The 144179-nt window shown below is 43.1% G+C and overlaps 3 protein-coding genes across 3 annotated transcripts; all 3 read right to left on the reverse strand.

Annotated features, from left to right (window-relative positions):
- Positions 1-14359: 14359 nt before the first annotated feature.
- CUNH11orf91 (chromosome unknown C11orf91 homolog) lies at positions 14360-16324 on the reverse strand. The gene is made up of 2 exons (XM_029208287.1): positions 15827-16324; positions 14360-14629 (listed from the first exon to the last, which is right to left on the reverse strand). Exons 1-2 carry the CDS (start codon positions 16320-16322, stop codon positions 14544-14546), a joined length of 582 nt encoding a protein of 193 aa, XP_029064120.1. The 5' UTR covers positions 16323-16324; the 3' UTR covers positions 14360-14543.
- A 17699-nt stretch (positions 16325-34023) lies between these two features.
- CD59 (CD59 molecule (CD59 blood group)) lies at positions 34024-54893 on the reverse strand. Its single transcript, XM_029208288.1, has 4 exons — positions 54811-54893; positions 45548-45632; positions 41696-41797; positions 34024-35564 (listed from the first exon to the last, which is right to left on the reverse strand). Exons 2-4 carry the CDS (start codon positions 45612-45614, stop codon positions 35362-35364), a joined length of 372 nt encoding a protein of 123 aa, XP_029064121.1. The 5' UTR covers positions 45615-45632; positions 54811-54893; the 3' UTR covers positions 34024-35361.
- Positions 54894-58172: 3279 nt separating this feature from the next.
- On the reverse strand, positions 58173-90653 carry FBXO3 (F-box protein 3). The gene is made up of 11 exons (XM_029207962.1): positions 90528-90653; positions 86066-86155; positions 83964-84127; positions 75179-75293; positions 73438-73642; positions 71824-71869; positions 68877-68961; positions 67909-68031; positions 66493-66608; positions 64456-64646; positions 58173-59307 (listed from the first exon to the last, which is right to left on the reverse strand). Exons 1-11 carry the CDS (start codon positions 90629-90631, stop codon positions 59131-59133), a joined length of 1416 nt encoding a protein of 471 aa, XP_029063795.1. The 5' UTR covers positions 90632-90653; the 3' UTR covers positions 58173-59130.
- Positions 90654-144179: the final 53526 nt, after the last annotated feature.

The raw sequence follows: 144179 nt of genomic DNA on the forward strand, positions 1-144179 counted from the left end.
GGAAGGGATATTTAGGAAGTATCAATAGAATTAGTGCCAGAAACAAAATTCTTTTAGAGGATATTAAGTTGCTTTGATTATGCAGGTTTCAAAAACAGAGAAATTTGTGACGGGGCAGAATTTGTCTTCATAGGACAGATCCACACTTTAATGAAAGTCGTTATATAATGAAATCTTGAAATTGATTAGCTTCATTCTCTGACTTTGGCCAGACTTTTGTGAATTATGGAGGGAGGCCATCAATGTATTTTACATAAATTAACTGTGGCTTCACTTTATTTTCCCCCATCTCTACCTTATGACTAAACTGGCTCCCTCCAAACCCACACACAAACTGAGTCGAGAGATGGTTTGACCGAATAGAATCAGAGGAATATCTTTGGTCTGGAAGTTTTGAGAAAAGCAGAAATAATCAAGGCCTTGACAATTCACATTAAACCAGTCTCTGGTTCCTCATCTGTGAAATGGGTATAAGAACTTTTGCATTTCCTACCTCCCGTGGTGGTTGTAAGGAGCACGTGGCATAATGTATCTGAAAATGCTTTCAAAAGTATATTTGAGGGGCTTCCCTGGTGGCACAGTGGTTGAGAGTCCGCCTGCCGATGCAGGGGACACGGATTCGTGCCCCGGTCCGGGAAGGTCCCACGTGCCGCGGAGCGGCTGGGCCCGTGAGCCGTGGCCGCTGAGCCTGCGCGTCCGGAGCCTGTGCTCTGCAACGGGAGAGGCCGCAACAGTGAGAGGCCCGCATACCGCAAAAAAAAAAAAAAAAAAGTATATTTGAAGATGTTCTTACTAAAGTATTAGCTTCATAATTCAGTTTCATCCAGCAAAATGTTTTAGCTCCTTCCATCTACTGAGCTAATTGGTCACATGTTCTATAAAATTTTTAAAGTAGTTATATTCTGTAAAATAAAAATACAAAGATGATCCTAAGTTTGGAACTGCCCGTAAAAGCCAGCCTCACCTGGAGCTGTGTTTTGCTGTTGCTGCCTGTGATTTGGAGGACATGTAAGTACTTGTGCCTGCGCTTTCGCTCTGGGGGGTAAACCCAGGCCAGGAATTCTCACCAAACATGTTAGACGTGCTGGGCAAAGGCAAGTACCGAACAGGAGCTTGACTGTACCTGTTGTAATGTGATGCTCTGCTTCCTAATTAACTTTGTACGTCCTTGGCCTCTGCCAGGAAGTGTTTCATATGCTATTAGAATTTTTTATGGTAAAATAAAATGGCAAAGGCTTTCACGCCCCAAAACCTGCCTGCGCCTCATTTTGCCTACTCCAGATGGTGAGATGGACTCACAAATCAGTTGTACAGCAGTGCCCGCTGGGGGTTGTTAAAGGACAGTTGTGGGTCTGGTAGACCCCCTGTGGTCTCAACCTGGGGCATGAGCTCATCAGCCAAAAAGAGCTCACCCCTGGCCATCCACAGGCCCCTGAGAAGCAGTTCCAGCCCATCCACGACTGTATTCTTGGGGCAGATGGTGTCCAGGGGCAGAATAAGCCAATGTTTGCTTACATGCCCTTCTCAGAACATAAAGAAGTCCCATCCGGTGCTCCCAAGGAGTCCAGGGATGATGTTAGTCTGGGACATAAACTCCCAAGTCCACCTATTTCCTCATTGCTAGTCCCAGCAATCATGATGCCAGCCTTATGTTTAGACCTAACCAGAGACTATGTGTTATACTCCATGCTCTGCCCTTTGATCCAAGCTGGTTGGACAGGAGGCATATCTGACCCAGGAGCCACAGATTCATAGGCTGACCAGCCACCAAAAAAATGTGGCTTAGCACATGGGGCTAGGCCAACCAGATTCTTTCTCTAGGAAACACCAAGAAACAGAGCCTGTTAGCAGCAGGTGTTGAAACTAAGTGGTCAAGACTCAGAGGCCATGATGGACTGTATTCAAAACAAAGATCTAAGAAATCAGAACATTGACTAAGAAGTAACCTTGAAGCCAAGGAGATTAGAAATAAGAAAGCCTATCTCCTGTAATAAAAATAGACCAAAACCCCAACTCTGAATGTTTCAGAGGAGTCCCTATGCCCTAATGGAGAGACATGACCCTGGGCTTTTGCGGCTCCAGTGAGATTTGGGCGGCAACACAGTGATGTTCCTCACTTCGGCCTAACTGCTGAAGCTTTCTGCAAACATTCAGAAAGTACCTAGAGACTGAGGGAGCGATTCTTCACTCCACTCTGCCCCTCTGTAAAGAAAGGTCAACTATGTACAAAAGACTCCCCCGAAGCTGCTGTCTTGCTTCAGTGACGAGGAATAAACTTAGAGCCTCTGCAAAATGCTGTTGCAGGGCTCGCCATGGGGTGGAGAGCATGGCATAGGAGAGGACCAGTGGGCCCAGGAACAGAGGGCTTCCCTGCTCCCGCATTTGCTTTTTCTTTCCTCCTGGACCCTGGCTGCTCCTAGCTCTCAGGACCAATGACATGATCAAATGGAAGGAAGTGGCTGGTGCCTACTTCCGTCCCAGGAATGGCTGACAGACACAGCCCCAGGGAGCTGGAAAAGGCACATGACAAAGCCAGCCCCTCCTTGCTGGTCCCCATTAGAAATAGGAGAGCAAACTTATTCCAAAGGATGATCTCCAGACATCTTTTAGGAAATGTCATGCATCCAACTCAAGAGCTCTGCTGGCCACTGGAAGCCAGAAAGGATGTGTCTAGGAAGGAGTATGGAACAAAGTAATGAAAACATTAGTGAAAGTGATGGTCAATTAACTGTAAAATGTACACGGATGGTTAGATGGAAACACAATTGCTTTGAGTCCCTCTATGACCTTTTGGAGGTACAGTTATGACAAATACTGGTTGGCACAGTTGGGTACTTCATTTTAACAACATTCCAGTGTTCATATTTGCACATAGACAAACCCACATTTAGGGAGAGGTCATCTGACTCCTCAGAACTGAAATCAAGTTTTGTTAGCATAACAGTTTCACCATCTACCCCTCCTCCAAGCCAAAGAGCTCTGGCTAACTCTTGAAGGGAAAACACTGCAGGTTACCTGGTCTCTGATATGGGCTCTGTGTGCTTGCTCTGGACTCTGCCAGGCCTTCACAGAACATATAAAAGGGCTTGCTTTTGCCCCCAGTGCCCACTCTGTCACCCAGCTCCTGGTGGCTGAGGCCTATGGGAGCCCCACAGGGCCTGTGGAAGCCACACCTCTTGAAGCCATATTCCCAGTGATGCCGACATAACCTAATGAAATGTCAGGCTACCACCCAGATGTCTTACCTATGGGACGTTTAGAAACTATTGGACTGGGGACATAGGGTCGACCAATAAGTCATCTGTTGGACTGGATTTCTCATGCTTCAGCTGGTGGCAAGGCCAGAAACTGTTTGCATGCTCCTGGAGGAGTCCATTTTCTAGATCAAATTTGACAGCATCAAGAGAAAGGGCATGGATAGTCTTAAGACCGTGAAAACAAAGGGTTGCCAAATTGCCCGAGTTGCTTCATGATTAATGCTCAGGTGCTTTGGGAACTAAAAGTTTGCTTCTCTCGAATTTAAGGTTTTGTCCCTAAAATTGGAAGGTCCCAGACAAGCTTTCTGTGTCCCAGGGACCAACTCTTTTAATGGTCCAGGTAAAAGAGAACCAAAGGCTGAGACCAGAAGCCGTGACTTGAGCAGATACAAGGCCCGGAGAAGGGCTGCAGGGCTGTCTTTCTGCCAGGGATGTGCATGTCTGTTGATTGTTAATCTTTCATTTAACTGGAACTGTACAGGAAGCACTGATAGAAGCTTCCACATAGCCATCCATTCAGTCCCTCATTGGCTGAGCAAACTTTCCTGAATGCTTACTATGCATCAGATGCCGTGCTAGGTGATCGGGATTCAGCGGTGAGCGAGACACAGCGCCTCCCCGCACAGAGCTCACGGTCAAGGGAGACGGATCCTTGAGACGCAAAGCCCAACATATGAAGGACTCACCATGCATTCAATGATTTTTCTACCTCGTAAGAGCCAGCCGAATGAAAACTGAAGTCCCCTTCTTTCTGGAAACATTTAGGTTTAGAAAATAACAGACTCTGCAATTGCATCTTCTGGTTAGGCTACACACAGCTTTCCTTCCCAAGGATCTCTAACCGATTAGTAAGGCACCCACAATATACCAGTGGGGATAGAGAACAAGTTGCCAACTGCCAAGAATCAACAAGTATTTGTTGATTTCAGGAACCATATATTCAGTACTTTACGAGTGAAACCACGGTGCACCGAACACTCACTTTGCATTGTTCATATCAGTACACTGCCATTCAGAACGTACTGGATTATTAATGAATGGGCTTGGGTTTTCATTCAGCCTCTGAAATATAGCGCTCTGTGGAGCAAATCTAAACAGGTGAACCAGGTAGAGCTCTGCAGTGATACCATTTCTTTTTCTTTCTTTGTGATACCATTTCTCTGCTGCATTAGCCTGTTTTCCTTCGTTGAAATTGTGTTTGTTTACTCCTGGAAATTTTGCATATGAAATAAAGCACATCGTCTTGCTGGTAATTTTCTTTCCAAGGTGTTAGTGGATCTATGTGTTCACATTTTGTCTTTTCTCTTGCGTACTAGTTCTTTCTCCATTCCCCATAAGGAAAAGATTTCAACAAGCGTTTACAAATTCTCATAATATTAGAAATCACCATGTGATGAACTGATGTCTCAACTGTTTTTGAAATTATAGGATCCTAGACTCTTTTAGTTGGAAGAGAATTTACTGGGGAAATGATCCAGGTTTCTACCCTGCAATCCACCCCATGACCTGTGGACACTATAGAGGCCTACCTGGTCAAAGATTAAGCAGAATTAGGACTTCAGCCGGGCAGGTACTCAAAATGAGGGAGAGGGGAAAGAATGGGGAGGAGATGGAGGGTTTTAAATATAATTTAATATTTAGGGGGAAAAAAGCAATATAGTCACCATTGAGTGGGAGTGGAAGAATTTCCTTGATTTTAAATCACGCATGGAGTGAGAGGACACCAAAATATTTTCAGTTTGGGGTCTGAAAAGTTTTACTCTAGCTCTGAATCTATGTCAAGGCCGCTGTTATCACAATTTAAAGGGATGCCCATGTTAGGATTTGGGGTCATCCAGGCCTAGATTGGAACCTCACCTTTACCACATTCTAGCTGTGCTCCTCTGGGCAAGTCATGTCCCCTCTCTGAGCCTTATCTGTGAAATGAAGCTGGGATCTAGTCAGTGAAGTGACTATAGAGCTGGAAGGAGAGAACACAGAGTTTCCTACTGCAGGGCACTCTACGAGCATGATGGACTATTGTTATTGATTAGCCTCTGCTTGAATACTTCTAGCGTTGGGAAACTCACTATCTTGCCAGAGCCGAAGCATTACCCATTGATCCACCAGGAGTGACTCCTGTGCTCAGCCCCTTCCAGCCCCAACTGTGGACAGCCTCCCTTTTCAACAGCTCAGGACACCAATAAGCGCCCCCCAAAAGAGGGTGAGCTCAGGACACCTAGGGAGAGGTGGCTGATGCTATGATAGGAAAGGCTCTTCATCACCTGGCTGAGGTGAGACTAGCTAGAACCGGCTGGAGATCTCCCACAGATTCCACGGTCCCATCACTCCCAGGAGTCATTCTTCTGAGCACCCAAAAGACTCAACTCACCCAGGGCATACCATCCTGGTCCTAGCAAGCAACTTGCAAAACACCTGAGCTTGGTGCATTTAAAGGTCTGGCAGCAAAGACGATCGGCTCTGTAAGAATGACATGGAACTCATTACCAGAATCATATGGTAAGCCAGAGGAAAATAAGATTCTATTTAGTAAAACTCCATGAGACTGCTCATGTCACTGCTCAGGGACAGCGTTGCTAAAGTGAAGTTCTCCTGTGCTGGATTCAGGAGAAAACTTGCCTGTCCTTATCTTGGAGTCCAGACTCTTGTCAGTTACGACATTTGCCCACACACTCTCCATAGCAGCTGGCTGAGGTGGGCTGGAGGGGAACAGGGAAAATATAATAAACTGAAGCCAGTCAAGAAACAATGAGCTAAGGGTTTAAGTGTTTGGGCTTTAGAGCAGCTTGGCCACATCCTAGCTGTACACTTCTTTGTGCCTCTGTAAGTGGGGATGAGGACATATTCCTCATAGGTTCAGACTATAAACATTAATGAGATGCTATAAGTAGCATGTTGAGCCCAGGACCTGGCACAGAGAAATCCCTTGATAACTAGTGCTTGATAGTTGGTATCATGTGATATTGTGGCAGGGCTGGGGAGAAACTCCCAGAGTGTCACTAACCCCCAGTGGTCTCTCTTGTACTCAGACCCCAAGACACCTCTTCTGGTGCTAGAACTGGTCTCGTCAGAGCATCTTTGCTCTGTTCGTAAAACAAACTATAAAATGACATCAGTTCTTGAAACGCACCTGTAGTAAACTGTTTCTTTGGGATGGATGGGGAAGGATGCAGTGAGCAATTCAGATTTGGACACCACCCTCTTTCCCGTGCAGAGGGTCACACAACCTTTATCTGCAAGAGGCCTGATTGTGTACATGCCCGCGCGCGCACGTGCACAAACACTCCACATCTTGGACAAGCGAGCCTTTTCCTGATTGTCCTGTGACTCTTCCCAAATCTCTTCCAGGAGGGATAAAAAGGGAGCCTAGCTTCCTGGAGGCTTACACAGAGAGGAGCTGCTACTTGGAGGGAGCGGGTGGGCTCAGCTGACAACCCACTGTGTCACCATAGGCAGTGGCTTCACTTCACTGGTTTGTAAAGAGATACCACTTTGACCTGCTCCCATATCACTTAATGCTGGAAACCAAGCCTATATTAAACCCCAAACTTCCCTCTTTCCAAACTCAACATGATCTAATCAATTAAATAAGGGGGAAAAAAATATATATATATAGACCTAAGCTGTCCAGTATGGTAGCCACTAACCCCATGTGTCTATTTAAACTGAAATTTAAATAATTAAAATGAAATAAAATTTAAAATTCAGTTGCTCAGGTGTACTAGCCACATGTCAAGTCTCAATAGCCATGTGTGGCTAGTGACTTCCATATTAAACAGCACAGATACAAAACAGTTCTGTCACTGCAGATGCTTCTATTAGACAACATAGATCTGCTATGGATGGAAACGTGTCCCCCCACCCCACCCCACCCCGCCCCACATACATACGTTGAAGCCTTAATCCCCAGTGTGTTGGTATTTGGAGATGGAGCCTCCGGAGGTAATTAGGTTTACATGAGGTCCTGAAGGTAGGGCCTTCATGGTGGTATGAATGTCCTTATGAGAAGAGGGAGACACACCAGAGCTCTCTCTCTCTCTCTCTGCCATGTGAGAACACAGCAAGAAGGTGGCCAACTGCAAGCCAGGAAGAGAGCCCTCACCAGGAACTGAACTGGCCAGCACCTTGATCTTGGACTTCCAAGCCTCCAGAACTGTGAGAAATAAACATCTGTTGTTCAAGCCACCCCGTCTGTGGTACTTTGTGATAGCAGCCAGAGCAGACCAGTGCAGATAATTAAGTATTAATGAGTTCAGTCCAGCTTCTTTTATTCATGTGAACTGGGTTTTTCACCTTGAAACTGGTTCTGGAAAAATATTTTCCCTGTGCAAGTAAAACGTGGCTCCCAGCAGGTGGCCACCTGCAGCTTCTGAGAAGGGCCTAATGTTGCACCTGTGTTTATTTTTGCAATGAATGCCTGCAATGGCCACAGTGTCTCCTCCTCCCTAAAGATTTCCAAATGGCATTTTCTTCTAGATAATAAGGAACAAGCTTGTAAATATCAGCCCTGGATGTGAGGGGATGGGGGCTGTTTCATCCCAAGTCTAAATCCATGCTGTCACCTAGTGGATTCCCCCCGCCCCACATGAGAGGAACAAGGACTTTGTGTTAATGACCAGAAGCCTTGATGCAAATTTGCCTGGCAAACCCTAGGAAGGTGAGCATTAGCTGTGTGTCAGGTGGTGAGCTGAGCAGTTCACACACATTATCTCAGTTAATTCGCAACACCAATTATCATGCACATTTTCCATGAGGAAAAGGGCTCAGAGAAGTGAAGAACCTGCTTCACTGACAGAGCCATTGGATGAATAAATGAATGAACAAATCAGTAAAGGCATGCAGGCTTAGTTTATGTGCACTGCATTCAGATAAACTCTGCAGAGATTAATAATCCTGGGGGAGTTTGGGAATGGATAGATGGAATAGCTAACATTCCTCTGGAGGAATCCTCCCTCAGCCTCCTGTAGAATCATCCCTTGATTATAGGACCTTTGCTGCTCTGTCTCTCCTGGCACCTGACTTGCGACCTAAGCTCAAAGCCAGCTGGCAAGCCGCTCCCATTCTGCTCTTAGGAACTGGAACTAGGAAAGGTTCCTGTGAATGGGGAACCCGAGTGACTCTCTAGGAGGAAGCTGACCAGAAAGGCAGGAGGTGCACAGGTGTGTGGAGTGAGAATGAGTTAGGAGGGCAACTGCCTGGGCTCCTGGTGGCTTCCAAGCCCTGGTGCCAATTGGCGTGAGGCTTGTGATGGGACATGTGGTGTGTCTGCAGATGCTCCCCAGCTCCAAGGGCTTCTGGTGGGGCTGCGATCACAGGACCCTGGCCACCCCACCCCAACATGGACAGAGATGGACATGCAGCCCAGACGAGCCGATCACATTTGCTCTCCGAGGAATGTGGTTGGAGCTGTGTGTCCAGTGGCAGCAGCTCATTCCTTTCCTCCTAAAGCCTGGATGCCTCCTTTGTTTACTTCTCTTGAGTAAGTTTCTACTGTTTGTAACCAAACAAGCCTACTGGCATCTGCTCTTGTTATTTAAGTAAACTAGTTTGAGTGGCCTCTTTCCTCTCAAACCAGAAAAGCCCCTAGAATACGTGAATCTCCAGCTGTGCGTCACTGATGCATCTTCCGATTCCTCTCCAGTCACTTTCCCTCCAGTTGCCACACAGATGGCTTCTTGGATGTGCTGATGCTCTGCTATGGACGGGATAGAAGGCCTGGGCGATGGCCAAAGCTCTCCCTTTGGGGCACCACCTCCAGAGGGGCCAAGCCCTTGACCTCACCTGAGGTGGCAGATGTGATGCTACCTGGGAGAAATGTGGCTGGCCCTCTCTAGAAAAGAATCACCCTCTTCCCCAAACTGCCTTCCAGCCATGCTCACCCACCTGCTACTTTTTGTGGGTGGAGCTCTAGGGCCCTGCAAATTCAACGTTTCTCCCTCCCTGCTGGTCAGGCCAACCTCCAACTCAAACCCCGAGGCCACCACCACTCCCTGTACTAGTAGCTCAGCAGTGTGGGCTGAGTCCTAAACTGGGTGGATAACAGTAATGATGACTCCCAGCTGGGGGCAGTTCCCCATCTATCACCTTGTTTGTTGTCCCCACCCAACCATCCCATGAGAGCAATGTCTCCATTTCCCAGATGAGGAGACAGGCTCAGAGAGGTTAAGTAACGTCCCAGATATAACGTCCCAACATATCTGGTTGGGGACAGAATCTAGATGCCGTTGAAAGGAAAAGGCCAGTGTGCATGAGGTACCAACACGGCCTTCATCTCCAGTGAGAGGGAAGTCTTTAAAGCGGTGATTACATCTCTTCTACTCCTGCTCCGAGAAGCAAGGCCCCGCGGGCGCTGGATCCGGCCTGACCCCTTTGGCCCTAGAGTGGAGCACAGGTTACTTGGCTGAGGGGGTGGCAGGTTTTCCCATCACACTTGAACTCTCTACTTCCCTCAGGACTGACAGATCCTTTGATGAAGCCGTCATGATCTAAAGTCGGTTTCACACTCTATCAGATTTCCTGCTCCACCTTGCTCAAACCAGTTACCATTGGAGAGGATGTACTTCAGTCCCTCACCCACAGGCTGTTCCCTCTGCGCGCCCTCTACCCTGATGTCCTGAGAGTACAAGTTGCTAATCTGATTGGTCAGAGTCCAGGACATTCCCTGGGCCCTGCATCACCAGTGGCCAAGCTTACTCCATCTTAAACGTCAGTGCACCTGTGCTCCCTGAGCGCCTGTTACAAGGTAAAGCCTGCCTTCGTGAGCAGGCATGACTAGGTTCTTCTTTCCTAGCTCTTCCATGTTGGTAACTAAGTGGGCAATCAAGCTGGAGGCAGCAGGGAGCTCCAATCATAACTTCAGCCCAACTTTGAATGCTCCAAAGCAGCTTTCCCTTTAGCTCAGCTATACATTTTTTTTCCTGTTTATCTGGTGGTGTACCGGTAAATGTTTGACAATCAAGTCTTTATGGAGGTTGGGAAGGGTGGAGAGGACAGGAACAACCCTGATTTGTACATTTGCCAGTTTCCATAGTGTAAATACTCTCATTGTGGCCAGTTTCAAGACATCAAGTGGCATTATTAGGAAGGAATGTAACATTAGCACATCGTTCTATAGTATTTCTGCTCTACAGACCCAAGAGCCATAAATAACTTCGAGTGTAGGTAATTGTAAAATGTAGCAAAATAATTAGGGAGTGCTGAATTTTGAATATTTATTACCTTAGTTTTAAATATAGTTTAATTGTAAGTTGATATAGTTTAATTTTTAACAATGGCTGTATTTAACAACCAGCTCACAAAATTCCTGAAAATTTAATCACTGGCTCTCATGAGCTGTTCAAGCTGGCTCCAGCACTCTATTATTCCTCTACATAGGGTGTTCGCTCAACTGGGACCCCATCCTGTTTTCATCTGCCAAGCAACCTTCTCTTTGGGGAACAGCCTCTTCCATTGCATTTCATTCTGGAGGGGCTGACAATCACAGGACCTGCCTCCCTCACCATCCTGATAACAGGACCTGTGACCAAAGCCATGGGATGAAGGGATAGGTGACAGGGCTGGGTGTGGGCATTCCTAGGACCTTGGCTGTGACACCATAATACCGTCAACCCCATTCTCACTTGGGAAATTGTGGGAAACAACTCAGCCGACCCCAAAACTATGTCTTGCCAGTATTGAGCCTAATGTTTCCTTCTGATAGTTCACTAGGGCTTCCCCTGTACCTGTGCCCCATGCTGCGGGACAGCCTGGGTGAACCTTGACAGGCCTGAGTTCCAGTCCTGGCTCTGCCATTCCCTAGCTCTGTGCCCAGGAACAGCAGGGGTGGCGGAGGGGGGTGGGTGTAAGCTACTTCACCTTTCAGAGCCCCTGTTCCCTCATCTGTAAAACATGCCAAGAGCGGTTCCTATTTCACAAGGTGCTAGTGAGAATTAGATTGTTCACGTCAACTGCCTCCCTCTGTGCCCAGTATGCACTTAACTGGCGGCCAATTTTCGAGCCTGGAGGGATGGGGGCGGGGGCTATTGGGCCTCTGGAGAGGGAATGGGAAACAGGGTCCCACTGGACAGCCCTGTCTCCACCTGAGCTCTGCGCTGGGTTTTCTTGATGCCTAGTTTATTCTCATTTATTCTCATTAAGAGTCTCTAGCTCCCCTCACTGCACTTGCCAGCCTGCAGTTTTCTAGAACAAGGGAGCCTCTCTTGTAACAACCAGCCTGGGGCAATGGGAATCTGGCTTCTTCCTGGAGAGGGGAGAGGGGAGACGGGGCCTGGAATGCCCAGGGTGGGCAGACTCCCGTGGGTAGAACAGAGGTTGCAAACTCTGGGGGACCGTCCAGCCTTTATATGTCCCGCATTGGGTTTTGGAAACACTGGAATTCATTGCTAAGATTTACAACCCAAGAGCTTTTGCCAGACACTGGGCCCACACTCCTGGCTGGGCGGCAGTGGCTGGAACTGACCCCACTGTCAGGCAGGAGCTCTGGGGCTTGCCAGCCTCCCCCTGGCTCCCGGCACCACACCCAGGGTGTCCAGCTGGGCCTCACAGGCGTGCACATTTGCATCCTCAAGCTAGAGGTCGCTGCACAAACTTAGGGGCAAGTGTATGTAACATCCAGGGCTCCCACCACCCCATCTACCCATCTATCAGCGTCTGCACCCTTACACCGCAAATACAACCTCCTGCTATTACAGATAAACCATCTCTGCTTCCATCTAAAGCCAATCCCTCTACTGTAAACTAGACCCAACCCCGCTGTTTCACTCACGGATACCATTCCAGCAATTCCTCATCTCTCTGAAACCGTGGGTTAAATCCATTTCACCTGCCTTCACTAATCAAGGTCGTTTTAAGACTTGCATGTCCTCCAAGCAGCACAAAGCCTAAACAGTAAGATTTTTGCCTGAGTTTTTGTCCAGAAACTTGGAATCAGCTGTGTCTAATTCGATCTGAGTGGGTTAAGACTGGATAGGACCACTGACCCTCTAACTGGGCCTGTGCCAGTGTCCGCTCAGTGACTTTTTTTTTTTTTGCGGTACGCGAGCCTCTCACTGTTGTGGTCTCTCCCGTTGTGGAGCACAGGCTCCAGACGCGCAGGTTCAGCGGCCATGGCTCACGGGCCTAGCTGCTCCGCGGCATGTGGGATCTTCCCGGACCAGGGCACGAACCCGTGTCCCCTGCATTGGCAGGCGGACTCTCAACCACTGTGCCACCAGGGAAGCCCCCGCTCAGTGACTTTTTGACATCAGAGGGCTAAAACCTCCACCCTCAGAACACGCAGAGGCCTGTAGCCGAGTTACACCCGAGCAGAAGGACAATTACCGCACCTTTTCCCAACCACCTCCCCATGCTCCCCACGCCTCCGGCCACCCTGAGTCTTTATTCACTACCCCATAAATACCCCAGCCCCTTGCCTTAGGGGGCAGACCATACCTGACCTGCGGCTTGTTCGCACAGCTTCTCATCTGGCTGCCTCGCAAATCAGCCCTCTCTTCGCTGCAAACCTTGGCGTGTCAGCAGTTGGCTTGCTGTGCGTCAAAGGAGCCTCTTCTACCTCATCAGTTTTTCTCTACTGGGTCATTCTCCATCAGACCACAAACGTCTGGTCATTTATTCCTTCTTAAAAAACCATTCTGTCAACCCCGCTTACCCTGCCGGCTCCTGCTCAGATCTCAGCTTTCCTTGAAGCTAAGCTCCATAAAAAGTCATCTACACCTGCTGTCTCTAGCGCGTCTGCTCCCGTTCTCTCCCCCAAACTACTCCACTCAGGTGTTAACCCCCATCGCTCAACCAAAACTGCTCTGGGCAAGATCGCCGGTACTAAATCCAAGTTGCTGAATCCAAAAGCGAATGTTCAGGCTCCTCTCACTTGGCCGAGCAGCATTATTTGTCAGAGCCGACGGCTTCCCCCCGTTACACCCCTTCTTAACCTGTTTTCTAAAATACCCTGCTAACTCCTATTAATTCTCCAAACTTGATGGACTCTTTGCCTATGTTCTACTGTGCTGCTGGCACAGTGAGGGCACAAGGGAGTCTAGATGCCAAGCACCACAACGTTACATTTGATGGAATATTTTTTTCTATCAACTACGTTACCCTTTGCATACTCCTGCGCTGAGCTGTTGCTCCTCCTGGCCGTAGAGGCAGCACCTGGCAGAGGGACGGCGGCCGCAGCGGGTGCCCCATAGCGGGACCCAGCAAGGGGGAAAGGGCAGAAATGCTGTACCATCGCTTCTTGCTTAGCTGGATTATTAATTCCCACAGCCTCCTAACTGCTTTCTCTGCGTCCCTCCTTACCCTGTTCTCAACATAGAGCAAGTCAGATCCTGTTACTCGTCAGCTGAAAACACTCTTAACTACTTCCCATCCCACTCGGAGTAAAACCCCAAGTCCTTGCTATGGTTTTTAAGGTCCCGCTCGAATGGACCCTCTCTGTACTCATCCCTACCACTCTCCCCCCACTCCTGCTCCAGCCAGCTGGGCTCTCTGCTGACCCTCAAGCATCCCACCTTCAGCCTTCGCACCTGCCCTTCACCCTGAAACATGCCCCCAGGTTGTCACCTGGCTGTCGCCCTTAACCTTTGTCAAACCTTGTTTAGATGTTGCCTCTTCAAGAAACCCTGCTTTCCTCCTACCCTCAGGACCATCCTCATCCCTACTCTTTTTGTTTTCCCCTTAGCCTGTCATCTTCTGATACCATATTATGGTTTACTTATATTTATTGTCTGCATCCCCCAGCCCCAAGAGCCTAGGAGGGCGCCTAGCACATAATATGCACTCAAATATTTCTTGACTACATGAATTTCTAGGAACGACCGTGTCTTTGATCAGATTATCAAAGAGTTTTGTGCTCCAAAAACCATTTAAAAACTAAAAACATTTCCAAGGGCTAAAGCTGTTTGAAACAAACTAAGCCCTTGTTCCAGTCCTCAAAGATCCTTTCCGAGCAGGGTCACAGCAACAGATCCAAATATATGTTGCCCTTGGCTTTTCCCAGTCCCCCCACCCCAACTTGGCAGTGTTGGGGATCCCCTCCTCCCTTGAATGCCAGCTGGGCAGCAGCTTCCAGCCCCCATGAGAGTGCTTCCCCAGCAGCAGCACAGACAGGAGAGAGACCATGAGCTTTACCACTCAAGTGGGCACTGTATGTAGAGTATGTGCTGGGATCAACGAGAACAGCAGTAAATACAGAACAAAAAATAACGATCTTTGAAATGACAACAAACGGGGCACATTATCTAAGCACTAACACCTAAGGAGGCCACTGCTTAGGCTCTGGTGGGCAGCTCCTCAGGAGAGAGAGGCCGACTTCTTTCCAGGCTGCCTCGTCTTCAGGCCTCGTAACTTTTCATCTTTCAGCGCCTTCAAGAATTTATCTGCAGGAAAGCAAAACAAACTTAGCTGTAGGAGACATAAGGGCTTTTTCTAACACTTCCAAAGCAAGCTTCTGGGAAGCAATTGTGTGCTCCCTACATGAGCCCCAAACCCATTATGACCCAAGGTGGGTGAGGGGGAAAAAACCCTAACAGCCAAAACACGTCAAAGTGGAGAATAGGTGGTTGAGAAATCCAGGACTCAGAAAAGCCCAAGTATTCCTGGAGTTTTCTTCCCGAGGATGTGAGGAAGGAGACATTACAGGGTGCCTGATGAATTGGGGACCATTCCTATGGCCATATGGACCTAAACATGTCTGTTATTTCACAATAATGGGGATGGTGTTTCTACAACCATCTACCCTTTTCCAGTGGTCAGGGGCTAGCCTTAGCCAGACAAGGTGTTGGGAAAAACAAAATCTGTGGAACAGCCTATGGCTGTTTGGTCCCTCTGGGAGTAGAATTGGGTTTAACAAATTTACTCTCTAACATCAAGGACTCAGTCTGCGCAGTAGAGGAATCCTGCCCACATCAGCACAGCTGGTCTGCTCTGGTCTGCCCAAGACTTCAGACCTTAGACCAGACGGCAGAGGCAAGGACCCTGGTGAAAGGGCGGCCAGGGGTCACAGGAGGCTACCTTCCAGCACTGAGAAATTGAGGATCCCAAAGCTCCTCAGTGAACATCCTTGGGCCTTCTGGGTCTTACACCTCCCCCTACAGATCAACTGACCCTCACCTACTTCCCCCTCCTCCCATTGAGGACCCCAGTTTAAGATAAACACTAAAAGTCAGGTCTCTAGAGACAGGGGCTGTGTGTCCCGGGCGGGGGGGTGGTGGTGGTGTGTGAAACTCCAGGGTGTTAGTATCACTGTGCAGGAGGCTTAAAGTTCAACTTGGGGGTTGTGATGGACAGTTCCAGGTTTAGAGGCTCAGAGTCCAGACTAACAAAAGGGCTCAGGACGGAGGGAGGTTGGAATTTGGGGCAAAAGGGGCCGTGAAGCCCAGATTTATGGTGGGCAAAGGAATCGGTTGAAATCCAGGATGGAGTGTCTGGGTTCTGAGGGGATCGGTTTGGGATCAGGGATTCCTGGAAGCTGGAGTCTGAGCCCAAGGCCACACTGAGGGTGAGGGGCTCAGGGGGCATGGAGCCAAGGAGGGAGCAGAGGCAGGCTAAGGGTGGGCTCGGCCGAGGTTACACACAGCGCTGGGAGTCGAAGCCGTCCCCAGTGATGGTGAGCAGCTCCAGCTCCTTAATCCGGATCTCCAGCTCGCACAACTCCTCGGGATGGGAGGCAGAGGCTAGCCGGGGGGTCGTGGGGCCGGGGGCCAGGGGCGAGACAGCCACCTCGGGCCCCGGCTGTGGTGAGTAGAAGAAGCGCAGAGGCTCGTAGGGGATGGAGGCCAGGCCGGAGGGCCAGGGCGGGGGACAGGGGCGCTCACTGGGGGAACCCAGGCCAGGCGGCGGTGGCGGCAGGGGCGCTGGGGCCGGGAGTGCCTGGGGCAGAGGCTGGCTCCCAGCCGCTCCGCCCGCCGGCGCCCCTCCCGCCTTCAGCGGCACGAAGAGCTTCTTCCAGATGTTGAAGTCGCTGAGCGGGGACGAGGAGATACCGCGGTCATAGAGGGACGGGAAGTAGAGGGGTGGGGCCGGCCGCTGGCTCCTCGTGGGGCTCTGGCTGCCGCGCCGCCCCTTCGGCATCTTTTGAACGGGAGGGTGAGTGGGAGGAACCCCGTGCCGGGAGACGCGAGCCCTGGCCCCGAGTCACCCTGGTTCTGAGGTTCCACAGGCCACGCCCCGAGGGAGAGCGGCCCCCACCCTTTCGCCCGGCCCCGCCCCAAACAATCGAGATTCTAAAGCCCCGCTGGCCACGCCCAGAATATGACCCCGCCCACCGACGCGCCCCTAGAGCGAGAAAGGCCAGCGGAGTAGCTGGAAAGGGAAATCCCGCACGTACGCCCTGATGTGCGGCCCGTCCCCTCCGGGCGCTCCGCCAACATCCTCGACGACAGGTCCGGGTCCTCCAGATCCCGCCCCACGACCCCCTCCTACCGCCCCTAAATTCCGCAAGCCTCACAACCGAGCTATTGCACCCCTGGCGCCTGCTCTCGCATCCCGCCATAACTTCGTGCAAAAGTAGGAAGCTGGGAGCTGGTCAGAACTCCGAGAGAAAACTTTCTTCAGTCTTCCTCTCCTTCTATAGGGAGAAAAAAAATTCCTAGAAACTTGCCCCCTGCCCCAGCAGACTTCCCTTACCACTCCTCATTGCAAAGAAGTTTAGGGACAGGAGTGTCTGACTTTTCCTCCTTTACAACGGAAGAAGAGGGTAGATGGGAATGGCTGTTAGAGCCAACCCATGTTTCTACCAAATTTCCCAATGTTGTGGACGATTCTGGAAGAAAGGGACCCTGGTATGGATTTGGAATAGGTCTGAACTAGGTGTCTTCAATGAAATGTAGTTTAGTTCTCTTCCGAACATTCATTATCAGGAGCTAATAGGCAGTAAACGAACCACCAAAAGGAAATCCTGCAGAATGGCCCTCGAACAGCTCAGCTATTCTTTACGGTGTCTTGGACATACTGTCCAAGGGACATGCCCAGCTCATATAGATGAGTAGCCTGTACTAATCATAGACTGAGGGTGAGTAAATTTCCTTGAAAACGTCTGCCTAATGATATTGATGTAAATGAACAAAGATGGGTGGGGGCCAGTTTAGACTGTTGGCCAGTCAAGATCTGAGTCAGTACCAGCTCCACTAGCAAATGCTGTGTGTGTGTGTGTGTGTGTGTGTGTGTGTGTGTGTGTGTGTGTGTGGCAGCAAAGCAGAGAGTCAGATATCCAAGATGGACAAGTTGCTTGACTTCTAAGATGGATTTCTGTAAAATAAAAATAAGAGAACCAGGCTGCCTCATAGGGTTGTTTGTGATAATCAGATGGAAGACAGAATAGTGTGTGTGAAGCACTTGTAAACTTAGAAACTCTGTCCAAATATAAGGAGCAGCAACATCCACTGAGGGGCTTGTCTGAAGCCGAGAAGATTTTCCTCCCCACACTTACCTGTAAGCTCCCTGAGGGCAAGGGTCCAGCCCAAGGATCCTATAATGCTGAGCATATAATAGGACTCAGTAAATATTTGGACACTTTTAAAAGTGTTATGTGTTGTGGGAACTGAAGGGGATCACAATATACCACCCCCAAATATGCCACTTTGGCATAAGAATTATTTTAAGTTGGCAATTGAAAAAAGCAGACACAGGAGGAACTTCCTCCTCTCCTTTTATGGCCTAAAAGCAGGCCATAAGTTTCCCTTTGTAAAGGTAACAAAATTTCCTTTGTAAAGAAAATAAATTTCCCTTAGTGAAGGTGTCCCCAACTCCCTCTCCTGTGCCAGGAGGAAGAGATGACTCTTATTACTGGAGATGGCACTAACTTGAGACTGCATAACAGACCTTACCAAACAACCCTTATCTTCCATAAGTTTCCCCCATATACTTACCTTCCCATTATTTACCTAGAAATTAAAAGGCCTAGAAATCCAAACCCCTTTCCCTTTGTCTTATCATTTGTTCGCAATTTAACACCCTTTGTTGAAATGGTTTCTGAGCTCTCAAGCCCAAACACTTCTTTGGGTTTTCATTACTTTTCTGTAAGGCCCACATATGCATACATAATAAATCTTTTCTCCTGTTAATCTGTCTTTTGCTACTTTAATTCTCATGACCCAGCTACTGAACCTAAGGGAGTCGAGGAAAAGTTTTTTTTTCCATTCCTACAGTAGTAGGAACCATAGTAGTGGTAAGAACCAGGGTTTGGGACTCAGACCTGGGACTGAGCCCTGGATCCACTATGTATTTGGCTGTGTAGGTTGAACCTTTCTGAACCTGTTTTTCATCTATATAATGGGACTAGTAATGGTACCTAATTGCTTGGATTGGCAAGATTAAATGAGACAATCTAAGTACCTGGCCGTAATACCTACTCAGTAAATGTTAGCACTTATTACCTATTGAAGATCCTTAGAATGGAAAGAGATTTTGCATTATGTTTTTTATAGTTTATTTTTATTAAACTATATTATTTACTACTACTAATATTATTAAATAATAAAATAATATGATTAAATAATATGATTAAACTATTATTTTTAATTAATTAATTTATTTTTGGCTGCGTTGGGTCTCTGTTGCTGCACACGGGCTTTCTAGTTGCAGTGAGCGGGGGGCTGCTCTTTGTTGCGGTGTGCAGGCTTCTCATTGCGTTGGCTTCTCTTGTTGCGGAGCATGAGCTCTAGAGCACGGGCTCAGTAGTTGTGGTGCACGGGTTGCTCCGCGGCATGTGGGATCTTCCCGGATCAGGGCTCGAACCCGTGTCCCCTGCATTGGCACACGGATTCTTAACTACTGCGCCACCAGGGAAGCCCGCATTATGTTTTTTTAATGATGTGATATAATCACATGTTTTTACTTGTATTTATCCATTCAAAGAGAAAAGGCTTCCAGATGTTTTTTCTTAACCCCAAGATAATCTAAACAGATTTGATACTGGATGTCTTGCTTATAACACAGTTGTATGAGACAATGGGTTAAAAAGGCTGTTTCCTCTAACAACCACACTACAAGAAAACTCAGGCGCCACAATGAACAAACACTGAGATAAACCCCAGTTTGGAGGTGAAGTCCATATGGGGTCATAACAAACCATGGTAGTTAAGGCAGAACCCTACCGATTATTTCTGCAAACAAAGGTCCGGGAAATTCAAGTTGCTAATGAAAAGATGAGCAGGCTTGCATCCATTTTAAACAGAACTTTTCTCTCCCTGGGGTCTAAAGCTCTTGTATCACCTGCCTCTTCCCCAAAATCTCCATGAAGTGCCATCCTGTTGGGACTTGAGGGATACAATTCCTAACACCCCTGCCCCCTGCCTGCATTTGGAACCAACTGAGAAAGACACACACGAGTCCTTTTTTGCTGATAAAGTTCAGCTGGAGGATGCTGTGATTGGTCTGGCAGCCAGGTGGGCTTACTGATACTTGACCTCTCAGGTGAGCTCACCCACGCAGCGCAAGGCCCTCTGGGAAAACCACAGGCCTCCTGTGCAGGGAAAGGGCCTTTACCGGCACAGTGAAGAGCTGGCCAAGAACTGACCTGGTCCTTTCTCCAAACTCACTAAGCAGGGCAGTCCTTCCTCCACTCTCTGGAGAAGAGGGGCCAGGAGGGTCACTCTTAAGAATCATGACGCTGCGGGATGTAAGTTCCTCCCAACACTCCGATTTAAATTTTCTATTTAACCCAGGCTGCCTCGCTGCAGTTGGGGTTTGTAATTTTCCATTGCCACAGCCCTCTCCAGAAGGTCCTGGGAGTACCTGGGGTGCTGTTCACCTGGTTCTCTCCGTCATGGGACTGCTGGAGATGGTACAGAAAGCCTCCCCTGGGAGTCCCCTTCCCCTCCATCACTCTAACTCTGCATCTAGACACACTGCTGGCCGTCACATCTTCACTAGGGTCTCCGCCTCTTGAGGGGTGTGTCACGATTTGCCATGCCTGCCTTGGTCCCGGGTGGCTTTTAGGGACATGCAGTGTTTGTGGCTTGGAATACAACAAGAGTTTTTTATGAAGAGAATGTTTGTGTCCCACCCAAATTCATATGCTGAACTCCTAACTCCCAGTGGGAGGGTATTAGGAAGTGGTTAGGGCATGAAGAAAGAGCCCTCCTGAATGGGATGAGTGACCCTAGAAAAGAGAGCTCCCTTGCCCCTTCCGCCACATGAGGGCACAGGAGACAGCCACCTATGAACCAGGAAGTGGGGTCTCACCAGACACCAAATACACTGGAGCTGTGATCTTGGACTTCCCAGCCTCCAGAACTATGAGAAATAAATGTTTGTTGTTTAAGCCACCCAGTCTATGGTATTTTTGTTATAGCAGCCTGAACCGACTGAGACAAGAGTCGTGTCTGAGTCAGGACCCCTTGTGACTCTGCGAAAGTCATGCCACCTCCCTGATCCTCCATTTTCTGACCTATAAGATGAAGATAATATCTACATCACAAGGTTGGTGTATTTGATGAAAATACGTGTAAGCAGTACCGGGGACACATCACGGGTCAATGAGGTGTGACTATGATTAGCATTCAGTTACACATGGATTTCTTAATTCACCATTAGGTCCTGGTAAATTGATGAGAAAAATGGAGCAGGGGATTCCTCCTCGAAAATCAAACCCACTCCAGATTGAAAAGCCCTACACCCTAGAAGCTGATTCCCTGTTGTCCTGCTGAAGACAGTGGTAGTGAAACCGCAGAATGCGTTTCGGGACTTAGTAGAGCATAGGTTCTCTTGTCTTGGCACAGAGCTCAGTGAGAGGCAGAGTGACAGGTAAGGAAAGAGTTTATTAGTGAAGGATGCTTGTGAGAAATACAAGCTGGCGGGCAAGGGAGTGACACCCTGAGAACTTAGTGGGCTACAGTTTTATAATCAAAGGAAGAGTGGAGAGGGGGAGAAGAACACCTTCTTCCTCATTCTTGAGTAGACATCAAGCTTCCATCATTAGCTCCTCCTCCACAGCAGGGCGGGGGGGCGGGGTTTCTTGTCCTACATAGTCAACCCAGAACTGTCATGGTGCTGTGGAAGTGAGCAAAAAGGTGGTAACATATAGTAAGATATGGTAAATCATCTCAGGTTTCAGTATAATGTCACCTTTCTCCTATATTTCTGCTCTTAGTACAAGCAGAAAAATCCCCTTCTCAAGGACCATTAACTTGCTGACTTCAATGGGCGTGATGTAGGACTCATTCCACAATTCTTTTATTGTTTGGGGGCATGTCTCATGCTTCTGTGGTATGGTTTTTTTGCCAAGCAAGTCTGTGTGGTTTTGTTGCTAGGCAAGCCTGCTTGGTTTTGTCGCTAAGCAAGCCTGCATTCTTAAGTGATCGTGAACTTACAGGGGTCTTCCATACTGTTCTATTTAAGATCCCCTTTGGGATGAACTATTTAATCCCTACTTTGTCTCTTTACTCTGTCCCTATAGTAGTAAACACATAAAGAGAGGCTACTGCGTGCCAGGTACTTGTCTTCACTAATTTCGTCTTTCTAACAACCCCTAGAAGTAGGTGTTGTTATCCCCATTTTCCAGATGAGGAAACTGAGGCACACAAGGTTAAGTAACTTACCTGAGGTCCTGTGGTCGGGTAGCGTCAGAGCTAGTGTTCCACACAGGCAGGCTGGCTCCAGTGCTCAGTCTCTTCACCACTCCCTGCTACAGCCTCCCAACTGTTCTCTCAGCCCGCAGCCAAGGCCACCTTCCTGCCCTCTGGCTTCCTGTCCTCTTCCTGGCAGGGGGCTGGCTCTAACTGGAAGTTGTTTGTGCCACAGTTCAAGGGCCCAGCTATTCTGGGAAGCATGGAACAGTCTTTTCTTTATTACTCATTTGAAGTAACCATTGTGTTGGTCTGGACCTGGGCGTGGGTAGGGAGCAGGCATTCCCACCTCCCTTCCCAGCATCCACGATTTCAAGAAAGTTTCTAAAAAATGCAGCCCAGCCCTTATTCTTGTTTCTCTTGGTGGATGTGTTCCTCTGCATTTTCAGAGTAAGTACAGTTTTTAATAAACTGAAGCCTGGGAGGTAGATTCCCTGGCATGGAGAGTACAGGGGTTTGGAAGGTAAGAGCTGAGTCTAAGTCCCATCAACCAGCATGAACCAGCTATGCAAGCTTGGGTGAAATAATTGTCACTAACACTTATTGTCCACTTACTGTGTTTTCATGTATCCTGACAGTAACACTTACAGGGGTAGGTCTGTCAGAATTTTCTGTTCACAAGCAACAGAGGTTGATACTGAGGATTTACACAGAGGTCTGTGAGACAGCTCATGGAATTAAAAGCTTAAGAATTAGGTTTAGGGCTTCCCTGGTGGTGCAGTGGTTGGGAATCTGCCTGCCAGTGCAGGGGACATGGGTTCAAGCCCTGTTCCGGGAAGATTCCACATGCCCCGGAGCAACTAAGCCCGGGTGCCTCAACTACTGAGCCTGCGCTCTAGAGCTTGCAAGCCACAACTACTGAGCCCACAAGCCACAACTACTACAGCCCATGCGCCTAGAGCCCGTGCTCCACAACAAGAGAAACCACCGCAATGAGAAGCCCTCGCACCGCAACGAAGAGTAGCCCCCGCTCACCTCAACTAGAGAAAGCCCGCACACAGCAATAAAGACCCAACACAGCCAAATATAAAAATAAATAAATAAATCAATTTATTAAAAAAAAAAAAAAAAAAGAATTAGGTTTAGAAGGTGCAGAGACCAGGGCAGCTTTTGGGATCCAGGTAGGAGGAAGGAATCAGTAGCCTGTTCAGTGTGGCCAATAGGGTGGTAGATGCTATTCGCTGGCTATTCTCAATGACTGTTTTTAACCCTTTTCCCTTGCTGCCTTGCCCTACAGAGGCTGGAAACTGTGCCAGCCCCCGTGCAGCTAGGAGTAGCCATGAGACACAGTTCTAGTCAGAAGACATGAAGAAGGTACCTGGGAGCTTTCTGGGAAAGATTGCACTTTCCTGATAAAAGGGACAGAAACAACTGAAGCTTTCGCCTCATCTCCTTTGCCTGCCTAGAACCCAGATGCAATGCTGGCACTTCTGCAGTCACTTTGTGATCAGGAGGGAAAGACCAAAAATAGCACAAATATCCCAGCCCAGACATCACTGAGCAGCTAAAACAACGCTAGTGGCTGCCCACCTCCAGATTGTTTATGCAAGGAAACCAGACTCTATCTGATTAAACTACTCTAAATTGGGTTTTCTGTTACTTGTACCTTTCCTGAGACTCACAGCTTCAACCAAAAAATTTTTATCAACCCTTGCATAATTCAAGACTCAAATTCCCGGAGAGAACATGCCTGTCTTTTGGCTAGAGGAGGCGCAGTGGTTGGGACCAGTGGTTAGACCAACTTTATTAACAGTTCCACCAAGACTGCACTTAAAGGGTGAAAGTAATTCCCCAAAAGGTAATTATGGCTCTGTTACAAGAGGGGAGGAGGAGAGATGCCGAGTGGCTAAAAATCAAATGTCCTTTACTGTAGGTACCACTGTTACAACTGATGACGATACAGAGGCTCAGAGTGGTGAGGTAGTATGCTCAAGACCTCAGAGCTAGCCAGTGATAGAGGCATAAAAAGGACTCTTTACAACTATGCTGCATATGTACGGCTTTTAAGTAAAGGTCTGTTGCAGCGGGGTTTTACTGTAAACCTAAACTAAAAAAAAAAAATCTCAAAGCTACTTTATCCACATAATATACGCATTATTTCCATTCCAATTTTTAGTGTACTCTTAACTGCTGCCTATAGCTCAGGGAGGAAGGGGTTTAGTTAGCAACTGTCAGTTAACCCTTCTCACTCGTAGTTGTCTTCATCAGGGATGTCTGGTTGCAAAGAACAGAAACTTTCTCAAACTAGTTCAAGCAATCTTACTGAATCCAAGGGCGAGTCACCTGGGCCCCACTGTCCCACTCAGTGAAATGGGCACGGACTGTAGTTTGTAAACACTCTGATGGGTTTGGGTATAGGCAATACTATTGCATAGTTACTGAAAAAATTTAAATGAACTCATATAAATACAGTGCCTAGACTAGTGCTGGCACACGGTTAAGCCCTCAAGTTGTGACCCACTATGCTCCCTGTTCAAAAATTTGGAGCCGGTCCCATTTTGTCTACCCTAGTAGAGTTTACAAATTACAGTGCTAAGTTCCAGTTCTGGTCATAGCACCGTAAGCCAACACTGCTCACATACAGGATCAGCATGCTGGGGTTGGCTAACTTGCATATGGCTGATAATAGCAAGGGTGGGAAAAGCAGCACCCCCAGGGAAGCTGATCACAGGAAGGAAGCTCCCTACTCCACAATCAGAGTCTTGAGTTTCCCAGGCAGGTGCACTCGCCCCCTGTAGGGTTCATGCTGTCCCGCCCCCTCTCCCAGAGGCTCTGGACTCCCCAGCTGCCAGGTGGGAAAAGAACATCCTTACCTACAAGGGATCCTTGTACACACTGACCTGGAAGTTAAGTACTGTGGTCATTTATTTTTTTCCAAAATAACATGTGCCTATGAATAGGAAGCTTTACATTTATTTAGATAAATAAACAGTTTATGGTGAATAATCCTCTAAGAAAATGTTAAAGATCATCTCTGGTCAGCTTCTACTTTGGTCAAAGCCAGAGGTTAGTAAACACACTGTGGTTCCCTGTAGATTCTGAGACCCCTGTAGCTTCAACAACCCTGTGCTCCAGGTAACCTACATTTTTATTATAGTCCACTTCCCACCTGCTGGACACTACAGATGCATGACCTCAAGCCTCACAACAATTCTCTGAGGTAGGTGCAGGAAGCCAGAGCTCAGAGGTGTTCAGAAAACTTGTCCAGGGACTTCCTTGGCAGTCCAGTGGTTAAGACTTCACCTTCCAATGCAGGGGGTGTGGGTTCGATCCCTGGTCCGGGAGCTAAGATCCCACATGCCTCACGGCCAAAAAACCAAAACATGAAACAGAAGCAGTATTGTAACAAATTCAATAAAGACTTTAAAGATGGTACACATCAAAAAAAGAAAAATCCTAAAAATAAATAAATAAAATAAACAAAAACTTGTCCAGAGACATAGCCAATTAGTGGAAGAGACAGGATCCGAATTGAGGTTCCCAAAGGCAAACTCCATGCACTTAACAGCTACTATCCTGAAACAAAATATTTACAAGAATCAGTGGGCCTTTTGAAACAGACTGGCAAACACAGTGTTTTGAAATTACCTCCTGTTTCTGGAAAGGTCTAACTAGGTATGTAAAGCTCACACCATTGGGTAATCTAACTGTCAGTAAAAGACAACTGTACTTAATATTTTCCTTTCTAAGAAAAGGCAGGAATTGATTCCTTCAAAGCACAAAGGCACGAGGGTCCCATTCCAGGTTTCTTTCCAGAGTCAGACTGGAGTACATTTAGAGCAGTACATTTAGGGCAGCTGAGTGGCTGACCTGGGGAATTGAGTGGGCATCCTAAACTTACCAACATATTAACTTGGTGACCTTGAGCAATTCAGCTAACATCCCCAGATGAAGTTCCCTCTTAAGCAAAGTGAGATGATGACAGTACAGATAAAAATACTGTGTAATGACCTATAAGGGAAAAGAATCTAAAAGAGTGGATATATGTATATGTATAACTGATTCGCTTTGCTGTACAGCAGAAACTAACACAACATTGTAAATCAACTATACTCTAATAAAAATTAATTAAAAAAACTACATGTAAAACATGCCGCATAGAACCTCACACTAGAAAGCACCCTTCATCTCAGTGCTCGGCATGTCAGTACAACCTCCAGTCAGCTCTGCACCTTCTCAGCACATCAGCATCCCTTAGAGGGAACTGTTAGCATTAGTCAAGATCTGTTTGGAAGCAGCAAGACCAATGTGAGCTAGTAGACTTTCAATATTGATGAGGGACTTACAATGTGCAGATAAACAATCTGGCCCTGATGAGGGTTCAAACTCTCAAGGGGCCCAAAGTCCAAAACATGTGGGCTGGCAGGCTCTTATTTTATCAGGACACACACTGCATGATGTTAAGTCATGGGGCCGACTGCAAGGACACAGAAGTAGATCTGTACCTCAAAGCTCAGTACTTCCCAAAGTTGGACACTGGGCCAGTATCCATCAGGACATACTACAGTCCCACTTATCTACCCACTGGGTGTACCTTGCATCTATCTATAGCTCATCCCCCAAAAGAGACGATCCAATGGGATTGTCACCGCCCAATACTGAACACGAGACTATTGACTCTCCAACTCATCTGGCCTTTACAGTATTGCCTCCGGGTCCAGACATCTAGCCCTTTGTCTGTGGTATCAGTCATAGCAACCATCTGTAGAAAGAAACCTCGAAGCTTAAGGCCATTTATATGGCCCTTGCTGATTGACTCCCAGCAGCCCTCTCCCCAGCTCCCCATGTAGCAACACCCAGATTCTGCCTTAGAGAATTACCCCCTTCTCAATGTACTCTGGCCCCAAAGTGGGCACGAGACCCAGGAAGGCAGTCAGACAGTCTCACCCTGGCGTCTGAATCTTGAAAGAGATTTCTGGAACTGCCCAGCTCCTGTTTGTTTTTTTTTTAATCTCTCTGACTGACTCTTCTGCTCTCCTCTTCCACTTTTAAGGGTGCGTGTCATTACATTTGTTTCACCTTCTCCCTATTTTATTTTATTTTTATTAGTTTTTAATAGCTCTTTATTGGAGTATAATTGCTTCACAATACCGTGTTAGTTTCTGTTGCACAACAAAGCAAATCAGCCATATGCATACACATGTCCCCATATCCCCTCCCTCTTGCGTCTCCCTCCCACCCTCCCTATCCCACCCCTCTAGGTCATCCCAAAGCACCGAGCCGATCTCCCTGTGCTATACTGCTGCTTCCCACCAGCCATTTTACATTTGGTAGTGTATGTACGTCGATGCTACTTTCACTTCGCCTCAGCTTCCCCCTCCCACCCCATGTCAACAATTCCATTCTCTATGTCTAACTCTTTATTCCTGCCCTGCAACTAGGTTGATCAGTACCCACCTTTTTTTTTTTTAGATTCCATATATATGCGTTAGCATACGGTATTTGTTTTTCTCTTTCTGACTTACTTCACTCTGTATGACAGACTCTAGTTCCATCCACCTCACTACAAATAACTCAATTTCGTTTCCTTTTATGGCTGAGTAATATTCCGTTGTATATATATGTGCCACATCTTCTCCATCCATCCATCTGATGATGGACATCTAGGTTGCTTCCATGTCCTGGCTATTGTAAATAGAGCTGCAGTGAACATTGTGGTGCACGCCTCTTTTCTTTAAATTTATTTTATTTATTTATTTTTGGCTGCTTTGGGTCTTCATTGCTGCACACACACGGGCTTTCTCTAGTCGTGGGGAGTGGGGGCTACTCTTCATTGTGGTGCGCAGGCTTCTCATTGCGGTGGCTTCTCTTGTTGAGGAGCATGGACTTTAGGTGCGTCGGCTTCAGTAGTTGTGGCATGTGGGCTCCAGAGTGCAGGCTGAGTAGTTGTGGTGCACGGGCTCAGTTGTTCCGCAGCATGTGGGATCCTCCCGGACCAGGGCTCTAACCCATGTGCCCTGGATTGGCAGGCGGATTCTTAACCACTGCGCCACCAGGGAAGCCCCATGTCTCTTTTTAAATTATGGTTTTCTCAGGGTATACACCCAACAGTGGGATTGCTGGGTCATATGGTAGTTCTAGTTTTAGTTTTCTAAGGACGCTCCATACTGTTTTCCATAGTGGCTGTATCAATTTACATTCCCACCAACAGTGTAGGAAGGTTCCCTTTTCACCACACCCTTTCCAGAATTTATTGTTTCTAGCTTTTTTGATAATGCCATTCTGACCGCATGAGGTGATTACCTCATTGTAGTTTTGATTTGCATTTCTCTAATAATTAGTGATGTTGAGCATCTTTTCATGTGCCTCTTGGCCATCTATATGTCTTCCTCGGTGAAATGTCTATTTAGGTCTTCTGCCCATTTTTAAACTGGATTGTTTGTTTTTTTGATATTGAGCTCCATGAGCTGTTTGTATATTTTGGAGATTAATCCTTTGTCTGTTGTTTCATTTGCAAATATTTTCTCCCATTCTGAGGGTTGTCTTTTTGTCTTGTTTATGGTTTCCTATGCTGTGCAAAAGCTTTTAAGTTTAATTAAGTCCCATTTGTTTATTTTTGTTTTTATTTCTGTTACTCTAGGAGGTGGGTCAAAAAAAGGATCTTGCTGTGGTTTATGTCAGAGTGTTTTTCCTATGTTTTCTTCTAAAAATTTTATAGTGTCTCATCTTACATTTAAGTCTTTAATCCATTTGGAGTTTATTTTTGTGTACGGTGTTAGGTAGTGTTCTAATTTCATTCTTTTACATGTAGCTGTCCAGTTTTCCCAGCACCACTTATTGAAGAGGCTGTCTTTTCTCCATTGTATGTTCTTGCCTCCTTTGTCGTAAATTAGGTGCCCATATGTGTGTGGGTTTATCTCTGGGCATTCTATCCTGTACCATTGATCTATATTTCTGTTTTTGTGTCAGTACCATATGTCTTGATTACTGTAGCTTTGTGGTATAGTTTGAAGTCAGGGAGCCTGATACCTCCAGCTCCGTTTTTCTTTCTGAAGATTGCTTTGGCTATTCGGGGTCTTTTGCATTTCCATACGAATTGTGAGATTTTTTGTTCTAATTCTGTGAAGAATGCCATTGGTGGTTTGATAGGGATTGCATTGAATCTGTAGATTGCTTTGGGTAGTATAGTCATTTTCACAATGTTGATTCTTCCAATCCAAGAACATGGTATATCTCTCCATCTGTTTGTATCATCTTTAATTTCTTTCATCAGTGTTTTATAGTTTTCTGAGTACAAGTCTTTCACCTCCTTAGGCAGGTTTATTCCTAGGTATTTTATTCTTTTTGTTGCAATGGTAAATGGGAGTGTTTCCTTAATTTCTCTTTCAGATTTTTCATTGTTGGTGTATAGGAATGCAAGACATTTCTGAGCATTGATTTTGTATCCTACTACTTTACCAAACTCATTGATTAGTTCTAGTAGTTTTCTGGTAGCATCTTTAGGATTCTCTGTGTATAGTATCATGTCATCTGCAAACAGTGACAGTTTTACTTCTTCTTTTATGATCTGGATTCCTTTCATTTCTTTTTCTTCTCTGATTGTTGTGGCTAAAACCTCCAAAACTATGTTGAATAATAGTGGTGAGAGTGGGCAACCTTGTCTTGTTCCTGATCTTAGAGGAAATGGTTTCAGTTTTTCACCATTGAGAATGATGTTGGCTCTGGGTTTGTCATATATAGCCTTTATCATGTTGAGGTAAGTTCCCTCTATGCCTACTTTCTGGAGGGTTTTTATCATAAATGGGTGTTGAATTTTGTTGAAAGCTTTTTCTGCATCTACTGAGATGATCATATGGTTTTTATTCTTCAATTTGTTAATATGGTTTATAATATTGATTGATTTGTGTATATTGAAGAATCCTTGTGTTCCTGGGATAAACCCCACTTGATCATGATGTATGATCCTTTTAATGTGCTGTTGGATTCTGTTTGCTAGTATTTTGTTGAGGATTTTTACATCTATGTTCATCAGTGATATTGGCCTGTAGTTTTATTTTTTTGTGACATCTTCGTCTGGTTTTGGTATCTGGGTGATGGTGGCCTCATAGAATGAGTTTGGGAGTATTCCTCCCTCTGCTATATTTTGGAAGAGTTTGAGAAGGGTAGGTGTTAGCTCTTCTCTAAATGTTTGATAGAATTCACCTGTGAAGCCATCTGGTCCTGAACTTTTGTTTGCTTGAAGATTTTTAATTACCGTTTCTTACTTGTGATAGGTCTGTTTATATCTTCTAATTCTTTGTGGTTCGGTCTTGGAAAATTGTACCTTTCCAAGAATATGTCCATTTCTTCGTGGTTGTCCATTTTATTGGCATATAGTTTTTTGTATTAGTCTCTTATAAGCCTTTGTATTTCTGCAGTGTCAGTTGTGATTTTTCCTTTTTCATTTCTAATTTTATTGATTTGCACCCTCCCTCTCCCTTTTATTCTTGATGAGTCTGGCTAAGGGTTTATCAATTTTGTTTATCTTCTCAAAGAATCAGCTTTTAGTTTTATTGATCTTTGCTATTGTTTTCTTCATTTCTATTTCATTTATTTTTGCTCTGATATTCATGATTTCTTTCCTTCTACTGACTTTGGGTTTTCTTTGTTCTTCTTTCTCTAGTTGTTTTAAGTGTAGGGTTAGATTGTTTATTTGAGATTTTTCTTGTTTCTTGAGGTGAGACTGAATTGTTATAAACTTCCCTCTTAGAACTGTTTTTGCTGCATCCCATAGGTTTTGGTTCATTGTGTTTTCATTGCCATTTGTTTCTATGTATTTTTTAATTTCTTCTTTAATTTCTTCAATGATCTCTTTGTTATTTAGTAGTGCACTGTTTAGCCTCCATGTATTTGTGTGTTTTTTTTACAGTTTTTTTCCTGTAACTGATTGCCAATCTTATAGCGTTGTGGTCAGAAAAGATGCTTGATATGATTTCAATTTTCTTAAATTTTCTGAGGCTTGATTTGTGACCCAAGATGTGATCTATCCTGGAGAATGTTCCATGTGCACTTGAGAAGAAAGTGTATTCTGCCACTTTTCAGTGGAATGTTGTATAAATATCTATTAGATCTATCTGCTCTATTGTGTCATTTAAACTTTTGTTTCATTATTTATTTCCAGTTTGGATGATCTGTAGATTGTGAAAGTGGGGTGTTAAAGTCTCCTACTATTATTGTGTTACTGTCAGTTTCCCCTTTTATGGCTGTTAGCATTTGCCTTATGTATTGAGGTGCTCCTATGTTGCGTGCATATTTACAACTGTTATATCTTCTTCTTGGATTGATCCCTTGATCATTATATAGTGTCTTTGTCTCTTGTAATAGTCTTTATTTTAAAGTCTATTTTGTCTTATATGAAAATTGCTACTCCAGCTTTCTTTTGATTTCCATTTGCATGGAATATCTTTTTCCACCCCCTCACTTTCAGTCTGTTTGTGTCCCTAGGTCTGAAGTGGGTCTCTTGTAGACAGCATATATACAGGTCTTGTTTTTGTATCCATTCAGCCAGTCTGTGTCTTTTGGTTGGAGCATTTAATCCATTTACATTTACGGTAGTTGTTGATATGTATGTTCCTATTACCATTGTCTTAATTGTTTTGGGTTTGTTTTTGTGGGTCTTTTTCTTCTTTTGTGTTTCCCCGCTTAGAGAAGTTTCTTTAGCATTTGTTGTAAAGCTGGTTTGGTGGTGCTGAATTCTCTTAGCTTTTGCTTGTCTGAAAAGCTTTTGAGTTCTCCATCGAATCTGAATGAGATCCTTGCTGGGTAGAGTAATCTTGGTTGTAGATTTTTCTCTTTCATCACTTTAAGTATATCCTGCCACTCTCTTCTGGCCTGCAGAGTTTCCACTGAAAAATCAGCTGATAACCTTATGGGGATTCCTTTGTATGTTATTTTTTGTTTTTCCCTTGCTGCTTTTAATATTTTTTCTTTGAATTTAATTTTTGTTAGTTTGATTAATATGTGTCTTGGTGTGTTTTTCCTAGGGTTTATCCTGTATGGGACCTCTGTGCTTCCTGGACCTGGGTGACTATTTCCTTTCCCATGTTAGGGAAGTTTTCCACTGTAATCTCTTCATTTTCTCAGACCCTTTCTTTTTCTCTTCTTCTTCTGGGACCCCTATAATTCAAATGTTGGTGCATTTAGTGTTATCCCAGAGGTCTCTGAGATCGTCTTCAATTCTTTTCATTCTTTTTTCTTTATTCTGCTCCTTGGCAGTTGTTTCTACCATTTTGTCTTCCAGCTCACTTATTTGTTCTATTGCCTCTGTTATTGTTATTGATTTCTTCTAATGTATTTTTCATTTCAATTATTGTGTTGTTCATCTCTGTTCTTTAGTTCTTCTAGATCTTTGTTAAACATTTCTTGTATTTTCTCAATCTGTGCTTCCATTCTATTTCTGAGATTTTGGATCATCTTTACTATCATTACTCTGAATTCTTTTCCAGGTAGATAGCCTATTTCCTCTTCGTTTATTTGGTCTTGTAGGTTTTTACCTTGCTCCTTCATCTGTGACATATTTTTTTGCTGTCTCTCTCTCTTTTTTTTTTTTTTTTTAATGAGTGGGATTGTGCTCCTGTTTTACTGGTTGTTTGGCCTGAGGCTTCCAACACTGGAGTTTGTAGGCTATTGGGTAGAGCTGGATCTTGGTGCTGAGATGAGGAACTCTGTGAGACCTCACTCCAATGACTATTCCCTGGGGTCTGAGGTTCTCTGTTAGTCCAGTGGTTTAGACTCAGAGCTCCCACCACAGGAGCTTCCCCCCGACCCCAGGCTCGCAAATCAAGATCCTGCAAGCTGCGTGGGGTGACAAAAAAAAAGAGAGAAAGAACAGAGTAAAAAATAAAATTAGACTAGGAAACTAACAGATATGTTAGAAAGAATATACAAATAAAAATATAGATGAATCAACAACTGGAAGGTACATCAGTACCAAAATAGTAAAAAAGAGGAGGGAAATGAAAAAAAGGGGGTGTTAGGCCTTGGCTGTGGAGGGCGGGGCCTAATCAAGGGCAAGTTTTGGGCAGTGGGCAGGGCCTATGTTCAGGACCCACAGGGCTGGAAAAGGCCCTGGGGGCTGTGGGGGGGTGGGGCTTAGGCTCAAGGAACAGAAGGGGCCCAGGCGTGCCCCCCCATCCCCTTCTGAGGGTAGCGGACCTCACTGGGAGCCCAGCAGGCTTCCTGGGCTCGAGTGGGTGGGACAAACACCCTCCTCTCCTCTCCTGCTCCTCCAGTCTGGGGTCTGGGAGCACCCCTCCCGCCTGCATCTCTTGATCTCCCTGGCTTCCCTCCTATGTCCCCAGGTCCAATGCAGTCGGGCGGGGGTGGGGGATGAGGGGAGGCTTGGAGGGCAGGGGACGCGTCTGGGAGCTCAGCAGGCTCCCCGTGCCCAAGTGGGCCAGGCGATTGCCCTCTGCTCCTCTCCGGCTCTTCCCAGAGAGTCCCTCGCACATGCCTCTCCTGATCTCCCTGGCCTCAGGGGTGCTGATCTTGTCTTCTCCACTTCTCCTCCCCCCTCGGTCCCCCTACATCCTACTGGTTCACTTTGGGGTTCCTCCCGTCTCCTTGGGGGTCAGAGTCCCCACCAGCGGCCGGCAGATGCCCTATTTGTGGGGAGACGCTATCTCCGCATCTTCCCACACCACCATTTTGACTCCTCCTCTCTGGCTTTTTTTTAACGTTTTAAATTTTTTGGCTGTACTGCATGGCTTGCGGGATCTCAGTTCCCCGACCCAGGATTGAACTTGGGCCACAACAGTGAAAGCACTGAATCCTAACCACTAGACCACCGGGGAACTCTCCCCAACTACTGGTTTTTTGCAGTCTGGTTGAATGCCCCTTCAAAGTTCCCCCAAATTCATTTTCTGCTTAAGTGAGTCAAAATTGGTTCTTGTTCCTTGGAACTAAAAGGCACTGCATGAAATGAGCCACTTTGCTGTGGGCATGGTCAGTACTTTCTTGGGCAGAAAAAGTTCTATTGAGGAAGAGTCACACCTAGTATTTTGTCTTTGAACAGAAGATTAAAGATGATGTAAGGAAAAGCTCTGAGCCAATAGGGAACACAGAGCACCAAGGTAATGCTAGGTTTTGATGAGGAAGCCTCTGTTGGTCTGTGTTTAAGTAATGGCATCAACAGAAGAAATCTGGTACTGTCCAAGATCTCTTCTTTCAGTCGCTACCATCGGGCGTGTCACCTATGTTGTTACCCTTTGGGCCAATCACCACACTCATGCATTTGATGAGATTTTATTTTCAGAAAGGCAGTATTCATTCTGGTTTGTCCAACAGATCACATAATCAAGGTGTTTTTTTTGTTTTTTTTTAAATGTTAATCAATAAATTCCACTCGCGTCGGCAAAAGTCAGACTATGCTGTTAAATACAGCCAAGACTGTAAGCATACAAACGTCACTGTCTACTGGATCTTAAATTATTCACCAGTACCCACAAGAAAGAGGCAAAACTTTGTCCTCCTGAAAAGGTGTATCACTTTTTAGGAAACCGGTAGCGCTTCTGAAAGCCTCAGCACTCGTGATTACGCTAACAGCCCTTACAGATGTATCTTACACTATCTGCACTGACTCAGCTAGGAGCCAACAGGCTGGATGTCGGCAGGTAAAACACATCCCTGCAGACCTGTTACTATTCATGATGACATTTGGAAATCTCAAATCGCAACCCCAAAGGCTCCTCCTTTTCCATTCATGCATTATACACACACATATGAAGAGTTTTCCTACCAGTAACATTTAAAATAAGCACCCTTAATAACTGCAAGTCACAAGTAACAAAGAATGTTCAAATGTTTAGTTTTTAACTGTGTGTGACAAAGCTAAGACAGCCTACCATTCCAATAAAAAAGACGGGGAGTGGGAGGGATAGTTTTAACACACCATTAATTTATGCTGAGTTTTTCTACTGAAAGACAGCAAAGACAATTCAAAATTTAGGGACAGAAGAAAACACAGATTTCAGCCTCTGGTACCTCTCTAAAGATAAACCTTGTGCTTCCGTGCCCTGCCATCTGGAAAGCTTACCTCCTTCCCAGCCAGACACCTTCTAGCTGAGAATACAACAGTCATTAAGAATCTCATTGTCCACAGCCCACACCTGGAACATGCACCATGCCTACCTGGCAATACAGGGGCCATGAAAGGAGAGAATAATGCATGCCTTGTGAGAGACTGTTGAAAAGGAGCGCCCTGCCCCAGTCACCCAAAAAAGTACTGATCACATTAACTACATCCAAGGAACCAGAGGGAAATAGCTGAGGACTGCAGAGAATCCACTCAAGCTGTCACTGCAAAGAGCAGAGTAAGAAGCATACAACTTTACTCAAATCACATGCGCTTCACTCAAACTTTTTCCCTCAAACAGGTCTTCTCTGCCAACAGAACTGGTCTTCAGAGTCCCTCTGAGTTCCTCTCTTTAATCTATCTTGCTCAAGCTAGTTTTAGTCTTTCCCCACAGGATCCAGCTGGAAAATATAAAGCCTTTGGAACGCAGCAGCACAGGAAATGAGGAGTATACAGAGACAGGAGATTTAGGAGAAGCCCTTCTGGTGTAGACTTAGAGACAAAAGCTCCAGACCGCCACCAGCAGCAGGATGACCGGCAGAGCTGTTTTCCCTGATATACTCGTCCCGTCACTTTTGTTACACAGGTTCTCCTGGCAGCAGTGGTACTTAAGCTCCTTCTCCTCTAAGGCTTTCGCAATAGCTTCGAAATTGCAACGGTCAAACATCCAACACTGGTAGTAAGTTTTTGTTGGCACTGTGGGGGAAATACACACACACAAAGATAAGCAATCGAGCAGGTAAAACTCTGCACCTGTCTTTGAACTCTCAGTTCTACTTCTTAGAACTTATCCTGGGGAAATAGAGACATTTGGGTAAAAATATGTATCCCAGTTAGCTTATAAAGGGGAAAAATTAAGTAAATAATGATCCAGCTCTGAATGGAACTTTTCCATAAAAGCAGAGTCTCATCAGAGCCAATACAGTTGTGTGTATATGGAAGGCAACAGGCAATCATACTAATGTTTGAGAGAGTTACAAAGATTTTTAAACACATGCCCTCCTTGATCCAGCAATCCCACTTCTAGAATTTACCCTGTGAAGTTACTTGAAAAAAGGTTAAGATATATGCTCAAGAATGGTCACTGCACCACTATCTGTAGCAACAAGAAACTAAAAGACAAACAGTCGGTTAATAAAAAAGCACTTGAATAAATTATGGTAGAGTTCCACACAACGAAGTTCCATGCAGATAAGGAATGCCACAGACCATGTGTATTGACATGGGAGGAGTTTGAGGGTTTTTTTAAATGCAGAAAAATAGTTAAATTGGACTTCAACAAAATTAAACTTCTGTGCTTCAAAGAACACTATTTTAAAAAATTAAAAAGACAAAACCCACAAAAAGTGAGAAAATGTTTGCAAATCATATATCCGATAAGAGTATAGTATACAGAATCTATGAAACACTCTTACAACTCAATAATAAAAGGACACCCCAATTAAAAAATGGGCAAAGGATATAGATACTTCTCCAAAGATATACAAAGGGCCAATAAGTGCATGAAAAGATGCCCAACGTCATTAGCCATTAAGAAAATACAAAAAAAAAAAAAGAAAATACAAATCAAAACCACAGTGAGGATCAATTCACACCTATTAGGATGGTTATAGTCAAGAAATTGGAAAATAACAAGTGGTGTCAAGGAAGCGAAGAAATTGGAATCCTCAAATATTGCTCGTGGGAAGGTAAAGTGGTGCAGGTATCTTGGAAAAGTCTGGCATTTCCTCAAAAGGTTAAAAATAGTTACCATATGACCTAGTAATTCTACTCCTAGGTAAATATATCACCCAAGAGAATTGAAAACTATGTTCACACAAATGCTTATACACAAATGTTCATAGCAGCATTATTCAAAACACCTAAAAAGTGGAAACAACCCATATGTCCATTAAATGGTAAATGATAAGCAAAATGTGGTATATCCATTCAATGGAAGATTATTTGGCCATAAAAAGGAATGAGGTACTGATATATACAATAACATGGGTGAACATTAAAAACATTATGCGCAGGGACTTCCCTGGGGGTGCAGTGGTTAAGAATCTTCCTGCCAATGCAGGGGACACGGGTTTGATCCCTGGTCCAGGAAGATCCCACGTGCCGTGGAGCAACTAAGCCCGTGCACCACAACTACTGAGCCTGTGCTCTAGAGCCCGCGAGCCACAACTACTGAAGCCCGTGTGCCTAGGGCCTGTGCTCTGCAATAAGAGAAGCCACCGCAATGAGAAGCCCATGCACTGCAACACAGAGTAGCCCCCTCTCGCTGCAACTAGAGAAAGCCCGCGAACAGCAACGAAGACCCAATGCAGCCAAAAATAAATAAATGAATAAAAAAATTTTAAAAAATAATAGATTATATACTTTAAAAAAACAAACAAACAAAAAAACATTATGCTAGTGAAAGGAGCCAGTCACAAAGGACCACAACACTGTATGGTTTGATTTATATCTAAATGTCCAGAATAGGCAAATCCATGGAGACAGAAAGTAGATTAGTGCTCCCTGCCGGGGTATGGGCAAGGGAAGAATAGGGAGTGACCGCTAATGGGTATGGGGTTTCCTTTTGGGGTGATAATAATGTTCTGAAAATGAGTGGTGATAGTTGTACAGAGTTGTGGATATACTAAAGGCCACTGAATTGCGCACTTTAAAATGTACTTTGGAACTGAGATATGTGAATTATATCTCAATAGAAAAAAGCCTAGATGCAGAACAATATGTAGAATGTGACCCATCTGTATAAAGTATATGTGTGGGGGTGAGTATACTACTTTTCTCTGGAAAGATTCCCAAGTAATTTAACAGCGTTACCCTCACAGAAGGCTATCTTTCATTTATACATTTCTCTGTAGATTGAGATTTAAAATAAAAAATCACTGGATGAATTTATTTTAAACATAGCTTAAACTTCCTTTAAAAATCATTAGATTATTCCGTAAAGCCAGAAAATTTTCCAAAAGAACGTGCCATTATGGTCCCAATTTTTACACACAAAGGAAAATGCAGGCCAAAATATACAATGCCAATTAGCTTATAGTGATTTTTTAATATTGAGAAAAACTACGTTAAATATTTTAAAAAAGTGAGAGTTGAGAGAGAAGAGAAGTTAGTTGTGCTAGATGCTGGGGACACACTGATATAGAAGGTTGGTCCCCGCCCTGGAATCATTTTCTTTTCTTCTGTGTTGGAAAGAAAAAAATACAGATGCTTATTTCCTTATTTAAGGCCAGTAACTAGTTTATTCTATTTCATTCACAGCTCAGAACAAAACTTCTAAGTTTATAACTGCAGGTATAACTGTTCTGTCCTCCCCCTCAGAGGAGATGAGTGTTTGGCCTGGATTTTAATGAAGTCTGGTCAAGTGGCAGAGGCCAGATAAGAGTGTTCCAGTGACTCTACCTGCTTGGATCATAAATATTTAAGTGGATGCTTCTAATACTGTACTAAAGAATGCTGTTGAATAGGACAAGTTACTGTCTTATGTAGTAGTAATCAGGCTTTGGAACTGCGAAAGCATGAAAGTCACCAAAATGTTAATTAGGGAAACCTAACAGCTTGGGGAGAGCAGGTAGTAATTTATTAATAATCGCTACCAATTAATCACTTACTATGTGTCCTGCAGTGAGCCAAGCACTTTACTTGAATGATCTTATTTGCATAACAACCTTCAATGGTGAGCTTCTCACCAAAGCCACTATCAGAATCACCCGAGTAAAAGTGGATCATATCACAGAGTCACCGGAATGTGAAAGGTTCTCTCTCTGCTAGGCACAGCCTCCCCACTCTTCGAAGATTTGCCTTGAGTCTGCCTTTACCAAGCAGTAGTCCCCAGTTGCCTTAGGCATCCTTCAGTGTGTCCCTTATTTGAAAGGCCATTACAGAAATGATTGCTTGGCACTGTCATCAAAGGCTCTGCCAGACTCTCAGTACACGGTTTATATTTCCAGGACCTAGCCAGGACGCCAGTGAATTAGTGGCTGAAGTAGCGCCCATCTGTCTCTCTTCTAGACTGAATCTGCACAGCACTATCATGCACATTTCTCCACTAACTGCCCCACTGACCCCGGGAGGTAAGTATTCCTATTTCACAGCTGGGGAGAAAATGCGGCTAGATTAATTAAATAATTTCTCCAATGTATGCCTGGCCTTTGATTCCTGTTTATGACAGTGTGCCTCGCCTCTCCCAGGCTGATGTCAGAGTCGGAGGGGCATTTAGATGCTCTGTTCCTATCTGCCTTACTGTAAGGGCTGAATATCTATATTTCAAGAACTGCTGTTACCACATGTCTAGCTGAAGTTTGGGGACCTATGTTCATGAGAAGAAGAAAACTATTTAAGATTCACATTATCCTTAAAAAAATAGACTTTATACTTGAGAGGAGTTTTAGATTCACGGCGAAATTGAGCAGAAAGTACATAGTTCCCAGAGAGCCCCCGACAGCCCCACCTCCACCCCAAACAACCTCCCTCACCATCAACATTTCCCGCCGGTACATTTGTTGCAACTGATGAACCTACGTGGACTCACCATCACCCGAAGTCCATAATTTACATTCGGGTGCACTCTGGGTGTTGTACATTCTATAGGGTTTGACAAACGTGTGACATGTGTCCATCATTATAGTATCACACAGAGTCCTAGCTTCGTTGCCCGAAAGATCCTGTGCTCCACCTATTCATCCCTCCCTCCTCCCCCACTTAACCCCTGGCAGCCACTGACCTTTTTATTATCTCCTTGGTTCTGCCCTTTCCAAAACATCACATAGTTGGAATCATAACAATGTAGCTTTCCCAGAGTGGCTTCTTTCCTTCAGTAATACATATTTAAGTTCCCTTCATGTCTCTTCATGGTTTGATACTTCATTTCTTTTTAGTCCGTTCTCTGGATGTACCACCGTTTATTTATCCATTCATCTACTGAAGGACATCGTGGTTGCTTCCAAGTTTGGGTAAGTATGAATAAAGCTGCTATAAACATCCATGTGTAGGTTTTTGAGTGGACATAATTTTTTGACTCATTTAGGTAAATATCAAGGAATGCAACTGTTGAATCTTATGGTGAGAGTACGTACTGTGTACCAATTTATATTCCTTCCAGCAATGAATGAGAGCTCCTGGGGCTCCACATTGCCAGCATTTGGTGCTGTCAGTGTTTTAGACTTTGGCCATTCTAATAGATGTGCCTCATTGTTTACATTAATCATTTTTACAAAGCATAACAGTTCATTATAAGATGAGTAAATTCTGGGGAATCTAATGTACAGCATTATGACTGTGGTTAACAAGACTGTATTGTCTATTTGCAATTTGCTAACAGAGTAGATCTTAAGTGTTCTCGTCACACACAGAAAGGTAACAATGATGGATTGCAGTAATCATTTCACAATGTATATGTATATCAAATCGCCATGTTGTACACCTTAAACATATACAGTTTTTATTTGTCAATTATACTTCAATAACGTTGGAAACAACTAAAATGAAAGTTTAACCATTCAGGTAGGAAACAATGGGATTTGTTTCCTAGTCTAGTCTACTTCCCTCTTTCCTTCTCTCCACCTCTACCATCTGACACACCCACTTCATCAATAAAAAAGAGAGGCCGGAAGAACTTACTGGTGGCAAGACAGAGATCAGAGCTCAAAGCTTCTAACTGATAATCTAATACTTATTCTACACATAATATTGCCTTTATTCTCTCATTTGGAAATTATACTTTTTGTAGTGGGGGTCCAAGAGACACAGACAATCAGGGTTAAGAAGTAGGTCTCTGTGCTCATAGATAATTGGTGCTCAAATATTTGTGGAGTGAATGACTATTCTCTCTGGGGGCCTCACTATGCTTTCTACATTAACAATGAGTTAATACAGTCCTCCAGGTGAGGCAGAGGAACTGTCCCCTACAGAATCAAGGGCCTTACATGTAGGCCTTGGAATCTGAGCTGTATTCCAGGAGTTTATATCAAAATTATGAGGTACTCCTGTTCTTTAGACAGGATAATTCTCATTCGTCCTTACTTATTGAGGGATTCTTCCTTTCTGGGGAAGTGAAACTCCTCCTCCTTTCAATCAGGTTTCCTAAATTCTATTTTAATAGGATTTATGGAGGAAGCGATTCCATAGTCTAACCAATTTGGAAAATGCAGATTTGACAAAATTTGTCAATGTTGACAGTTCCCTACCCCAAGCCCATGAGTGCCTTGTTCTCTGAGGCCACCAAAGCCTCGGTAGCTACTGTTGCCTTTCTTGGGAACACTCTTCCTCTCAGTCCTCTTACTTCCTACTTGTCCTCTGAGCTCAGCCTGAGTCCCCTCAGGACTCTGTATGTATTAAATTCCCCACGGAATGAGACACGGGTATCAATAAAGACATCTGTAATAGCTACACAGGCCTCTTTCACAATTTTCATTGTCTCCTTTCTTCATCTCTGTACCCCGACCTCCTAGCTCAGGCTCTGGCACAGGGCAGGCTCTCAAAAGTTTGCGAGGCAGCCAGTGTTGCTGTTAAGAGCACAAGTGTTGGAATTAGATGGATTCCCACGTTCAGATCCTGAGCTCGTTCCTTGACCTTAGTCTGTTGCTTAACCTGAGTCTCAGTTTCCTCATTTACCAAACGGGAATAAAATATTACCCCGAGTGGTAGATGGGAAATATTAAATAACGAAACAAATGGAAAGTGCTTAGTGCCGCACACAACTGGTGCTATTAAATGGTCGCTATTACTTGTTGAATACGAATCTAACAAGAATGAGAGCGGCACAGATCTTTTCCCAGGCTCTCTTCATCCCATTACACTCAGGAAGAGGGGGAGGGGGAGGCTCTTACCGGCTTTAACGATGAGACAAGTATCTTGGTTACGTGAACAATTGACGGTGGTAGTGCAGCCATTAGCTGGGTTAATACAGCTGTAGCACTCCAGGCTGTGACCTAGGATCAGGAAGAATGCCCGTCAGAACCTGGTAGACCAGCAATGACTCACCCTCCTGGCAGCAGAAGCAAGCCCACCAGCTCCATTAGTGTGGGTCAGAGGTCAGCAACTCAGAGTGGGCTTCCTTCCCACATATATCTACAGCAGATATATTTTTCCAAGCTCAAACTACAGTTCCAGCAGCAGTTTTTTGGACCCTGAGGCAAGTGCAAAGGGAATTTCCAGATTTCAAAATCCATTGAACTGTGCAATTGAGAAGCTTTTTCCTACTTTCAACCGGAAGTGATTAATCTGCAATGCAATGACATATTAAAAGGAATCCATTAAGAGGATAAACTAACAGAATTCTATAAACACCTTCCAAGCAATGAATATGCTCTATCACATGACATTCTCACGGACTGATCATCAGTATTTGGCAGTACCTATCTGTGTGAAAAGACGTGTGAAAAGACATGCTCCAAGACGAAATGCATGAAATCTCATTACAGATCAGTATTAACAGATGAACGTTTGCAACCAATTTGATGATGGGAAACACTAACTTTTGAATCCCAAGTAAGCAAAATGTTATTCTCCCAGAAAGAATTCCATTCTTCTCATTAGTAGATCTGTATTATAAATAATTGTACTCAATTATTAAATTTTTGAATTCTGTCAATTAAAAACTTAGAGAAATTTGTTTTCTCTCTTATTTATATAAAAGCCTACATAATATCCTTGATTTTTGTCTCTTGGCCCGCAAAGCCTGAAATATTTACTATCTGGACCTCTGCAGAACAAGTCTGATGGCCTCTGGGATGAGGCGTCCTCACTGCAGCTGTCCTCTGCTGAGGGACTGACCCATCGCCAGAAGCAAACACGGTCAAGGGGCAGGCAGCAGCCACACACTTTAAACCCACGTGGGTGGGAAGACACGCACAGTGACACTGAACACGAGGGTCGACTTATATCAGAAGCAAATGCCTATGGTTCCCCAGTTTGAAAAATGGCCACCGCTCCCACTCATGTCCTTAGGATTCATCTTCGGTGGCTAGACTTCAAGTTTCACTGGATTATTTTCCCTTCTCTGTTTTTATAACAATGGTGATGGAAAAAGATGAGTCATATTCCACATCTGTGATGGGAAGAGTTGGAAGCAAGTTTTCCTGATTCATGTGGACATACTCTTTGCTACAATAAGAGATCACCTTCTTCTGGCCACATGGCTTCTGCCACGTAATCAGTATTTGGAAGTACCTATCGGTGTGAAAAGACGTTTTCAAAGATGAAATATGTAAAATCTCATAGAAGAATGGCATGGTTAAACCAAGACGAAATGTGGGTTTTAGAACCCAAGAGCTGACTTTTAGTTCTAAGGCCAAAGTTCATCACCAGGAAGAGGAATTCTCCAAAGGCCAGCAGAAAGTGGCTCCTCACTTCCTGAGCACAGATAGGAGTGAAGCTCTCTATAACATCTTTTTAAAAAAATTAATTAATTAATTTATTTTTTGCTGCGTTGGGTCTTCATTGCTGCAGGCAGGCTTTCTCTAGTTGCAGCGAGCGGGGGCTACTCTGTTGTGGTGCGCAGGCTTCTCATTGCAGTGGCTTCTCTTGTTGTGGAGCACGGGCTCTAGGCATGCGGGCTTCAGTAGGTATGGCACACGGGCTCAGTAGCTGTGGCTGGTGGGCTCTACAGAGCAGGCTCAGTAGTTGTGGTGCACGGGCTTGGTTGCCCTGCGGCATGTGGGAATCTTCCCGGACCAGGGCTCGAACCTGTGTCCCCTGCATTGGCAGGTGGATTCTTAACCACTGCGCCACCAGGGAAGTCCCTATAACATCTTAAATGGCCAGGTCAAACCTTCAGACAGAGGAAAGAGAGCTCACCTTTGGAACTTCTGTGAGGCAGAAATATTCACAGCTAACACAGTGTTCAAATACCTAAACTTTCAATCTTCAGAGAATTGCTATAAGAGGCAGGCTCAAGGATCTCCATCCCCATTTTTCAAGAGAAAACTAAGACCAAGATGTTAACTAACTTGTCAAAAGTCACATGGCTACTAAGAGGAGAGCTGGGACTCACACCCAGGCGATCAGTTCTGAAGCCCACGCTTGGTTTATTTACCGTGATGTTCTTCTAATTGTCCTGAGTGGGAAAGAGAAGAAACCAGGACCAATTATGGGGGAGACCGGGTCAGGGGCAAGCAATAAGTCAGTGGCTGTTTGATATTCCAGCTACTTAGCCAGGGTGGAGGGGATCTTCTTCACACTCCGACTCCCTCAGGAAAAACCTAAGTGCCCCCGAGACCTGTCACAGAACAGCTAACAGCACTGAACCCAAGCCTGATCCATAAACAAACGTAGACTGCTGGAAAGCAGGTATGACCAGGCTATTCTTACTACAGAAAATTCACTGGGTAGAAGAATTAAGACAATAACGTATGTTGTAACATAGCGAACCACATTACAAACCTCCGTGACTACAATCAACAGACGTGGGGAGGGAGGCGGGTCGTGACTTCTGTCTTTTCTCAGAAAGGGAAAACTTGTTCAAACATGTCCTTGGGCTACTTTGTTCTTCGCTTCCGTTTCCTCAACTGTAAGATGGGCGTAATAGTACTGAGCCCTCACAGGATGGCTAGAAGGATTAAATGAGCCAGGGTCCGGTACAGGCCCTAGTACCTAGTAAGCATTCACCATACGGGAGCTACTAAAGCTACAAGCTCTAAGACATGCTCCAAAATGCAGATGCCTCTGTAGTGCCCACCGCATGGCGACTTCCTTTTCTGCCTCCTGTCCCCACCCCTCAAAAATAACAGTTAGTAGGGCTTCCCTGGTGGCGCAGTGGTTGAGAGTCTGCCTGCCGATGCAGGGGACACGGGTTCGTGTCCCGGTCCGGGAAGATCCCACATGCCGCGGAGCGGCTGGGCCCGTGAGCCATGGCCGCTGAGCCTGCGCGTCTGGAGCCTGTGCTCTGCGGCGGGAGAGGCCACAACGGTGAGACGCCCGCGTACCGCAAAAAAAAAATAATAATAACAGTTAGTAGTACCAATGTGACATAGGCAGAAAATGACCTTTGATGTTTACAGTGAAGCAAAGCAAGTAACACAGGTGTTCCTACTGTTACAGAGGTAACGAGGATCTCCAGCAGGCAGCGAGGGGTGGCCCCGAGAAGGAGCTGGGGCAGACACTCTGGTGCCAGGCTTATTTGGGTTCAAATTCTGGCTGCACCACTTTGCTGTGATATTTTACAAGTTATTGAATCTCTTTGGGCCTCAGTCTTGTCACCTGTAAAATGGCAAGAAAAATAGTCCCTGCTCCACAGGGTGGACATGAGGATTAAATAAGCAAATACATGTAAAATGCTGAGAATAGTGATTGGCACGTGAATGCTACAAGCAGCAGCAGCATCACACAGGAGAAGCCCAGGGCGGGCGGCTGGGCTCAGCACTCTAAAGATGGCATCTATCGGTAGCCCCGGCGGCTGGTGGTGAGTGGGTGAAACTTAAGCAGCTCAGTGTAATCGCTCCCCACTAAAGCAGCTCTGTCACCCAGGATGAACTGTAACTCAGGAAGGTGCTCCACTCAGGGCAGGGCCGTAACACAGGAAGGAGCAGTCACACCACCCTGGACCTGTAGCACTGATGGTGAAAGAACCGAAGCTCGGCCCGAGGTCTGTGGCATCAGCTTGGTCTTCCTGAGGCCTAAGAAAAAGTTTAGGGCCAAGGCGGCCTACCTAATCCAGATCCATGTCCCTGTGGACCACTCACCTACATGGCAGACGACAGCCAGGCTGAACAGGAGCCCGAGCAAGACGAACCCTCCTTTGCTTCCCATTGTGACCGGCTACAGGTTCTGGAAGAAAGGAACACAGAGCATTGTCATGAACCAACAGGTGATTGCCGGGTACCTCAGAAACCAAGAGCTGGAAGGCCTGGGGGCTTCAGGAAACATGGGAAGGAGTGAGCAGACCAAGAAAGCAGGGAACGTCCGGGCTGGGTGCGATGAACCTAGGGTGCTCTCAGGTGGGGCAGTGCTTGGTCCCTCCCTGGCTGAGACCTCGGCTTACTGAAGAAATGCTGCTGGGCCTGGTGGGAGGGGCAGCTGCAGGGAGTCAAAGCACACCGGGCCCACCCCAGCTCTCACCTACAGTAGCCGTGCACCCTTGAATAAATTCACTTCCTCTGAGCCTCAGTGTTCATGACTGAGCAGTGGGACAGCACTATCTTCCCCCTCAGGGTTGCTGACTCAAGTGAGAATATTAACAAAGTACGTAATGCAGCACCTGCGATTTCAGCTCTGCAGGCCCCACCCCCAGCTGCTGGCTGAATTGAGCCTGAGCCCAGTGAGGGCCACTTCTCCAGGCCACGCCACTAAGTGCATCAGATGGAAGGGGTAACTCTGGAGGGCACCAGTGTGCATTCAGAACAGGAAGCAAAGGCTTAGCGTGCACAGAAGCTCTGGCTCCCCACCTCCTCCTTAATCACTCTGGAGAAGTAAGGAGGGGTTCCAGGTACCTCTGGTGACAAGTCCCCATTACATTAATGCCTAGATGTGTGGCAGTGAGCATCAGGGGAGAAGAGGGGAGGGCTGAAACACCTTGAACTCTCCTTTTACCTGACCAGGAGGCCAAGACACAGGGAGGGTTTTTTTTTTAGACTTTATTATTATTATTATTATTATTATTATTTTTTTTTTTTTGCAGTATGCGGGCCTCTCACTGCTGTGGCCTCTCCCGTTGCGGAGCACAGGCTCCGGACGCGCAGGCTCAGCGGCCATGGCTCATGGGCCCAGCCGCTCCGCGGCATGTGGGATCTTCCCGGACCGGGGCACGAACCCGTGTCCCCTGCATCGGCAGGCGGACTCTCAACCACTTGCACCACCAGGGAAGCCCTATTATTTGTTTTTTAAAGATTTTTTTTTGATGTGGACCATTTTTTAAGTCTTTATTGAATTTGTTACAATATTGCTTCTGTTTTGGTTTCTTTTTGGTCCTGAGGCATGCGGGATCTTAGCTCCAGGACCACGGATCGAACCCACACCCCCTGCGCTGGAAGGTGAGGTCTTAACCACTGGACCACCAGGGAAGTCCCCACAGGGAGGTTTTTAACTTGCCTAAGTCCAAATCATGAGCCGTAGATCTAAGGAGTCTCCCGACCCTACCCCGGCTTCCCTGAGGCCATCCTCCAACAAGGAGGCAGCAGCTGCTCCAAACCAGGGCGGCTCCACATTCTATTCTCCTGGGCCGCACGGGCCAAGATTTCTGCCTGGTAGACAGACGGGGCTCTTGGTGGGTGGGCCCTGCCCTCCTCTGGGTTGGAAATGGCATCTCTCACACCTGTGAAGGTCATGGGATGCTGAGGAGTTGGCTGAGGAAGGCTGGGGAGAATTGGGAAGCGAACAAGGCAGGGCCTGGCATTGCCCAAAGAAGACGCCATTGAGTAAAGCCACGCCCGGGAGAGAGACAGGTTGCTTGCTGACGTGTGGGAAAGTGGGGAGAAAATCTAACTGGGCCTGGCCTTTCTTTACAGGTTGAATACCCCCCCACTTCCCTCTGGCACCTGCAACACCTACCACAGCCTACTAATGCCCCCCGCCACCGGGCTGACCCTCCCGGGGCGTAGCTGCCCACAGCACTCCTGTGCGGTGAGGACCTGAGGCTGCCCGAGGCCAGTGGTCAGAAGCTCAGACTGGGCTGGCAAAGACCTGGACACAAGGTCTGGCTCTGCCACGGCTACCAAGCCTCATTCTCTTCACCTATAACAAGGGGCAGGTACATGGGCGCTTTCCCACACCAGAAGACTGAGGTGAGATAAGACAAGTTAACTATGTGCTTGACAGTCACAGAAAAGTGGTGGCTGTCACCGCTTCCTACCTCACCCTGGACTTCCTTCCTGACCACACCCAGACTTCCTGCCCAAAGTCAGGCACGTCCATACCTCCGGGTCAGACTATTGGCCTCTCCAGGCTCTCTTGTTCCCTGAGCCTGAGAGATGGAGGCAGCGAGGTCTCTGCGTCCTAATAGCTCAGGGAGAGGCCCCTGCCCCTCCTGCCAGCACCTGACGCCCCTGCAATGCCGTCTGTCGGGAGCCAGACGGGTCAAGGGAGAGAATCGCAGCGTTCCCGCGCCACCGACCCCCCAGCCAGTGGCCCAGGCCCAGCACACCCCAGCTCCCTGTCTGGCTCCTCATGCTCGGGGGCATCTGGGTAGAAAGGATGATTCACACACTCAGCTTAGGCAGGCCTGGGGCTGGGAAGAAGTGCTGCAAGAGAACAGGAGAGGAAGGCACCCATCTGAGGTCCCCGAACAGGGACGCGGAGAGCATCAGACTCTTCCTAAAAGTTAAGAACATCTGCTTCCTCAGGTAGCTCTACTGGAGGAGGAGGGAGGGACCTCCTGACGGGGGCGGGTAGGTGCTGGAAGGGCGCCGGGCTGGCAGGAGCTGCAAGCTCCAGGAGACTTCCCTCGGAATGGTCCTTGGCATGAATAACACCATTACAACAAAGAGGGTGCAGTGCAGTGAACTCGCCCTTGATGACACACATCAGAAAGAAGGGTCTACTAAGAAAGGCTCATCTTTAACAAAAACTGCGGAAACGGCACAGTGAACTGGTCTAGGGACAGGCTTTCTCGTCGACCGGTGAACAAAGTCTTGAATATTTCTGGCTCTGCCACTTATTGCCATGTGTTACTCAACCTCTGGGCTTCCCTTCTTCACCAAGTAAACACAGGGATAATCACAGATACTGCACAGCGTGGTGCCTGGCCAAAGAAGGCCCTCAAAAAGCAGTAGCCACCATGAGTACTACCGGGAAGTCACGAGGTTCCCAGGAAAAGAAATTGGGCAGGGAGGGGGTGTTGGCGGGTGGAGGGTGTGGCAGAGAGAGGAAGTGATCAGTGTACGGATGTTGAGCTGTTCGGATCGGAAGACCAGGTCTTCATTAACCACTACTAAAATATGAATTTCCAAGAGCGATATGTTGTCATGAAATGGCAGGGGTGGGGGACAGAAAATAGCTGATTGTTTTAAAGCTATTTTATAAATGCCCCCAAAATGCTGATAGTAGTAAACACTAAGCAGGATTATTTATAATCTCTTATTTATCTTCCTGACCTTTTACTTTTTGCCATACCTCCCCAAATATTCTATAATGAGCCAAGCATTATTTTTATAATTAGAAATAGGAAACTCCGCACATTACAAAACTTTCCCTTTTACCTGTCTTCTGGCAAGTCTGTTACAGAATTAAAAAAGAGAACCGAACCTCATGGCTTGAAACTCTTCCCCCTAGTCTAAAACGTCCTCCATTTTAAATTTAAAAATGATGCCCATAAGTTAAGTGTAGATCAGATGGTAGATGAACCGAGAGCTGCCATTACTTTTTCAATCCACCCAACCAAACACTTAGATGCAAGATGCATCCAGAAGACCTCATCACTCTTTTCTAAACATATTGAGACTCATTTAAATGGATTTAATTATTGGAAACAGCCCAAAGTCATTCTGCCTCCCATCCAAGTACTAACCAGGCCCGACCCTACTTAGCTTCTGAGATCAGATGAGATGGGGCACATTTAGGGTGGTATGGCCGTAGACCCAAAGTCATTCTGGAAAAGGTCCACAGAATAAGATAGGTGAGCCTATTGGAAAACACCATTTGGGAGTCATAGGACACGTCTGGAGCCAGGCTTAGGAAGTCTGGACAGATTTTCCTGGATGGCTCTGAAGTTGACTCTAAAGGGAATTCCTTCAGGGGCACGCCAAATAGGCTTTTCACCAGAGGAATAAGTAACAGTCAAGGATATATAAGCATTGTTTAAAATTTGTAAAAATTTGGTAACATACATTTCCAACAAGAAGATGAGTAAATTATGGTACACTTCCATGGTGGGGAACTACACAGCCATGAAGAGTAACAGACATGGAAGGCTATTCACAATGTATTTAGAAAAAAAGCCAGTTTAAAAATAGCTATAATTTTATTACTTTGTCTTAAAAAAAATATATATATATACATACACACACACACACACACACACACACACATACATACATACACACTCATATAAAAAAATGCTTGGAACACCTTCCAACTTTTCCGAACATTTTGGATCATGGGATTAACAGCATGGTAGAATTATGAGCAGCTTATTTATGCTTAAATATATTTTCTTAACAATGAACATTTTTATAGAAAGAGGTCTCAACATGAGTGAAGAATGTTTTAATGTACTTAGGTGTCATTTCACTTGCAGCTTAAGTTTTTATTTTCCTACTACTCCACCTGATTAAGTATTAAAAATATATACCACCTTTCAAAATTTGCTACATTAAGGTAAAAAATATTTCATGGATATATATTCTCCTATGTCTAAAAATAGTTATTTTAGTCACACCCTATATTTGTAAAAAAAAAAAAAAAAAAAGAGGCTTGTGTGATTTTCTAGTCGTCCTGAAAGACCTATATTCTAATCCCACTCTGCTGTCAATTTATATAACCTTAATGCAGTCAACTACTTTACTTCAGTTCCTAATTTGTGAAGTGTTAATAATGATTTTATAGAATGCTAAAATATAAAAATAAGACTTGAGGGTTTTAAAGCTCACTATGGGCTAAAATGTTACGTGGCACTTTAAGGAACAGACAAATGCACACACAATCCTGGGGTTACTCTGTCCTGGGCTTAGACCTGAGCTGGAAATAATATTTTTACTATTAGGTGTCAGATTTCTGAATTTCTTCCAGTTTATCAGGACAGCAAAGTACACAGCTGTAAAAGCCAGGAGAAACGGTTGGGAGAAACCAGGGCTGTCCTATTTGGAAAAGTATAGTCAGAGACAGTAACCATCTTCAAATAGGGTAATGGCCACCAAGGAAGAGAGGGAGAGGTTAGTCTGTGTAATTTACAAAGACAGCATTAGGATCAATTAGGGAGGCATTCTGAGCTTCCTAAGAGCAACTGCTTGCTATCACTCCACCCCTTCCTCCCTCCCTGCCGTGTGCCAGGCACTGTGCAAAGTGTCAGCACATATGGAAATCAATTCCCTGGTGAAATGTGAAAAACTCCCCATCACTTGGAAATGTTCACACAGAGAGCAGAGATCACAGATCAGAGATGATGCAGAAAGATGCCAGCAGAAAGCAGCAAGGGGTTAAAACAAAAGATCGCTGAAGTACTAGAGATTCTCATCCTACAATAAGAACCAACCTGATCATTATTTATTCATTTCCATCCACCTGAGATGTAAGGGGAAGCTACAAGTTGCAAGGTGATTTACGAATACAGGCACCCCTAATCAAGTTCCTGAAAATGTTCTGGGTAGCCAGTTTATGGATAGTGTAAGCCTATATTCCATTATTTTAAATAGGAAAACAAAGACGTGTTGCTCTCCACCCAAAGACCCCAGCCAGTCCCCCCAAATATCTATCTATCTATCTACCTATCTATGTATCTATCTATCTATCCATCTAAACAATCCAAATAAATGTGAACATAAAATATTTAACACACCAATGACCCAACAAACTAAAGGAATACATCGGTGCATGTATTTACTCTACGAAGTAAGTTCAGTCTCGGCACCTACCCACCAGTCATCTCCACAACGGTCATTTATGAGCCCACTGTGAGCGGAGCAGGTGCCATGCTAGGCACTGGGCTACAGTGACTGCTGAACCAGGCGAAGCCCCACTCTCAAGAACCTTACAATCTAGCAGAGGTGGACACAACTAACACTAAAGACCAGGAAGAAAATAACATAGGGTAACAGTATTGGTTCTCTAGCTTTAGTGGGCATCAGAATCACCTGGAGGGCTGTTAAACACAGATTGCTGGGCCCTGACCCTGTAAGTTCTGATTCTGCAGGTCTTGGGTGGGGCCCAGTTAGAAATTAGCATTTCTAACTGGGGACCACACTGAGCTGAAGATTCAAAGAGTGAGATGGACTTTGCCCACCCATGGGGATTCTGAAGACAGAGCAAGGGGGTCACAGCTGAGGCATACAGGTGGCCTCTAGAAGTGAAGAATGGTCCTTAACTGACACTCAGCCAGGAAATGGCACCTCAGTCCTCCAACCCCAAAGACTGTACTGTGCCAATAGCCTGAATGGCCAAGGGGACAGATTCTCGCACAGAGCCGCCAAAAAGGAACACAGCCCTGCTGACACCTTGATGTGAGCCCAGTGAGGCCCGGGTCAGATTTCTGACAGGTGGAACTGTAAGATTAATAAATTTGTATTGTGTTAAGCCACTAGGTTTGTGGTGATTTGTTTCAACAGTAATAGAGAATGAATACACCAAGCTCAGAACTGGTACGTGGTAGAGCAGCATTTAAACCCAGGTCTGAGCTCTTAACCACAGTTAAACTCTCTGGTGGGGAAACTTCTTGTGAATTCAGCTTCTGAAATAAATTGGTTAACACAGGCCACCAGAGAAGAGATTTTACATTGGCAACGTTGCCACAAGATTCACAGATGCCCAGGAGTATAGTTTCTGTTCCTGGGAGCCTGGAGCCTTAGAGGCTGATAAACTTTAAGGCTAGAAGTATTCTCAAAAATTAAACCCAACGTTCCTATTTTATAGGAAATTAATGGAGGCCCCAGGGGATGAAATTACCCGTTCCCAAGGCAACAGGTTAGTTGCAAAGACACACTGGGTGGATCTTGCTTCTATTTACCAGGGGCCAGTAACTCACAAGTAGCTTAACATTACCTGGAGGCCAGTAGTGTTAGTGGCTTGGGGCTTTGCCTCCTTATCACCTTGTACACACACAGCCTGGCAAGCTGAGAAGATCACTGATCTTACACAAAGATCACTCAGCTCAGAGAAGTCATTACATCAGCAAGTAGAGACAAACAGAAAGCCACCATCATAATGAACAGCCCCTCCCAGCTACTCTGAGGTGCCAGAGACAACCATCTCAGAACTCTCTAAACTACACAAATCGGAAGCTTCCTCAACAAGGAAGGGCCTTCCTTGCAATTTGTTCCAGGAACTCAAGTCTCCAGTTCTCCAAAGAGGGCCCTTGTCAGACAGCTTCGTCACGGCCCTGACCTTTGAGATTGTACGTGGAGAGCCAACTGTGTAGTGAAGATATTTCACAAGATACAGGGTGTAGTAATAACATGTCCTCCGTTTCGGAAATTCTCAAGCATCTCTGGGCTTGGTTTTGTTTATGGCGTCTTTGCTCGTGAGGTTCTTCTGGAGCTGGCCCAGAATTTTTAATGCATTTCTTTTCAAGAGCTTGTACCTGCAGCTGTCAAAGCTGCATTCCATTAGACACCCGCTCTCCACACTCTAACATCCATTTTTATTTGGACTTTTACCTTACAAGCTACTCAGCATAATGAGGTGTTTTCCTTATAGTTTTCTGTTTGAAAATACAGAAGCCATAGTTTCACACATTTGGTCCGCAGTCAGGCACCTCCCTCAATTAACATTCTGAGCTGCATGTGCCTTCCTTAGAGAACTGGGAGTAAGCTGCCCCCAACGGGGAACATGGGTACCGAAACATTAACAGCCACATTTGTTCTCCACTTACCAGGTGCGCACAGAGTCCTTTCCACGAATTATCTCATAATTGGTGAGATATTCGTGTCCTTATAACACCCTAAGAAGTAAGGCCTGTTATTTTAGCAATAAGAAAATGAGGTTAAATAGCATGCTCAGCATTACGCAGCCAGTAAGAGCAGAGCCAAGGCTCAAACTGGTGCCAAGCCCAGGCCCTTGACCACACATGAACTTCATCACTTCTCTGCAAGCAAACCATGTCAAATTGTACTTATTTTAGGAGCATTCCAGAGCCATCATCACCGACAGATGAAGCTAGACAACGGAGAGCAAGGTGGTAGGAAAGAGCTGTTTCCCTGATCTGTGATTCTCAGAATTGCACACAAAGTAATCTTCGGATTATCTCGCCTGTATTTGAGGTCTCTTCCTCCTTTTCAAGAAACGTCTTTCATCACAGGCAACCCTGATATGGTGTGGGCTATGTCTCTAGGTTTGTAAAACGTATGGGCTGATTTGTTTAGAATGAAATAGAATTATTGCAGTTGAGAGTGGTGGGCAGGTCTCAGCTGGAGCCCCCTGATATCCTTAAAAAACTGGCCAAGAAGAGGATTTTTAAAAGAATCAGCTGGCCACGACAGGAGGCACTTTCAAAGCGGACATGAGGCATTATAGGAAGGAAGGAAAGCACTGGTCAAAAGGAAAACCGGAGGAAGCCTGGGCCAGAGCCTTCACTAGGTGGCAACCAGGCCAAATCGCTATTTCACAAACACTCCGAGGGCACGGACGAGATCCGAGTTTCAGAAGTCACACAACTACTGCCAGGGTGAGTCACAAACCCCAGCTCTTCGTGTGAGTTCTGGGATAAGGGGTGGAGCCACCTACGTCAGAGGAAAAATGGAATTTACCTGGTACATTTCCAGGATCCATGGAGAAAACCACTACTTAACGTTTCCTTAAGTCTGCCGTCAGGCTCTATGAAGGGTGCGGCCCAAGCTGGCCCAAGCAAACTAAAATTGGACTCAAAATGTCTAAGTCACGACCCCACCCTGCTGTTTAAAACTCAAAATTTAAACCTCCAGAGGAAGAGAAGAATGTCCATAACTTCCAGGGATGGCATTAACCTCCTTTCAAGGTGCGATGCGATTTCTTTTCCCTAAACTGCAAGAGCTTCCCTTCAGATTCAAATTTCGAAACAAATACTCCCAGGAGAATGGAGGGCAGGGCCCGCGGAATTGGGGGTGTTTTGGAAAGCGCGCCCGCTCCCCCCTTCTCGTTGGTCGTATACAAAGGAATCGCCAGGAGGCTGCGGGCCGCGGGCGGGGGTAAGGGCGCCGGATCTCGCCGTCCCTGGGCGCGGAGGCCGGCGCAGGGTGGGCACGGCCCTCTCGGATCCTCCAAACCCCCCAGTCCCGCGATGGCAGGGGCGCGGGCCCAGCTGCCCGTGGGCGCATGCTCCGGCCCAAACCCCCGAGTGCCGGACTCCGAGCGCGGCTCCGCTCCCCTCCTGGCTCCCAGACCTCACCTTCCAGCCCCCGTCGTCCGCTTCTGCGCGGGTACGCCTGCTAGGGTCGTCCAGTCCCGTTTTATCGCCTCGGCTGGGGCGGGCTCCGCCTCCTCCCGCCGGCCCCACCCCGCCCAGACTCCGGCCTCGCCCTGCGCGCCGCGGTTTGCCAGCGAAGGTCACCCGACCAGGCGCAATTGCGGGCTCCAGGACCCGGTGCAGAAAAAGCCCTGTGGCCAGGACTAGATTAAGACCTTTATGATAAAACACTGAAACGGAAAGTTTATGATGTTCTTCCTCCGATTTGTTATCGAAAACAAAAACAATATGAAACTCCAACACTTATGAATTTTCCTCCTTTGTTGAAAAAAATATGAAAATGTTTTTCAAAATGTTTGTGTGCCCTTGCCAAGCTCCCAATTGGCCTGGCTGTCGGGTTAGCCAGCCTGGCTGCAGCCTGAGGCTCCTTTCTGCTCCCGGGCTCTGGTAGCCTCCAAGTACCCTTCAGCCATAGTCACCTCTGTGACTTGTTTGGAACCGAGATGAAATTCTGCTGTGGGTTTTGTTTTTTTTTTTTGGGGGGGGGTGGAGGCGTGCCCTGCAGCTTGTGGGATCTTAGTTCCCCGACCAGGAATGAAACCCACGCCCCCTGCAGTGGAAGCCGGGAGTCTTAACAGCTGGACCGCCATGGAAGTCTCTAGAACGTTATTTTTAGGTGAAGATGTAATCTGAAGTTTCTGGTTATCACTTTGTCACTACCCACTGCAGAACCGGCTTAAAGAGGGCCATACAAGGGGGAGTGGGAAAAGCAGGCCAAAAGTACAGGTCTTTCTCCAAGAGATTGACCTCTGTTGGGGACTGTGAGACTCCTTGAGGATCAGGGTAAGAAGGTATTGCATCTCAGGACTGCTCATGTTTAATCGGGAGCGGAGGAACCCATGACAAAGTTCAAGCAGGGGAAATCATATGACAACTGATCATGACACGTGCCTTCTACCATGATCCTCTGATGGCTTTGGGATGTCAGGGAATGAATTTCATTTGGTGGTGCCTTAATCTTGGTTTTTCTCTATACAAACTGTATTCTCAAATCAGAAAGATTTGCTTTGATATTTAAAGTGTGTCTGCTTAAATCAGCTAATACATATGTTTCCTATGATAGCTTTACAAATCTCTTCCACATGCATTTTCTGTGCATCCTATAAGCTCTTCCCTCCTTTAAACTCTCTTGGGTTCTGAGATGCCACTCTCTCCTGGTTTTGCGTCCAGTTCCTTGACCTTTCGGTCTTGAGATTCTTTTGTGTGTGTGTGTTTTTTTTTTGCGGTCCGCGAGCCTCTCACTGTTGTGGCCTCTGCCGTTGCGGAGCACAGACTCCGGACGCGCAGGCTCAGCGGCCATGGCTCACGGGCCCAGCCGCTCCGCGGCATGTGGGATCCTCCCGGACCGTGGCACGAACCCGCATCCCCTGCATCGGCAGGCAGACTCCCAACCACTGCGCCACCAGGGAAGCCCTCGGTCTTGAGATTCTTTTCCATTACCCCCTCATAATGTGGTGTTGCCAGGGTTGGACTGAGAACCATGGCTGTATGTTTTCCCTGGGAGACTATAGTGCACCCACTGTTTTCCCTTGGGAATACAGTTGGCCCTCCATATCTGTAGGTTCGGCCAACCAACTGCAGGATATGCAGTTACCAAGGGCTGGCTGTATGACACCATTTTATATAAGGGACTTGAGCATGTTTTGGTATCTGTGGAGGTCCTGGAATAAATCCCCTGCAGATACCGAGGGATGACTGTATGTACGTTTGCAGAGGATTTGCAAATCTTTATTCTCCAGTCCCGACCACTCCCTGGATCTTCATATTCATATCCAACTGATTACTGGACAACTCCATTTGTATGTCCCACAGGCACCCTGAACTCAAAATGTGTCCAAATGTTCCACTGCTTTTCCTGCAATTTTTTTTCATAAATGAAGCCCCGGACCTGGAATCAACTTCTATTTCTTCCACTCCCACACAGGCAATTACCAACTCCTGCCTATTTTATCATTTAGCTACTTCAATTTCATCCTCTCTTCACTCTACTCCTACTGATACTGCCCTAATTCATGCCTGTAGCATGTCTTACTTGGGCCATTACCATTCCTTCATACCAGGTTTACAGGCTGCCCATGTTAATACCTGCATCTCTTGCCCCTTCTCTACTTTTGCTCCTGCTGGAGACCTGGCTGGTTTATCTCACTCCAGCCTTATGATTGACTTTTTACTTTCCATTTAATTTTTCCCTTTTCTCATCATCCTTCCTGGAATACAATATGACTGCAGTTGCTATCTTGCAGTCATGAGGTGACCTTAAAGATTAAAGTCTGCTACGAATGGTAGAACAGGAAGATGGAAGGAACCTAGAATGTTGACACCATTGGGCCACCTTATCAGTCCTGAGCTAGTTACTTTCTACTTTTCACAAGAGAAAAAAAAAACCCTAAGCTATTTAAGCTCCGGTTTATTTACATATCTGCCTCATCCTGATACATCAAGCTTCAGACAAATGAGTAAAAGATAAGTGGTTTTCTGAATGGACCTAGGAGCCAGAAATGGGCTTCACTCCACCAAAAGCAGTCTGATCAACTGTTAGATCCCTTTTCTGTGTGAATACACATTCTTGCCAATGAAATAAAACACCTGAGGTTGTTATCAGCTAATCAATCACACCTTAGTAAGAAATAGAGGCCATTCATTCAACATACTAAGAGAATGAATTCTGATGGAAGGATAAGCAAGCCTGAAGCATTCTGAGGAGCAAGGATTGGAAGGGGTGGCAGGGAGATTTGGGACATCATGAGTATTCTGGGAACTGAGAGAAGAGAGGCCATTCTGAAAAAAGAAAGATGCAAAGAATGGCAAGGTATCCTGGCTCCAGCTTTAACTTCCAACATTAACTAGTTTTAATTAAATCACTACTTTACTGGGGAAGTTTATTTTTCAAAAAACCAGTGCGTTGATTAAAAAAAAAAAAAGGATAGGCATAATAGATTTGGGAGCCTATTTAAAAAGAAATAAGCAGGAAAAACTACTCACTCCACTTCAGAACATTTTGACATGTGCCAGTATGAAAGGCTGAGTTTGCCTTCATGGTCCCCGATGGGAGCTGCTTAATCCTGTATATACCTCCCTCTTCCTACAGTTTTCCCTACAAAAGAACTGTTCCTGGGGGAATTGCGAGGTGGAGTACAGGACAGAGTATCGTCAAAGCCAGGAAATGACTTTGAATGGGCCTCTGGCAATAGGCCAATGAGTTTTGATCTCATCTTCCATCTTAAGAGCAAAGGCTTATTAATATTAGTTTATGGGAAATAGGCAATTATACAAAATACAGGATCGGAACCAAAATATGTTTTCAAAATGTGAGTTTTTGACACTTGGAGGATTTCATTCCAAACTCTCAATTACATAATTACAAAAAAATCCACGTCTTAGGGAAACATACTTAATCTTAACTTAAAATTCATGTCACTTATCACAAAGTTAGACAGTCAAGTATATAGAGGGGAAACAAAACAGAAGCAGTATTTTCAAATTTAGACTACATGAGATATTGTGAAGAATCTTTTGTTAATAAGCAAAACAATACATACTTTTACACACTACACTTCAAAAATGATGCATCTGTGAACAACATGATAAAGGTCATAGTGTTGAAGACTTTAAGTTCAAGGTTGGCAGAGTTGAAGACTAAATTCAAGGTCAAAGTCATACTGATAGACTTTAAATTCAAGGTTGTTGTGATGAAAACTCTAAATTTAAGGACAGATTGTCTAAGAAAGGACAACTAGCATTCAAGCTATTTAGTCAATTAGTTCCCTGTGAGTACAAAATATATAGGACTCACTAAATGGATTAGCCTAATTACAAATTCTGTTCATTTCTAAATAACTTATGTCTTTTCACAGAATCATTCAGTCACACAGTTTCTCTCTATCCTTGTGTAGGTATTTCTGCTTCATTTTAAACCCTTATTCTACTCCCTCCCATTTCCATATTTTTATAAGTATAAAATATCTTTAAACAAAAAAAAGTCTGTTCCTTAGCTAGAGAACTATTCTCCCACTGACTTCTAGAAGAGGAAAAAAAGATTCCCATTTCCTCCTCTGCCTCAAAAACACTAAGCAAACTCAAACAATCCAGCTCCTAAAGTAGTGTCATATAGAACCCAGGTCCTGGCACAATATTTCATGCTAGTTTTCCTGCTATAAGCTGAGAACAATTTAGTTATTTACATTACTGAGAACTCTATTTAACAGGCTGATTCACCCCGGGGCTTCCATCAGCAGAGGCTTGCTAAAAAAGGCGAGAGCAGCGGCGTCTCCGAATAGGAACATCAAAGACTCTCCTCCGTCTCTCCTCCTCGTCATCTTCATCAGATTCATCCATATCTGCCGAATCATCCTCATCGTCTTCCTCCTCCTCCTCCTCTTCTTCCTCTTCCATCTCTTCATATTCATCAGGACCCATTTCCTTGAAAGAGAAAACAATCTTTTGATAAGAACTCCCATCAGTTTTTTTACTCTTATTTAATATAAGTTCTCATTTTCCTAGAATCTAAACAACTGGGCATGCCAAATATGAATTTTTATAGACTTCTCAGAGAATGTTTATAGATTTTTAAAATAGAATTTTATAGCCTTTTATACATTTTCATAATGCACATGCTGATGCAAATTCTAGAGGATATATTCTATCACAAGTTTTAAAATGCTCAGTGTGGTTTTAATGGTAAATATATTTCATCAGTATAGTACTTATTTTTTACATGGTGGTTGGTAATTCACACAATGTAGCAAACAGACCACTCCTAACAACCCAAGATAAAATTTTACTGAACTTATTAGTGTACTGAATAACAATTCTTTATTAACCTACATGCTTACAGAAAAGAGGATCTGAAAATATTGCTAAGGTATGACCTCTACTGGTAAGTTTTATGTACTGTCAACAGGAGGTCTAAGATTTCTATTGAGCTCCTAGTATAAAGACAATCAGCATCGGTAGCCTCTGCTTTTAAATTAATTTGTTGAAGGCTCTCAGAATAAGGCGGTAGTGATGTTGCACATCCAATATCTGAACATCTCTTGAGAACTTCAGCTCCTTTTAAGCAGTGTCTCTAATTGAGTCTTGACCCATTCTGCTGTTGGTTTTCTCTCTCACACATTTGAAGACTCAGTGAGAGGACCTCCTGTATTGGACAGAATTCTGAACGGCAAGGAGGACCTAGCTGGTAATGTGGCAAGTATTGGGAAACCTGGGATGTGATGGCAGCAAAAGTCCTTCCACCAAGGCTTTTATGGCATTGCATATGTAGCACCCCACTACCCCGTGATCGAGTCTCTAACCACTCTCCCCTGTTCACTGCCCTCCAGCTACACTGGCCTCCGTGCAGTTCTTCAGATGTACCAAGCACATGAGTGCTTCAGCACCTCTGTACTTGCTGTTCTTCTGCTTGGAACACCCTTCAACCACACATCCACCCAGCTCCCTCTACTTCTTTCAAGTCTGAACTCAAATGTCACCAAGGCCTTCCCTGACACATCTTTATATCAGAACAACCCAACAGTATACTTCTTAGCTCCCTTACTCTGATTTTTCTCCCAGAGCACGTATTACTACTTGACATAAGTGAGGAGTGTGTATTTGCTACACTTTGTCTCTTCCAACTAGAATGTAAATTCCAAGCCAGAGATTTTTTTTAATCTCCTCAACTTTCTTCTTTTTTTATTTTTATTGAGGCATAATTGACATACAACATTATATTGGTTTCAGATGTACAACATAATGATTCAATATTTGTATACATTACAAAATGATCCCCACAATAAATCTAGTTAACATCCATCACCTTACATAGTTACAGGGCTTTTTTCTTGTGATGAGAACTTCTAAGATCTACTCTCTTAGCAACTTCCAAATATGCAGTACAGTGTTATTAACCATAGTCGCCATGCTGTACATCACATCCCTGAAGGCAGAGATTTTGATTATATCGTTCACTGCATTTTCCCCAGCACCTAGTAGGTACTCAATAAATATCTGTTGAGCAAGCAAATTAATTAACGTGGGGGAAAGGAAATGTCCTTTAGAATTTGTCAAAGGAACTGTCACTTGGGATTTATTATAACACTAACGACAACAATCAGAGAAAATATACATAACTATATTTCATTACTTTTATCTTTTGATTTTTTTAATCTGGGAAATAAAGACTTTAAAATTCAGTAGAAGGTACAAAAGGGGGAGAGGATTAAGGCTTAGGAAATTCTGAAACATTAAATCCAGGTAGTATGATTATTAATTATCTTAAGGAAAAAAACAGAAAAACTGTTAAAGAAATCAATGTAGCTAAAGAGGGAGATTGCTGATGATCTCAGACCAAAGTGTACATATACAAACAGTAGATGGAAAGAGGAACACACAGACAAGAATGGAAATAAATAAGCAGCAGGAGCCTCTAAAGTGTCCAAAAACAAACTACCTAGACCAAGAAAAGGCTTAAGACCAACCAAAAAATGTTTTATAGCAACATTCAAAGTATAAAGCAAAAGGAAGTATTAAGTATGATAATATATGGCTAGTGGACAAATAAGGGGAACAACTCAACTTCCATATCAAAAAAACTAATTTTTAAACAGGAAAGGTACAATACAAATAAACACAATACAAATACAATCCCCACTGCCTCTTTCATGTTGATTAGAAATAAGTCCAGAATTCTCATTTCATTTTATTGAGTTCTCATCCTCGAGAAAGAGAAAACACTTTCCACAAGGCAGATCAAGATTTTATATGCTTCTTTGTGGTTGGGAGGAAACTAAAACTCTTAAGTAAGAACATAGTTAAGAGAGGGTCGAACATGTAATGAGTTTATTATTGTAATTTGAAATTATAAATTTAAAAATTTAAAACTTTAAAAAAGGAGTAATATTATAAAACTTCTCAGTTTTAATTTTTAACATGATAAATGTCATATAACCCATATAAGCAAGAGTTCTTTGGAGTCCTCAATAACTTTTAAGAGCTGAAGGGGATCACGAGACGGAAAAGTCTGAGAACTACTGTCCTTAAATAAAAACTACTCTATCCCCACCCTAACAAACATTGAAAACAAGCCTCAACAGGATCAACTGACCCAATAGTAACCGCGCAAACTACCTGTGCAAACAAATGTCAACACTCTTTACGCTTTAGGTCAGGAATATATAGCAACTTTAGGGCAAGGAATATTGCCATAGATAGAGATTTTATAACAATAAAAGAAGCACTTCATTAAAAACATGTAACAATACTAAACATATTTGCATATAATTAAAATACATGAAGCAAATTAAAAAGAGAATAAAAATTCAGAATTAAAAAAATAGACAAAACTGTAATTATAGTTGGAGATTACAACAATCATCTCTCAGAGAACACACACACATACAAAAGATCAGTAAATATGTAGAAGACTTGAAAAACAGTCAACCAATTTGACTTGCCATTTATAGAATTAATATTCCCCCAAATATCAGAACATACATTCTTTTCAAATACACAAGGATCATTTACCAAGATAGACCATAATGCTGGGCCATAAAACATTTAAAAATATTGAAATTATACACAGCGAGTTCTCTAACCATAACAAAACTAGAAATCAATAACCAAAGGTAACTGGAAAAGCTCCAAATGTTTGGAAATTCATACATTTCTAGAAAAGACATAGATCAAAATTAAATTACAAGGGAAATCTGAGAATATTTTGAATTAAATGTTAATAAAAATAATGCATCAAAATTTGTGAAATGTAGCTAAAACAGTGCTTAGAGAGAAGGTCTAAAATCAATAATTTAAACTTCTACCTTAAGAAGTAAAAAAAAAAAAAAAAAAGCAAATTAAACCCACAGTAAGTGGGAGAGAAATAAAGATAACTCCAGAAATCAATGAAACAGAAAATGAACAAATAGAGAGAAACAGTGAAACCAAAAATTGTTCCTTTAAATAATCAATAAAAGTGACAACCCCCTGGCTAAGATGATGAACAAAAGAGAAGATGTACATTACCAATATTAAGAACAAAACACTACATATAATTATAGCTCTTACAGCCATTAAAAGGATATCAAGGGAATACTGCAAATAACTTTTATGCTAATAAATTCAACATTTAGACCAAATGGACAAATTCCTTGAAAGACACAAAATTACCGAAAGTGAAACACGAAACAGAAAATATGAATATTAAAGAAATAAAATTCATATCTCAAAATGTTCCAACAAAGAGAACTCCAGCCCAAGATGACTTCACTGATAAATTGTATCAAACATTTAAGGACAAGATGATACCAATCTCATACAGAAATGGGGCTAGTCAAAAATGGAAGACTGTTATAGGAAGTAGCAAATTTACAGTATTGGAAATATACCACTGGGAGGGAAGCTAAACTTCACTTCCAAACCCAGGCTGTAGACTCTTTTCACCAGAAATACCACAAGTATAACGGCCTAAAGTCTCATCATCGTCCTTCTCTTTCCAAACTGGAGTTGTGAATGTATCCACTCAAGTCAGATTAATATCATGTCTATCTTCCCAGACTTCCATTAGACCCACCCATCAGGGTCATCCCAGGAGCTAGAGGGCTTTTTTTGAACATTTGACACCTATGACTTGATTATATTCTGGGTATGCAATTCATTATTTATTCCTATTGTATAACTCAAGTGTCATACTTTTCTTTAATCATTTTATAGCCTGTAAGATTGGGGTTACTGCTATACCTGTCACCCTAGAAATGAGATTTCAAAAAAACAGCTAGTTGACTTAGGAAATGATCCCAAAGAGAGACTACTGAAAGTGCAAGTCTACCCATTAAATCTTCTTTGTAATGATTTTATAGGATATTTGTATTATTTTTAAAAATTGGGAGTTTTAGCAAAACCACTGTAAGAAATTGCTTCCCCAGTCTTAATGAGATAAAATAAGGGCGATTCTAACTGGTCTAGTGTGGTGATTCTCATTAGGCAACAAAACTGTTTTTGGAAACTGGAAAAGACACTGAAACTTTGAAACCAATAACTACTTTATATGATACTGTAATGGTGGATACATGTCATTATACATACATTCAAACCCACAGAATATGCAACACCAAGAGTGAACCCTAATGTAAACTATGGACTTTGGGTGCTAATGATGTGTCAATGTAGGTTCACCAGCTGTAACAAAGTTACCACTCTGGCGGGAGATACTGATGACGGGGGAGGCTATGCATGAGTTGAAGCAGAGGGTATATGGGAAATCTCTGTACCTTCTGCTCAATTTTGCTGTGAATCTGAAACTGCTCTAAAAAATAAAGTCTATTTAAAACAAACAAACAAATAAAAACAACAACAAAAACATAACAGCAGAGTTACTCTGATTGAAGAATCTGGAGCCTAGTTTACTTACTGTCCACCCCCCCCCCAACATATTCACACATCTCCCCCTCCCCCCAAAGATATTTCCCTCAAAATCTCTAGGGTTCTCTGAAATACCATTTACAAACTATCTGTCTGGGTAATCAACAAAGACCCTCTGTGGAGTTCATTCTACAAAGTCATGTAAAATCAGCACCAGAGGAAAATTTAACCTACCAATCGAGCTATAGACACCCTGAATGTCGGACATGCCATATGGAATCGGGGAATGGCAACATTAAAGATCTTGTCTTTAAAGTAAAGGAAATGGAAGGTATAATATCCTTCCATATAGCCTGATGTTGTAGAGAATGTGGTACAACTTGTGTATTCATATACCCGGCCTGGGCTGATGATTGGAAATTCACCTGCAGAGAAAACAGTAACAATAAATTAAAGTATAATACTTAGTTCTTCATTACAGCAAACACGATATGTCCTCTTTAAACTATATTAAAGAAAATGCATAATTAGAAAAAATCTAAAAGGAACTATAACAAAATGTTAATATTTTAGGATGGGATTATGAGTATTTTGATATTTTTTTGTACTCTCCTAATTCCCTATAGTGTGTTGCGGGTGGGGGGGGTGATATCCAGTAGAATGAAAATTAAAAAAAGAGAGGGGGGCTTCCCTCGTGGCGCAGTGGTTAAGAATCCAACTGCCAATGCAGGGGACACGGGTTCAAGCCCTGGTCCGGGAAGATCCCACATGCCGCGGAGCAACTAAGCCCGTGTGCCACAACTACTGAGCCTGCGCTCTAGAGCCCACAAGCCACAACTACGGAGCCAGCATGCTGTAACTACTGAAGCCCGTGTGCCTAGAGCCCGTGCTCTGCAACAAGAGAAGCCACTGCAATGAGAAGCCTGCGCACCACAACGAAGAGTAGCCCCCGCTCACCGCAACTAGAGAAAGCCCGTGTGCAGCAAGGAAGACCCAACACAGCCAAAAATAAATAAAATAAAATTAATTTATAAAAAACTAATTTAAAAAAAAGGAGTGGCATTGAGGACACAATCTTTAAGACACTGGTAATAAAAAGTGTCACATAGGGCTTCCCTGGTGGCGCAGTGGTTGAGAGTCCGCCTGCCGATGCAGGGGACACGGGTTCGTGCCCCGGTCCGGGAAGATCCCACATGCCGCGGAGCGGCTGGGCCCGTGAGCCATGGCCGCTGAGCCTGCGCGTCCGGAGCCTGTGCTCCGCAACGGGAGAGGCCACAACAGTGAGAGGCCCGCGTATCGCAAGAAACAAAACAAACAAACAAACAAAAAAAAAAAGTGTCACATATTCTAGTTCAAACAGAGATAAGGATAATCTAAATGTTTAAATGTAGCAAGAGACTAAAACATAAAACTCTGAAGATGCATCTTAAGCATTTAGCCCAGACAAAACGGCAGTCACAAGGGAAAGGTTTTATACCAAGAGACGAAATGACAGAAAAAGAATTACAGCTGTAATAAAATTCTTTAATATCCAGGAAAAATTCCTTAAAAAGACACGTAGAATATGAATCTATTTGTGGCAATTAGTTAAAACAACTTCAATTTAAACTGAATTCTACATATGCTTAGGACCAATAACAAAAGCGCATAGCTTAAATAGTATTATTTTCCTGAAGTACACATATAAAACGTGAAGACTCTGAGGTCTCATAAACTTATGATAAACATAATTTTTTAAAAAGCCAAATGTCAATGGTAATCAGAGGCTAGAGACGATTGAAATCAAAAAACAATAAAATCTGTGCTACCAAGTTTAACATTTCTCCTGAAATTTCAAAAAGATGGCCAGTATGAAATTTATTTTCTCTTTCTGCCATACACCCTGTAACCCTACAGAATATGATAATGAATAATTATCCAGCTAAAAAAATAAAGCAGTTAAGAAGGAAAAGCAAGAAACCCGTGTGATCTACAGAAGGGAAATTCAATCCCTGAATAATTGAGTTTGCTATAATTTTAGAAAAGTTCATGTTTCAGGTACTAAACTGATAAAATAATGACCTTTACACATTATATTTATGAAGCAAAATATTGTAGTTAGGAGAAAAATTCAGAATCTATGATATCTTTCACACTGAAACACAGCTATTAAAAAGACGCAGTCTTATCCACTAACTACATCATGCATTTGCCAAGCTATGTATCACATATATGCTCTCCAAAATGTTTTAGAAGCAACTGATGTACAAACCCAAATCTTGGGATACATACCAACTACTCCAGGCCCTTGAACTTCTTCCACGTCACCTTTAGCATTTGTTATTCTCCAGTAGCGACTGTCTAACTGACATGCCTTCTCAGGAAGTGCGTCTTTTGACATTTCAATCCTGGAGAAGAGAATGGAGTGGTAGAGACACGTTGGTTTTTTCTGTTTAAGAGCTACAGTATTTTGAGCTAAGCCAGTGAAAGGGATTTCCAAAGGAAATTAAGAAACCCAACCCAAAGTCTGTGTAAATCACCTATTCCTGTAAGTTTGCAAAGATTCTGGCCTAATTAGCTGGACTCCCCCACAGAAATGGTTTCATTCAATTTACACACTTGACTTTCATTTAGGATTTAACAATAGAATGGGCAACATAAAAATTTACAAACATAGTGGTGACAACAATCTTTTGCTGTTCAAATAAAGACCAATGTGGGAAACACTTTCTAGAATATGGTGCCATGAAAAACTTCTGTTCTAAAAAATGGAGTCTTTTCTTTCGCTACAAGGCTATACAGCCCTTTTCTCCATTAGCTTCTAGAAAGCTCCGAGCAAAATGTCACTATTTCGTGCATCTACTATTTAGTTACTGGGGTTATACCTTGACTCTGTTTTCCAATACTATTATTTCCCTCCTTTTTCTGAGACTCTGCTGACTCTTATTTTCATTTAGAATGCCTTATAAGCACGTGTAGGTATTACTATTTTAAGCTTATCTCAATCCTAGGCAGGATTAAATTAAACAATTAAAACAACATTCATCTGAATATGTGGAACTGGACATATCAAAGGCTTCATACAATACCAAAATCCTAGAATGCTTTCTGGTTAAGTATACGTTATTATTATTTCTAGTATGTATATATGCATGTATATGTATTTTTTGAAAATATATATCATAAAGTATTTAAAAATACGTCTAAAAACAAAGCATTCTTAATCCCTTAGGGCAATGAGTTATCTTTACCTCACAGTACAGAGTACTTCTAATTAAAGTGTATTTAGTATTTGTTTTTTATTTAACCAAATCCAGGGCTTGCTCAGCACTATGTCTAATATACAGGCTGTACTCAATAAATATTTATTACACTTTTAATTAAATATAGACAGGCAACATAAAACTGAAATGCATCGTTTTATCTTGGGCAATTTCATAGCTTTCAGCGCGTTGTAACTCTAACACTGACCTTTCATGATGATTACAGCTTAGTGGTCCCCCTCTCAAAGTACCTGGCACAAAAGCTGATACAAACTCAAGGTGCTTTACAAACACTATATTGTAGAAAATTTGTTTGTTATCCACCTACCTCCACACTTTAGCAAGAAGCTGCCTTTCAGAATGTGTTTTTATATCATGTCAAATGGGGTGATAACAACACATCCATAAGGTATATCCCAAAGGCAACCCCATTTAAAATTCTCACCTGATTCGGTATGTGAAGAAATAGTGGGGTGGATGTACAGAGCTAAGTTCTGGCAGAAACGATGTGGAAACTGAAACTGTAATATCCCCAGTCGTTGCTACACACTCTGCATCATGAACGTATCTAGGTAATTTAAAAAAATTAAACATTTTTTCATCAACAAACGTCAATTCTGTAAGATAAAAGATTTAAAGATACAATGCAAAATAGTTTATATTTTACTTTACGATAAAAACAAATTTAAATCATATTTGGCACCTTAAAGGTATAGTTATTAAGCTTAAAAGAACAAACAAACTAGAAAACCTTGAAGACTCTGAATCAATAATGATAGCAGTCAAGGTTCAACCAGTGGTTGACCAGTGGTTCAAATAATGGATCAGTAACTAACTTGGAAACTAAAAAGAGCTTATTTCAGTCTTTAGAGCTAAGGAAACTTTTGGAACATCTGAAAACCCAGCTATGCCCTATACACAGTGACTCTGACAATAAAAATGTGTTAGTATTGTTATTCTAGAGGCCTCTAATGTATAATTAACGTATCATTTCTGCCAACTGGGCTACTGTGAACCAACCTCTAGTTCCATCTATGATACCTGAGTGTTCCATTTAGAGATAATGACTAATATTTCCAGGAGCTAAGAGTTACTGACTTGCTATTCACAGTAAATCTGTTATTGGCAACAGCCTCCCACTCCACCGCCAAAAAAACCCCACAACTATGTAACTACTATAAAGCCACAGCTTCTAAATCAAAATCAGTTTTTTCTCTTGATTCTTCAAGATGAAAAAAATACTGGCTGTTCAACTGTTTGGATGTGTTGGCTTTAAAGTGAGAATAAAATAGTGAGACTTAAGATGAGAGGTTCTGTTATTAACCTTCATGGGAAACTTCATCTCATGATCTGTAACTGATGTTTTTTTCTGATTTATAATCATTCCAATCCGTAAAGCCCCAAGTGAAATACCTGAAAATTTGGTCTCTGATGATAGGGAAGCCACCTGATACAACATTGTTGACATAAGAAGTAAACCAGTCAGTAAAAGTAGCACCTGTAAAAAAGGAAGGGAAAAAAAAAAGAGAAAAGGACAAATAGGTTTTTTTAAATTTATACAGGAAACAAGGGGAAAAACGACAATTTCTCTATGCTTAATAGTGATATCTAGTGATGCCCAAACTAGAAATATTTATATATACCATTCTACTAATCCTTTATTAGGTAAATTTCTATCCTTAGTTCTATCAATCTTATTCCAAACTACCTTGCTAGGGAATCCTCCGACTACCTTCAAACTACTTTTTACACTTAAAACTAAATAGTTGACTTTTAAACTTTAATTTGTTCTGGTACAAGAATGAAAAGCCTTCTGTCTATAATTTCTGGAACATATAGAACAAAGGAGATATAGCTATGTCTAGGAAGAAACTACAGAAAAAGTATCAGCACCTATCCTCATATGATCAGGGTACATCCCTGGTCCAGGCACATCCTGACTCATGCACAAAATTCTGGCAGAAGCCAGACTCAGTCTGGACATCTAATAGGGGTATAGCACTGTGGAGTTCTGGGCATCAGGCCAATCCCAAAGTAGCCCAGTTGCATTACTACAGATTCAAATGTACAGCGGTCCTCCACATTCTCAGTGACCAGCTCAACGCAGAGAAGAATGACTGGGATAGTCCAGTCCAGACCATATATCCGTGACCTAGTGATTGGATCAATAACAAGTATTTACATGAATTATGTTGCCTCTTGTGGGTAATACAACATAACTTTCTCAGACCCCCATCATTTACTGTTAATACAGCTCAGTGCCTAACACATACTAGTCCCTTAATCAATGTTGTTTAATGAATTTCTTCATAATCTTGTTTCTATTAACCCAGTTCCTGTTCTCTGCCACACTGAAAGTCAGATGCTAAATTTATAGTATGTATTTACTTATAATTCTATTTAGGGAATGACTGAAGATACAATTTAAGCTTGAGTCTGAGAGTATACAGCTTTAAAATTTTAAAGGTATCAACTGACAGAAGGTAAGCTACGATAGTTTACTCTTTTTTCAATGCCTATTAATGGCCCACTCTGACCCTTTATTTATTAAATGCTACTTTATTCAAATGATCACTGATCATCTTCTATCCACTTTGAGCTAGATATTAAGGGGCCACATGAATGTTTTTAAATTCATAGAAGGTACAATTTTCTGTTTTGAGAACTAGCAGTTTCCCTGCAGAGTTTAAAAAATCATTTTGTAAATTTCATGAACTAAAATGTAATATAAGAAAAAGGAAATTTCTTATGATTTACATTAAAAAAGAAATTGGCATGGTGTATTTTAATGTGCCTTAATTTATTACAACACATACCGAAGTGTGTTCTTTAAAATAAGGATAAAATTTTCCATGCAGCCTTCACCACTAAACTTATCTGCACATAGATTCCAGTTTTCTTAAATATGTATTAATAATTCACTGAATATCAGGAGATTCTGTCTTATGTTTTACCAAAAATTCCAAGAAAGTCAAACTTAGTTGAATTAAGATGTAATTTATATGTTCTACAGTAGTTTACCTTTTAAAGTAAGCCCATATCTTGCAGTTCCTTTGAGAGTATTGGGGTTTTATCAAGGTAGTGTAAAGGCAGATCAGATGCTTTCTCATCTTTCCTCCCAGCACTAACTTCTCACCTCATTTCTTCCAGTGCATCTCAAATCTTTTGCTTTACTCTCTCATTCTAGGAGAAACCCCAACTCCCAGAAGAGTATTCTCAGACCTTCGTACTCTGCTGTAGTGGTGGGGTCTTCCACACCATGTCAGACCAGCACCAAACTAAGACTGAGAAACTCACAGAGCCTAGCCGACAGCTTACCTTAGAGCTCAGGCAGCCTTTAGTTTATAGACTGAGCAGCACCACTGAACTAGAGCCAGGACGATCATGTTCTCAGAGTATGTGCCACCCAGAGAAACCAAAGAGGGCAACGAGCAAGGGCGTAACCCCCAGAGGGTGCTTAACTTAGATACCATAGACCACAGGAATCAGGGTTAGCTGAAGGCTAGGAACCAAGCTTAAAAGTGTTTTATAACTGACTGCGCAGGGGTGAGAACTTCTTGATATTGTGAAGTATGCCACAAACCTAGAATATGCCGTAGTTTGAACACGCAGAGACTTATACTCTGTTCAAGGTTCCAATTAGGAGATACAATTTAATACAGATGCCTTGGCCTGCAAGATCCTTTTACTATTAATATATAATGATGTTTAATATGTTCCAGAAATGCCTTTAAAAAGCAGCATGGATAGTCAGGAAGCTTCTCTTTTTCTTCTATGTGAGCAAAATCTAAGCAAAACAAGAACGGATGAACAGCACAGGGGTGAGCTGCTCTTGAATACAAATTGAATTGTTCTCAAAATCCTATGAGAAATACGCTTTTAAGGCCAAGAAAAACCAGGTGTGCCAAGCAGTTTATAAGGCCCAGTTTATTCTGGTCTCTGAAGACTGCTGGTCTGAGGTCTCTGGTGTGACATCAGTATTTTACTATAGCACTGGCACCAGAAGAGAAAAAGTATAGTTATTTTATGTATCTATATCTCTAATTATGTATTAATATGATCAGTGGAAAATGCATGTGTGTGTAAGGGAACTATATACACATTCTTAGCAATTCTATACATTTCACTGTTCTATAGCAGAATCCTAAGAGCACAAGGTTGTATATGGCACAGCTTTTTTCCAAATGGAAACCCAAGTCAAATAATGTACAAGGGCTATTCTAATGAGAACCTAGTTATAGTACTTTATGAACCAGCAAGCTTTAAGAAATACAAATATAAAATTGCCAGTTGATCAAGTAACAGAAAAGTTTTTACCAACTTAATTTTTTCTACCAAAAAGAAGAGACTTTTCTCTTACCTATGATAAACATGTCAATAGCAGCTGGATTCCGAGCCATTTGGTCCTAGGTGAGAAAAAGAATATTGTAATCAAGGAAAATACATTTTGCTTAATTCCCCATTGTTCACTACCTGTATCCTTCCCTGAGGACAAGACAAAACAGATAAAGATAACTTAAGTGCTCTAACCAATACTCAGACATTCCTCACACTTTTCAGTTTCTGCTCTGATGATTTCTATATTTAGGCTCTTCCTATTAGTTAAAATGAACTAATAAATGATCCTTCAAGAAAACAATTAGGACATTAAAACCGTGAGAAGACACATGGCCTATGAACCCAGAAGACAGGGCTTTGAACTCAGTCAAGGGACCTGAACAGTTCTAGATTAGTCTCTTCTCTCAGTAAATGGAGAGACCAAGTCATCATCCTACAACCTTACAGAGCTATCAAGTCAAAAATGAGATAAAAGATGTGAAAATGCTTAGAAAAAAAATTAAAAGCTATGCAAGCTCTTTAAATAATTTAAATGTTATATGGAGTCACATGTCTCAGATAACTATGAATTTTTTTTTTTAAATAAATTTATTTATTTATTTTTGGCTGCATTGGGTCTTCGTTGCTGCACACGAGCTTTCTCTAGTTGTGGCGAGCAGGGGCTACTCTTCGTTGCGGTGCACAGGCTTCTCATTGCGTTGGCTTCTCTTGTTGCGGAGCACAGGCTCTAGGCGCGCAGGCTTCAATAGTTGTGGCACGCAGGCTCAGTAGTTGTGGCTCATGGGCTCTAGAGCGCAGGCTCAGTAGTTGTGGCGCATGGGCTTAGCTGCTCCACGGCATGTGGGATCTTCCCGGACCAGGGCTTGAACCCGTGTCTCCTGCATTGGCAGGCGGATTCTTAACCACTGTGCCACCAGGGAAGCCCCTGAAAAATATTTTCTGTTTAAGTTCACATCTAGGCAAAAATGAAAGCAGAAGGTCTGCAACTGAGGAATGACTGAGAACTGAAGAAATAAGAATGAAACCAAATGCCATATTTTCTGTGCTTACATTAAAATCATAACAAAATCCTCTTAAAAAAGATCTACATTTTTCAACAACTCAAATACCTACTGAAGAAAGAGGTTAGAAAGTTTCTATTGCACTCAGAACTTGAATCCAAAGCGAATGATGATGGGTGATGTCCAAAAGCTAAAGTTAGAAATTTATATTACAATTAATCACTTCAACGAAAGGCTCATTCATTTTTCTTTTTTTTTATAACAGCTTTATTGGACTATAATTGCTTTACAATGGTGTGTTTCTGCTGTATAACAAAGGGAATCAGCTATACGTATACATATATCCCCATATCCCCTCCCTCTTGCGTGTCTCATTAGTTTTTCTTAAACTTAAAATGTCCTAATACAAATCACAGCTTCCCTCTGTATGCATGCTAATTTTAAAAGAAAATGTTAATTTTCTTTTATCACTCCATGCCATTATATCAGAATATTAGCCCTCTAGTTAGATCCATCTATAATCAAATTGCATAATGCTCTATACCCATTCTACAAACCTGAAAATTCCTAATGCACATTTTATACATCCATCAGAACACATCTTAAAGGCACATTTAAACATGCTTCCTACTTACTGGACATTGGTAGAAGACTTCATTTTTGTTTCGGCCCTCTGCAGCTTCCACTGCTATGTACTGACTCAAACCAGTATGTATGCAAAAAGTTAAAGGTAGACAGTATTTCAGTCCCTGTCTCTGCTGGAAGCCTCCAGCAGCCGTGTCGACGTCTAGCAAATCCTCAGAACGATAGTGATTAGACAGTGCCATGCTTCCCAACAACCTGAGAATATAGACTCAAAAATTTAGTCAACTGCAATCTTTTTGATGAATAATAATTTCACATTGACAACTTTATAAGAACGATTAACATGTCAATTCTAAACCAGGAATACCCCAAACACTACAATTTCTGCATATATTAAATTCAAACTCTTGAGTGGAAAGATTCTGATTTAAATTAAAAGCCTAAATGTCTAAACTGTCTAAATGCCAACCTTTTAAAAAGAAAAATAGTTTTATTGCTTTCAAAAATCTATCTTGCCATAATTTGCCAGTGTTTTGCTATATATATATATATATATATGTATGACTAATTTAATGTTTAATGTTCTCTCTGATACCTTCATCTTGATACAACCTTTAGCTTACATTATCCTACCAGGCAGTATAAATGGAAATCAGCTTAATCCTTGTCCAAATTTTCATAAACTTGGGATGTATGGGGTCTAAACTCATACGTATGAGAACAACACAGGTGTTGGTCCTTGATGAGAGTCTCATCCTAAGTCTCACTGTTTGGGCTGTGGGTAGATAAAAATCCCTGTGTTGCATGACCTGTTTGTCATGTCAATTCTGAGCAACGCTTAGTATAGTTCTCTCCTGTTGGTTCTTGAAATATGACAATTTTTCCATTTTGTCAAGCTTCAGCTTGACAGGAAAACAGAGTAGGAAAAAACCCAGTGATTTAGGCTTATCTAGTCCCAACTGCCCAATATTTGACTTCTGAATACTACCTTGTAACCTCAGTATGATCACCTCCTAGATTCCCTGTACTCACTCAACTCTGATCTGAAATGGTAACAGAGCCTCATATGGTTCTTCACACACAAAGAGATACCAAGTTCTACTAAGAACAATGCAAAGTTCTCCCTAAATTCCTATCAGTATGTCACAAGTGCAATGTCTCTGAAATACCTTAATTTCATGAGGGAACAAAGGGAGTAGAACCATTAGAAGCATGTAGCTTTAAAAACTGTGAGTAAATTTGAGAGCTACTGCATGGTCTGCTTTTACAAAAGGTTCCACAGTGAATACTTCATATTGTTTAGAAGTAAGTTTAAAATAGGCCATTCAATTATAGACTATGCTTGAATAGGACAAAACTAATATTTTCTTTAGTTAAGTGTATGTAGCTCTGAACAAATTACTTTTAACATGTATGATTCATAGAACTTATATCAAGCTTTCTAAAATACTTTACTTGGCCTGTAACAGGATAAACACTTCAAGGATTTGAAACAGGTTTAGTTAAATTTTACTTAAATTATACTCACACACACATCTCCTCTCCTGTCCTGTGGGCCCACCCCAACCATTTAACTGTAAAGATGTGTTGATAGAAACCATGTTTTTGAGACATTATCTATTTTGGTAAAATCAAATTCAAGCTATAGATTTTGTCTTATGGATTGTTATAAGGAACAGGAGGAAGTTCTTATACTTTTTAATCTGTTAAGAGTAACTACAAATACAATTTGTTTACATTCTAGAAAATAACTTGTATCATTAAAAATAACTCAAACAGTGAACATCTCACCCAGGAACCACTAACTTCTGCCCATTGTGGATACGATATGAACATCGATAATCATCAGGAAGCTTGCAGCCAATCTGAGCTTCCACAGCATCTAGGTCTTCCTCTCGAGCACCCTCTGCAGATGCACAAAAAAGCAAATTATCAAGAAACCATAAGCCTTAAATCTAAGAAGAAATGCAATCTATCTGCTAGCCAATGATACAATCTTAGAGCAAGTGAATTCTGTCCAAAATGTACTTGCTGAAATATAGGGAAATGAATTGAAAATTCAGAGAAATATTAAATCACTTTAGATTAGCTCTGACGGTTGAAGCACTGAGGAAGCAAATTTCTCAGTTTTCTCTCCATGGGGAAAACACTGGCACTAAGCAAAATATGGAATGGCAGGCACCAGTGAAATCCACAATAGTTTTTTCGCAGTACAATACAAACTTTAGAGCATATCTCATTTTTCTTAATCTAATACACTCAAATTTCTCTATTTAAAAAACTCTCCAGAAGTTCTCTAAATGGATGTTGTTCAAGAGTGTTAACCTAGTCTCTTAATGGGAAATATAGGACATAGGTGTAGGTTCATGCTGTGAGGAGGCCATTACCTTGAATTTGATTTTCACGTTTATAAGCTTGCCATACATTCTAGCTTTAAAAAGCAGTAATTACAAATACTAAGAGAAGACATTCACTCCCAGCAATGGCCCACCAGGTTGTTGGACCAAACATTTTGCTGAGAACTAGAAAAACTGAACAACAGAAAATTGGTTTCAAGGCTTTTGGAGAACCTCAAAGACAGTGAGAACTGGCAGGGGTGGGGTGGGGGAAGGTTGGTCCAGAAGAACAGGGAAACTGAGAGTTTAGCCAGGGCTTTGGAGCCACCTTGTCTCTGAGGCAACTGCCACTTCTGAAAGCAAACATGAGGCTGAGAGGCCGAGAAGCTGAGCAAAGCTTTCAGCAGTACCACAGGGTTGAGAGAATTTTCCAAAACTGATGAAAACATCAAACCATAGATTTAAGAAGCACTATAAACCCCATGGAGAATCATTACAAAGAAAAACATTATCTAGACACATTACTGGAAAACTGCTGAAAATCAAAGACGAAGAGAAATCTTAAAAGCAGTCAGAGAAGGGGAAAAGCCACAGTCATCTTCAGAAGAGCAACAATAAGACAGCTTCTTAACAGAACAATAGAAGCTGGAAGAATGGTATCTTCAAGTGCTGACTAGAATTCTATATCCAGTGAATATATACTTCCAATGTGAAGATGAAATAAATATATTTTTCGACAAAAAAAAAAAATCTGAAAATATTCAGCAATAGCATTCCCTCGTTAAAAACAAAACAAAACAAAACAAAAAGGAATTCTCCAGGCAGAAGAAAAATTATCCCAGATGGAAGCATGAAGATTCAGGAAGAAATAAAGTGCAACCAGAAAAGGTAAATATTCAGGTAAATCTAAAATAATGTTGAATATGTAAAATAATAATAATGTTTTCAAGGATATAAAATACGTTGAAAACTAAAATCACAAAACTATAATACAAAAGACAGGAGGGAGGTAATTGAAATTAAAGTATTCTAAGGTTCTTTCATTGTTCAGGAAGTGGTAAAAATACTAATTTACAATAGACTTTAAGTCAGAGATACATGTTTTAATCTCTAGGCTAATCACTAAAAAAAAGTTAGATAAATAAGAAAGGAAAGGAAGTATGGAATAAAAGATAATTAAGAAGAATGCAAAAAAGGAATACCTGCTCAGGTGGCACCAATATAAAACAGAAACATGGTATATTTACACTCAAATGTATTAGTAATTACATTAAATATAAACAGACTAAATAATCTAATTAAAAGACAAACAGACTAGATGAAAAACAAAACACAATCATATACAAGAGGCACATCTTAAAGATGTAGATACAGAAAAGAAAGCTAAAATAGCTACTAAAATCATACAAAATAGACTTTAAGGCAAATAGCATTATTCGAGGTGATGGAGGACTTTTTGTAATGGCAAAAAGGTTAAATTCACTACACAGGTATTATAAGTTTAATTTTGTGCATGTAATGACACAGCTTCAAAATACTTTTTTTTTTTTTTTTTTTTTTGCGGTATGCGGGCCTCTCACCGCCGTGGCCTCTCCCATTGCAGAGCACAGGCTCCAGACTCGCAGGTCCAGCAGCCATGGCTCACAGGCCCAGCCGCTCCGTGGCATGTGGGATCCTCCCAGACCAGGGCACGAACCTGCATCCCCTGCATCGGCAGGTGGACTCTCAACCAATGCACCACCAGGGAAGCCCCAAAATACATTTTTTTAAATGACAGAATTAAAATGGAAAAAATATATATCTGTAATCATAATGGGTGTATTAGTTTTCTACTGCCACAATATTAGCCGCTTAAAATAACACTCATTTATTATTTCACAGTGTCTGTAGGTCAGAATTCTGGACATGACTGAATTGGATCTTCTGCTCAGGTCCCACAAGGCTGAAATCATGGTGTTAACTGGGGCTGCTCGTGCACCTTATGAATCTTTTGCTTGGGGTTCTCTTCCAAATTCACTGGTTGTTGGAAGAACTCAGTTCTTTGTAGTTGCAGGATTGAGGCTCTCTACTCTTAGAAGCCACCTGCTATTCCTTATCACCTGGCCCTCTCCACAACGTGCCAGTTTGCGTATTCATGACCTGTAGGAGACACACCCAGGCTTTGAATCTCTCCGACTTCTGGAAGGGCCCAGTTCCTGTTAAGGGCTCACCTGATTGGGTCAGGCCTGCTCAGGATAATTTCCTTTTTGATTAATGATTAATTCAAATGCAACTAATTTGGGACCTTCATTACATCTGTAAAACCCTTTTGTCATCTAATATGACCTAATCACAAGACAGAAATCAATTATATCCATTGTACAACTCACACTCAAGGGGAAGCTATCATTATACCAGGCATGTACCACAGTGGGTGAGAATCTTGGGACCTATCTCAGAACTCTGCCTACCACAGTGAGAAATTTTAACATACCTCTCTCAGTAACTAACAGAACAAGGAGACCAAAAACCTCATTAAGAGTACAGAAGATTTGAACAAGATCAACAGTTTTTGCCTAATCATATATATAGTACTAAATGGCAAGAATGGCAGAATATACATTCTTTTCAAGTATACATGGAACATTTGCCAAGATAAATTATATGCCGGACCACAGAACAAATCACAATAAATTTCAAATGACTGAACTCATATAGAGTATATCCTCTGATCATAGTGGAATTAAAATATAAATTACATTAAAAAGGTTACTAAAAAAGCCCCCAATGTTTAGAAATCAAGCAATACGTTTCTATATAATCCATGGGTCAAAGAAGAAATCACAAAATATTCTGAACTGCATGTTAATGAAAATACAGCATATTAAAACTTGTGGGATGAAGTTAAAGCTATGTTTAAAGGGAAATTTATACCCCTAAATGCATTTGAAGAAAACAAGGAAGGCTGAAAAATCTATGATCTAAGTAATCACCTCAAGTCAGGAGAAAAGTGACAGTAAACTTAAAGAGAAGTAATCAGAGAAATTAATGAAATAAGAAATAAGATATTAACATAGCGAGGATTGACAAAGGCAAAAGTCAGTTCTCTGAAAAGACTAATAAAACTGATTAGCCCCTACCTAGCAAAACTGATCCAGAACAACAGAGAGAAAGCATAAATAATATAAGAAATGGAAAGGTGAAATCACTAGAGATCCAACAAGCATTACGAAGAGGATAATTATGAAAAACTTTATGGCAATAAATTAGAAAAGGTAGATGAAGTAGACAATTTCCTAGAAAAACACAACTTATCAAAACTGACATAAGACTAAGTAGAAAATCTGAGTAGTCCTAAATCTGATAAAGAAATTGAATCCTTAATTTAAAACCTTCCCACAATGAAAACTCCAGGATTGAATGCCTTCACTGGTATATTCTACTAATCATTTAAACAAGAAATAAGACCAAGCTTACATAAACTCTTCCAGGGAACAGAAAAAGAGGCAACACTTCCCGACTTGTTTACAAGGCCAGCATCATCTTGATACCAAAACCTGACAAGAACATTGCAAGAAAGGAAAATTACAGGCCAAACTCTCTCATGAGCATAGATGTAAAAACCCCAAATACTAGCAAATCAAATCCAACAATACATAAAAAAGATAATACATTCCAAGCAAAGTAGGTTTATTCCAAGAATGCAAAATTGGTTTAACATTCAGAAAATCAATCAATGTAATTCAGAGAATTAACAAAATGAAGTAGAAATATCATATGATAATGACAAGGCTGGAAAGGCATTTGATAAAACTCAATTATCTGTTTAAAGCACAAAAACAAAAAACCCTTTTCCCAAACTAGGATCAGAAGGGACTTTCTTCAACATGCTAAAGAGTGTCTACTAAAAATCTACAGCAAACATCAGCTTTAAAGGAGAAATGTTGAAAGCTTTCCCCCTGCAGTCAGAAAGATAAGGATACTCACTATTATCATTTCTATCCAACACTGCACTGAAGGCTCTAGCCAGTTCAATAAAGCAAGAAAAATAAAGTAATGACATATAGGGACTGGAAAGCTAGAAATAAAACTATCATTCTACATCCTTAAAGAAAAGCAAATTAAAATCACCACTACACACCCACTAGAAGGGCTAAAATAAAAAGAATGACAACATTATTAAAGTGCTAGTAGGAATGTTAAGTGGTAAAACCACTTTGGAAAATTAACAGTATCTTCTGAAGTTTAATACAAGCACACTATACAACCCAGAAAACGCAATCCTAGATATTTACCTGATAGAAATATGCTCATATGTACATCAAAAATGATTTACAGCATTATTTGTAATAGTCAAAGACTAGAAACAACCCAAATATCCAACAACAGTAGGATGAATGTATAAATTGTGGTCTAATCATATAACGGAGTATTTATACTGTAACAAAAACGAACAAAATACTGTTACACACAACACTGCTGAATCTCACAAATGAAACAGAAATAATTCACGCAAAAACATACTTAATCATGCCAATTATATAAAGTTCAAAAAGAGAGAAAACTACTCAGTGGCATTAGCAATCAGGATAGTGGTTACCCCTGAGAAAGACGGAGGGTTCTAGGTACACATAATTATTCTACTTCTTGACCTGACGGGTGTTACAGTGGGCATGTTCACCTTGTGACAATTCACTGAGTTGTACACTTAGGATCTGTGCACATTTCTATAGGTTGGTTAACATCACTAGTGATAGGCTGTGGATATCACATACCCCCAGCTATGTGATGACACACCTCACCTCGCTGGTAACCTGAAAACACATTACTCCAGTCTAATCGTGAGTAATACTTTAGACAAAGTCAGTTTGAGGGACATTCTGCAAAATACCTGACCAGTACTCCTTCAAACTGTCAATGGTGTGAAAGACAAAGAAAGACTGGGAAGTGTCCACAGACCAGAGGACACTAAGGAGACATGACAACTAAATGCAATGTAGTATTCTGGATTGGATGCAGGAATTGAAAAAGGATTCCACTGATGGAAAATCTGGTGAATTCTGAATAAAGTCTAGAATTTAGTTAGTAGTAAGGTGCCAGTGAAGACTTTAGTTTGACAAATGTCCCACGGGTTGGTACGTTAGGGGAAACTGAAACTGTGTGAGGGGTGTACAGAAATTCTCTGTACTATCTTTGCAACTGTCTTGTAATCTAAAATTAGTACAAAATGAAAAGTTTATTTTTTAAAAAGTTCAATACAAAAGAAAACAAGGTGAATAGCTGCCTGAACCAGAAGGTGAATGAGAAAAAAACCACTACTATTTATATAGTTAGTGCTACACGTTGGACATTTAACATGTAACATTAAGAAACCAAGAATTTCTTGAAAAGAGAGAGCAAGGCAGAAAAAAAAGTAAAATAACAACAAGCAAACATGGCAAAAGACAAATATAAGGAAATACATTTAGAGGGGCATCCTACTATAATAGAGTTTGGGAGCCAGACAGACCGGGGTCAAATCTCAGCTCTACCAATTACAGCTGGCTTTCTGTATCCGGATGTGGAACTCAAGGATACAAAGGGTCAACTATGGGACTTGAGCATCTGCATATTTCAATATCCTCAGCAGGTCCTGAAACCAATGCCCGGTGGACACCAAGGGATGACTAGACTGACTGTGATCTCTGGCAAATTATTTCATCTCTTTAATCCAGTTTCCTCATCTGCGAGACAGAAGACAACACCACCTACCCAGGAGAGTTACAGTGAGGACTCAATGAGCTTCGTGCGCTTAATAAAGTGCTTTCCTGGCATACAATAAGTGTTTATGTACTTCCCTTGCCCCCAGCCTATTTGTATGAGGAAGCAGTGAAAAGATTACTAGGAGCCAAGAAACCTAGATTAGAGTTCTATCTCTGTTACTCACTAGCTGCGGGACCCTGAATAAGTCACCTAAACTCTCTGAGCCTGTTCCTTCACCTGTAAAATGAAAGGGCTGGTATAAATCAGGGATCCACAAACTACAGCCTGCAGGCCAAACCCTGGCCTGTGGCCTATTTCCATAAATAAAGTTTTCTTGGAACACTGCCACACCCATTTGTTGTTATACTGTCTATGGCTGCTTTCCCACAATAGCAGAGTTAAATAGTTGTGACAGAGGCCATCTGTCCCTCAAAGCCTAAAATATTTACTATCTGGTCATTTAAAGAAAAAGTTTGCTAATCCCTGGTCTAAATGATCTCTAAAAGTCCCTTCTGACTTTAAAATTTTAAGCCAATACTTAAGGTTAATATGAAATTCAAAGATATGAGATATATACCATGAGATAGATTGGTAGAATGTACATCAATATACTATAATTTCAAGATACTTAATAAAAATTTTCCCAAACCCAGTGCCTATTTGCTTTCCAAGTTTCCTTCCTATCTGTGATCTCTATACCCTTGAAACTGAGTCAGGGACTATGGCCCCTGAGATGAGCAGCTAGTTTCCTGATTCAGCCCTAAAACTCATAGGTCTACATTAATAGAATCCCCAGCTTTCTAGATATCAGAGCCTTTGTCCTATTCCAATTTATGGCAAAGACCCCAGAGAACTGGCACCTGGGAGTAAAACAGGGGCTGACAAGGAATTCTCTGACAACCTCACCTTCAACCATTAAGTACAAAACAGTGAGCAGGGAGCCTGGGAATACCAATTGAGTGTCCCCTCAAAAAATTAAAAAATAAAAAAAATAAAGAAAAAGGAAAAAGGAAGAAGCTGCTATGTATCCTTAGTTTCTTCCTTTCCTGGTAGCTCTGTGTCTCAAAGGAGAACCATGTCTATATTCCCATATTCCAAATATTCTAATATTAGACTAGCTCTCTAAGACTCCTAACACATTCTAAACAAAATAGGATAGGCCTTCTCTCCCTTCAACAGCTGGTAAGACCACATCTCTGGAGTCAGCCCTATATTCAAATCCTGGCTCTGCTCTCCTTTGTGATAGCAAACAACTTACTTAGCCTTTTATGCCTCACGTAGCTCACCTATAAAATGAGACTAGTAATGACCTACCTCATAGGATTCTGGCAACTTAAATGGAATAATATACAGTACTTGGCTTAGTACCTAGCCTTGTGTTTAATAAATAACAGCTATTGCAAACCTTTACACATTTTACTTATCATTACCAAATACCTATTTTCTGAATTATTTTCCTCTTGAAATTATTTAACCCCACACACCAAGTGGATAATATTTTTCTTTTCTTCCAAGAAAAAAACCTATTAAAAATATTAATCAAGGGTACTTTCTTTCAAAGCTGTACTCTCTCTGCCAAATCATTCTTTCTTCTACCTCGTAGCAATTCAGTTTTAAGTACCTGGTCATTCAATCATGATCTGTATGAAATTCATATTTGCATGGAAACGTACAGCAGAAATATGAAATGTAAAAGGAATGCCATGTCAAAAGAGTCCGTAGTTCAAAAGGTACACATTTGAGAAGAACTGATCCCAATTTCAGCTTAGCAAAACCAAAACACATATAAAATTCCTTTTAGTGGAGAAACTTGAAAAAAACTTGGAGGCTAGAGCAGGTAAGTAGCAATATATCTGCAATCCATTTATGTATTTCTTGGGCATAAATTTAAAAATCAAAGTAATGGGAAATAGCTTGTTAATATTTCTTGCCAAAATTGGACAATAATAGTATAGTAGAGACAGCATAGATTCTGGGGTCAAATAGACCTCAGTTCAAATCTTAGTTTTCATTATTCTGTAAATGTCAAAATAGGGATGAAAGTTTTCCCTACTCTGTTAGGCTGCTCCTACGTGCTTAAAGACCCAGTCTATAATATTTGGTGTTTCAAATATTAGATTGTCAAATAAACATTTACTTGTACTAAAAAGAGGGAAGAGGGTTGATACAGCAGGCAATTTTTCAAATTAAAAAAAAAAGTCTTTTAAAAGAAATTACAAGTTATCCTCAAGCAACAATAACATTACTAGTTTCTTTATGTAAAACAAATGTAAGGATAAAAAGAAGCTTTCACTCCTAATAATCATGTGGATGCTGAGGTAGGCAAAAATAGGGCAAGCACTAGAACCAGGGTCCTTTTAGCAAATTAGGCTTTCTATGTGCTTGACCAAATGCGAATGGTGAATTACAGATAATGTTGGATTAGCACAGATTAGCACAGATGATAGAAACCCAAAGTTATTTGACCTATCTATACTATGAAACTAAAATGGGGAAGGGAGACCCTGCATTCCCAATACCTTTCAGAGATAAAACCATACGAGGACATCTGGGTTCCAAATATTTCTTGAGATCATCCCAGGCCTTTTTAATAGCAGCATAATGGTCAATATATCTTCCTACATCAGAGTAAGTATCAATGAAGAGGGATTTCCAACACTGGTTCTTCTGTGTTTTCTCTTCCCTAAATAGATTTAAAAAATAAAATTAAAAATCTTTTGAAATGAAATTAGCATATATTTTAGACACTTATACCAACATACTTTATTGGGAATTTATGGTTATTTTTGTCTTCATTTTCATTTATTGTAGCTACAAGTGAAGACTAGATAACAAAAAGTGACACATATATCAAAAAATTTAACAAGTTACTGCTGGCATGGTGGGATTATGAGTCACTTATTTTCTTACTTTCTACTTATTTTTTTCTAAGTTTCTAATCCTTGATAAGATATAATGTGAATAGTATATGGGATATGAATTTCAACTTACTCCTAAAAACATGCCAGTTACACAATTTTTAAACATATATTTAATTTTTCTATTTTAGAGAATATTTAGAATCTAATGATACAATAATATTAATCTAACTTATCTACATTGGATTAGCTAGAGAATCATATAGCATATCAAAGGAATCACACGATTCAACATTCCTATTTGGTACAATTCCACAAACATTTACTGTCTACTTAGCTACTGAGGACATTAAAAGTAAGGCACATTTTTTGCCTTCAAAAATGTATAATCTAATCAGGGAGAAAGAAGGAAGTATAAATTTAAGAGTCAGAAGTGCTACAGGATAAGGCAGCCAGAAAGGGCCTTAAGGTAACATACTAATGAGGTTGACCTTATCCTGTAGGGAACGGAGAGCCACTGAAGAGTTTTAACAGGAGAGTTAAAAGAGCAGAATTGTGGTTGTGGTTTGGGAAGGGTGTACACTAGAGCCACAGAGATGGACTGGAAGGGTTTTGCAGCAGTCTTGGTAAGAGATGATGAACTGAGCTAAAACTGTGGTGGCTAGATGAAATGAGAAGAAAGATTCAAGAAATATACAGGGGCTAAAATCAGAAAAGCTTGGTAATTGAATGAATGTAGAGACAGAAGGAGAAAAGAGATCTAGAATGAGTCCTGTTTCTGGCTTGGAGGGCGGGATGGATGGTACTGCTATGAAGATATGAATGCAGGAGGATCAGGTTTAGGGATGGGGAAAAGAACAATTCAGGGTGTTGTATACATGTGCCTGCGTTTTTCGGGGTGGGGGCAGTGGTGGAAGGGAAGTATCTTTTTATTAATCTAAGTAATATACATATATATTATTAAAACCAAAAAGTACTGAAGAACTTAAGATGAAAAACTAGGCAGTCTCCTGTTCGAAGTCCAACCTCTCAAAGGAATCTTTAGTTATTTCTGGAAGTTATCTCTATAATTCTAAATGTTTATGCCTCTAGTTCTTGGTTTACCAATTTATATCTATCTACTGATACCCCAAAGTAAAAGACCAGGATACAGCAATACTTAAAATTCCCTCTTCCTCATTCTTCTTCCTCCCAATGTTTGGAGGCTCTGTTACTAATTTTTCATTCTATTGAGCAGCTTGCAGCTTTAAATAGTATATTTAAACCTCTATTTCTTGCTTCACCAATTTCAGTCACTACCTGACTCCCCTCAACCTAAGAAAAAGATACTGGCAATCCTACCCTCTTTCGTCTTTCCCAACTCCCTCCCACCTTCTGTCATCTACCCTTTTATTCTATCAAATTTATTAAAATTTACTGAATTCAGTGAACCCTGTGGGTTATCCAGTGGAAGGATCCAGCAGACGGTTGTGCAAAGAAATCTGGAGCTCAGTGGGAATGTTAGGGGTGGACACTCAGGTTTGGGAGTTAGAAGCATACAAGTAGTCTCTACAAAGTGCAACAGTGCATGCAGGAGACTTCACAGACAGAGAAGAGTAGTGAGCCAAGGGCAGCAGCTTGGAGAACACCTGCATTTACTGGCAGGCACAAGAAAGGCCACCAAAGGGGTTAAAGAGACAAGGGTTAGAGAGAAGAATCAGGATAGACTAGCATTGCTGGAAGCCAAGGGCCAAATTTCAAGAATACATTTCCCAAATACTCACTCAGATATCAGCCAGTATTTTTTGCAATGTCTTCTCCACAGCGGATCGTGACTGGATAGCTGGCTAAGTCTTCGACTGACATAGCAACAACTGGCAGTAACCAGATTCACAGTTAGTATAAAAGAAAACAAGAAAACAATTTAAAAGTAAAGATGAAAATATTCAATGTTAAGTTTTATTCCTTTTGCTTTTCTGCCACTATCTACCTTTATAACTGCAAAACAATCTTTTCTAAAACCTGTTTAACACAATAGCTAGTATAATTACCTTGTGAGTAGTGAAATCTTAACTATTTAAGTTCACAAACCACAAAATGTCTACAATTGTAATTTTCATACGAAAGTCTATAAAACATATAAACCATTGGAGTTAATTTCAAATCAAAGAGCTTTCCTATATCTATTATTGGGGCAGTAATCATTTCTACATATAGAAACGTTATTCAGGTGTAAACAAAGTGCTTTTTCTTTTTAAGATCTGTGAGACATTTGATATTAAATACACAGGGCTTTTGTTTGTTCTAATTTTTTCTTAACAGAAAGAAATATTACAGCCAAAAACACTCTTTAACTATAGCAACTATTGGAAAGCCCACCGATAAAAGGTGTCAGATTCTCAACAATTCTGTTTCAATATCCATAGCTATTCAAGTTACTATCAGCTGCTCAAAAATTTGGAATGTTCGAAACAAACAATTTTCTTTTTATACAGAGATTTCTAATACAATAGTGCTTGAATCCTGTAAATCCTACCCTACATAATTAACTTTCAAAAAGAATGAACTTAAGGTTTAAAAAAATGCATTTCTATCCTTTCAGAAGAGAAATCACAAGTTATAGAAAGTAGGTATAAAAGATTTCACTTGGGCAATAGCTAATCAATTAAGGGAATCTTAAATCACATGGGATTTGTCAAGGCCATAAGTGGGGCATGTTAAAAAACAACTGATGGTAAACAGATTAGCCTTTGTTCATTTTTCAGATTTTATACAAACATAATTCTCATCCTTTTCTGCCAAGCTCAGGAGATGCCCAAACTAACATTTGCAAACATAGGAATCCTTCCAGTTTTGTGAATTCGGAGTCCATCGCTGTCCCAAGAGTTAACATAAAAGAATCTCTGGAATATGCACCAAAGGTGATTTCTGATGCAAGTCAAGGATGAAAACTACTATCCTAGAGCTTCTGACTCAGTTGGCATGGGGTGAGATCTGTACCTCAGGCATGTGTATGTTTAAAAAGTGCCACATGTAATTCTGATACACAGTGAGATTCAAACTATGCAGTTTATATTACATAATGATCCCAATGGACTAATTCAATCCAACCCATTCCAGTTCAGCAAATATGTACCATAACCTTCAGAGCTTAGCAATCGGCAGGACACCTGACAAATTTGGGCTATAAACTACAGGAAAGAAGTTGCAGTACACTGGAAACTTTTCTGTGGATAAAATTCTATGGCATTTGTGTCAACATTCCTGGCCTAAGGGATGCCCAGATAGCTGGTTAAACATTATTTTTTTAAAAAACATTTATTTATTAGCTGCGTTGGGTCTTTGTTGCTGTGTGTGGGCTTTCTCTAGTTGTGGTGAGCAGGGGCTACCCTTCGTTGTGGTGCGCGGGCTTCTCATTGCGGTGGCTTCTCTTGTTGCGGAGCATGGGCTCTAGGCGCGTGGGCTTCAGTACTTGTGGCTCGTGGGCTCTAGAGCGCAGGCTCAGTAGCTGTGGTGCACAGGCTTAGTTGCTCCGCGGCATGTGTGATCTTCCGGGACCAGGGATCAAACCTGTGTCCCCTGCATTGGCAGGCGGATTCTTAACCACTGCGCCACCAGTAAAGCCCCTAAACATTATTTCTTGATGTGTCTGTGAGATGTTGCCAGAAAAGATTAGCATTTGAATTGGTGGACTAAGTTAGCCAGATGGCCCTCCCCAACGTGGGCTGGCACCTTCCAATCATCGAGGGCCTGAATAGAACAAAAAGGCAGAGGAAGGTTGAGTCTGCTCTCTGCCTGACCGCTAAGTTGAGACACTGATCTTCTCCTGTCCTTGGCACTCCTGGTTCTCAGGCCTTCAGACCCAGGCTGGGATCTACTTCATCAGCTCTCCAGCTCTCAGCCCTTTAAACTATACCACCAGCTTTCTTGGGTCTCCAGCTTGCATTTGGCAGACTGTAGGACTTCTCAGCCTCTATAATTCATGAGCAAATACCTTATAAAAAACCACACACACACACACACACACACACTCTCTCTCTCTCTCTCTCTCTCTCTCTCTCTATTGGTTCTGCTTCTCTCGAGAACCCTAATACAGTATTCAACTCAGTTCACTTCCACAAACATTTATGGAGGGATCACTTCTGTTTAAAATGTTGATTACTACCAAAAGCATTTAAAATAAAATCCGATCTCCTCACCTTGTTTTACAAGGTCCTGCATGATCTCACTAGTCTCTTCCCAAGCCTCTCTGCCTGTGAATCATTCCCTAATTCCTGCAACACCAGTCTTCTAGCTCCTCCAACAGGCTATGCTATTGTCCAATCAGCTTCTGAAAACACCGTTCCTTCTGCCAGGACTGCTCTATGTTATCCGTCATATACAGCAGCTCCTTCCAATTTGAATCAATTCCTTAACAGACCAACTGGTTCACTTCCTTCATAGCACACAGCAGCTCTTGTAATTACGCACTTATTTGTTTTCCATCTTGCCCGCTAGACTGTAAGCTTACGAGAGGGGCCTTGTCTGTCTTGTTCACTATTGTTTCCCCGACATTTAATAGGCTGGCACACAGCAGGCACCCAAAAAAAGCAAATCTGTTGAATAAATGGTGACTCTGCAAAGATAAACAAGACAGTCGTTACATTTAAGAAATGCATAATCTATCTGGTATGGTAAATACCTCTCCTTCTGCAGAGGAAGGAGAAAGGTAGAGACTGGACTCGGGAGAGGGGGTCCTTAAAGGAATTCCATCTTGCCAGGTTCAGAAGAAGGGGGCATGGCATTCCAGGCAGGGTCAGGAGTTTAAGCCACAGAACAAAAAAACACAAGTGTGCTGGCAGAGGTCTATTTGGCCAGAGTAGACTATGCTAAATAATAAGGGCCTTAAATGCTCCCAGAAGTTTAGGTTATAATCTGTAAATAACAAGGGGCATTATAGGTTTTTAAGGAGGATGACAGCCAGATCTGTCTTAGAAAAATCACTCTGGGAGCAATGTGGCCCACAGATCAAAAAGCGTGTGTGTATGTGTTAGATTTCTAAAAGGCTATAGCAACAGAATATTTCAGATGAAAATAGTTTGGAACTGTAACAGCCTTTTCGAAAGAAAAAGATAAACTTTATTACAAGCCTGAGTAGAGAAAAATTTGTTTTCTAGAAAAATAAAAGTGTTACAGGTACTAATATAGATAGCAGCCAGAAACTGGAATTATCCCTCTGTCACCACTTAGCTAAACCAACCAACAGCTACCAGTAACTTCAAGAAGGCTGTATTTCTAAAAGGATCCCTGACAACACAGGGTACAATCAGCAAATGACTAAAATCCAATGGTTAATCCAAAAAACAAAACAAAAGAAAACGAATCTCGCCTACCTATCCTTAAGAGGGCGAGTCTGCCTCCTTTGCAAATATATGTGGTGGCACAAGAAAGACCCATGCCACCAGCTGTCAAGGGTGTAAACAGCGCCATTTCTTCCACCATCCCAGACGGTCCCAAGCGCTGAAGTAACTGGGCATTTAACCACCCCTACCAGCAACCGGTGTTTATTTTTGGAACAGATGCCGGTAACTTGGGAAACCCAAAGCATACAGGAGGGAAAATGGTCACCTGTACCGCACCACCGGAAGTCAGTACCAAAACACAAAATCCAACATGCAACCGTGAGAAGGAACGCTGAAAGCGAAACAATTATCTAGCACAGAAGTCCGAAAGTGAGCCCTGCCAGATATTACGTTGCTGCGTAAGTCGCACCCAGGGATCAGGGGGTCGCCTGGCTCCTCTCCGGCGTCCCACCTGCCCACTTTGGCGCCTGACTCTACAGGCTCCTGGCCCAGGCAGAGAAGAGCGCTCGGCCCGGACGGGGACTTTTCCAAAGCGGCCAGGGCTGCCCTTAGCGGGCAAAGGCCACGGGGGCCGGGAGGTGCGGGGCGCTGGGGTCCGCGCGGCGGCAGCGGGGAGCACTTGGCCCCGCTTCCAACTGGGCCTCGCCACAGCCTGGGAGAAAGAGCTGTTGTCGCTCCTCAGGCCTGGGCCCGGGACGGAAGGAAGACCTCAAGGCGGGGCCCTTTCCGCCCCGGTCTCGCCCCTGCCCCCGGATGGCTCTGCAGGATCAGGGCGGCCCTGGCGTCACCTCCTGGCTGTCACGGGAGTCCAGGTCCTGTCGGCGAGCCGGGCCTCCGTACCTCTTGCCTTACGCCTCCTCCCCCACCCGTGACCCCACCCCTGCCGTGCGCATCGTCCCATTACTTGATTAGGTCCCGGTAGTCCAAGAAGGATAAGATAAGGAGCAGGGGATCGGTGGGCAGCGATTCTAGGGTCAGGGGCGCCGACTCGGTCTCCACGGCCGCCATCTTGCCTGGCCCAATGCAGGCCTGGCCCCGCCCCGGCCCCGCCCTCTCCGCCACCGCCCTCGCAGTTCCCTAGCCGATTGCACAGGTTTGTTGTGTAATCGACAGGATAGCCCCGCCCACGGGGAGGCCGATGGGCGGCTCCCTGGAAGGCTCCGCCCACCGCCCTGCGGTTCAAGTGCCAGCGCGGTGGCGTCCGTCTGTGTCTCGGGTACCTCTTCAGCCAAGCTGCGCGAGCTCTGCCAGGTGCCCACATGCTCACCCTTAGATCTCCCGGTCTCTCTCCTCCCATTCCGGTCCCTATACTTGCCCAGCCCGGACCCCTATGAGCCTTTATTACTAAATCTGCTTGGGCCACTCCAGCCCCTTATGCGAAATTTTACATCCGGTATCCTCGAAGCGTACCCCCAAATCTCACAGTAAGTTCTCTCTCTGCCCTTTGCCCCCAAATCCATCGCTTCTCTTCGTTTTCCGACCTAGAAATTCCTCGTTTCTCCCTTCAGCTTCCCTCGCCCGGCGTGTCCCTTGCACAGAGCAGGAACCTTGTCCGCTCTGTAGTGGGCAGAGTTGGGAATCAACTAGAGGCTCTTCTTCCAAACTAGGGAAATGGTCGTCGAGGGCATAATTTTAACGCCCTCCCAAGTAAACGGTGCATGGGGTCTGAATCTAAGGGTCAGCATCTCTCAATTAGGTTGTCATGGTTATTTTTCAGCACATTAGGGCAATGCAAAGCGTATATTAAATGGATTTCTTTTTTTTTGCCAAGATTTAATCTCGGAGGGTTAAGTACTTCCGGTGTGAAGGGATGGGTTGAGACCCGGCTGGGCTTGATTGAGGCACATGATGGCCACTCTTCAGCTTAGACAAGATGGTATTAAAATGGGGGTGGGAGACGTGTCATGGATTGTGAGCTAAGGAATACATCACTTATCGGATTTCTTTTCCGTTTCTTTCCAAAGGCAATATGGTGTAAGCAGCTGTGGGGAGTCTGGTCAGACACGAACTTCACACATCTGTTATTTACTAGAAGTGAGATGGTGGACTAGTTAACTATACCTAAGTTCTATGAGCTTGTTTACTCTAAAAACCAACCGTTCCCTAAAGTGGTTTATGGATGCTGATAAAGATTTTTGCAAAGTGCCTGGCTAGATATTCAATAAATGTTAATTTCCCAAGCCTAAGTATACATCCATCACTAAGTTTTCCAAACTCTTCCACATCCTGGAGAAAGTTTTCTCCTAACTATTTGGAAAAGTGGAAATGATTCTACCCCTCCCATCCCACCCACCCCCAACAATAAAACACCCCATTTCCTCTATTCACCATGCCATTAATGCTTTATAATTATGATTTTGTCTAATTTTATAACCCCTCTCCTCCCCCCCCCCACTGTATTAATTACATTTTTTATTTTCTGTGTCTTATGATGTTTTGACATCCTAAAAATCCTGCTGGCTGGGGAGAGACTGCCCCCCCTCCCCCCAGGGCTAGCTCGTTCCTAAAGATAGCAAACAACTTACATGGACGCACCTCTCATTTGCAAGCCAACCACCCCCTTTATCTAACTGTCACACACCGAGCCACTATTTCCCCTGCCTAAATTGTCTCAGGGCTAGGTACCAGGCAATGAGAGAACACCTCTATAGCCCAAAGCCCACCATTTATTGTTCAAATTAGCCAATCCCAAGCTGTTTACTTGCCCTGCCCAGTGCAAACTCCAATAAAGGCTCTGGCCTAAATTTGCCTCTTGCTCCTGCTTCTGCCTCCTGACCCAAACCTGATGCTTCCACTGGGCACCTTCACAGTGTCGTGTGCCCCTTTCTCTAGGGAAATGTAATAAAAATCTTCTTTCAATGGCACTGATCTTGCCATGTCATCATTCAATCACCTTCATAAACTAAAATCCCACAGGTAAAATGAGAGCCACCCAGCAAAAACCAAACACTAAAACAAAACAAAACAAAACCCTCTGCTTACATCTCTGTATTTCCAAACTATTTATGCACATATTTAGAGCATTAGTTGAACTGGATTCAGGTCAGTTGTTCCCTGTTTGTCTCTCTCACCAGGCTGTAAACTCTCAGTCTTTTTCATCCTTGTAACCCCAAGGCCTTTCTACAACAAGTAGAAAGTTTAAGTTCAGGTTGAATGGATGAAGACAGAGCTGTCATTTCTGTTTACAAGGGAACCTTGCCTGTTGATATAGGTAAATGCTTATAAAGGCATTTGATTCTAATTCATTTTGTCTATTTCTCCCTCAGATGGGCTACTTTCCTTGTTTTAAATCGAAAAACTGGTAGGCGTTTCAAGTGGACTGCATTTGCTTCTGCTATCCTATTGCATTTTCCTTCCCTTTGGACTTTGTCCAGTTATGACCTAATGAGAAGACCAAAAGTGTGAAGTTAATCTGTCATGGCCAGGATTAAGGTGAGGCAAGATTTGCGCTCACTTGGGGCACAAAATTTAAGGGAGTACCAAAAAAACCAGTAACCAAGATGATGTTAATATTTTAATACAATACTTAAAAAAATTATTGCAAAAACCCATGATGAACAAAATCTTAAACAAAGACGGGATCCCACAGTGCTATGCAAGCCATACTGGAGCCTAAGGCAAAAGGAAAAATATATGCTTTTATGTCTTTTCAAATGGTTATTTTTTTCCTATAAGGCCAGGAGGGGGTGCTCAGGCAGGGGACTTGCTTCTCCCATGTGGCGGGGCTCAGAGCTCTTGCCATCCTTGGGGAGTGACATCAGGTTGCTGGCCCCTGCTGTGACAGCCCACACCTCCCTGGGGAAGTGGTCCCAGCCCAGGCTCCATTTCTGTCCCCAACATGGTAGAAGCAGGTAGAGGAAGCTGGGGGAGCAATGTAGCTGAGCAGGACCCAGGACAGCCCTTTCCTGGGCTGTGGCTTCCTGTTACCAACCCCCATACCCCTAATCATGGCTGGAAAGGGGTAGGAAGAGAAAGCCGGGACTTGGCTATTTGGGTCCCCTGGGCTAAGGTTGAGGGTGAGGGCTCCATAGCCTTTGTGCCTTGGTGGGAGAAACAGTTTCTCCGAGTCTGCTAATTGTTTTGGAAGCTAGTCTCTAAAGGGCATGGAAGGATTTCACCAAAACAGAATTTGCTTGCCATTAATATTCCTATGGTAGATCAGAAAGCACAAGGTTCTGAAAGAAGAGTTCATGTGTGGCATAAAAAAAAAGATTTCTCTATTCTCTCAGGAATAGAGATAATGCCTGAGAAGTAAATATACTTACATGTTCTCTTGCCTTCACTGGCAAGCAGTTTTTAGTGCACAATGCCTACCTCCTTACACGTGATTACACCTTAGCTTCAAGGTTCCCATTGGCTGTTTTGGTAAATCCCTCAGACATCATTCATACCTTATCACATGCAAGGGTCTGGGCTCAGGACTGGAAGGGATCAAGACACAGTGCTGTTCCTGCTTTGATGCAATGACTCATTAGAAGGTGAGAGATACACCTGTTTGCTCCGCATGGCCCTGCAGTCTGTTTTCTCCCTCGTTTCCATGGTTTAGCAAGTAGCTGCATCAGCAGACCTGAGTTTGCTGGCGAGCAGGACAGCAGACACTGAGCTTTAGAGGCGCTTGCTAAATGGAGTAAATGGTGCCCAGGGGCCCCCCCATGTGTAAAACACCATAGTTTAGGGTCCCTCTCTATTGACCACTCTCTGGGATGTGTCCAGTCTTCTTCTGCCCAGCCTAGGTGTGCCTCCCAGTGGGACAATGAAAGCTGTGAATTGGGATGGGGAGGGAGGTGGGGTGGGGTGGGAGTTCACGTGCATTGTCCTCCTTCTCTGCTTGTAGACCCGCCCCGAACATTGTGTGTTGACACTGCATGGCCTTGGTGGCATGCGTCCTGGGCCCATGAATAGCAGCTGCTCGAAGGTCAGACTCCACTTTGTCTCATGCTCAGTGTTTTGGGAAAGGGCCTTGACCAATTGGGCCTCTCAGGGGCAGGATACATTCTCAGGGGTTCCTGGCAGGTTGTAGGGCAGGCCTGGGACTGGACCGTGCAAGCCTTGGTGTCAGCTCTCCTAGTTGTGGTGAGGCAGATGAGGCGGTGGGAGGACCAGGATGGGACTGCCAGACACCAGCTCCCCCAGACAAGTGCGTCATCCAGAAGGAAAACCGGGCTGCAAGGCTGCTGGTGATTGGTCAAAAGGAGGCCTGCCTCTGCAGAGCCCAGGAAAAGTCAAGACTATGCTTATGCTTCATGGCTGAAAGCAGGGAGAGGAATAAAATTACAGGGTGGTAGGGAGGTTAGGGGCTGTCAATGCTGCTCAGAAAGGCATCCAGCCTGATGGGTTGATGCAAAAATCTGGAAGGGATTTAGCTGTTTCTGTGGAACAAACACACAGACAAACCCATGGCTAATGAGAAGCCTAGAATGAAGGTAAGATTTAAACGCACAGTTCCAGCAGTCACACAAATGAGGTTCTGGGACTCCTGCTCTTCCCCTAGGCAAGACTTTAAATATTCCTGAATTTGCTGAGCATATGTCTGTTGTTTTGTTTTGTCTGGAACATGCTTCTTGATTTCTTGCAACCTGTATAATTAATATGAATTTTCTGGACACATGGTGAATGGACCTGCTTATTGGACGCAAAGTGTCCCCCATTGGTGGCTTCTACTATGGTGAATACTGAAGGTGTGGCCAAGAATGGCCTGTAATCCCAAAGCTTACCAAGATTGCATCATGGAAACAACAGCTCCTCGCAGGGACAGAGAAAAATGCAGTATTCTCATATAAGATGTTATACAGGTCAGGGAGCCAAATAACGCCATCCAATTCAATAGCCTGCAGGGCTGGGGAAGCCGCTAGTGTTTGGAGTCTTACTGTGTCCTTTTGAGGCTTATGCAGGTCAGTTTGTCCACTGTTGTTGCTATAGTGCCTGACAGACATCATAAGAGTGGCTGAACTAGTGATGCTTGGTATGTGGGCTTGGATGGGCCAGTGTTTTTTTTTGGTGGGGTGGCGGGATACTTTCCAGGAAGAAGGGAAAATTCCGTCTCTGACCTATGCTCATCTCTGTGCCCTGGGAGGCTGATCTCTATGACCTCCTTCACCTGGGTTCTCTTGTCATCTGGCTTCTGGTGGGGTTCAGCCAATGGAAAGCATTGGTCGGCAACTGAGGAGCAGGGGAGAAAAGAGAAATTAGGGTATTTCTCTGTGTAGACCAAACTTTTTGGTGCCCTCTTTGAAGTCTTTGGCTTGTCCCACTATGGTAACACTATTCCTTCCCATTGCTCTTTCAGGCTTGGAGACATCTCCCCCCTGTTTACTAATCCCTGGGCACCTCACCATCCCTTATTTTTTCCCTCATCCTGTTCATACGTCTTACGTGATCTCCTCATTGAATTCCGTTCAGTAATGTCCCTTTGAAAGTTTTGTCTGTTTTGTTGTAAGACCCTGACTGATATCATTTGCCTTCACCCACCCAGGCAAGCAGTACTGTAAGAAACTCCCTAGTACATCATCAGTGGGTTGAACTCAGGCTGAAACAGTGAGAACTGCTGCTTGGGGCCAAACATTCCACTATATTGATGACACAAGCATTGAGTGTACTTCATGCATTCCATCATGTCCCATGTTGGAAAAATTGACCAAAGATGGATGGGCTCAAAAACTCTTGGAGGTGATGGATATGTTTATTACCTTGATTATGTTGATGGTATCACAGGGGTATGTATATGTCCAAACTCTTCAAAATGTGTACAGTAAATATGTGAAACTTTTGGTATATATCAACTATACCTCAATAAATCTGTAAAAGAAAAAAAAAAGAAGAAGAAATGATTCTGCCACTCATGGGACCTTCTTGGGTGCTTCCTGGTTGGCTACTAGCTATGGGACTGGAGGCCCAACCTCTGATTGGCCTATTTTAGAAACAAGACTCTCCATATCTAGGAATTTCACTACAGCCTTTATATACCAGACAAACAACCACACGTGGGGAGGGGGCACATGTGGCAAGAAGCCTGGAAAGTGATCCAGTCATCAGTAAAGCAAACCTGTGCTGGAGGCCTCCTCTCCTATCTCCTTACCACCCATGGAATCACAGATACCAGTGTTCAATCTCAAAGCAGGTTGTAGACTGTGGAAATGGGACTCTACTTTCTTGTCAGCCAGGTCTACAAGAACTTCCTTTTGTTGCCAAGCCTGAAGCTAGCCCATTCTGGAAAAAGAGACTGTCAGTGAAAAGAAAATGACTCTGCCACCTGACATTCTCAACTTGCATTGAGTCCTATACCATCTGAACTGGAATACCCAGAAAGTTCTGTAGTGATATAGAAATGGTTCCTCCAGTCAAGGCCCAAGCCTGTTTCCTGATACCTCAGCCAACTTCAGGAACAGGTGGCTGCCCACCCGTTAGACACAGAGAGACCCACCTACTGTTAAACGTAAGCAGTTGGCTCACTGGGGACCTCTTCAACAAGACTTCCATATGACAAAAAAGCATGGTTCACTGATGAAACAGCTTGCTTCTGAGATGGGCAAACCCCGTGGAATGCCACAGCCATAAATTGTGGAGTTCAGCACTAGACATGCTGAACAATGTGTTACACTTCAGATGCTATTCTTGGCTGTAGGGCACACTGCCCCAAGATGGACAGAAACAAACCTTTACGCAGTGTGTCCATTAGGGTCCTCCAAGAAACAAATGCTGGGATAGGATTAGATTCATGAGAGATGCACTGCGGTTGTGAGTAGGGTTGTGAGGGATAAAAAATAGGGAGTGAGAACAGGCAAAAAGAGCCTCAGACCATGATGCAATTCTGATGCTTGGGAAAAGAGAAGGTGGAGGAAAGAGGATTGGGAAGGAAGAATCTCAGACTGGACTGCAGCTCTGAGAATGTCTCAGCCAGGCCGATGGAGAGTCCTTGAGCCAAAGCTGCCCACTGGAGTAGTCCAGAGACCCACGGGATTGGCCTGCGCTAACACCCCACCATGGTCAGGCCTGGATTGGGAGCACCCCAGAGGAAGTGTGACCTTGATGCAGAAACGTTGTGGGTATCAAACGGGAGTTGTCAGTTAATGATGCCACCTGCAGCAGGAGATCTGAGCTATTTCCATGGCTGTCACACACAGAACATCCCTAATGGTCTAGCAATTGGTCAGGCCGTTGGGCCACCCAAAGACTGAATTAATAGAGGCATACCAATATGGGGCATCCCCTGTGGACATAGTTATGAAGTGGCAAAATCTAGAGGAAAACAACCTACTTAAAAAGACTGATGAGGTATATATGGGTTTTGTGTCTATCCATGGCAGCCCATTGAATCTATGCTCTAATCCACTACACCAATGGAACCACCAAAAGGATGAGGATACCCAACTGGAAATTCTTTTGACAAAAATAGAAGCTACTGCTACTGAAAAAGCTTGCGTTCTTGTCCCACTCTGTCCAGTGATGACCTGGTGGTCTCTACAAGCCTGGCCTGTTCAGCTGTCTTGGGCCATTTGTAAGTTGCACACTGTCATAGTACCCTCTGCCTTGGCTGAGCAACTAGGCACCTGGGAGTCAAGGAGGAGGCACAGAGGAAAATGTAAGTGGGAAGAGGACACTCTTCTCTCCACCCCACCCCCTTATCATGGAATAACACACAGTTGAGGAATGTATCAGGTTACTCTGGGGAAAAAGAATTCATGCTCCATATTTCAAAAGAGGAAATTTAACACAAAGAATTGTTAGACAATGTGGAAAGGCTGAAAGAGCAGGGAAAGAATACTGAGGGGATCCAGAAATTAGGACTGCCAGAAGCAGCTACCACCCCAGGGCTCTGGAAACAAAACGGAAAAGAGGTTATAGAACAGAGGAGCTGGAAGTATGTGCCTGAGGATCGAATGATCAGATGTCTAAGGGAGGGATCCCGTGCAGCTGGTGTCAAGATCTCTGAGAGGGGTCACCTCACAGCTCGTGCTAATGAAATCGCTAGGTGGTGTTTTGGGGGGCTTTGAGGAGCTCTGGTGTTTTATGCTTTAGCTCAGAAAGAATCTAGTGAGAGGCAAAGTGATAGATAAGAAGTGATTTATTAGGCTAGGATGCTTGTGAGGTTTACAAGCGGGTGGGTGAGAGGGTGCTGTGCCCCAAGAACTTAGTGGGCTACAGTTTCATAATTAAAAGAAAAGTGGGGAGGGGGAAAAGACCACCTTTTTTTTCTTTTTTTTTTTTTAGTAGACATTAAACTTCCATTATTAGCTCCTCCTCATCAGGTGGGAGAGTTTTCTTCTCCCTACATGGTTAAGCCGGGACTGTCAGGGCACTCTGGTAAAATTAGTTCCGGTTGTAGTACAATGAGGGTCTTTCACTTTGAAATGCCCCCTTTCCATCAATTATTTTTTTTATGTGTGCAGAGATCACGTCCTAGGGATTATTAACTCACTGAGCTTACTGGGCAGGATGTGGATTTCATGCCACCATTGTTTTATTGTTTGGGGGCATGTCTCATGCTTTTGTTGCATGGTTTTGTTGCTAAGCAAGCCTGCTTGGTTTTGCAGTTAAGCAAACCTGCTTTCTTTCTTTTTTTTTTTTTTAAAAAAGATGTTGGGGGTAGGAGTTTATTAATTAATTTATTTATTTTTGCTGTGTTGGGTCTTCGTTTCTGTGCGAGGGCTTTCTCTAGTTGTGGCAAGCGGGGGCCACTCTTCATCGCAGTGCACGGGCCTCTCACTATCATGGCCTCTCTTGTTGCGGAGCACAGGCTCCAGACGCGCAGGCTCAGTAGTTGTGGCACACAGGCTTAGTCGCTCCGCGGCATGTGGGATCCTCCCAGACCAGGGCTCAAACCCGTGTCCCCTGCATTAGCAGGCAGATTCTCAACCACTGCGCCACCAGGGAAGCCCCAAACCTGCTTTCTTGAGTGATCATTAACTTACAGGGGTTTTTTGTTTTTTTTTTTTTTTTACTTACAATCCCCTAGTGGGATTAACTATCTAATTACCTACTTTGGCCCTTTACTCTGTCCCTATCACGAACATATCAGAGCAGGTAACTCACAGCAGATACTCAGAGTCTTGAAGTCGCCAGATTTAGCACACATACACACATACCACCACCACCACCATCACCACCTTCAACAACAACAAAAAAACAAAGGAAAGACAACGCCACCAGGAAACCTAGTTAAATTTGAATGATTTCTAATTGCTTATGTGCATATACATTGAAATAAAAGAAAAATATCACATGGGACATATTTATACTAAAATATTATTCATTCGCTATCTGAAATAAATTATAACTACATAAGTTACCTACCTGTTTTTTTAATTATATTTCCCTGGTGATTTGGGTCTCCCTAACGTTTCCTTGTGTTGCAGAATTTGCATGTATAAGTCCTTGAATTTACAATCTGTTTCATTTACATTGTAAAATAGTTTCTACAGTGGTCACATCCAGCTTATTTTGTTCTTTTGTCTACTGAATGTCCATTAATGAGAAAACACGCTCAACAATTGCATTGTGAGCTGCTGTGCTGACGTGTACTGGCTGTCACCGACTGGCTCAATTTCAGAAGTTTGGGGGCTATCTGTGATTTGCTAACTTTCTGTAGTGCGGGTTATTGGAGTGAGGCTGTCATTGACTGGTTGATTTTCAGAACACAGGTTATCTCTAATTAGTGGTGGTTTCTTGTTCATGACTTGGGACTTTGACCAAAGAACAATCTTTTTCTTTTTTGATGATAAGAAGAATCAGTACTTTAATTCTCAAACCTCCTTTTTGGCCTATCCTAAGTCAAACCTGCAGGACAGACCATGTTGAATTGTCCATAACTATATTTGTGGAGGTATGATTTTCAGCTATGTTGCATTCAAGTGACTTAAGCTTCAATTACTATAGCAAAAGAATACTCTAACTGCTGATACTTGGTAATTTATTGGAAAAGAAAAGCTGTCTAGAGGGCATTGAAGGCATTGGGGCAAAGTCAGTACAGAATACAGAGCACAATCATTAAACACAAGACATGTCATATAGAGGAGTCCTGGCAACCCTACTCGAAAGGGTACCACTTGATTGGTATTAGACCTTTGAAAAGGACAACTTCACAGCTAGTGATTTGGATCCTGAAAGGGCATCCTGGGGCTGGGGATCAGAGTGCCTAAAGACCTCCGGAGAGAGACATGCAGGGGTGGAAAACAGCAAGAGACTCCCCTGCCCCTCCTTCCTTCCAGTCTCCTGCCAGTGCTTCCCAATAGGCAGTGCCTAACTGGAATCCAGCTTGCAGAAGCATCAGGGAAGTGTCATTTTCAGTCTTACAGGCCCACCATCACTGAATAGAAAACATAAGGGCAGCCACAAGCTAAAAGACAAGAGGTAAATAATTAACACAGGGAAGAATTAGTCAAGAAAAAAAAAAAAGCATCCAAATCAGAAAAGAAGTAAAATTATCTCTGTTTGCTGATGACATGGTATTATATATAGAAAACACTATAGACTCCACCAAAAAACTGTTAGAACTAATAAGTTAGTTCAGTAAAGTTTCAGGATACAAAATCAATATACAAAAATCAGTTGCATGTCTATACACTAACAACAAACTATCAGAAAGAGAAATTCAGAAAACAATCTCATTCACAATAGCATCAAAAAAGATGAGATACTTAAGAGTAAATTTAACCAAGGAAGTGAAAGATCTGTACACTGAAAACTTTAAAACACTTATGAAAGAAATTGAAGAAGACACAAATAGATGGAAAGATAGTTCATGTACATGGATTGAAAGAACTAATATTGTTAAAATATCTATACTACTCAAAGTGATCTACAGACTCAATGCAATCCCTATTAAAATTTCAATGGCATTTTTCACAAAAATAGAACAATCCTAAAATTTGTATGGAACCATAAGAGGCCCTGAATAGCCAAAGCAACCTTGAGAAAGAAGAACAAAACTGGAGGCATCACATTTCCTGATTTCAAATTGTATTACAAAGCTATATTAATCAAAACATTATAGTATTGGCATAAAAACAGACACATAGATAAATGGAACAGAATAGAGAGGGCAGAAATAAACTAGTGCCTTAGTTAATTGACTAATGGTCAGTTAATTTTAACCAATGCACTAAGAATATACAATAAGGGATAATAGTCTCTTCAAAAAATGGTTTTGGGAAAAGTAGATATCCACATGCAAAAGAATGAAACTAGACCACTACCTTACACCATACACAAAAGTCAACCAAAAATGGATTAAAGACTTAAAGGTGAAACTGTAAAACTCCTGGAAGAAAACATAGGGGTAAGCTTTTTGACACTGGGCATGGCAATGATTTTTTGGATTTATTATCAAATCAAAGGCAACAAAAGCAAAAATAAGCCTGTGGTACTACATCAAACTTAAAAGCTTCTGAACAGTAAAGGAAACCAACCAAAAAAAATGAAAAGGCAATGTATGGAATAGGAGAAAACATTTGCAAGCCATATATCCAATAAGGGGTTAATATCCAAAATATACAAGGAACTCATACACCTCAATAGCAAAAAACCAAATGATCCAATTAAAAAATGGACAAAGGACCTGAGCAGACATTTTTCCAAAGAAGGCATACAGATGGCCAATGGGTACATGAAAAAGTGCTCAACATCACTAATCATCAGGGTAATGCATATCAAAACCACAATATAATATTACCTCACACTTGTTAGGGTGGCTATTATCAAAAAGACAAGCAATTACAAATGCTGTCAAGGATGTGGAGAAAGGAGAACCCTTGTTCACAGTCGGTGGGAATGTAAAGTGGTGCAGCCACTATGGAAAACAGTACGGAGGTTCCTCAAGAAATTAATAATAGAACTATCCAGCTATCCCACTTTTGAGTAAAAATTCAAAGGAAATAAAATCATTATCTCAAAGAAATATCTGTACTCCTATAGTCATTGCAGCATTATTCATAATAGTCAAGGTATGGAAACAACCTAAGTGTCTATAGATAGATGAATGGATAAAAAAGTGCCGGGTATATAATGCAGTGGACTATTATTTAGCCTTAAAAAAAGGAAATCTTACCATTTGCAACAACATTGATTAACCCTGAGGGCATTATGCTAAGTGAAATATGCCAGACAGAGAAAGACAAATACTGCACGGTATCACTTATATGAGAAATCTAAAAAAAAAAAAAAGGTTGAATTCATAGAAACAGAGAATAGAATGGCTGTTGCCAGGGGTTGAGGGGTGGGGGAGGTGAGGAGAGGTTGGTAAAAGGGTACAAACTTTCAGTTATAAAATGAATAAGGTCTGAGAATCTAACGTATGACATGTTCACTATTGTTGATGACACTGTATTGTATAATTTGCTAAGAGAGTAGAATTTAAGTGTTCTCACCAAAAAGAAAATTTTAAAAGGTGAATTTGTAAGATGTGTTAATTAACTTGATTGTGGGACTCCTTTTGCCATGTATATCAAATCAGCATGCTGTACACTTAACTACAATTTTGTCAGTTATACCTCGATAAAGCTGAAAAAAATAAAATGGGAAAGATAAAAAATAAACACAAATATAATAAAAAAGAAATGCATAAATATTTTTAAAGGATTCTCCTTATATTTTTGTACAACTTGTATTTTTGGAACAGATTGTAAACTTTTTTCCTTCTTAGGAAATATTCATCTACATTATCATTATTAATGACTAGATTATGTTTCTTAATATGAATGCATCATATTTTACTTAATCTATTATGAGACATATAGACAATTTCCAATTTTGTTATAATAAAAGCATTGTGATAAGTATCCTTGTACATTCATTTTTGTGAATTGTTACAGTTACGTTCATAGCATAAATCTTAGGTTTGGAATCGCTGGGTCAAATTTACAAACTTTTAAATAGTTTGTCACCTATTTCTAAAGGACTCTCAAAATAGGCTACAGACAAAGCACTGAGTTCAAGGTATAGAAGTAGTACAGACCCACATTCTCTGACCCAAATATAGTAAAATCAGAAACAAATAATAAATGTATATTCTCAAAGCCCCACCAGTTTAGCCTCAAAAAGCAAATAAATGAAAATATCCTCTAAAAACCTCTTTGGTCAAAGAAGAAATTAAAGCAGATATTACAGAATTATTTGACAGTAATGACAATCAGAATGGCATATAATAAAATTTTTTATTTTTCTGCCAAAACTTTTCCTAGAAGCAAATTAAAAACCTTAAATATTTTCTGTATTAGACAAGGAAGAATATATATATATATATATATATATATATAAATTAAGGAAAAGTATAATGGAAAGAATTAGGAATAGAAAATAGTGGAATTGACGTGTAAGTTCCATATCTTGCTCTATGTTTGTGTAAGTGTTGGTGCATTTCTGCGTGTGTGCGTACTCACATGTGCTCAAAGGAGCAGGGAGCACCATGGAATCTTCCCACATTTTGCTGACAGTTCAAGAGACAAGAGAAACCTGACCTCACTTGCAGTGAGATTAACTGGGATAATGTCAGTGTCAGCAGAGCGTCATGAAGGCACAAATGTGGAAGTGACTAATTTAGCAGTGGGCGGGTCAGTGAAGGAAAGCGTCCTAAAAAATGTGACAGCTGAGTTGAACATCATGGGATGGTTCGGATTTTGCCAAGTAAAATGCTTGTAGAGAGAAAATGAAGCCTAGATGTGTGACTGTTTTCAAGGAGCCAGAATTTTTTTCCATGCCTAAGCAGTCCGAGACATTCATGGGATTATTAAAGATGCAGCCTTATCATTTTTAATTATATGCTTTCTTTTAAAACTGTGATTCTTTTGATTGAGGTCATCTATTTTTAGAGCCTGGTTTATATTATTAGTAATTACGGCAGAAAATGAACTTCATAGAAATTAAATGTCTTTTTGTTTCTTATCTGTACTTAGCTGATGAAGTTAGCATGCAAAGATATATTGAAAACCTACTTTATCCTATGAAAAGGACATGTTTCAAGGATCTAAATGTGGTCAAGGAATGCAGTCTGTTAAACCATATGGAAAACTTTTCATTAATTTTAAATTTTTTAGGAATTTATCTGTTGGGTATACCATGACTAAGTTACAGTATTTTATATACTAAGTATGTAATGGGAAAAATGAGGTATGTAGAACTTCTTTTTCCAGAAAGATACACTTTTTACTGTCCTTGTTGTTATGAGTGTTTTCAAAGCTCAAACTTATAAATTCAGTTGAGTCCTTTTTTGGGGGAAAGAAACAATGTTATCATGGGTGTGTGTGTGTGTGTGTGTAAAATCAAGGAGAAAGGTGTAAAAAGATATATTTTTTAAAGTGGCTTCTCTGGGGATGGAGACGAGGATGTTGTAGAAAACGTGAGTAAGGAAAATAAGAGAGCATGAAGGGAGACGATTATTTTATTTCTTTTTATACATTTGTATTGTTTTGTTGTTACAGTGATAACTGGTGTGATGGTTAATTTTATCTAGCTACTCCACTGGACAATGGCATTTGGTCCAACATTATTCTGGATGTGTCTGTGAGGGTGTTTCTGGGTGAGATTAACAACTGAATCAGTAGACTGAGGCATCTATGAAATCCCCACGGCTAATGTCACACTTAACAGGGAAAGACTGAAAGCTTTTACCTGTAGGATCAGGAATAAGACAAAGATGTCTGCTCTCATCACTTCTATTTAATATTATACTGGGGATTCCAGTCAGGGTAATTAAACAAGAAAGGAATAAAAGGCATCTAGATTGGAAAGGAAGAAGTAAAACTGTATTTGCATTTGACATGATCTTGTTTGTAGAAAATCCTAAGGGATCCACACACACACAAAAATACTATAGCTAATGAACAAGTTCAACACAGTGGCAGGATATAGGATCAATATGCAAAAATTAATTGTATTCCTATATATTAGCAATGGGCAATCCAAAATGAAAAATAAGAAAACAAATCCATTTTCAATAGCATCAAAAACAATAAAATACGTAGGAATAAATTTAACAAAAGTGCAAGACTTATACACCGAAAACTCTAAAACATTATCGAAAGATATTAGAGAAGGCCTTAATAAGTGGAAACTTATTGTTAAGATGACAGTTCTTCCCAAATTGATCTATAGAGTCAGTTCAATCTCTATTAAAATCCTAGATGGTTTCTTTGGAGAAATTGATAAGCTGATCCTAAAATTCATATGAAAATGCAAGAGACTCAGAATACCAACACAATCTTGAAAAAGAAGAATTAAAGTTGGAGGACTCACATACCCTGATTTCAAAACTTACTAGAAAGCTACAGCAATCATGAAAGTGTAGTACTGGCATAAAGAGAATTATATACATCAACAGAATAAAATTGTGAGTCTAGAAACAAACCTGTACATTTAAGTCAATTTTCAACAAGGATATTAAGACAATTCCGTGAAGAGAGAATAATATTTTCAACAAATAGGGCTGGAACAACTGGCTAGTCCCATACAAAAGAATAAGATTGGATCCTTATGCAAAAATTAATTCCAAATGGGTCAATGACCTAAATTAGAGCTAAAACCATAAAACTCTTAGAAGATAGCATATAGGTAAATCTTCATGACCTTGGCAATGTATGTATAAAATAGATAACTAATAAGAACCTGCTGTATAAAAAATAAATAAATAAAACAAAATTAATAAAAAACACAATAAGGCAGCACTTCACATCCACGAGGACGGCTATAATAAAAAAGACAGATAATAACAAATGTTGATGAGGGTGTGGAGAAATTGGAAACCCCACATATTGCTGGTGGGAAGATAAAATTTTTCAGTCACCTTTTTCTGATAAAAAATTATTTAATCCAAACAAGTTTACATGTTGACACATGACGTGACTAGAATAAATCTATCCAAATTAAAATTGTGTTAAGGACCAAACAGATGACTGGTTTATATAATACAGAGTTCGCTCAAAATAGTGGGTCCTAGATCTAGCGTAAGACCTCTCAGTTTGGCAGTTCCTCAAAATATGAAATACAAATTTATCATATGGTCTAGCAAACTCACTCCTAAGTATATACCCAAAAGAATTAAAAATATTTGTTCACACAAAAACCTACACATGAATATTCATAGCATCATTATTCATAACGGCCCAAAAGTGGAAACAACCTATATGTCCATCAACTGATGAACAGATAAATGAAATGTGGTACATCCATACAATGGAATCTTATTTGGCAAAAAAAGAGAAATGAAACAAACCGAAGGACAGTGGTACAATGCGGATGGACCTTGAAAATATACTAAATGAAAGATGCCAATCACAAAAGAACAAATATTGTATGATTACATTCACATGAAATGTCCAGTATAGGCAAATCCAAAGAGGCAGAAGGTGGATTAGTGGTTGCCAGAGGATGTGCTGAGGAGGGAGTGGGGAGTGATTGGTAACACGTACAGGGTTTCTTTGGGGGTGATAAAAACATCTGAACTTAGGCAGTGGATATGATTACATAATTCTGTGACTATACTAAAAACTGTACACTTTAAAAACGAAGTCGATCATTTTTTCATATACTACGTGTTCTCAGGAAAACAGTTGGATAATGCTGCAGAAATGAATATACTCAGTATAACGAACACTGCCCACCTCTACGTAATTACACCATATCTATTTCACAGTCCATATTGACCATTTGGAGAACCCATCAGAAGTGCACATGTGAGTCTCTGTGCTTGTCACTGTCAGAGCCCAGTCAGCCTAAGACCACAAGGGACAAACCTGCAGTTTGACAAAGTCAGGTTTATTGGCTCATTGCAATGAGAAAAACCACACAGTAGAGTTAGTTACTATGGAGCTTCTCAACAAAGGGAAAAGTAGAGTTATTATAGAATTTGGGGGAAGGATGGAATCTGGGTAAAATTCAGATGAAGTAGGTGTTTTAATGCATTTAAAGCAATGCAGGGTGAGTGCAAAAGGGTCACAGCACGGCTAGACTGTGAAATGGATCCAGGGTCATACTTCCTTGGAAACCACTAAGATAAATGTGGACTCTTGTGTCCAGACACCTTTATCTGAATGTCTGCACCTGGGTTGTAAATCAAGGTCGCTTCTTTGTATCAGAGTGTCTTGGTTATTCCAGGCAAGACTGGAGGGGGTTTCATTCTTACCGGAATAACTTCAAACAGCAAAGTTTCTGATAGTCTGATTTTAGAGGACAGGTGAATGGTGAGTAGGACAGCAGTAGTCATCCTAAGAAGGGGTCCTATGGCACTTTTCAGCGTTTCCTTGGGAGAAATACTGTTTACTGTGAACTTGGCAGCCGTCTTTATTTGTGTCTGTTGTCCCAGCCTGATGAATGGCAGGGATGGTTTTTCCTTCCTCAGTATTTGAGGGAGTTACAAAGATTAATGTGATGTTGTTTGTGCTCTTAAGACCCTAGAGGGAAGAAAGGCAATACTTTGATTAAGGAGGGACCCAGGCAGGTTGCCCTTGTGTTTTGGTGGTTTTCAAGGTGCTGGTCAGCAGGACTGAGTTAGCTCAGAGGAAGGACAGTCTGGACTCCAGAGGCGTCTCCTTTCTAACAAACCGATTTCCTCAACCAGGAAGACCTGCTGTAATGTGGACTCCCCATGGCCCCCTTTCCCTTTCCCCCCTAGAGAAAGAGCAACGCTCGGCGGCCAAGACCTTACTGCAGTGTCCAGGCCAGCCCTGTCCGGCCCTGACACACCCTGTGTGCTGAGCTGAGAGCACGTAGGAGGTTCTGCCTCCCCTGCCCCTGGGTGTCCCATGAACTCTATTTGTACTGCGTGCGACCTCAGTGGGGTGCATACCTTTGTATTCCCGCATGAGGGTTCCGACCACAGAGGCACATGTCCACTTTGTCTCTAGTTTTTGCAAGTGGTCATTTGAAGCCGGGCCACCATAGGGGTGGCAAACATTTCTTCTCAGGGGTCGTGTCAGGTCTCAGGAAGGGCTGGAGAGTGGGTGAGGGTCTCAGAGTTCGGGAATCCAGATGCTCGGGGTGGGTGGGCTCTGAGATCGGGAAGGGGAGCGGAGGGGTAGCAGCCGCAAAGCGAGTGCGCCATTTTTAAGAGGTAGATTCGCTATAAGAGGAAAAACCTGGTAGCGAGGCTGCTGCCAAAGGGGGGCGGGTGGCAGAAGCAGAGGATGGAAAGGCAGCGGCGGGTAGAGAAGACAGGCAGCAGCCGCTGCCTGACTCGCAGCCAAGCTGGTGGGCGGATAAGAAAACCTGGCGTGGATTTCGCTACTCCTGGAGGCAAAAACCCTGAGAGGCTTAGGGTACAAAGGGAAAACCAGGAATGGCTCCAGGAAAATTACAAACACTGGACCAGCAGGAACCAGGACTAGGTCTGGGATTTAGTCCCTAACCCCTCCCTCTCCCGCAAGAGGATGCTCAAAATTTCCTGAATCTGCTGGAGACCAGAGCTTACGTGGCTGGTTAGTAGTAGTCAGTTCTTTTGTTTGTAGAGACAAAATTATGCACGATCTTGGCCCTTTGAAGGTACTGATTAGAGACGTTCAGAGCGACCCCTGTTGGTGACTTCTAGAAACAGTGGGCCAGGGGCACTGCCAAGAATGACCTGTACTCCTAAAACTTGACTAGATAGAATCAGTTTTGTTCCTCTTACCAAGAAAAGGAAAAACAAAACAAGCAAACAAACAAACAAATCAAACCCCGCGATTTGTAGGAATCCTGCGTTAAGGAGGTTCTGCAGCTCTTGGCGGCTCCGTGTTCTCTTAGTGACAGTATAACTTCCTCCTTCCCCAGGGGGCATCTGGCTTCCCATCTTGTATTACGCCTGTCCTCACCTCAGGCCAGAGCTTGGTCTTGATCTCGGTAGTCGGGGGATCCCCTTGTCTTCCTCTTCTCTCCTAGGAGACTGAATGTCCACTTTTGTCTCCTTATTTTCAAATGTATGGGGCTAATCCTAGCCAAGGCTTTTAAAATTATTTATTAAACAAATTTTTTTTTGATGTGGACCATTTTTTTAAAGTCTTTATTGAATTTGTTACAATATTGCTTTTTCTGTTTTATAGTTTGGTTTTCTGGCCACGTGGCATGTGGGATCTTAGCTCCCTGACCTGGGATGGGACACGTACCCCTTGCATTGGAAGGCGAAGTCTTAACCACTGGACCGCCAGGCAAGTCCCTACGCTTTTTAAAAATGGGCTTCAGGGAATCAAATAAGGTCCAGTTATCATCCTCAAGGGTCAACCAGTAGTATTTGATGAATTCATTACATAGAACTAGAGAATAATGTGACATGGAAAGAAAGAAAAACCAATAGTGCTGTGAGGTGGGCAGTGATGACCAAGGCTCAGAGAAATGATCTTGCCCAAAGTTGCAGTGAATAGTGATAAAGCTCACACTAAGCACTCACTTCCCAGGCGCTTTACAAATATTATTGCATCATCTCAAGTCTCCTACTTGGCTTTGCTGTCTCAGGAGCTCCTCTGAACCTTTATCCTTCTGAATTCCCCTCACATCCAGCAGGGAGATCCAGAGGGCTGGTCCTGGGGGCACATTATTTGTTGTAGGGGAAAAATGGGAATGGAAATGTCTGTGAACCCATGGGTCTGGAGAAGCCAGGCCTTCTCTTTTTCCTCCTCTTCTTTTTAATTCTTCCTATTCCTCTTCTCAGTTACATTTTTCCTGACCCAGGTTGAAACACTTGGAGGTGGAAGTCTTCCTGTAGTGAGCAACCTGACCACCAGAAGGCAGCATGAGACCATGGCTGTGTCTGAGCATTAACCAGGTCCTTCTAATGAGCGCTTCCTCACCAAACATGAGGATCTCGGGTTCCCAATCCTGTCTGCACATTGGAATCATCCGATGAACTTTTATAGAATCACGACTGCCTGGGCTCCATCACAAGCCAACCGCATCTTACATTCCTGGGAATGGGGCGCAGGCGTTGCTAGTCTTCAAGTTTCTCAGGTAATTCTAATATCTATAAAGGGTTAAGAATCACTAATGGAGAACACTGAATCCTGAAAACTGTACAGGCTTTTAGGAATCACCCATCTCAGCCCGTCTGCTCCCATTTCACAGCTTCAGGACCTGAGGCCCAGAGATAGAAACAATAGGCTTAGGGATCATTGGAGGACAGAGCTCAGGACCCTCATGCTCAGCTTGTAATCATTCCTCCATAGCACACGTTCTTCCATGTTTATACCAGGCCTAGGCATCAGAAGGCAGCAAGGAACAGCTCTTTCCTCCCCTCTGATCTCAGGGCTGTGTGGTCCCTGGCTAAGGAGGCTCCCCATTGATGGAAGAATTCAGGAGAAACAGCTGGAGAGCAACCCCAGCCATGTGAGTGCTGAGGTTCAGAGCTCACGTGCTCTAGGAAACCATAGGAGGGAGAGAGGGTATGAGAGCGGCTACAGTCAAGGAAGGCTTCCTGGAGGTGAGGCGAGAGTAGAGGACAGGCTGGATTTCAGTGCCCACCATGGATGGTGGAAGCCACATTCCACACCAGAGGACCAGGACAAATGATGGGCATTGGTGGGGCCACGTGAGCCAGTAGGAGTGGGCAGAGGTGAGGCCTGGAGAGCAGTGAGGGTTAACACCGCAGACAGAGAAGGGGGCACAGCCCAAGGACAGAGGAACATCCAGAGGAACCAAGGCTTTGTATGAAATGTTCTAGGTTTCAGCCTGGATGCAGTGAAGAAACACGGATGCGAGGGGCACAGGTGAGCTGGGCCTTAGAGAGATGCTGCTGGGGTAGGATGGACTAGAGACCCAGAGACGAGACAGCGTGTATGGGGGCCCCATCCAGGGAACTCCCTTTGCATCATCCTTTTCCAGGTCCTCAGAATCTAGAAAAGATGTGACTTTTGGAAGGTGTCCTAGAAGTAACTGCTGAATAGAATGGAACGTTTAGTAGAAGAAGGAGCTCAGCAGGGGGTTGTGGCCAAGGACAGCATGGTAGAAAGATACGGAGGGAATAGAGGGTCGTTTGGAGAGTAGCAGGGGCTCCGTGTCCAGAGGCCTTCTAAGTCGGACAGTTAATGGGGCTGTCAGAACTGTCATAATCCCAGGGGAGCAGGACAGTGGTGTTCAGAGTGAGGCGACCTCCCTCTTTCCCATCCTCTTTCTCCTCTAGTCAGGATATTCTTGGAGATCCCCAGAAACCCCACTTGAGAAAGCTCCGGAAGTCCAGCATTAACCCCGCACCCCATCCTCATGCATCTTTAGAGTTTTGTTGACATGAGGGCTCCTCTTTCCCATGGTGTTGTCCGTGATGTGTCCGGTCCAGTTTTGCCCAATGTAGCCAGCTCTCTATGGGATGATGGGAGCTCAGGAATCCTGTACACTCTACTTTTTTGCTTATAGGATCCCCCCACCCCGTAAAGCCTACCATGTGGCACTGATGGTGTGTGCCCTTGTCTTTCTTCCATGACATCTGGTTACCACATAGGTACACACTCCATTTCCCCCAATGCCGGGTGTTTTTGGAAGAGACATTATTCAACTGGGCATCCCCAGGGACAGATGGGTAATATTTTGCTCCTAAGCATCCTAGCAGGTCACGTGTTTTTTTATGGGGGGGGGGGGCAAGGAGAAGAGCCAGAAAACACTGCCCTCTATTTGCAAGGCAATACAAACTTTTCAGAACATCATGTCTTCTATCTCTTCCATCATTCACTGGAACCTTCCGAGGTAAAGAGTATCCTTATTAGGAAATGGCTGCCCAGAGATGGCCCCACCTGCACTGCCCAGCCAATCCAACAGAGAAAGGGGGTCTTTTCCCCTAAAGAAGTGCCCAGAGAGTAACCTGTTTTCCCACATTGGGACATGGGCATGAGGAGATGGGAACACCAGAATTGTTAAGCGTGAGGGAGTCATTCCAGTAAAGGACCAGTTTTGGTAATAATTATGCGGGTTGAAGGCTGTATTGGCACTAACATCCTTTGTGCACTCTGGGATGCTGTGAACAGTCAGCGGGTGCAGTCACAGATTCCACATTGTTCCCTTTGGTGTCCACCCTCCTGCTAATTAGGAAGATTTGGCAGGTCTTGAAAACATCACCTTCTCAAGGTGACACCATTGCTCTCTCCTTCCTTCGGGAAGATCTGGTCCCTGGTCTTTCAGATTTCATCTGTCTTCAACTCAGCTCAGGGTCCCGGCACTGCCATCTTCATATAAATGGGTACGGGCATCCACCCGCCCTAGACTGGTAGTCAGGGGTGTTTGGTCATAACTCTCGGTAGTCCAGAGATTCCCTTTGTTTTCCATTTCTCTCGAAGCAGCTGGAAGCCCACTTTTATCTTCCTCTTATTTCTGTAGGCAGGGCCTGATGTTAGTCAAAGATTTATTAACTTTGGGTCCATACAACCAAATAAGGTACATATACAGCCTCCATGGAGGTCAATCCACTGAAATTTATATAAAACTTTATGGGTGTGTGCATGCTTCTTTGAGAGAAAGTGATTCAGAACTGTTGCCTGAGACTTCGCAGCTACTGAATAATCCTCAGGAGAGGCTGGCTTTCCTCCTTCATAATGGGAATGAGGTGAGGATGTCTGGTCTCTCCAGTTTTATGTTTGTTTGTTATTTAACATTGTGCTGGAGGTCCGAGCTAGCGCAAAAAGGCATACAGATTGGAAAGGAGAGACCAAAACTTTATTTGCTGATGATATGATCAGGTACTCGAAAATTCTAACGAATCTTAAAAAAAAATCTACTGGACTCTGTTAAGTGAATTTAGCTAAGTCACAAAATACAGGGTCAATATCGCAGTAATCAATTACACTCCTATACATTAACAGTGAACAACTGGAAAGGGAAAGTTTTAAGTACATTTATAAAAGCATCTAAAAAGGTGATACATACTAAAGGAAAATTTAATGAAATATGTGAAAAACATGTATGCTGTAAACTATAAAGCGAAGCTGGGAGAAAATAAATGGAGATATCTACCAGGCTTCTGGATTAGAGGACTCAATATTGTTAGATGGCATTTCTCTCTGAGTTACGTATTCGATGCAATCCCAATCAAGATCCCAGCAGGCTTATTTCTGATTTTTAGAATCTGACAAGCTGATTCTGAGATTTTATACAGAAATCAAAAGGTCATAAAATAGAAAATTTTTGGAAAAGAACAAAGCTTAAGGGTGTAATCTGTCTAAATTTTAAGACAATGTAAATATACAGTAATCAAGTAGGTTACTATAGATTAAGTATAAAAATAGAAATCAACGGAATAACAGTCTAGAAGTAGACCCATATTCATTGATTTTCAATTAAAGTGCCACGGTAATTCAACGGGGGAAATGACGGTGTTTTCAGCAGATAATGCTGGTAAAATGGTATATCCATTTGGGAAAAGAAGGTGAATGTCAACTCTTATCTCACAGGATACACAAAAGTTGACTTAAAATGAGTCACAGAACTAAATATAAAACTATAAAACTTCTAAAAGAAAACATAGGAGACAATAGTGTAAACTTGAGGTAGGCAAAGATTTCTTGTGGGGAAATATGAAGTGTGAACCATAAAAGAAACAGCTGACAAATTGGACTTCATCAAAATTAAAAATTTCGGTTCTTCCAAAAACACCATTAAGAAAATGAAAAGGCAAGTTAGGGGCTGGGAGAAAAATATTTGCAATACATGTATCTGTACAGGACTTGTATCTGGAATTTATAAAGCACTCATATAACACAGTGAGGAGGAGACAAACCAGCCAATTGAAAATGGGTGTGTTAAGAAGAATTCTAAGATGACCCATGCCCATGTATAATAATCTCCCCTACAGTATGTGTGGGACCAGTGAATATTGTGGATGTCACTCCTGTGATTGGATTACATCATATTATATGAAGGGATTGACAGATGTAATTAAGGTTCCTGATCAGTTGACTTTGAGTCAGTCAAAAGGGAGATTACCAATGGGTGGGCCTGACCTAATCAGGTGAGCCTTTTAAATGAGGCTCTAGAAGCAGCGGCAAAGCTTTCCCTCTGGCCTGAATCACCATGGGTTCTACAGCTGCAAGGAAGTGAATTCTGCCAACAACCATGTGTGACTGGAAAAAGACCTGCAGCCCTGGCCAACACCTTGTGAGACCCTGAGCCAAAGGCCCAGCTCAGCCAAGCCTGCAGGACCCATGGAAACTGTGAGACAATACATGTGCTTGATACTTGAATAGCCAATGAGTACCTGAAAAGATTCTCAACACGATTAGTCATAAAACAAAAATGCAAATTACAACCAAAATGCATACCCCTCTATACACGCGATAGAATGGTTAAAGATAGGGAGAAAAAACTGGCAATACTAACTGCAACATCTAGAACTTTCATGGACCACTATGGAAATGTAAAATGGTAGAGCCACTTTGGAGAACAAGTTTGGAAGTTTCTAGTAAAACTAAACATAGATTATCACATGGCCCAGCTATTCCGCCTGTAGATATTTACTCAAGAGAAATAACGTGCATCCACACAGACGTATACATTTTCACTGCACTTTTTGTTCATAATAGCCAAAAAGTAGAAATAGCCCAAATGTATACCAACAGGCAAAGGCGTGAACAAATTGTGCTGCGTCCGTACAAGGGAGCGCTCCTCAGCAGTGGGATCCCTCATGGGGTTGAAGGGAACGACCTCTGACTTCACAGCGGTGGTGGCAGTTACACAGGGGAGTACACGTGTCAGAACTCATCTAACTTTGCACTTATAATGGGTGCCTTTTATAGCCACATCATAACTCAATAGAGTTGATTTTTAAAAATTCACTCTCCTAGAGTGATTTTATTTGCTTGACAATGATCCCATACGGAGGGAAAACCTAGTGATGCAGGTAGATAGAGGTCAGTTGCAGGAGGGACGTCCTTGGTTAGGCAGGGGGGTGGGGTCCACAGCCTATTGATAAAATCAGAGGCGGTTTATCTGTTTTCTTGGTTAAACAGGAAGCAGTGTAGCAGCTGAGAGGGAGGAGAGGTAGGGCATGGGAGGTTTGGGGGGGGTGACAAAAAGGTGTGAAAGTCATTTCAGAGAGTGGGAGACAAAAAAATGGACCTCAGATCCGCGCCCTGCACACACACACTCCCCCCCCGCACCCGTGCCCCCGCAGTTCACCTCGGAGCTCTTTTCCCCTCAGATTCCTCTTCCCTGTCACTGTCTCACTTGACCAGCTGCCTTTTCAGTTTAGAATCTTAGACTCCTTACCATCATTAAGGAAACTCCAGGCCATGTGGGGGACTCTGCAGGGGTCACATCCCGGAAAAGCCTTCTGCTTTGTTTCCCAGGTCCCTGCAACGTCCAGGGCTCTGGGGCTTTGGGGAAGCAGTAGGCTCTCAGGAAGCAAGGTGCTTGGGAAGCTCACAAGAGAGGCATCCACCCATGGAGTCAGGAGAGTGGCAGCGGGGGAGGTGTGAGGGCCTGTTGCAATAAGAACTAAGGGCGGGGAACTGGCCGGACAGGCACAGGGACAGGCAGAAGACAAGCTGCCAGGACCCCGAGACCTAACAGAAAAACCTTGGTCTGTGGACTTGGGTTTTCCCAGGGCTGCTAAGCATCTAGGTAGCCAGGGAATCTGACAGGCCTGCTCCCAGCAAACTACCCAGCCTGGTGTCCCTGTGAGAAGGATGCCAACTCCAACCTCATCCATTTGGACCAAGTCCTCCACTGAGAGGACTTTATGGACATCTGTCACTTCTTCAACTTTGATTTCTGTTGTGTCTTACCCTTAAGAGACTCTTATCATGGGCAAGAGACATGTCATCAGCATGTCTACGTGTCCGTGTGGACTCAACCTACCAGAGTCAACTCTGAAATTCGTGGTTTTAAAAAACAACATTGGCCACTAAGGAAGGTCACCTGGACTTGGAGCCTAAGGAGGAAGTGCCTACCTGTTTCCAGCAGTCATTGAGATAGGTATGGAACGAGAATGTTATTAGAAATCGAATGCTTTTAAATAATTTTTGCTAATATCTCTGTAAGCAAAGGACAGTGGCCCTGGAGTCGGGAGAGACTGGGGCCTAGTCCAAATTCTGCGCTCCGTGACCCTGGGCAGGGCTGGCCAGGAGGAGTTATCTGGCTCTAATGACATCATGACATCATGTTTCTCCTTGGTGCCAGGTACTCTTTAGGCAAAGGTGGCGCCTGAGGCCAGGGTAGAACAGACGGCAGCTCTGCTGGCCCCAAGCGTTCCAGAAGAAGTTGGTCATGCAGTGATGTGTCCCCCCCAAGGCATCTCACCCCTCCCACGTGAGACGCAGCCAGCTTGCAGTTCCAAGGCTCCCCCAATGCAGACAGAAAAGACAGGACAGGACAGAGCACCACTGGTTTCCTCCTGGAGGGCCGTTGTCATGGTTCCCATAACCCTGCACGTCCAGAGAAAAATTTGGTACCAGTGGAACCTCTTTTCAAAATACCTTCGCTCCCAAAGAGCATACAAAATACGTGAATTAGTGTCAGAGGAGCTGTTGCCAAAATGTGGACGGTTTCTGCACGTTTAGTTGATCCCTATGGACGGGGCAGGGGAGTGGTCAGTGCAGGTATGAGGCCCAGCCCTCAGTCACTCAGGATGGGGAGCCACAGTCTGAAGCATAGTTCCGCCATCAGCACCCACCTCCAGACCTCAGTCTCCTCCTGGTCAGAGATGGGTCTTTTCTACCATAAACCACAGAGCGCGCTGGGGCCCTGGGTGCTCCCAGGAAGTGGGAGCTCAGAAAAGGAGGAGGTATGAACTAGTTGTCTGGGAGAGTGGAAGAGTGCAAGGACCAGCCAGCGCCAAGGCCCCCTGGACCTGCTTGAGGTTAAAGGTCATGAATTCGGTCTTTATGGTGGAGGTTTTTCTCCAGCCACCTCCAGCTATGCTCCTGGGGGCAGGAGTGGGCCAAGAGCTGATCTTGACCAGGGCTGCCACTTGCTGGATAAGTCCAAGGAAGGGGGCTGTGGTGTACATGGGATACTGCTTATAACAACCACAGAACGTCAGCTGCAGAGGAAAAGAGATGAGGATGAACTGAGGTTGGATTCCACCACACCTAAGCTGTGCGATCTCAGAAAAAATCACTTAACCTCTCCAATCTGCTCTTTCCTTGTTTACAAAATAGGCATCAAAGCGCCCCTTCCATGGGATTGTGAGCATTAAATGATGTCCTTGGTGGGCAAATGTTCTGGCCTATAAAGAGCCCTGTACACAGTGGGTGTGAGCTTTGCATTAAAGGTGGTCTGTGTGCACAAATGTTGCTGGAGCATCCCCGGGCAGCAGCAGCCAGATGTGAAGCTGAGCCCAGCACCCGCGGTCACTCTGCTTCCCCGAGCTCCTCTCCTCCTGCAAATCCACCTGCAGACACCCCCTCTTCCCTGGGGGCCCCCATGAGCATGACAGATGTTCCCACAAACAAGTGGTCTCTCACTGAGCCGGGCTGCTACCCTGTGGGCCCCTCCAGACCCTTCTCTGCTCTTCTAGTGAAAAGGCCTGTTCGGGCTTCCCTAGTGGCGCAGTGGTTGAGAGTCCGCCTGCCAATGCAGGGGACGCGGGTTTGTGCCCCGGTCCGGGAAGATCCCACATGCCGCAGAGCGGCTGGGCCCATGAGCCATGGCCGCTGGGCCTGCGCGTCCGGAGCCTGTGTTCCGCAACGGGAGAGGCCACGGCAGTGAGAGGTCCGCGTACCGAAAAAAAAGAAAAAAAAAGAAAAGGCCTGTGATCAGAATTGGCCTTGATGCCCCTCAGGATGAAGTCTCTCACCGGAAGCCCCTTACACTCCCGTGAAATGGCTACTCAAACAGCTCAGGTGCAGACATCTGTCGGGGGCTGTCCCACAGTCTTTCCCGCGTACCTCAGTTCACTCCTTGGAAATGCAGGATGGGTGCGAAGGCCCTTCCTGGTCTGTGGTCCACAGGCCTCAGCTTCCTGTCAATTTCCTCCGCTGCACCTGAGCTTTGAGTCCTGTGGACAAAAATAGTCAAAGATCACACCCTCTTCTGCCCCTGCGGAGTGACCATCTCCAAGCCCAGCCTAGCCCAGCTCCTGCACTGCTTGGCCAAGTCTCCCCAGGTTTCCCTGCTGTGTTCTCTCCTCCCCTTTACAGCAGCATGTGAAACTTCAGGCCCTACTCCTTTTTCTCCTCTCCTGCCCGAGGCGGATTCCCGACTCCACTCCACTCCAGACTCTCCTCCCTCTGCTGGGAGTCCACCCCCTGCCTCTCTACCACGGCTTTCCTGTCAGCTTCTCCTCTGCCTTAAAAACCCAAACCAAACCTTGACCTTCTCATCTGTCCCAGGCTGAGCAGTCTTCTATTCCCCGGCAGATGAGGCAGGACTCTTCCACACGCTGTCCCCAGACTAGGGACTTCATCTTCGTGCTGACAGCTTCCAAGTCACCCACTCCTTCTCGGATCTCTCCCAAACCACCCAGATGTCCCCCAACTCCAGACACGCGGCCACCCAGAAGGCTTCAAACCTGAGCTTCTCATGGAGGTTCCTTTAAAAACTAAAAATAGAACTACCATACGAGCCAGCAATCCCACTACTGGGGATATACCCTGAGAAAACCATAACTCAAAAAGAGTCATGTAGCACAATGTTCATTGCAGCTCTATTTACAATAGCCAGGACATGGAAGCAATCTAAGTGTCCATCGACAAATGAATGGATAAAGGAGATGTGGCACATGTATACAATGGAATATTACTCAGCCATAAAAAGAAACGAAATTGAGTTATTTGTAGTGAGGTGGATGGACCTAGACTCTGTCATACAGAGTGAAGTAAGTCAGAAAGAGAAAAACAAATATGTGTGACTTTCACCATAGGTACTATAATAGCACCCATTTAACAGATGGAGGTATTAAGGTACAGAGAAGGTAATAATGGCCCAAGAAGACACAGCCAACAGGGGGCAGGACCAGTGCTCAAATCCAAGCCGTCTAGCTCCAGGCCCCTTGCTTTTAACCATGCCTCCATTCTGCCTGTGGTTCTGAGTGCTCCAGTCTGGGTCTGGGACTCCTTGCTCCACCTTAAGCAACTCTCCCTGCTTCATTTGCTCACAAAGCTCTGTGTACTTCTTTCCCAAGTCTCAGTTCCCAGCCCACCTCCCACCTCTGAGCTTGCTGGACACCTCCTCCTGATGGCCTCTCAGGATCAGAGAGCCCCAGACTTACTTCAAACCCCTTCCTCTGGCCTCGAACAATGTCATTTTGCAGCTTCATCAGCGAATTTCTTTCATTCAGCCTTGCAGGCTAGTTTCCTGTGAGCTTGCCTGTCTCCTTTATCCAGCCGCGAGGTACCCCGGAGGCAGAACCCTGTCCTCTTGGTGCCTCTCTCTGCCTCGCGTGCACTGAAGGCGGATTCAGCTCTCTCTCAGATCATATCCCCTCCCAATTTCCCTGTTTCTGCTCAGGGAGCTATTACTTATCCTTTCTTCCTGCCTCTGAAATTTTGCCCTGCCTCACCCCTGGCCTCTGTTTCCCACATCCCCCCGGCCAGGTCAGGGCTGCCTTCCAACTGCCTCTCAGATTCCTGACGGCTGCCTCATTCCAACTGCACAACTGTCATCCAGCACCAACCCTTCACCATCTGGCCATCCCAATGGCTTGCTGGCCCTTCCCCTTATTTTTAAATGTGGAGTCTAATAACCTAAAACATGGTAATTTTTTTTAAAAAATCAGTTACCCTGAATATAGCTGTGGGTCAAGAGTTTACTACCTGTGCATTACAAATAGCTGGAGCGGGGAGGAGAAAGGTCTTGATAAAAGAGGGCGTTGTGGGCTTCCCTGGTGGCGCAGCAGTTGAGAATCTGCCTGCTAATGCAGGGAACGCGGGTTCGATCCCTGGTCTGGGAGGATCCCACATGCCGTGGAGCAACTGGGCCCGTGAGCCACAGCTACTGAGCCTGCGCGTCTGGAGCCTGTGCTTCGCAACGGGAGAGGCCGCGATAGTGAGAGGCCCGCGCACCGCGATGAAGAGTGGCCCTGCTTGCTGCAACTAGAGAAAGCCCTCGCACAGAAACGAAGACCCAACACAGCAAAAATAAATAATTAATAAAAACTCCTACCCCCAACATCTTAAAAAAAAAAAAACCAGAAATGATATTTAAAAAAAAAAAAAAAAGAGGGCGTTGTGCTTAGTCTCCAAGATGGCCCCCGCAGCTCAGGATCACTGCCTTCTGGGTTTCATGCCCTTGTGCAGCCTCCTTCCACACTGTCTCATGGTTGGTCTGTATGACCAGAGAACATGGCAGAAGTGATGGTATGTCATCTTTGAGGTTAGGTTGTAAACAACATTGGGATATCTGTGTGTGTGTGTGTGTGTGTGTGTGTGTGTGTGTGTGTTGTTAACTTGCTCTGAGAAATGTAAGGACACTCAGACAACCCATGCAGCAAGGCCTTCTGCCAAAAGCCACATCACATGAGTGATCCATCTTGGAAGCAGATCCTCAGCCCCACTCAAGCCTTCAGCTGACTGCAGCCCTGACAGTTGACTGGACCTCATGAGAGACTCTGAGCCAGAAGGACCCACTAGGCTGCTCTCAGATTCTTGATGCTCAGAAACTGTGTGAGATAATAAATGCCTATTATTTCAAGCTACTAGATTTTGGGGTAATTTGTTACACAGCAATAGATAACCAATACAGAGGATGGGATCCATTCATTCACTTCGTCATTTAACACAGTTCTTTTTTTTTTGCGGTACGCGGGCCTCTCACTGTTGTGGCCTCTCCCGTTGCAGAGCACAGGCTCTGGAAGCACAGGCTCAGCAGCCATGGCTCACGGGCCCAGCCTCTCCGTGGAATGTGGGATCTTCCCGGACCAGGGCACGAACCTGTGTCCCCTGCATCAGCAGGCGGGCTCTCAACCACTGCGCCACCAGGGAAGTCCCTAACACAGTTCTTTTGAGCTGCTACTATGGGTCAGCTATCCTGGGTACTGGGGGTATAGCAGTGAACAAAATAGCCAAAGTCTTTACTATCAGAGTTTTTACTCTAGTCAGGGGAGGAAGATAATTAAACGAAAGAAAGAGATATGCTAGATGGTGATAAATGCTATGGCGAAAAATCAGTATGAAAATGAAATGGAGGGTATATATAGGCATGATGTTGCAATTTTATATGGGTTGGTCAAGGGAGGCCTCTCTAATAAAGTGCTATTTGGGCAGAGAACTGAAGAAGATGGGCAAGCAGATATACAAGAAACAGCACGCAAGACAAAGGGAACAGCAGGTACGATGGCTCAGCATCCACCCGCTTCTTACCATTTCATTGCTCATCTCTAGCACAGGCTACCTCATATCAGACATAAATTGCTAAACTAACCTCCTAACTGTCTCTGATACCGAGTCCAAACTCGTTCTGCTCACTGCACGACAGGCCAATAAATCGGGAGATGAGGTGTTGGGGCAAGGAATAACGACTTTATTCAGAAAGCCAGCAGACCGAGAAGATGGTGGACTAGTGTCTAAAAAACCATCTTCCCCCAGTCCGAATTCAGGCTTCTTTTATACAAGAAGGGGGAGGGGGATAGAGGGTGTGGTTGGTTGTTGCAAACTTGGTGACTGTGGAGACCACTGCGAGGCTGCCCATTGGTGGAGCGGGACCACTAATGGCCGGCCCACCCCCATTACAATTCCCCACTGTCAGTGTCCATTCTACAGTCTTGAGGGAAAAAGGGGTAACAATCATTGTGGCTACTTCCTACTGAACAGGGGTGATGAAGGGGTGATCGTGGAATGGAATTGATCAGCCTTGGACCGGGAATATTCTTTAAAATTTTTAGTAAGTAATACAATTCTCTTTCTTTAAAAATTTTTGGCTGTGTTGGGTCTTCATTGCTGTGCGTGGGCTCTCTCTAGTTGCAGTGAGTGGGGGCTACTCTTTGTTGCTGTGCGCGGGCTTCTCATTGCAGTGGCTTCTCTTGTTGCAGAGTACGGGCTCTAGGCGCGAGGACTTCAGTAATTGCAGCACGCAGGCTCAGTTGTGGCACACGGGCCTTAGAGCATGTGGGTTTCAGTAGTTGCGGTGCTTGGGCTTCAGTAGTTGTGGCACGCAGGCTTAGTAGTTGTGGCTTGTGAGCTTAGTTGCTCTGTGGCATGTGGGATCTTCCTGGACCAGGGATCGAACCTGTGTCCCCTGCACTGGCAGGAGGATTTTTAACCACTGCACCAGCAGGGAAGTTCTCTTTCTTTCTTTATCTACAACTATTTGAACCTGATGAAATCTCTTCTACAATGAAATTTTAATCTCAATACTTATCCTTTTTGAAGAGCAACCTCAAGTCTTCTAAAGGGTTCAGAAACCCATTGCTCTCTAGGCCTCTCAGGAGTTGGGTCATTTTCTGATGACAGTGGGGTTATTTTAGACTGAGTGTGATGAATCCATGGCTTTAGTGCAGCTCACTTGACAGATGAGTGCATGGTAAGTAATACCACGTGTGGTCCTGTCCACTGTGCAGTTAGCTGGTGTTCAGGCCTTTGTTCTCTATACGTTTTAAGGAGGACTTGATTCCCCAGGTTGGAAAGGATGTAAGGCTACATCAGTTGGATAGGCAGACCTGCTGGAGGCAAACTCATGAACAGAGGTTAGTATAGTGCCCAGAGTTTTAACATAATTGGCAACTGCTAGGTCTTTCAGAGCATTTATAGATTCTCCCACCTGGGCAGGCACCTGGAAAGGCCTACCATACAATATGTCAAAGGGGCTTAATTTAAGCCTGCTTCTGGGAGCCACTCTGGCCCACAGCAGGGTAACTGGCAAGGCCTTATCCCAAGTTAAATTGACATACGTTAGCAATGTTCCTTTTTAATGTATAATTCACTCTTTCGGTTTTTCCTGTTGATTGTGGTCTCCAGGATGAATGTAGCAGCCAATTAATTTGCAGTGCTTTGGACACTTGTTGGATTATACTAGAGACAAAAGCAGGCCCGTTACCACTTTGAAGGGAGGCAGGGAGTCCAAATCAGGGGATAATTTCCTTAAGGAGGGCTTTAACCACTCTGGAGGCTTTTTCTGTCTGGGTGGTATATGCCTCCACCCATCCTGAAAGTGTCATCAAACACTTACAAGTATCTGAAATTTCCTGCAGCTCACTTGAGTCAAATCTATTTACCAGTCCTTGGTGGGGCAGGTTCCTCTGTGTTGGGTCCCCATCTGGGGAGGTCTGACAGCAGTCTTAGGGTTATTTTTAGCACAAATCATGCAATTTTGAGTGACTTGTTGGATCGTCCTTTGTAGGTTAGGCCCCATTATATATTTTTGAATCCATTGTAAGGTGGTATCTCTCCCGTGATGGGCACTATTATGAACGTGCCACAGCACAGTGTCCAAGAGTGTCTCAGGGATCAAAACAATTCCTTGTGCATGACATTTCCAGCCAGGCGAGGTGTGATCAAGTGAATCCCCACTTTTCAGCCTTCTCCTTGTCCTTTTCTGAATGCACCAGCTGGTATTTTGACAAGTCGATCTGCAGGAGAAGTGACCCTATCATGGCTTGATAATCGCCTTCTTTTGCTGCCTTCTTTGCAGCTCGGTCAGCGAACCAGTTGCCCTTTATTATATGAGTTTCGTCCTTCTGGTGGCCTTGGCAGTGCTTTGTGGCCACTTGTGAGGGCTTATGGACTGCTTCTAATAGTGACAGGATTTCAGAAGCGTGTTTTATGTATTTATTGTTTGTAGTGAGGAGCCCCCTTTCTTTCCAGATTGCCCCGTGAGCATGCACCACAGAGAATGCACAGCGAGAGTCTGTGTAAATATTTACTCACTTCCCTTCAGTGAGAAATAGGGCTCTTGTCAGAGCAATGATTTCTGCCTTCTGAGCTGAGCTCCCTGGGTGCAGGGCTTTGGCTTCAACAGTCATTTTAAGGGTACCGTTGCACACCCAGAGTGTGGCCTACCTTGGTCCATGATGCTGCTTCCATTGGTGAACGGTCCCATATCTAGCTCGGCCAAGGGTTGGTCCATAAAGTCCAGTCTGCTAGAGCACACTAGCTCCATGACATGTAGGTGTCGTGCTCTGGGGATTGTGCAGAATCATTTGGAATCAATGTGGCTGGATTTAGGGCTGAAGTGATCTGAAACCTTATACTGGGATTGCCTAAGAGAATGGCTTGGTACTTTCTCATTTTCCCAGAAGTCAGCCAACAGCCCCCGCTTTGTTCCAGGAAAGAACGGACATGGTGAGGGACAAACACAGTGGTGGGTTGCCCCAGGGTAAACTTCTCAGCTTCCTGAGGTCTGTCACAAGTAGTTGCTATAGCTCCAAGGCAAAGGGGCCATCCCTTAACAGTCTGTTTTAGTTGTTTTGTGAAGTAGGCAACGGCGTAGAGGGATATTCCCCAGAGTTTGAATGAACATGCCAAAATTTATGCCTTGTCTCTCATGGACATATAATCTGAAAGGTTCTTTTAAGTCTGGTAGTCCCACAGCTGGGGCTGAGATTAACTTTATTCTTATTGTTTCAAAGGCTGTTTGGCACTCTTTAGTCCAAGTAAGGGGCTCAAAATCATGTCCCTTTAAAGCCTCATAGAGGGGCTTTCCTATGAGCCCAGAGCTGGGGATCCAAATCCAACAGAACCCTGCTAGTCCCAGAAACCCCCTCAGTTGTCTGTGAGTCTTGGGTGTTCCAGTGCCTGCAATTGCCTGTTTTCTATCAGGCAAAAGACCCCGCTGTCCTTGGGAAAGGACAAAGCCCAGACATATGACTTGTTGCTTACATATTTGCGCCTTTTTCTGGGAGACCTTATATGCATAACTGGCCAAACAGTTCGGGGTTCTGATGGTATTTTGTAAACACTTATCATATGTATGACTCGCTATGAGCAAATCATCAACATACCGGAATAGGAGTCTTTCATCCAATATGAAGATTCTAAGGTCCCTAGCCAACACTTCCCCAAATAAGGTAGGGGAATTCTTAAATCCTTGAGGTAGGACTGTCTAACAATACCGTTGGACTACCTGTGTTTCTGGGTCCTGCCATTCAAAAGCATACAGCTGCTATGATTCTTCTGCAATAGGAATGCAGAAAAAAAAGCATCTTTCAAGTCCAAAACTGCGAACCAGCTGTATTCTCCCTGAATAGTTGTCAGCAGAGCATGTGGATTAGGTACCACCCATTAGGGGTACAAATCTTGGACTATTTCATTAACAGCCCTCAAGTCTTGGAAAAGCAATACTCTGCTGAGTTTGGCTTTTTGACCAGGAGATTAAGGCTGTTATATGGGGACCTGCAAGGTTTATTCAGTCCTATTTTCAAAAACTTTTTGAGAATTGGCTGAATTCCCTTTTGGGCCTCTTGCCTCAGAGGGTATTGTTTTAGATTAGGTGTCTCAGCATTTCTTTATAAGGGGATTTGCATTGGCCATGTGTTTTTGGCCTTCCCTGGGGTGCCATCAGCCCACACTTCTGGCCTTACCTTTTCGAAGCCTCGGGGGGACAGAGCTCTGTCTCCTTTTCTGGGGTGTCCATGAGTGCCATCTGTAGGCTTACAGTGTGCTCTGGTGGGACCCCAATGTCAAGCTGTCCTGGCAAAAAAATTACTTGAGCATTTAATTTCCAAAGGAGATCTCGGCCCAGAAGAGAGATTGGATATACTGGCATATATAAGAAACTGTGTTTCCAGGTGAGGTCCCCTAACTGGGATTCTAGAGGTTGTAAGAAAGAATGATTTTGTACTTCTCCAGAAACTCCCTTGACCAGGGTGGATTGAGATGTTTTCTGCGCCACCTTGGTATTTACCACAGGGTATGTTGCACCCATATCTATCAGAAAGTCAATCAACTTGTCCCCCACTGTCAAAGTTACCTGGGACTCCTGTGGGGGAATTGGAATTGGACGCCTCAAGTCGAGCCCACAGGCCTCTTCATTCATTTTCAGAGTGTTCCTCTCTTTCTACCACATGAGAGGCCCCCATCTTTCTTTCATTGTTTTCATTCTTATTTTTTAGTCTAGGGCAATCTGTTTTCCAATACCCTTCCTCCTTACAGTAAGCACACTGTTCCCTCCCCAGCGGTGGCTTACCTCTCTTCAGGTTACTCGCCTTCCGAGAATCTAATGCTGCTGCCAGAAAAGCTGCATTCCATTTTGCATCTTCTTCCTTCTGTCATTGTTCCCTGTTGCTCAACACTTTAAAAGCAGCATCTACCGGTTGCGAAGGGTTCATTCCAAATGTACCATCTAACTTTTGTAATTTTCTTCTTGTATCTTGGGCACTTTGCCCTATGAAGGTCATATTTACCATTGCCATATTTTGGGGGGCCTCGGGGTCTGCATCAGTGTAGCACCTATAAGCTTGAAATGGAAAATCCTTGCAATGGAATATTATTTGGTTATTTTTAAGAAAGAGATATCTTTTTATATGTTGACTTGGAAAATGTATAAATATATTAAGTGAAAAGAATCGGTTACATGAATCATATCATGTTCGTTAAAAAGAAAAAAGTCAGGGCTTCCCTGGTGACGCAGTGGTTGAGAGTCCGCCTGCCGATGCAGGGGACACGGGTTCGTACCCTGTTCCGGGAAGATCCCACATGCCGCGGAGTGGCTGGGCCCGTGAGCCATGGCCACTGAGCCTGGGCGTCTGGAGCCTGTGCTCCGCAACGGGAGAGGTCACAACAGCTAGAAGCCCGCGTACCGCAAAAAAAAAAAAAAAAAAAATCATATGATTGAATAAGCAAAGGGAAAATACAGAAGGACATTTGCCTAAATTATCAAGGCCTCCCAGTATTTTCCTGTTCCTAATTCCAATGTTTAATTCTCAGGCCTTATCTTCCTTGACTTATCAGCCGATCTGACATGGCCGATCACTCTCTTCCTTGAAATACTTTCTTCACTTGGTTTCTCCCCTGTGATGTACCCTTGGTTTCCTCCTCCTCCTCTGGCCTCTCCTCAAGTCTCCCTTGCTGCTTCCTCCTCCTTTCCTTGACTTTCAAACATTGGAGCTCCCAGAACATAATCCCTGGACCTCTTCCATGCTCAGCTCCTGCCTCAGACTTTAAATTTCAACTATCTGTTGGATGATACTCAGATTGCTATCACCAGCCCTGACCTCTGCCCAGACCATTGGGCTCATATAGCCAACTGTCTAACTGACTTCTGCACTGGGAGGTCTAATACCCATTTCTAATCCTGCTATGACCCGTCACACCTTATCCTCCTAGTCTTCTCCATCTCAGTCATGGAAAATGACTCTCATCTAGTTGCTCAGGATCAAAACCTGATTGTTATTGACTCCTCTCTTTATTTTACACTCCATATATAAATTCTGTGGATTCTACCTCCAAAATTCAATTCAAATCTGACCATATTTCCCCTTTCCACTGCTACCACCCTGATCCAAGTCACTACCAATTCTTGGCCTTGATTACCGCAGTAGCCTATCTCATCTCATTACTGTGTACAATAACCTAATAGAAAAAAAGACCAAAAGATATGAACAAACTGTTAATAGAAAAGAAAGCCCATAAACATAGGAAAAGGTGATGGGTCTCATTCATGATAAGGGAAACTACACTGAGATACCATTTCACATCTATCAGCTTGGCAAAAATCTGATAGTTGACAACATATTCTGTTGACAAGGCTTGGGAAACAGGCCCATACACTGTTAGTGGGAATATAAAATAGTACAGTACCTAGGAAGAGACGTTTACTGCTATCTAGCAAAACTACCTGTGCAGCTGCCCTTTGACTCAGGGACCCCATTTTTAGGAATTCTATCCCAAAGACACACATGCACAAATACAAGTGAGCTAAGTACAAGGGGGATCTTTGTCTCCGTTATTTATTTTTTGCTCTATTATTTATGAACAGTGCCTGCAACATATTAGGTACTCAATCGATATTTGTTGAATGACGTTTAGCCAATGTTGGACTTTATTGGTCCTGTTTGCTTTGTTAGCAAGTGCTGAAACAACCATTTTATGCCTACACTCCAAGGGAATCCCAACTCTCAAAATTAAAAAACTTTTCACCATGGGGCCCTGATTCATTTTAGTGGAGAAGGGTGTTAAAGAGCACAATTTAACATGCTGTGTCGCTCTCTCTGGATGCTTGGCTGAGGAGAGAGCCAGAGCTCAGAGCCCCTCTCCTCCTCATTCCCAGCCTGGTCTGCTCCTCACCTGTATCTTCTGCATTTGCCTTTTGATATTCTCAGCTCAAGTCATCAGACAAACCGGCAGCAACCTCTACAGCAACAATGACAGTATTGCTCTTGGGGTCACCCTGAAATGGGACCTGACTTTACGCTAATCCCACCTGAACCCACAAGACTCCTATTCTGAGACCCTCCCTGCCCCCAATCCTACGAGGGGAGAGCCCACTTCAGGGTACCCCTACCTCTTCGCAGAACATCACAGGAAGCCTCAGAAGTTCCCTGTAGCAGATTGGTCTCCACTTCTGCCCAGGGGCATCTGCTGGTCCTATCCCCACTGGGCAGGACGGTCTCAGGCTCTTGCAGCGCTCTGGCTCAGACACTCCTCATCCTAAAGCCAGGTCACTGTCACCATCTGGGGATGGAGTGAAAGATAAGCACCTCAGGGGGAACTTGCCCTCCAGGACCTCCCTGATGGAGCCATGAGGGTGAGACAGCATGTGAAACAGCCCAAGCTTAAATTGGTTTTGCCTCCTTAAATAGGTTGTTGAAACAGCACTAGCTTAAACTGGTTTTACCTCCTTAGATAGGTTAATTGATTACTCGAACTTGAGTTATTTTAAAGAAACAGCACTGCTCCGTGTGCAAGATGGGAGCCCTTGTCTCCAGGATGACCCTGGAAGAGAGAATCTTAGTCTACAGAACTCAAAGAATAGAAATGATGCCACCAGAGCCCTTTAAAAAGCGAGAAGCCCTTCAATAAGGAAAATCTGGCTTCCAGGAGCAGTAGAAGCTTATATGGACTAAATCAAGACCGTCAATCAGCATCCAAGTTTGAAATTTCCCTAAACCCTATACATTTCCCCCTGAACCCTGGATCAAGGAGACAGATTTGAGAGCTTTGCCTCCTATCTCCTTGCGGGTGGATTTCCCGATAAAGCTCTGATTGGTAGCGAGCTGCGTAACAAGCAAAATCCAGTAAGTCGGGAGGACTAGGCCTTCTCTTCCCCACCTTGGGGCACAGAGCAGGACATGACTAGGCCAGCAGAGGGCACTCAGCCTCGACACTGAGGCCCGAGTCCGGCGGGGAAGGGTGTGAGCCCACCGCGCAGAGGAGGGAGTGCGCCCCCCACTTGATACACTTCAGCGGCTCCTGGGCACCCTGCAGCGCCCAGAGCCCCGGAAGCCTTTCTCCGGATCCTCCGGGGGTTAGGGTCAGGTTGCGCTGCATGGGGTACTCGGTCCTCAAACGCTGCCTCTTGCGGAGAATAAGTCCCTCTCTGCGTTCCACCTGGAAACGCAACTCCCCTGCAGGGCTGCGGGGCTCGCTGGATGCTGCTGTCTCCCCTCCGGGTTGGAGGATCCCGGAGCAGCCACAGGGTGGAACCCAGACCCTGGGACCCAGCGAGGTGCTGGAGAGGCGCCTGAATAGCAAGCCTGGAGCCCCGCGCCCGGGCAGGAGGAGGAGGGAAGGGGGGGGGGGTCGTGCTCGGGCTTGGGTCCCAACTCCCTAGCACCATCTAAGATCACCACCCCTCTCCCCCGGTCCATTCCGGCTATCAAGCCAGGCTCCCTTATCGCTTCAACCCCTGGGCCCTCCGGTCCCTCTTTCTTTCCTCACCTCCCCCGGGACAAAGTGACCGGCGACGTCCCGAAGGTGGCTCTGGCCGCTCTCGGAGACCCGGCGACGTCTCGGCCCGGCTCTGCCTGCCCAGTGCCGCCAAGGGGCCCGCAGTCCACTGCGGAAGAGCATCGGCGCCGCCCGGGCTCCTCCTCCCGCGCTACGTTCGTGGCGACCCTGCAGCGCAAGGGCTGCAGGCGGGAGCCCTCACCGCGCTCTCCCCAGAGCCAGGCGCTGAAAGCCTCCTGGTAAACACCGGCGAGGGTATTCTCCGCCTTCTCTCTGAACGCGGGCGGCTCACAGAGCGAAACCCAGAAGCAGGGAGTTTAAAAGGTGGGAAAGGGCGGCCTCGCCTTCTTGGGCCTCGAGGTAGGTCCCCAGCACCGCCCACCTGGGGCGAGCCCGACACCCGGCCCCGCGGACACCTGGCCGGAAGCCCAGCTGCAGTGAGGAAACTGCGCGGTGGAAACAGATTGCCTGGTTTTCTCCGCATTCATTTCGCGTAGTTTTCCGGAGGCCTAGCAAAAGGTTGCGACCGTTTCCAGCAGCGCCCCTGGGTTAACTGGTGAGATTCAGGATCGGGGTCCGACAGGAGCAGTGACAGGGAAGGAGCACCACCTCGCGGTCAGCGCGAAGGTTATCGGAAAGACCTCAAAGGAAAGCGAAGAACCATCCTGCCCCCCACTGGGAACCCCTACGCCTTTCACAAGGACACTCCACCTTCACCCCTAATTCCATCCCGCACCCCACTGGGAACCCCTACCCCTTTCACAGGGACACTCCACCTTCACCCCTAATTCCATCCCGCACCTTGAGGGGCCTCCAAAGGACACCTCAGCTGCCGCGTTAAAGCTCTGTCCATGCTCTTGCAAATAGCGGCCCCTTGGCCTCCTCTGAACCTATGGGTGTTCTCACCTGGGGGGGGACGGTAGCCTTAGGATGGCGTGACCAGAACAGGGCAGCATCTGGCAGTGGGGCTTTTGGGGATGGGCAGGGAATTCCAGAGTCCTAAGCAGCCAAAAGGGGGTGGCTGAGGAGGCACATCCCTTGGCCCCCAGGATTTCTTACCCACTGGAAAGGATGGTGAGTCTAGAGGAGAGCCAGAGCCAGGCTCTCTCAAGTGTGGGTCTCTTGCTCCGGTGTAAAGGCGGCAGTGCCTTTTTCCATCTGTCTCACTTACCTGAGTGTCTCCTATGCCCCACCCCTGTCCCATGCTGTATGCTATTTTCCTCTCATTCCTCCATCCTTCCTTGTGGCCTCCATTTCCTGGGTGCCATTCCTGTCCCTCTCATTCCTGCCTCTTTCCCTATCTCCCAGGTGGCCCCCATCTCTTCTCTTCCTTTAGTCACACTGAGCATGTCGTTAATAATGTTAAAATTCCAAGCTTACTTAACACCTATGAGCCAAAGACTGTTGTAAGGGCTTTACATATATTAAATTAATTCCCGTAAGAACCCTATGCTGTAGGCACTAGTATCGCCCTTGTTTTTAGATGGGGAAACTGAGGTCCCCAGAGAACTTTGCCAAAGAACTGAGACGTGAACCCAGGTCATCTGGCTCCTGTGTCTGGTCCCTTAACCATAACACCCCGCTGCTCCTCTGTTGGATTTCTTTTCCACTTGTGGATTTGACTGAGGCCGTGAAAACTTCATATGGATTTCAGCAATCTTGGAGAAGTTTCACCTCCTCTCTGGATCCCATGATCTCTGTAGCTCCATGGCCCTCTTTATAACCCATGTTGCTTTGAGTTTATATTTCACTTCAACATCTGCTAAGGTCCTATTTGAACTTTCTAGTCTTGTCTCAGACGCCTTACAAGGAATTAAGGGAGTACGAAGGGTGAGTAGTGTCCCTGTGCAGCTAGAATATTGGTGGCAGGAAAAGCAGTGAGAGATTTGTCACCCAAAGAAAAGGTGAAAACATAGCCACCAGGTCTGGCTTCCCCTCTACACGTGTCCTTCAGTTCTCACCTCAGAGTCTGGCTTTGATTTCGTTTCAGAGATGAAAATTTATGTTCACTTTTCTCCATTGCTTTCCCACTTCTTGCGGATTGAGCCCCAGATGTGCTCAGCCTCACCTGTGAGTCCGTCCTAGCCACAGAGCACCAGTTCCTTCAGGGAGAGAGGTTCTCAGGCAAGATCAGGGCCGACAGGAGGTAAGAGTTCAGGGAATATTTGGTGAATTCAAAGAGGTTCTTACTCAATCCTTTTGTGGGAAACATGGACCCTAGGAAGGAGAAGTCGGCGTGGGCCTCAGAAAGGTTTGACAACATGTGTTGGCTGGTCCTGTTCTGCTCTGGCTATCTCTCCAAGAGGGGGAGGTTCTGTCCTTGGACAGCTGAGTTCTGCCATCATCTCCCCCAGTGCCACCCACCAGTGAGTGTAACCAGCAGGGAGGCTCTGGGGGCCGAAGTCCCCCTAAATGCTGGACTTTGCAACTTCAACCCCGGACCCTCAGACTGATTTGGCTTGAAATGTCTTTTGGAATTCCAGAGGCTGGCACAGCACCTCCTGTGACACTCAGGGCTAACCTGAAGTGGGCTGTCTCCTGGCAAGGTTATAGGGCAGGGTTAGGGTCAGGATAGAAGTCTTGTGTACTTAGTTGAGTCCAATTTAAAAGCAGGTCCCATTTCAGGGTGGTCCTAGGGCTTTTGGACTCTGACAGGAGTCATTGCTATTTTTGTTGCTGTTGCCTTTGTTATCATGACGATTCAAGTTTAGAGAAGGAGCCAGAGTAACTGTTAACTGTCTATGTAAGTGGCAGAGCTGAGATAGAACCCAGGACTCTCTGGTCCCAGGGCCACACACCCAGCCACTGCCCCACACTGATCTCTCTGCTTGGGTCCTGCTACCCCAGGATGAAGTTTCCTCTCTATTTTTAATATCAACCACATCCATTACCTTGAGCCTGCTCCTTTCATGTCCATTAGTACTGCTCCATCGGTTGTTCCCTCATCCTCTTACATATCCAATCTCTCCCTCTTAATTGGCTCCGCTTGGCATAAGAACAATGATTCTGTGGCCTGAAAATCCCTTTCCATTGATCCTGCCTCTCAAGCTACCATCCCGTTTCTCTCCTTTTACCATCTCCTTTTACTTCTTAAAAAACAAAAGCAAACAAAAAGGTAGCTCTAAAAACTAATCTATGCTTTTAGGAGTCAGGAAAGCAGTTATTTGTTGAGCTTTATACTACGTGCACTTTGCTATATATATAAATATATATATATATATATATATATATATATACACACACATATACATACTACACATATGTAAGCACAACTATGCTCTATGATAAATACATATTATATGTATAAAATAGCATAAGTTATATTGAGTATGTGTTTTATATGCTATATATTACTTCAATAAATGTATATTAAAATATGTATATTTTAATAATATATAATAATAAATATATGTAACTTCAATAGAAAATTAACAAAAGAAGAGAGAGAGTAGCCTAATTCTCTTTTCTACTCCCTCCCTCCTTCCTCTCCCACTCAATCATTATCCTTCCTTGCAATCTGGCTGTCATGTCCACCTTCAAAGGCCACCAGCTGCAGTGGCCCCTGCTAGACACTCCTCCCTCGCTGGACACTGTCACCATGCTCTCCTGTCCCGAATGCCTGACTGACGCCCCTCCTTCTCCTCCCACTTCGTGGGTCCTGCTGCTACTGTTAACTCCACTTGGGATGCCTTTTCTCTCCATCTCTGCCTGTCTGCCTGTCAACGTTCTGCCTCCTTGTCAAGATCTAACTCAATTAACACCTTCACCTGGAAGCCCTCCCCAGTTCCCCCAATTCTGCATCCTCTGTGCTCACTTGACACTTTGGGGGTAACTCTGGAGTAGAACTCTTCTCATTTATTCAACAAACGAATGCCCATCATGGGCCAGGGACTAGGGGTACTTTCTGCCCTGTGTTAGTTATTGGTAATATTAACTTTTGCAATTTGAATTGCAAGAAACATAGACTCACTCAATATTTTCCTTCAAATACATGGGATTGGGTAATGGGAATTTCTTATCACCTTGCCATCTAACAATTTGTCTTCTTCCAAGAATAGAAAATATTACTGGATTTATGACCATTGTTTCCAAGCAAAATATGCCAGAGGGCATCTTTCTAGCAAGATGATTGTGAGTTTGCACTGAAGAATAACTAAAATGTGTAAAGCTCCCTCTCCATCCCCACCCGCACTTGAAGTTCTTTTGTTCAGGGATCCTGCTGGCCCATCCCTAATTTTAGGCAGAGTTTTTATTTTTCCTTTGATGGTTTGCCTGGGCCCAACCCCTCCCCCACTCCCACTCCCTGCAGGGTGAATGGCTTTAGCCCAGAGGAGACTAAGTACAGCTCAGCTCTCTGGCCTGGGGCCAGTGATGAAAGTCCTGAACAGCCAGTCTTCCCTGCTAGAGTGAGGGGCCATTCTGTAGAAGCTGAATTGTAGGTTGTATCCCCCTCCCCTGTTTTTCTACCCAAAAACATGAATCAGCAACAGCAGACTGGACCCCAAGAATGTCTTTAAAATGGGAATTTTTCTCCTTTGTCAGAAGATTGAAAACGACAAGAATGAAATCTAGATGCAGTTGAGATTGGGGCTGCCACATATAATTATTTTGGTTGGGCACTGCACATGTGTTCCTCATCTAAGAGGGCACCATTCATATCACAGACACCTTTATTATTCTGCAAATGTTTGTATGTTTGTTATTATTGTTTATCGCAGAGATGGATGCTTTGTATATTTATTACAACCTCCCTGCAGATGGCAGTAAAGTGTCTTGTTTTAAGAGGTTTAATATATTTTGTTCTGCTTCCATGCACAAAGGAAAAATGAATCAATAATCAAAGCCAACAACAGCTCTAATGTCATCTAAAATATTTCTGCTTCTAAACAAGAAACTGCTTTTCTAATTGATATACTGATAGGTGAGTATTTCAAAAATTAAAAATAAATAATCCCCATTGTTAGTGCACCAACTAATTTAATGTTTCATGTTGCATGACATCACCTCCTGTTTATTTGCTGTTTTCAAAAGGTATCGCTGAGTTCCCAACATAAATCTACAAGGATTTTCATTATTCTATGGGTCATCATCAAACTAAATACATATGCTCAAATAATCCATAAAAAAATTATATGCACATAAATTAGAAATCACTATTTAATGATCTGGAAATTACATAATAGCAATCACTTGTTGTTATGGATATTCTGTTAGTAATACTATTAACACGACAATATTTAGCAGCTTGTCGATTAGGTATTTTGTGTGTTACATACTAACACACAAAATTAGTTCTAAAATAAAATATGATTTCAGAATCAGAAAACAGAGAAGAAAATGAAAAAGAATAATTTAGATCATTAAATACATTTTGGAGAAGATGGAATGGGGGCAGACTGCTGGATTAGGATGTGGAAGAGAAAAAGAAAACATTAAACTGGAGATTCATCTATCTATCTATCTATCTATCATCTATCTATCAATCTAATATACATATATGTTTATGTATATTTTGTCTATCCAGGTACCTGGCTATGTAATTTGAATATTTAACGATTTGAATATTAACAAGATTCTAGCTGAAATTTGTCTATCTTATGTAAGAAATTATGTAACTTTTTATTAAATTTATTTTCATTAAATTTTCATCAAAGTTTATCAAACTTAACTACCATCAGTGCAGGTGGGAAGTTTTCAGAAATTGTTTATTCATAAATTCTTATTAATGATCAAAGCTCCTACATTATTCTACCTCAATGATTTCTGTGTTTTATCTATATTGTAAATTCTTCAGGGATGGAGGAAAAATATCAACTGAAATGAAAACATGAGGAAGGATTGGCATTATGCATCACACATTACTAATAGAGGGTAAAATGCACTTCACCGATAGTGTTAAGAATTCAAAGTTAAAGTATGATTTGAAAGCTATGTATTGAGAGAGAGGCAGACAAACAAAGATACTATGAAAATGAGAAACAACACTGGGAACACATACTATGCATGATTCAACTTTTGGCAAGGCCACATCCAGGGAGAAGATTATCCAGGCAACTGTGAGTACAATGATGAGAATTGCCTTCCTTTGGCAGAAACTATACAAAATTCGATAGCATAATGGCACATTAATTAACAAATAATGTTACACATTTTTAGAGTCATAAAATATAAAGCCAAATAATTAAAATTATAGTAGATGCAATGAATGAATTATTTTTGAAAAAGGTAAGAAATGCAAATATTATTGGATCATTTTAGATGTAACCCCTGGTATAAACCCTGTAGAACAGATAATGTTATTAGATTTGTGGATTTTCAACAAGTAAACATTTCATATGTGAATGTTTGGACAAAGGGGGTTGCCCAGTAAATGACAAGACAAAAGAAAGCATATGTGTATTTTCAGAAGGCTACTTACAAACACTGACTCTAAAGAAAAATTGGATTCAGCAATGCCACAAGTATGCGTACAGAATGTAATGGATTGTTACAGAAGATCCTCAAAAATTCTAGGGCATTTTATATTTTTTGTTTTGCATCTTCTTTACATTTGGTATTGAATCATGTGGCAAAAATCTATTTTGACAGCACTGAATTTTTTATATCATGCAAGAAATTATATAACTACTCTTTTTGCTTCAACCAAATGTTGAAGTATATTGAAAATGCATTTATGGGACATAAAATTTTAAATCATTGTTGAATATGAGATGGGGAAATTGAGTAGATGCCATCTTGCTACTAAAACTTAATTAGAGGGAGTATGCAGTGCATATCGATGTTACAAATAAAAGCACAGATTCTCAAATATAAGTCAGAGTATACTTCTGAAAATATTCTCTTTAAAATGCATTGCTCAGTACTAATTTGAAGTGAAGGTAAAATTAATGTTGTAAGCAAAATTAGATGGGAGCCAAAAGTCAACATCTATTATTCCCTTGAACACAGATAATGAGCTAAGAAAATCTTTCAAGAAAAATGAATTTATGATAATTACAAAAAGATATTATTGCTGCTCAACAAATTGCAACTTCTTGACATTGACTCCAACTTCTTCAATGTAAAAACACCAGACAGGGGGAGGAAAATTCATTTCAAATGTTATTTCCACAATCAAACCACCTCTGATCCAAAATTGATTTCTGTTTTTTTCTATAACGCTAACAATAATATTGATATTATCTTTAAAAGAAAGGTTTATATTGCTGAAAGAATATGATGGCCTTTACAGCGTCCTAGATCAGTACTTCTTAGATTTTCCTGTGCATACAGAGTGCCTGGGGATCTTATGAAAATGCAAATTCTGATTCAGTAATTCTGGAATGGGACCTGAGATTCTACATTTATAACAAGCTCCTGGTGATGCCCTAATGCTGGGTACTTGAAGTAGCCGAGTTCTGGATATCTCATGTGATTTGAAGAATTACTATCAAGACCAAGTACCAAAGCTGGGTAAAAATGTATGACTGAAATTGACTGATGAGCATATTAAAGAATTTTATGCATCATTCATCAATGTATAAAGAGCTAAAAATCTAAATTTGTCTTTTTATAATCTCATATTCTCCCACCAAAATATTGTAGTGTTTTAGTGACAATAATTTATCCATTTCCAAATAACTTTGAAACTTTCAAGGTAAAACTAATTTTTTAAATATCAATATCAGTGAAGAATGTGGCATCTCAAAATTGAATATGTTAAAACCAAGGTAAAGTCCACAGTGTCATAAGAAAGACTGCCAATCTGGTGATCATTTCTATAAAATATGAACTATATAAAAAAGTAAGCATTAAAACTGTCAGAAAGAATTATTTCTACCAAGGCAAGATGTCTATGAATTTTACAACAAATCATTAGATCCAAGTGACTTAAATTTCTAATATTATCATTAACCATTTGAATTTTCTATCATTTTATGATGAATCACTTACCTGTGCAACTCATATAAAATGACTGTTTTTCTTTAGTAATTGTTATTATTATTTTTTAGTAATTGTTATTATTGAGAAGTAATTAACTTTGTTAATTTGAGGAAGGGGTAGCTTTTTCAAATTTGTATAAAATGCCAAATGGTCTGGTGGTAGCTCTGGTTTGTGTAGTGTACTTAATAAGGAATAAAATGACCTATGAAACCCATTTGCCTGGTCTCAGGGTTTTGGTATCCTGAAATTCCTGTCTCATGTGATTAGAAGAATCATAGTATAATCTGTCCCCAAATAGATTGTTACAAGGATATTCATGGTACTAAGGAGAACAGGATATTTGGCCATGGGTCTGTCTGCAGATACCCAGAAAGACCAACCACCAAGACCTCATGGGAAAAATAGGAATCGTGGTCCTGCATGGCATAGAATCCTGGAATCAGAAGCTAGTCCAGGGTCTAAGGCAGCTCTAGCTATCAAGTTCCTTTATTCTGTCCTCAGCCATCCACACTGCAGCCATTCAAGGGCGACTCATTCTTTCCCTCCCTCTTTCCTCTTTCCCTTCTTCTGCAATTGCTACTTTCTCTGTGTGGGTCAATTCAAGAGAAAGAATTCGATTGGACTAATATGGCCACTTTTGGTCTTGCTGGACAAAATTCCTTAACTAGAACCCCCTTGCTAAGGGGGTGCTAAGAGGACACCCGTGGGGCAGCTCTTCTAAACAGGGGCCAGTGGGAAGGAACCCCTTGCTTTCAGAATGGGGGAGTGTGGGCTGACTATGTAGTGAACCTTTTGAAAACAGTCCTTTTGTTTAAAAAACACCCTTGATGGAAATTTTCTTTATAAAGAGGATCTATTTTCCTGAATATAAGAGAAATACCTGTTTATTTTAGAAAATATAGAAAACATAAAGAAGAAAAAGTAAAATCATCACTGTTAATTTGGATATGTTTTCTTCTAGTTAGATATATATATATATATATATATATACCTACATGCATATATAAAACTTCTATAAGATATGGGATTACACACTTTTTTTTCATTTATGTTGTGAGATATTTCCTAGGTCATTAAAAAGAAATCTTCCAAAACACCCTTGCGTATGGTTCCCTCACGCTCCAAGAGACGGGCCATTATCAGCGGCTTCACTATTGCAGGACAGATGTTAATTTTAACTGGACTTCACCTGTATGACAATGTCAGCGGGATGGCTCTGGGGACGATTCAGTGTGTTGTGCTTTGGGGCTTTCACCCCTAGGCCAGACTGAGGCAAAATAGCTGGCTTCTGTCTCCAGGTCAGCTCTGGCAGCCTGGACTCCATCTGCACCCACGGAAGCTCAAAGAGGTGCAGGACCTGGCCTGGGGATTTTCTGCACAAATTTATGGGAAGGAGTTGGTGGTAAAGGGTTACAGGATTAGAGAGCTAAGCTGAAGGGCAGCACGTGGAGGCAGTGCTGCGTGCTGAATTTACAACAGGAGCCTGGGAGTCATATAAATGAGTAATGCTTCGTGATGTTCTCCTCCAAGCGAGCTGCAAAAATTGGCAAGGGCCCTTCAGTGTGTTGTCGATGTGTCCGGAATTCAAATAATTTGATTCTGAGATACCATGACAATGGGAAGCAAGGCATTACCTTGAGAGAATGATGGCAGAGACAGCTGCTGCAACCAATATTCATGGAAGATGTGGCATTAACAACTGTTCTCCATCCACTGTCCTTCCGAAATCGAAATCTCTATCCTGCCTCCTTGCTATTGCCCTTACTCAAGGGCATTAAATTAAAAAGTAATGTCACTGGTAATTCTTTTTATTTTTTTTCCTAGTCCAGGCAGTGAAGAATGGGGAAAGTGAAATAAAAACCTTGACTGAAACTGATATGTCTCCTTAAAAAAATGATGCTGACATTAGACATAGCTCAGAAGAGCACATTTGAATATCGGGTGGCATTGCAATGTGTAGCATCACTTGCTTCGTCTTTTAAATTTGTCTTTGTTGGCTGAGCACGTGAATATTTTCCCAAGGTGTAATAGCTGGGAGGATTCCGTCAGTAATAACAGGAGATCCGGTGAGCTGGGTCCTGTTATCTTTTGAATCACAAAGCGTTTTGCTTGTGCTGGTTGTCAGTTTCCATTAGGGGAGTTGATAAGCAGATTCGGACTTTATTTGTCCAAATATAGTGCTCATGCTACCTCTTGTTTGTACAGTGTTTAGCTTTTCTGAAGCACTTATTTTAAAAAGCCTTTTTATCCATGGCGTAGCGTTCTGGAGAAGAACTGTGGACGGGGACTATATGAGCTATTGGTCACAGGTTTGCCACTGTGACTCTCTTTCTCTATAACTCCTTTTCTCCATCTAAAAAAGGAAAATGTTGGTCTTTCCTCCGCGTCCTCAATTCCCTGATTCTATTATTTCATTTGACAATTTATTACTAATAGTAGCATTGACCAAGTTCCCAGGTATCTTGACTCCACGTTTCCTAAAAAAGTCATATTCCTTTAATATGAATATGAAAATTTAACATTTTGACACTTTTTATTAACCTACTAATTAGTTCTAAGAAAGTGAACATGTACATAATAATTGCAACTATTTACGGAGCATTTACTCTGTGACCAGTACTGTTCGAATGCTTTATTTATTTTCACAACAACCCTGTGAAGTAGGTAGGTAGGAATTATTATTCCAATTTAACAGTTGTAAGAAATAATTTATAATATATCTTGTTTCTGCTACAGAAGTACTTTGGACAGACAGTCAAAAAGAGGTAATGAATGGATGAAAATTCATCGACAACATGTCCCCAGATTCATCTTTTCTCCTAGATTCATGAATTTAGGATCGAACCTTAAGACATGAAGCCAATGTTGAAGGAGCAAAGATAAATTCAGCAGTGATATCAGTTCACCTTCATGGAAACTGTCCAGGAACGTGGTCATGGGTCTGCACTGAGATGTTCTGATTGACTTATGGGTCTCTTGCTAAAGAATTAGTATTGCAGCTGGCCAGCATTTAGATCCATTATTCCTTCCTAGTTAGCAAGCACTTCATTTGCAGCCATAGCTCCAGGAGCAGAGCGTTGGTGTGTTGGGGAACCCTGGGGTGCCTGGAAAGGGTTACAGTTGGGTCTATGTTATCAGCATACTCAGAAATCTTGTTGGGCAACAAGCAGCCTCCTCCCATTACTGCAGCATTCTGCTCTATGTGCGCCAGGATATGGGAATGTTAGGAAGCATTAGAAGAGAATTTATTCTCTTTTTTACTTGCTCTTACTGGAAATGAGAATTCCACCAGAATGTGCATTTCAATTCAAAGTCAGGAATTCCTCGTGGAACAAGAAAAGAGGATATCATGTGTAAGCCAGAATAGCCATACAAAATCATCCGGACTTATGCCTATTCCAGGAAAATGGAACCATACTTCATTAGTGCCTCCACCCCTCTCTCTCCCCTGAGCAAGGTAAACTATACTTCTTGTATCCAAAAATATTTTTAAAGACTGGAAGTCACTGGAGAGGTCAGCTTCCCTCTGGCATTTATTGCCACCATCTTGAATTACCATTAGAGCATGATGGCCCAGAAATGGTACCAGGGAAGTCCACCCATTTGGGCCTCCTTCCTTCACACTAGGGAATCAGGCTCTCAGCCTTGCAAGTCTAGAGACAGGATCTAATCAGCCTCCCAGAGGGTGATGGGAGATAGGAAAGCAACTCACATGAGATTAAACTATAACCAAGAGTGCAGTTATAACATTCTGAAATAAAATTATCTAGGGAAGTGGACATTCTTTGGGCCAACTCTCCCTGGAGGAAACTCCTAGGGAAGACAAATCTTAACAGAAGTTTGTTGTGAAGGCTGTTGAATGAGTCAGACAAAGACAAGAGGCTTAGAAAGTGTCCCTGAGCTGGTGATTGAATTTTGTGTCAGGTGCTGTGCAAAGTACTTTACATAGATTATGTAATTTGGTCCTCATAACAATCCATAATATTCTGTTATTACCCCCACATTGCACTTGAGGAAACCAAGGCCCAGAGAAGTTAATTACATTATCCAATGTCACGAAGATATTGTGTTTGGTCAAAGGGTACAGAAAACTGTTCATATATTTCTAGCCCTGTCTAGTGAGAGACCATGTCTAGTTTTTAAAATAAGCTTTGTTGAGGCATAATTTACATATGATCAAATCCACCAATTTTAAGTGTTCAATTCAATGAGTTTTAACAAAAGTACAGTCACGTAACCATGACTACGGTCATGATACAGAACACGTATATCATCCCCAAATGTCTTTCATGCCCCTCTGAAATCCATACTCCCAGCTCCTGGCAACCATTGATTTGTTTTACATCACTGATTTTCCTTTTTCTAGAACTTAATGTAAATGGAATTGTATAATACATAGCCTTTTGTGTCTGGCTTCTCCCAGTGCAATGATTCTGAGGTTTATTCACATTGCCTGTATCAGTAGGTTTTAATTTTTCCTTTTTATTGCTGAGTAGTCTTCCATTTGTACATCTCCTTTAGCGAAGTGTCTATTCAAATCTTTTGCCCACTTTAGTTGACTTGTCTTCCAATATTGAGTTATAAGAGTTCATTATACATTCAGGATACAAGTCCTTTATTAGATACATGCTTTGTAAGTATTTTCTCCCTGTCTGTATCTTGCTTTTACATTTTCTTAATGGTATCTTTGGAAGAGTAAAAACTTAAAATTTTGATAAAGCCCATTTTATCAATTTTTTGTTTTAGGATTTATGCTGTTTATATTGCATTAAGGGATCATTGCCTACCCAAAAGTTGCAAGATTTTCTCTTAAGTTTTCTTATGGAAATTTTATAGTTTTATGGGTTACATATAGGTCTATAATTCATTTCATTTTGAGTTAATTTTTGGTATGGCATAAAGGATTGAGATTTACCCTCTTTTCCAGTATAGATTTTCAATTATTTCAACACCATTTGAGTTACTCTATTGAATTGCCATGGCATCTTGTCAAAAATCAATTGACCGTACATGTATGAGTCTATTTCTGGACTATCTGCTTTGTCCCATTGTCTAGTCTTACACCAATATCACTCTATCTTGACCAGGTAGTAGGTGAGTCCTCCAACTTTGTTCTTTTTCAAAATTGTTTTGCTATTTATAGCCTTTGCACTTTATGCAACTTTTAGAATTAGTTTATCAATATCTACCGCCTAAAAAGTTTCCTGGGGTCATGATTGGGATTATGCTGAATCTACAGAACAATTTGGGGAGAATTGACATCTTAACAATACTAACTCTTCAGATCCATGAACATGGTATTGCTCTTCATTTATCTAGGTCTTATTTACTCATGCTCAGCAATGTTTGGCAGTTTTTAGTGTATAGGTTTGGGACATTTTTTTAGATGGATCCCCAAGTATCTAATATTCTTATGCTATTTTAAATGGTATTTAATTTTCTTTCAAAGTCTGCTTTTTCATTGCTAGTATATGTAAATGCAACTGATTTTTGTCTGTGACCTTGCTAAACTCTTTAGTTCTAAGTTGTTTTTTCTGGGAAACTCCTTCAAATTTTCTAGACAAGCATTCTGTTTATGAAAAGACAATTTTACTTCTTCTTTTCCAGTCCATATGCTTTCTATTTCTTTTTTCTTGCCTCACTACATGGGTTAGAATCTTCAGTACAATGTTGAAGAGAAGTTATGAGAGTAGGCATCCTTGAATTTTTCCCAAACCGAAATTGAAAGTATTCAGTCTTTCACATTATGTATAATTTTAATTGTGGGTTTTTCTTTATTGTATCTATATAAATACACACAACACATCCTGTTGGTTCTGTTTCTCTGGAGAACACTGGCTAATATGTTGTGACTCTGGCGTGTGAAAATTCATGTGTGTGATTTAATCAATTCTGGGATATTATCAGCCATTATTTCTTCAAATATTTCCTCTTCTCAGGTCTCTCTATTCTTTTGTTTTGGAACTCCTAGTAGGTTTAAGTTGAAACTTCTCGTTCTAACCTCC

This window comes from Monodon monoceros, unplaced genomic scaffold (assembly GCF_005190385.1).
Source record: "Monodon monoceros isolate NGI ecotype Baffin Bay Population unplaced genomic scaffold, NGI_Narwhal_1 Super_Scaffold_7, whole genome shotgun sequence".
Taxonomy (NCBI): Eukaryota; Metazoa; Chordata; class Mammalia; order Artiodactyla; family Monodontidae; genus Monodon; species Monodon monoceros.

Coding starts and splice junctions, on each gene's coding strand:
- CUNH11orf91 (XM_029208287.1), bottom strand. CDS start 16,322: ATGCCGAAGGGGCGGCGCGGCAGCCAGAGCCCCACGAGGAGCCAGCGG. Junction 14,630..15,826: donor CGGCTTCGACTCCCAGCGCT/GTGTGTAACCTC, acceptor GCTTTCCTGCAG/ATAAATTCTTGAAGGCGCTG.
- CD59 (XM_029208288.1), bottom strand. CDS start 45,614: ATGGGAAGCAAAGGAGGGTTCGTCTTGCTCGGGCTCCTGTTCAGCCTG. Junction 41,798..45,547: donor GGCTGTCGTCTGCCATGTAG/GTGAGTGGTCCA, acceptor TCCTGATCCTAG/GTCACAGCCTGGAGTGCTAC. Junction 35,565..41,695: donor TTGTCTCATCGTTAAAGCCG/GTAAGAGCCTCC, acceptor TTTCCCCCACAG/TGCCAACAAAAACTTACTAC.
- FBXO3 (XM_029207962.1), bottom strand. CDS start 90,631: ATGGCGGCCGTGGAGACCGAGTCGGCGCCCCTGACCCTAGAATCGCTG. Junction 86,156..90,527: donor GACTACCGGGACCTAATCAA/GTAATGGGACGA, acceptor GGTTACTGCCAG/TTGTTGCTATGTCAGTCGAA. Junction 73,643..75,178: donor CAGAAGTTAGTGGTTCCTGG/GTGAGATGTTCA, acceptor CTATATTCTCAG/GTTGTTGGGAAGCATGGCAC.